Source organism: Rana temporaria, chromosome 13 (assembly GCF_905171775.1).
Source record: "Rana temporaria chromosome 13, aRanTem1.1, whole genome shotgun sequence".
Lineage (NCBI taxonomy): Eukaryota > Metazoa > Chordata > Amphibia > Anura > Ranidae > Rana > Rana temporaria.
In genome coordinates this window covers 51,577,308-51,721,486 of record NC_053501.1, presented here as the reverse complement: position 1 = coordinate 51,721,486, position 144,179 = coordinate 51,577,308, and the positions used below count along the sequence as shown (strand labels likewise).

The following is a 144,179-nucleotide window of genomic DNA, read 5'->3' as shown; positions in this document are numbered from 1 at the left end:
ATTCCCATTAGAAGACCCTTTGGGGACAGCCCCCCTCTGATTAGGTCTCTTATGAGGACCCTTGTTTTTCTTAGTGTTATTAGGAACATGAGATGGGGCCCCCTGACGAGGAGGATGTGAAGTTACAACACGTGGTAGTGAGGAAATGGGGTCGGTGGAGGGATCGCACCACTAGAAGGTTGTGGCGTGGTGTCCATCCCTAAATCGCCCTCGGTATTAGAAGAGAGTTTTTTCTGCCATAAGAACACGAGACCCGATTTGTAATCGTCACTATCTCTAATGAACTTCTTTTTCTTTTTGGCTTTCTGTTCCTTCTCCTCTTTATCCAGTGTTTTAAGCAAGTTAGTGGAGTGATTGTTATACTCGTCACCATTTTTAAACGGGGTGAGTAGATCTTTAACTAACTTAATTTCATCATCCAATCTAGCCAGTTTGCCTGCCCTCCTTTCTAGGAGGAATCGCAAAAAGGCTACCCCTGATTCCTCCTAGAAAGGAGGGCAGGCAAACTGGCTAGATTGTCACTATCAGGGGCCCATTCCAACCCCCCTCAGGGGCCCATTCCAACCCCCCTCCCCCGTGGGGCCCATTCCAACCCCTCTCAGGGGCCCATTCCAACCCCCCTCCCCCCGGGGGCCCATTCCAACCCCCCTCCTCCCGGGGGCCCATTCCAACCCCCCACCCGGGGGCCCATTCCAACCCCCCTCCCCCGGGGGGGCCTGACCTTCTCTGGAGATCATCATGTCCTCCCCTCTTATTCTTCACCCACAATGTCTATGGGAGAGTCTCCTATAATATACAAGTCATACTAACCATGGATGAGATCAGTAGGTGTGACTTCTCTCTTCTTCCCCCAATCACAATCCCAAAGTGTGCGCCAAAACGTGCTCTATAAACTATTTCCTTCTATAGTGGGATTTATTTCTATCTCTCTTTGTTTTATCCCTCAGGAAACACCAATCCTGTAACTCAGCGTTGATCCCAAGGTGACCGTCCGTAAGCCTAATGAAGAAGGAGTATGACTTTTCAGAGGGACGCCGTGGGACAAGGGCCAAGGGACTCCATGGGATGAGGGAAGAGGGACACCGTGGGCCAAGGGACTCCATGGGACGCCGTGGGATGAGGGAAGAGGGACATCGTGGGATGAGGGCTTTGGGGATTAGAGAAAGGGGATTGAGGATTAGAGAGGGGGGATTGGGGATGAGAAAGAGGGGATTGGGGGATGAGAGAGGGGATTGGGGGATGAGAGAGGGGGGATTGGGGGATGAGAGAGGGGGGATTGGGGGATGAGAGAGGGGGGATAGAGAATGAGGGGGGTCCTTAGCCCTGGCTGCAGTCCCTTCTGTGGAGAAATGTTTTATTGTTGCTGTGTGTTATTGTTACCCATTGTTGTTTGCTTTGTGGGAACGCCAATCAGCTGCAGCACTGATCTGTGTATTCTGACAGCAGCAGGGTGCTGCTCTCACAATACATACGTCAGTGCCTGCAGCGCTGCAGGGGGAGATTTCTCCATCTACAGTTAAAAAAAAAAAAAGCAAGTGTATGGCGAAGCATTAGGAGCGTGGGGTGGTCAGCGGGCAGATCGCTCCTATGCTTCGCCATATACTTTATTCACTTTTTTCAGACAGATAATATTACATTTCTCACACACACCGATTATAAGACGTTCAGATGTACATAAACTGACCGCGCCATACTTTAGAGAGATGTACACACACACACACACACAAGCCAATTAGGAGAGAGTAGATGGCACACACAGATTATAAAACGTCCAGATGTACATAAACTGACCGCTCCATACTTTAGAGAGATGTACACACACACACAAGCCAATTAGGAGAGAGTAGACGGCACACACAGATTATAGGATGAGGCCGTACTACAAACATACACCCAACATTAGAGAAAGGATGAGTAGCGTCCAGTAGGGTAGCTTAGTGTAGTCAGTGTAGGTCCTGCTCTAGAAGAGTCGACCTTGTCGTGGTGGGCAGGCTTGGAATCTCTTGGTCAGAAGAGTATCAGCGAATGGGCGAGAGGATCCCTCGATCGTCACTTCTGGCCAATTGATTTCACTAAAGGACTCTTGGGGTTAATCCGAGTATATAGAGATAGAAAAGGAAACATGTGTCTGGATCCAGAATTATACTTTCATAAACACAATAAAAAATGTTGTAGATTTATATTTGAATTGCTTCTTCTTTTATGTAACCCTTTCATGATCGGGGGGTCATTACCCCTTGGATGCCCAGGCCACATTTACAAGGCTGGAAGGGGCTCTATGGCGACTTCTTCCACTTGTGGTGTGTGGGGGAGGGGAGGTGTAATAGATGTTTATGTAGTAAAGTGATTGAGAAAAAAACTGCAAGATAAAGACATATTAATGAAGAGCATCTCATTATCAATGACTTACCGGAGATCGAAGCCCCCGCAGCCGTTCCTTGTACATCGCTCCAGGGGGCCCAACTTCGCTCCCGGAGTTACTTCCGGGTATTGCGGGCTCCGGAGCCGAGATGACGTCACTCCCGTGCATGCACGCCAGAGCCGCCGGTAACGGCGCACTCACTGAAGCAATGGGCGGCACTTGGCATGGGGAGTGGCCATTGGGTATTGGTAATGGTAATGGTGCCCCATGTGTACGGAGTGACCCTGTCCCGGGGTATTGGTAATGGTGCCCCATGTGTACGGAGTGACCCTGTCCCGGGGCATTGGTAATGGTGCCCCATGTGTACGGAGTGACCCTGTCCCGGGACATTGGTAATGGTGCCCCATGTGTACGGAGTGACCCTGTCCCGGGACATTGGTAATGGTGCCCCATGTGTACGGAGTGACCCTGTCCCGGGGTATTGTTAATGGTGCCCCATGTGTACGGAGTGACCCTGTCCCGGGGTATTGGTAATGGTGCCCCATGTGTACGGAGTGACCCTGTCCCGGGATATTGGTAATGGTGCCCCATGTGTACAGAGTGACCCTGTCCCGGGGTATTGGTAATGGTGCCCCATGTGTACGGAGTGACCCTGTCCCGGGACATTGGTAATGGTGCCCCATGTGTACGGAGTGACCCTGTCCCGGGGGATTGTTAATGGTGCCCCATGTGTACGGAGTGACCCTGTCCCGGGGTATTGTTAATGGTGCCCCATGTGTACAGAGTGACCATGTCCCAGGGTATTGGTAATGGTGCCCCATGTGTACGGAGTGACCATGTCCCGGGGTATTGGTAATGGTGCCCCATGTGTACGGAGTGACCCTGTCCTGGGATATTGGTAAGGGTGCCCCATGTGTACAGAGTGACCCTGTCCCGGGACATTGGTAATGGTGCCCCATGTGTACAGAGTGACCCTGTCCCAGGGTATTGGTAATGGTCCCCCATGTGTACTGAGTCACCCTGTCCCGGGACATTGGTAAAGGTGCCCCATGTGTACGGAGTCACCCTGTCTCGGGGTATTGGTAATGGTGCCCCCATGTGTACGGAGTGACCCTGTCCCGGGGTATTGGTAATGGTGCCCCATGTGTACGGAGTGACCCTGTCCCGGGACATTGGTAATGGTGCCCCATGTGTACGGAGTGACCCTGTCCCGGGGTATTGATAATGGTGCCCCATGTGTACTGAGTCACCCTGTCCCGGGATATTGGTAATGGTGCCCCATGTGTACTGAGTCACCCTGTCCCGGGACATTGGTAATGGTGCCCCATGTGTACGGAGTGACCCTGTCCAGGGGTATTGGTAATGGTGCCCCATGTGTATGGAATGACTCTGTCCCGGGACATTGGCAATGGTGCCCTATGTGTACGGAGTGACCCTGTGACGGGACATTGGTAATGGTGCCCCATGTGTACGGAGTGACCCTGTCCCGGGACATTGGTAATGGTGCCCCATGTGTACGGAGTGACCCTGTCCCGGGACATTGGTAATGGTGCCCCATGTGTACAGAGTGACCATGTCCCAGGGTATTGGTAATGGTGCCCCATGTGTACGGAGTGACCCTGTCCCGGGGTATTGTTAATGGTGCCCCATGTGTACGGAGTGACCCTGTCCCGGGGTATTGGTAATGGTGCCCCATGTGTATGGAGTGACTCTGTCCCGGGGTAATGGTGCCCCATGTGTACGGAGTGACCCTGTCCCGGGACATTGGTAATGGTGCCCCATGTGTACGGAGTGACCCTGTCCCGGGGGATTGGTAATGGTGCCCCATGTGTACTGAGTCACCCTGTCCTGGGACACTGGTAATGGTGCCCCATGTGTACGGAGTGACCCTGTCCCGGGGTATTGGTAATGGTGCCCCCATGTGTACAGAGTGACCCTGTCCCGGGGTATTGGTAATGGTGCCCCCATGTGTACGGAGTGACCCTGTCCCGGGGTATTGGTAATGGTGCCCCATGTGTACTGAGTCACCCTGTCCCGGGACATTGGTAATGGTGCCCACTGCCCCATGTGTACGGAGTGACCCTGTCCAGGGGTATTGGTAATGGTGCCCCATGTGTATGGAATGACTCTGTCCCGGGACATTGGTAATGGTGCCCCATGTGTACGGAGTGACCCTGTGCCGAGACATTGGTAATGGTGCCCCATGTGTACGGAGTGACCCTGTCCCGGGGTATTGGTAATAGTGCCCCATGTGTACGGAGTGACCCTGTCCCGGGACATTGGTAATGGTGCCCCATGTGTACGGAGTGACCCTGTCCCGGGACATTGGTAATGGTGCCCCATGTGTACAGAGTGACCCTGTCCCGGGGTATTGGTAATGGTGCCCCATGTGTACGGAGTGACCCTGTCCCGGGTTATTGGTAATGGTGCCCCATGTGTACAGAGTGACCCTGTCCCGGGGTATTGGTAATGGTGCCCCATGTGTATGGAGTGACCCTGTCCCGGGGTATTGGTAATGGTGCCCCATGTGTACGGAGTGACCCTGTCCCAGGGTATTGGTAATGGTGCCCCATGTGTACGGAGTGACCCTGTCCCGGGGTATTGGTAATGGTGCCCCATGTGTACGGAGTGACTTTGTCCCGGGGTATTGGTAATGGTGCCCCATGTGTACAGAGTGACTCTGTCCCGGGACATTGGTAATGGTGCCCCATGTGTACGGAGTGACCCTGTCCCGGGACATTGGTAATGGTGCCCCCTTGTGTACGGAGTGACCCTGTCCCGGGACATTGGTAATGGTGCCCCATGTGTACGGAGTGACTCTGTCCCAGGACATTGGTAATGGTGCCCCATGTGTACGGAGTTACCCTGTCCCGGGACATTGGTAATGGTGCCCCATGTGTACGGAGTGACTCTGTCCCGGGGTATTGGTAATGGTGCCCCATGTGTACGGAGTGACTCTGTCCCGGGGTATTGGTAATGGTGCCCCATGTGTATGTAGTGACCCTGTCCCAGGACATTGGTAATGGTGCCCTATGTGTACAGAGTGACCCTGTCCCGGGACATTGGTAATGGTGCCCCATGTGTACGGAGTGACCCTGTCCCGGGGTATTGGTAATGGTGCCCCATGTGTACGGAGTGACCCTGTCCCGGGACATTGGTAATGGTGCCCCATGTGTACGGAGTGACTCTGTCCCGGGGTATTGGTAATGGTGCCCCATGTGTATGTAGTGACCCTGTCCCAGGACATTGGTAATGGTGCCCTATGTGTACAGAGTGACCCTGTCCCGGGACATTGGTAATGGTGCCCCATGTGTACGGAGTGACCCTGTCCCGGGGTATTGGTAATGGTGCCCCATGTGTACGGAGTGACCCTGTCCCGGGACATTGGTAATGGTGCCCCATGTGTACGGAGTGACTCTGTCCCGGGGTATTGGTAATGGTGCCCCATGTGTACGGAGTGACTCTGTCCCGGGACATTGGTAATGGTGCCCCATGTGTATGGAGTGACCCTGTCCCGGGACATTGGTAATGGTGCCCCATGTGTATGGAGTGACTCTGTCCCGGGGTATTGGTAATGGTACCCCAAGTGTATGTAGTGACCCTGTCCCAGGACATTGGTAATGGTGCCCCATGTGTACGGAGTGACCCTGTCCCGGGACATTGGTAATGGTGCCCCATGTGTACAAAGTGACCATGTCTCGGGGTATTGGTAATAGGGTTGCTATGGTTGGGTTGTTATGTTGGGGTTGCTATAGAGGGATTGCTATAGGCTTGGTCTTACGGACGGGTTGGTATGGAGGAATTGCTATGGACGGGTTGGTATGCAGGGGCTGCTATGGAGGGATTGTTATGGACGGGTGGTTATGTTGAGGTTGGTATGGACGGGTTGCTATGGAAGGGTTGCTATGGATGGGTTGCTATAGATGGGTTGCTATGGAACGGTTGCTATGGAAGGGTTGCTATAGGTGGGTTGCTATAGGTGGGTTGCTATGGACCAGTCTGTATTGACTGGTTACTATGGAGGGATCGCTATGGAGAAGAAGTAAACTTCCTCCAAGTACTTGTATAAGGGGGAGGGGTCCTGTAAATGATGGGCGGGGAATGCTGGGACTTGCGGGTCTGCTCTTCGAGAACTGATACCGGGGTAGGAGGAGTCAGGAGGCCGGGTGGGAGGGAGGAGTGAGGAGGGCGGGGTTTTGTTCTACGAGAAGATGACATGGTGGGAGGAGACAGGGTGTGGAACATTACGGAGGTGGGAGGAGTCATGATAGGGTGTGCTCACCGAGAAGTTGAAGGGGAGGGAGAAGTTTAGGGGCGGAGTGTGGGAGAAGAAAAGAGGACCTGGGCGGGGTCTGGTCCCTAGGAAGACACAGGGGTAGGAGGAGTCAGGGCGGGGTCCGGAGATGTGGGAGGGGCGTGGTGTGGGTGTGGCAGTAAGAGGAGGTATATAAGGAAGGGGAGGAGATTACAGTCACACATCTGTCTGAGGAGATGACAGGTGAGGCGAAATATAAGACTGTCTGATCTGTATGGAGGGGCAGGGGAGTGTATGACCTGGGTGAGAAGCTGCTGATGGAAGCTGAGAACATTTCTCATCCTCCAATCACAGGAGTGAATCACCAGAGATGTCCTCTCCCCTCCCCCTTCTATATAAGTCCCCGTGATATGTAAATTTAGAGGGGGATGGGAGTGATCCAATCAATCAGGGTCTCTGTCTCGGCTGTACTTTGGGCTCATTCTGTGGTCCCGCCCCCAGGACAGGTGGCAGCAGTGGGGTTGAGGTTTGGTTGCTCATCCCCAGCAGCCAATCAGGAGGGAGTGTGCTCGCTGGGCATGCTGGGAGAGGGGACTTATGGGACAGACGCCATTGGTTCTGGGTCTTCTTCGTCTGGTGTGGCACCCACCTTTAGGGGACTCTCTGATGCAGGGGGGCGGACTCTTTGATGCAAGGGGGGGACACTCTGATGCAAGGGGGGGAGACTCTCTGATGCAAGGGGGGGAGACTCTCTGATGCAAGTGGGGGAGACTCTCTGATGCAAGTGGGGGAGACTCTCTGATGCAAGGGGGGGACACTCTGATGCAAGGGGGGGACACTCTGATGCAAGGGGGGGGACACTCTGATGCAAGGGGGGGGACACTCTGATGCAAGGGGGGACACTCTGATGCAAGGGGGGGACACTCTCTGATGCAAGGGGGGGACACTCTGATGCAAGGGGGGGACACTCTGATGCAAGGGGGGGACACTCTGATGCAAGGGGGGGACACTCTGATGCAAGGGGGGACACTCTGATGCAAGGAGGGGAACTCTCTGATGCAAGGGGGGGGCTCTCTGATGCAAGGGGGAGACTCTCTGATGCAAGGGGGGGGACTCTCTGATGCAAGGGGGGGAACACTCTGAAGCAAGGGGGGGAACACTCTGAAGCAAGGGGGGGACACTCTGATGCAAGGGGGATCTCCGATGCAAGGGGGACTCTGATACAAAGGGGCTCTGATTGTGGACACTCTGATGCAAGGGGGGGACACTCTGATGCAAGGGGGGACACTCTGATGCAAGGGGGAGACACTCTGATGCAAGGGGGACACTCTGATGCAAGGGGGACACTCTGATGCAAGGGGGAGACACTCTGATGCAAGGGGGAGACACTCTGATGCAAGGGGGAGACACTCTGATGCAAGGGGGAGACACTCTGATGCAAGGGGGGGACTCCCTGATGCAAGGGGGAGAGGCTCAGGGCAGGAGATGGTCAGAGGCTCAGGGCAGGAGATGAGATGGTCAGAGGCTCATGGCAGGAGATGAGATGGTCAGAGGCTCAGGGCAGGAGATGAGATGGTCAGAGGCTCAGGGCAGGAGATGAGATGGTCAGAGGCTCATGGCAGGAGATGAGATGGTCAGAGGCTCATGGCAGGAGATGATCAGAGGCTCAGGGCAGGAGATGAGATGGTCAGAGGCTCAGGGCAGGAGATGAGATGGTCAGAGGCTCAGGGCAGGAGATGAGATGGTCAGAGGCTCAGGGCAGGAGATGAGATGGTCAGAGGCTCATGGCAGATGAGATGGTCAGAGGCTCAGGGCAGGAGATGGTCAGAGGCTCAGGGCAGGAGATGGTCAGAGGCTCAGGGCAGGAGATGAGATGGTCAGAGGCTCAGGGCAGGAGATGAGATGGTCAGAGGCTCAGGGCAGGAGATGATCAGAGTCTCAGGGCAGGAGATGAGATGGTCAGAGGCTCAGGGCAGGAGATGAGATGGTCAGAGGCACAGGGCAGGAGATGGGATGGTCAGAGGCTCAGGGCAGGAGATGGGATGGTCAGAGGCTCAGGGCAGGAGATGGTCAGAGGCTCAGGAGATGAGATAGTCAGAGGCTCAGGGCAGGAGGCCTGCGCTATCCCCGTGGAACCGCCGCGCCGAGAACTTAGAAGTGGCCGCTTCTGTTTAAAAATGGCGCCGGGCGGCGACATTGCGTTACTGCGCATGCGCCGCCCAGCCGAGCTTGCTACGGTGTTCCCAGAGTCCTGCAGGCTTCGGAACGGCACATGCGCAGTTGCATGGCCGGCCCGCAGCCATCTTTTTTACTGGCACCGGCTGTCCGTAACGGACATTCACGGACACCCTGAAAATGGGGTAAAAATACCGGACTGTATGTAAATTAACGTACGGTTGGCAACACAGGCCCAGTCGTCTTCTACGCCGGCAAATACGGTAATTGTTTTCTTGGTGATTATGGTCCCGACTGCCTTTAAAATCATTGACAAGATTCTCCCGTGTTGTTCTAGACTGATTCCTCATTGTTCTCATGATCATTGAAACTCCAGGACGTGAGATCTTGCATGGAGCTCCTGAGTGAGGGAGATTGACAGTTATTTTGTGTTTCTTCCATTTGCAAATAATCGCACCAGCTGTTGTCACCCTCTCACCAAGCTGCTTGGCAATGGTCTTGTAGCTCATTCCAGTCTTGTGTAGGTCTACAATTTTGTCCCCGGCATCCTTGGATAGTTCTTTGGCCATGGCCATGGTGGAGAGATTGAAATCTGATTGATTGCTTCTGTGGACAGGTGTGTGTCTTCTATACAAGTAACAAGCTGAGATCTCAGCTTGTTACCTGTATAGAAGATACATGGGAGCCAGAAATCTTGCTAATTGATAGGCGATCAAATACTTATTTCACTCATTAAAATGCAAATCAATTTATAACTTTTTTTTAATTCGTTTTTCTAGATATTTTTGTTGTTATTCTGTCTCTCACTGTTAAAATAAACCTACCATTAAAATTATAGACTGATCATTTCTTTGTCAGTTGGCAAAGGTACAAAATCAGCAGGGGATCAAATACATTTTTCCCTCATTGTAAATGAACAGAGTCAGTGATCGGTTCCGAATACTCCCTGTATCTATTAAGAAAGGAAGGGGCGGGTATATTACAAATTTACTGGCCTCTTTCCCTGCTCTCCACCCAGACACATACCCGGCAGCACCTGGTGGCGGGGCCGAGGGGGAGCCAGGAGAACACACAGCGGGCAGCAGAACCTGGATTGGAGGGGCAGTGGGGGCAGGATATAGAGGAACCAATCCCCTCAATTTTTCTCCTTCCTCCTGAATGCCTGCAAGAACGAGAGGAGGAGAAGTGGGCTTTCAGCAGATGCAGGTGGAAAAAAGAGGGAATTGGTTCCTCTATATGCTGCCACCACTCTTGTCCAGATGTACAGGGCTATTGCACAGGCTCCCTGGAGCAGAGGTACGGTTCACAATTGTGACACCTGTGACCCCTGTAGGTACGCCCCTGACTATGCTAATATTTGACTGTATACATACATTTTCTTGTTTTTTGTTATTTTTTTTCATGACCAGAGTAGATCAGATGTCATCTTTTTTATCACTGTTCGGACCACTTGCCAACCCCACATCACCCGATAAAAAGACAATCTAGAGTTAAGTTAAAATTGCCATAACAGCCTTTTATTATACATAACATAAAATTTAAATAGCAAAACATAACATGACAAATCAAATAAGGTTGCAGGTCATTGAAGGCGCCAAATAACTGTACCAAATCCATGTGTGTCATGAACAGGTGTCACCAGACTGTGTGGACTGCAAAGAGGGAACCAACCGCATGTAAAGTGAATAGTAATTTATTAAGGAAAGTGAATATAAATAAGCACCACCAATAACAAAACTGTATACAATAAACCCACAACAAGACAGTGACCAAAAAACAGGAACAGACAAACAAGCGAGAACAATAGAAGGGGTAAACCAGAATCATAAACGAAGCCAGGCCGGGTCATACACAGGAGATCAGCAGATGGGAGCAAGGAGCAGGACAGGACAGAGGGAAGGTGGATGGGATCAGGATACAGAGCAGGAACACTGAAGGGACAGGATCAGGATAGGCTCAGGATCGGGATCATGTACAGGTCTGTGTAACAGGCTCGCAGGTCAGGGCACAAAGACAATACCAAGGCAACTTGTGTGTGTGTGTGTGTGTGTTGCCTGGTATTTATACACATCTCCTGCAATCAGGCTCAGGTGACGCCTGATCGCAGGAGATAATGTCGGCTCCACACTGCCAGAAAACACCCGCTGGTGGATACCGGGGGCTACATCCCACGTATCTAACAGTGCCACCAGCAGGTGAAACCCTTTACTACAGATCCTGCCTGTTAGAAGACACCTGCTGGTGGACACCGGTACTGCGATCCACAGGACCGACAGCGCCACCAACGGCTGAACCCTTTCCTGACATTGTGTCTGTGGCACCAGTTAACTATGTAATGCCTCCAGCCGCAAAACACTGCCTTGGGGACTATTTGGATGACCTCAGACACAGACTAACTAGAGGACACCACACTTTAGATTGGTTCCCAACTTTTTCCCCAAAACACCAGACTTACATTGCCTTCAATTTCACAAGAAGCCAACATCTGCTTTGACCTAAATCCAGAAGGACCAGAGTAAAAAAATTGGGTGTGAGAGAGGGAGGGACGCTCACTTAAAGCGGAGGTTCACCTTAAAATTCAACTTTATCTAAATCAAACCGCTACCCATCGTTTTTTTTTTAAAATCAGATTCTTTACCTTTGTAATCCTGCCTTCAGTGCCGTGTCAGTCATCTTTTCCCCGCGGGAGTGGGCGTGTATTATCTTTTCCCCCCGACAAGCACGATGTCTCCTTGGAGTGAGTGATGAGAATCCCAGGAGATGCGCTGTACTGTAATCCCGCGATATCTCGCGGGTCACGTGACTCGGCAAGGTGGATGTCGTCACAACGGGGCGTGACCTCAGTACGCCGGCCGTTGTGATGGCAACTGTGCAGTGTTGACGGCGACGCTCGCTGTGAACACTGCACATGTGCGGGATAGAGCGGTAAATGCTGGGACGTCAGCATTCACCGTATCCCGGAAAGAACTCCTAGTGGGCTTCAGAGTGCCCTCAATCAAGATGGAAACGTCCATCTATGAATTATATAAAATATCTTTTGCGGGACACACATAATCGTGGCGGCTAGGAGATTCGGACATATGAGGAGCAGATTACTACAGGTAAGAGCGGCATAACGATATAAAAAAAGAAAAGAAAAATACCCGCGGAAGCCCCGCTTTAACTAATATAGATCTTCAAACGGAGCTTTCTTACTCCTCCTACATTGTCTGGTTCCCCTTTCACCTAGTCATGTAGTCCCTGCCCTTATTTCACTTGCTTCCTAGTTTTGGGCCTGTTTTTCACGTCATTAAATATGACTCACAAAAGCAATTCCTTTTAAAAGTGGATTACAGGCATAGTAAGCTAACCAGTTTGTCAGTAATATTATTAAAATAGGGAGTGTCCAGAAAAAATAACAAAGTATTATGCCTTTGAAGAGTTGTACCAAAAATAGTAGTGCCAATCATTTGTCCTGAAGTCCAAGGTTGTTTCAACAAGCGAAGCTGCGTGATTTTTGATGTTTGATTGCAAAAACCTGTTCAAATCAAGGAATCTCTGAATATACAGTAAACTGTAGGCCTCTATAGTATGTAATTAATCAAATAAGCAATAAGAGGGTGTGACAATAGAAAAACGCCTGAGACCACTTCCAATGGTCATCCGCATACGGAGGAAATGGACTATCTCCATACCCGTGAACTTCATACAGAGTAGATTAAAACATAAAATTTTATTAACACAAATGCTGAAAACTAATATACCCAGATATATTGATTAAGCCCTGGTTCACACTGGGTACGATTTGGAACGATTTGAGATGCGATTTGACATGTCAAATCGCATCTCAAATCGGCGGCAATTGTCGGCAATGGCACTGTCCTAATCAGTGCGACGCCGCATCTGCGATTTCAAAAAGTAGTTCCTGTACTACTTTTTGCGATTTCGGGCCGCGATTTACATTAAATTGCGGCCGAAATCGCGGCAAAATCGCAGCCGCGAAATCGCAGTAAAATCGCGCATTTTACCGCGATTTTGAATTCGCAGCAGTGTGAACCTAGGCTCTGAAACATACATCACAAATTGACAAAAAATTATTAATACATAAAACCACACATAGCACCAATAATATGACAGCAAAAAATCCCTTCCCATTCTATCTAACACAGAAAATAATGTTTCCTACAAAGCGGAACTTTACTAAGTAAAGCAACAGTTTTTGTTTCCCTCCCTCTTACAACAGAGGTCCCCAACCCCCAGGCCACGGACTGGTGCCAGTTTGTGGCCTACTGGGGGCTGGGTCGCGTAGTAGGGGGTGGGCGGCAGGCGTGTGAGCAAGCACAACCTACACTGCCACCTTCCAACCATCGGTGGGTGCCCCTTCTTCCTACACCACTTTTGATCACAGTGATGGCAGTCGCCGCCACAATACCGGGCACAGTGCCTGACTGCTCCGCCTACTGCACCTGACAGCGCTCAGTCCTCGCTAGTCCACTGCAGCTTAATAGATGCACCCGCTCACACTGCGGGACTTCCAGTGAGTTCACATCACGTGGAATTGTTCTCTACACCAGGGATATTGGGTACCGCTGTCTTACACGAATGTAAAAAAACATATATAATATTTTTTGCTTTTTCTTGATTTTTAGTGCTGCAAAGCAGCACTCTGCTTTTCAGCCTAGGTCAAAATTCAGCTGTATGCCCTTTTTGACTTAAGTTAAGCTGCAGTCACATGATGCCCAAGCCCCAAGTATCTCCACTTCTTTTTACTCCTAGCTTGGGTCTTTCTTGATCAGGGCCTGTGTGGACACTTCCTCTTTAATGTCCACTGCCAGGGTCCTCTCAGGATCCAGAAGAGGGTGAGGTTTCATGAAAAGTATGTGAAGTATTTAACTGCTGGGAGTGAAGCAAAGTCGTATGTAAACTACAATCTACTGGAGTTGTTGATTATATACGACTATGGACTCTCAATGTGACAAGTACTGATCACATGATGAAATATTGGCGGTTCTTGGAGACTTTTATTAGCAACTAATGGTTAGCTCTTGAGTTGAATTTGTTGGGACAGCCAAATCGGCAGTGGCTTGAAATCTACTAAACTTTAAGATTATTTTCATTATAGTGGAATGTTTGATTTCAAACTGTTCGGCTATCTTTAAATCTCTTTCCAGACTCATAGGCATCCACAGGCTTCTTTCTGAGGGCCTTAGAGTGCTATTTTTATCTTGGCATGATGACACCACACACACATCAATAGCAAGGAGAACACCAGACCCTAGATATCGAAGCTTTAAATAAGGCAGGTTTTACATGCAATCTCCCCAAGGCTAATTTTACACTTGCGGTAGACCTTGCTGCCTATCTGAAAAGCAATCCGCAGTGGATTGCTTTTTAGAGGTGGTTTGACAGCTGGTGAGGAGGCGATATATTGCAATATAATACAACTATATAATACAACTGCATTGCATGTGGTTGAATTTATTGCGTTTGGTTGGCAATATCTATAAGGGTATCATTTTTGGTGTGGCTGCGCATGAGTACAACCCTGTCCAGCTGTCTTTTCAGCTTAAGGGGAGCAGTAAAAACGCAGCTCAACTGCCTATTTTTGCTGAACCTCCCCAACCACAAGTGTATACAAGCCCTTAGGCAGCGCTAATGGTAAAAAAATACTGCGCTTATCCAACAAAGTAAAAAACAGCAAGCAACTATAGGTGTTATATTAGACTAAAAACAGAAATGGATACAAAAAAGCTGCGCTATAACAAGTGACTAAATAAAGATCCCTCTCAATAGGGAAATTAAAGCAATGAATTAATGCAATAACACAAATGGTAAGTGTAAATGGTGATAGACACCGATGGCAACAGTCCAAGGGCCAGATTCACAGAAAAAGTACGCCGGAGTATCTGCTGATACTCCGGCGTACTTTCAAATTTGCCGCGTAGTATCTTTATTTGTAATTCACAAACAAAGATACGACGGCTTTTGACTAAGATCCGACAGGCGTACGGCTTCAGATCTTAGGTGTAATTCTCCGGCGGCCGCTGGGTGGAGTTCGCGTTGTTTTCCAGCGTCGGGTATGCAAATTAGCTGATTGCGGCGATCCACGAAGATACGCGCGTTCGTCGCAATCTCTTACGTCGTCGCTAGTCGGTTTTTCCCGTCGCAAAACTAAGGCTGCTTTTTCATGGCTTACATTTAGAACAGCCATGTTAAAGTATGGCCGTCGTTCCCGCGTCAAATTTCAATTTTTTTTTTTTTTTTTTGCGCAAGACGTCCGGGAATGCGAAAGTACGTTACGCACGTCGCCGTTCAAAAAACACGTCGGGGCGCCGTAATTTTGCGCAAAGCACGGCGGGAAATTTCCGAACGGAGCATGCGCAGAACGTTCGGCGCGGGAGCGTGCCTAATTTAAATGGTGCCTGCCCCATTTGAATTAGGCGGGCTTGCGCCGGACGGCTTTACGCTACGCCGCCGCAAGTTTACAGGTAAGTGCTTTGTGAATCAAGCACTTACGCTGAAAACTTGCGGCGGTGTAACGTAAAGGGGATACGTTACGCCGCCGCGTGGCTACGTGAATCTGGCCCCAAATCGGTGAAAATTATAACTTAATAGTTTAAGCAAACATATTGAAACATAAATATGTATAAACATATCAACCCAGTGACGTGTGTAAATAAAGTCCAAAAAAAAAAAAAACAACAAGATCCGCAAATTGACAGCGGCGTCTAAAACAAAGTCAATTCAATGTAAAGGAAATTCTCCCAAATTCCAGAAAGCCATGTAGATAGAAAAGCCACCACCTTAGATAATACTGCCTCTTACCAGCTGGATTGATCTCTGATTAGGAGATCAAAAGCGCATGAGACAGATGACTCTTAGCAGCTCTCCACCAAGGGGGTCCTCATAGTAACTTTCACAAGTATAGATGTGCCATGAAAGGACTCACATAGTGTAAAATCCAAGGTGATTTATTATAAGGTATAAAAAATGCACACTTGCACTTAGCCAATTGTTATGGAGCATATAAATGAAATCGAGCCGGCCGGCTCCTCGATGTGCCTGCCCGTGTCTTCCGGGTTCAGCTGGTTTCGCGGTGACGTCAGAACACATTTTTTATACCTTATAATAAATCACCTTGGATTTTACACTATGTGAGACTTTAGCTCCTCCCTTTTAGTTTTTTTTTTTTTCCCGTCTGACTTTAGGCAAAAAAGGGATTTTTAATACAGCTTACCTATAAAATCCTTTTCTTGGAGTACATCACGGGACACAGAGCGGCATATTCATTACTATGTGGGTTATATGGAGTACCTTCAGGTGATGGACACTGGCAATCTCAAACAGGAAGTGCCCCTCCCTATATAACCCCCTCCCATAGGAGGAGTACCTCAGTTTTGTAGCAAGCAGTATGCCTCCCAAAATGGTCCCCATAAGAGGGGTGGGAGCTCTGTGTCCCGTGATGTACTCCAAGAAAAGGATTTTACAGGTAAGCTGTATTAAAAATCCCTTTTTCTTTCTCGTACATCATGGGACACAGAGCGGCATATTCATTACTATGTGGGATGTCCCAAAGCAATGCTTACAATGAGGGGAGGGAGAACATCTTCCCAAGACAAAAGGATTTAATTTAGAGATATACTTAAATCATAATAAATCCAACTTAGTTGAGAAAAAATAATTTTAAATTTTAAATTTAACTCAAAAGGGAGCCCCCGGAATCCGAGGGTCTCAAACTGCAGCCTGCAGCACTGCCTGCCCAAAGGCTGTATCAGTATTCCTTCTTACGTCCAACTGGTAGAATTTTGTAAACGTGTGGACAGAAGACCAGGTTGCCGCCTTGCAAACTTGAGCCATAGAGATCTGGTGGTGTGCTGCCCAGGAGGCGCCCATGGCCCTAGTAGAATGAGCCTTTAATGATAACGGAGGAGGCAACCCTTTCAAGCCGTAGGCCTGAGAGATTAACTGTTTAATCCATCTCGAGATGGTGGATTTTGCAGCTGCCTGCCCCTTCTTGGGCCCATCCGGTAAAATGAACAACACATCTGTTTTCCGGATCTTCTCTGTAGCTTTAAGATAGGCCTTCATGGCCCTGACAATATCCAAGGTATGCAGCAACCCTTCCTTTCTGGAAGTAGGTTTAGGGAAGAAGGATGGTAATACCAAATCCTGGTTTAGATGAAAACTGGATATAACCTTCGGTAGGAAGGAAGGATGAGGGCGGAGAACGACCTTGTCCTTATGTAAAATAAGATATGGTTCCTTACAGGATAAGGCTGCCAGTTCCGATACTCTTCTGGCGGAAACTATGGCTACCAAAAATACTAACTTCCTTGTTAGTAAAACCAACGGAATTTCAGCCAACGGCTCAAAAGGTTGTTTCTGTAAACTTGACAGAACAAGATTTAAATCCCACGGACAAAGCAGGGATTTAACTGGAGGATTAATACGTAAGACCCCTTGAAGGAAGGTCTTAACTAGCGAGTGGGTGGCCAGCGGCCGCTGAAACCACACTGACAAAGCTGAAATCTGTCCTTTGATTGTGCTTAATGCCAGTCCTTTATCCACTCCTAGCTGGAGAAAACGTAATACTCTATCGATGGTAAACTTGCGAGAAAGCCATCGCTTGGACTCACACCAGCCTACATAGGCCTTCCAGACCCTGTAATAAATCACCCTAGAGACCGGTTTCCTGGCTCTGATTAGGGTAGAGATTACTTTCTGAGACAGACCTCTACCCCTGAGAATCAGGGATTCAGCTTCCAGGCCGTCAAATTTAGATGCCGTAAGGCAGGGTGGAGGATCGGACCTTGCGATAGCAGGTCTGGCCGTAGAGGAAGAGTCCAAGGGTCTCCCACTACCATCTTCAGGATTAGTGAATACCATGCCCTTCTGGGCCATGCTGGAGCTACCAGGATGACTGGTATGTGCTCCACCCTGATCCTGCGCAGCAGGCGGGGTAGTAACTGGAGCGGGGGAAATGCATAAAGAAGTTTGAACTGATGCCAAGGGCAAACTAACGCATCGGTTCCGCAGGCTCTGGGATCCCTTGTGCGGGACATGAACCTGTCTAGCTTCTTGTTTAGTCTCGATGCCATGATATCCACGTCCGGCACTCCCCACTTCTGGCAGAGTGTCTGAAAGACCTGTGGATGCAGAGACCACTCCCCCGGCAATAGAGTCTGGCGACTTAAGAAGTCCGCCTGTAGGTTGTCCACTCCGGGAATGAATATAGCCGATATGCAGGGCACATGGGCTTCTGCCCACAAGAAAATCAAGCTCACTTCTTTCTGAGCGGCTTGACTCTTGGTTCCCCCTTGGTGATTTATGTATGCCACCGCCGTGGCATTGTCCGATTGTATTCTCACCGGGAACCCCTGCAGTTTGGACGTCCAAGCCCTGAGGGCTAGTCGGGCAGCTCTGAGCTCCAAGATATTGATGGGCAACTGCTTTTCTGCCGCTGCCCAAGTGCCCTGGCGAGTGCAACCATCCAAAATTGCTCCCCAGCCGATCAGGCTGGCGTCTGTGGTTACTATCTTCCAGGTCACAGGACTGAACGTCTTTCCCTTCAGGAGATTCTGAGGGTTTAACCACCAAGATAGACTTTGCCGGACTCTTGGTGAGAGTGGCAAAGGAATCTCCAAGGCCTGAGGCCTCTTGCTCCATGCTGACAGGATGGCTGCCTGCAGGATGCGAGTGTGGCTCTGAGCATACGGTACCGCTCGAAGGTGGCCACCATCTTGCCTAGTAGCCGCATACATAGGCGAACAGTTGGCTTTCTCTTGCTCAGAACTATTTGTATTAGCTCTTTGATGGCCTTGACCTTTAATAGAGGTAGGAACACCCTCTGTTGTTCTGTATCCAATCTCATGCCGAGATATTCCAGCTGCCTTGTGGGCCGAAATGCTGATTTGTCTCGATTTAGGACCCAGCCGAACCTCTCGAGGTACTGAACCGTTAGGGCGACTGCTCGTTCCAGGCCAGGAAATGAGTGGTCTACGACCAAGAGGTCGTCCAGGTAAGCTAGGACCGTGACCCCTTGGGTCCTTAGATTGGCTAGGATTGGGGCTTGGCTAGGATTGGGGCTAGGACCTTCGTGAATACCCGGGGGGCCGTAGCCAACCCGAAGGGGAGCGCCACAAATTGGAAATGACGCTGAGCCACCGAGAAGCGTAGAAATACCTGATGTGGCTGAAAAATTGGCACATGAAGGTAAGCATCCTTTATGTCTATGGACGCCATGAAGTCGTCCTTCTGGAGCACGGCGACAGCTGACCGAATAGTTTCCATCCGGAATGAGCGGACCTTTAGGTACGCATTTACTCCCTTTAAGTCCAAAATTGGCCTGACATCGCCGTTGGGCTTTGGGATGATAAACAGGTTGGAGTAGAACCCCAAGCCCTGTTCCTGGACTGGTACTTCTACTATCACCTTCTGGCACAGCAGATGATTCAATGCCGCCATAAACACGGCTCCCTTCACCGGGTCGCCTGGTACTCTTGACTCCTGGTAATGAGGAGGAGGGAATTCTGAAAATTCTAGTTTGTAGCCCGTGGCCACGGAAGACCGTACCCAGCAGTCGGGAATGCTGGCCTCCCAAACTTCTGCAAAGAGACGTAGCCTTCCCCCCACCATCGTGGGTGGGGGCGCCCCTTCATAAGGCCGACTTGGGGGCTGGCTTCGCAGGCTTGCGGTACCACTGCTTCTTGCCCCAGTGGCTTGGCCTTGTGGCTTATTGTTAAAGCCTGATCTTGCAGGAGGCCGTCGATACTGTCTGGTATTAGAGGGCCCCTGTCCCGGGGAGGGCTGGCGCTTAAACGCGGGCCCTCGGGCTTTCTTCTTGACTGGCAAGAGAGTGCTTTTGCCGCTTGATATAGTCTGAATATATCTATCCAGATCTTCTCCGAAGAGTCGTCCTCCATGGAAGGGAAACCCTACCAGGAGCTTTTTGCATGGGGGCTCAGCCTCCCAACTCTTCAACCATAAGAGCCTTCTCATATGGATTAGAAATAAGGATAAACGTGATGCCTGCTGGATGGAGTCCTTGATAGCATCCACCGTAAAGCGTATAGCCCTCGGTATATCCGAAAATTCCTCTGCCTGCTGGGCAGGGATAAGTTTAAGCATTTGCTTAGTCTTATCTGATAATGCTTGGGTAATTCCAATAGCAGCCACAGCGGGCTGAACTATCGCCCCTGCTGAAGTAAAGGAGGCTTTCAGTAATGTTTCCAAGCGTTTATCTACCGGATCCTTAAACACCTGTACGTTTTCCACCGGACAAGTTAAGGATTTGTTCACATAGGAGATGGCTGCGTCCACCGCCGGGGGCGCCCATCTTTTGGAGAATTTCTCCTCCATAGGATATAAAACAGAGAATTTTTTAGGTGGTAAAAAGACTCTATCTGGCTTAATCCAATCCTGAAACATGACCTCCTCGAGTAGAGGATGGATCGGGAAAACTGCGTTGCTTTGAGGCGTTCTTAAAGAGCCTAAAGCTGAAACCGCCGATACTTGAGGTTTTGGTATGGGTAACTTAAATGCCTCATGGACCATGTCCGTTAAGGCCTGAACCCACAAACTTTCCCCTTGGGAGGCTGAACCAGACCCCTCAGTATCCAGATCCTCGATCTCTGAACCACCCTGGTCCAAAGCGTCAAGTCTATCCAATTCCCCTAGGGAAAGGATTTCTGTGTCTGAGGGTTCTTGCTCGGGTGACGGAGACCTAGTCCGCTTTCTACCCGATATAGCTTTAGCTATCCTTTTTGCCATTCTTTTCTCTAGTTCACCTAAAGAAACAGCAAGAACTCTCTCAGTGACAAAGCCGGGGTTGGACTGACCTGGATCAGCCCCAGCACCAGATCCCCCAGGTCCCATCAAGGCGTGCCCTGATATGTCCTGTGGGGAGAGCAGCGGCATAGCCGTGTCTGAGCCCTCGGATTTTGCGGGGGAATCCCCACCCCTTGTACCCTCTGACCCAGAAGGCATGGTACAATACCGAGGTACACCTGCTATCACCCAGCCACAGACGTAGCTAAGGGGATCTGTCGGTTTGGGAGCGATAGAGACTAACGCCCAAACTGAGAAGGGAGATCAGCAGTTCTTTCCCTTCTTCTTTTTCTTTTTTTTTTTTTTGAAGAGGAAAAGAAACCACTCTGTCTCCCACTAAGTATTGCCAATAGCCATCTGCTGAAAAAAGGAAAAGAAAACCTATCTGTAGGTTTGACAGTCCTTAGAAAAAACTGCAATTCTTCCTTTCGCCACCGGGTGTCCTCGGCGTGCTCCGCTCTGTGTCCTCCTCTCCTCTAGCTCAGGATGACACTGAGCTCTTGGCAGCTAATGGAAGGACCTCCCCTTCCTTTATTTGTGATTCGCCGCCCACCGGGACTCGCCCCCACCACGAAAACGGCGCGAAAATCGTTTATATCTCGGGCACGCGCGCGCCCGTCGGCGGGGGCCGTCACACAAGGAGGAGGACGGAGCAGCGCAGGCACCCAGGCAGGTAAGCCCTTTAGGTAGGTCACAGACCTCCTTTTAGCATGGGAAAAGACTCCCCTCTTACAGAGATCCCACGCCTAGCGCCAGCAGCCCAGCTAAACAACACTTACCAGGGAGGTCACATATTACTGGGGAAAAAAGATTGAATCATCCTGTCTCTGTCATAGACATAGTGATTCCTTGCCAATGCAGAGCATACCCAGGCCTGTCCCCCTGTGCACCCCCTGTAGGGAACCTGCTAAGAACCAAGTTCCGCAAGCTCCCCCAATACTTACCTGCTCCATGCCGCAGGACTTTTGCACAGCAAGAGGTCCAATCTTCCCCCATCTCCGTGGGTGGCGTCTAGACCTTCAGGCCCTGGGTTCCTATGAAGGAGCCACTGTCCTGGGCCCATATAGCACCCTGGCAACAGAAACATTAGGCCCCCAAAGGTTTCTAAGTTCTGGGCCCAGGGTCCAGCTCTCTGAACAGAAAGCATTATGGGCTACACCCCAATGGTTTGGGGTCCGGTTGCTGACCACTTTAGCACTGAGGCCTTTGGACAGAACCGGTTAGCCCACCTTAATCCCAAGGATGTGGAGGTAAGCTAAACCATGACCAACACCTAAGACACTGGCGAAAAAACTGAGGTACTCCTCCTATGGGAGGGGGTTATATAGGGAGGGGCACTTCCTGTTTGAGATTGCCAGTGTCCATCACCTGAAGGTACTCCATATAACCCACATAGTAATGAATATGCCGCTCTGTGTCCCATGATGTACGAGAAAGAAATACCTTTTACAACCCCTTTTAACCAATAAAAAAAATTGTCATTTAAAATAAAATAAAAATTATACATGTAAATAAATGCTCAAAAAAAGATCGGATTCTGTGTGCTTTAGAAGGACATCATAACGGAGAGAGGGCACAGTGTGTAGTTTCACTCCCCCCTTACTTACTTGTATTTGCATAATAGTCTGGGGAAGTGATAAGGGAGGATTCAAGAATTTCAGGCTTAATCCCACTATGACAATATCTAGACATGACTATTGTGCAAGAGGTGAATAAGCATCATTTTAATTGTGCCTGTGGCTGTCTACACCCTACCAAGATGTTGAGATTTGCTGCACCTGAAATGATAGAAATATGAAACAAGTCTGACTTCAAAGAGAGCCCATCACCATTGTTCTTTAACCACATAAGCCCTGGACCATTTGGCTGGTTAAAGACTAGGCCACTTTTTGCGATTTGGCACTACATCGCTTTAACTGACAATTGCGCGGTCGTGCGACGTGGCTCCCAAACAAAATAGACGTCCTTTTTTTCCCCACAAATAGAGCTTTCTTTTGGTGGTATTTGATCACCCCTGAGGTTTTTATTTTTTGCGATATAAACAAAAAAAGAGCGTCAATTTTGAAAAAAATCCAATATTTTTTACTTTTTGCTGTAATAAATACCCCCAAAAATATATAAAAAAAATACGTTTTTTTTCCTCAGTTTAGGCCGATATGTATTCTTCTACATATTTTTGGTAAAAAAAATCACAATAAGCGTTTATTGATTGGTTTGCGCAGAAGTTATAGCGTCTACAAAATAGGGGGTAGTTTTATGGAATTTTTATTAATATTTTTTTTTACTAGTAATTGCGACGATCAGTGATTTTTATCATGACTGCGACATTATGGCGGACACATTGGACACTTTTGACACCATTTTGGGACCATTGTCATTTTTACAGCGATCAATGCTATAAAAATGCACTGATTACTATAAAAATGATACTGCCAGTGAATGGGAATTACCTGTAGGGGGCGCTGAAGGGGTTAAGTGTGTCCTAGAGAGTGCTTGTAACTCTTAGGGGGCGTGGTTTGCTGTGACACGTCACTGATTGTTTTCCCAATGACGGGGAACAGGGCTGGTGCAAGGATTTTTGACACCCTAGGCGAAACCTAATTTTGCCCCCCTGGCTCCACCCCTGACTCCAACCCCTTTGCCCTGTCAATGTATATCCCACCTTTTTAATGAAGCGCCCATCAATGCAGCCTCACCAGCCCCCATCAATGCAGCCACGCCAGCCCCCATCAAATGCAGCCACGCCAGCGCCCATCAAATGCCGCCTTACCAGCACCCATTGCAAAATTGAAGAGAAGAAGCTGGGACAGCCGCACTCCAAAAAACGTTCCTTTTTATTAAAACTGCTCACAGAACATCACACGACACAACAAACAATCAGGAAAAGGCTAACGCGTTTCGCACTGTGCTTCAGTGCTTATTCATAGCTAATTACCAGCACCCATTAATGTAGCCTAACAGCGCCCATCAATACAGCCTCACCAGCGCCCATAAATGTAGCCTACCAGTGCCCATCAATGCAGCCACACAGCGCCCATCAAATGCAGCCTCACCAGCTCCCATCAAATGCAGCCACACCCGCGCCCATCAAATGCAGCCACACCAGCGCCCATCAAATGCAGCCACACCAGCGCCCATCAAATGCAGCCACACCAGCGCCCATCAAATGCAGCCACACCAGCGCCCATCAAATGCAGCCACACCAGCGCCTATCAAATGCAGCCTACCAGTGCCCATCAATGAATGTTTGCTTGCTTCCATTCATTCGGGAGTCGGGACACAGACACAGCTGCCTGCTGATGCTGAAATATAGTTTCTTGCTGTAGAGAGAAGAGAGTAGAAACACCAGTGGCCTGGCGCCCCTAGGCAGCAGTGCGCCCTAGGCGGCTGCCTAGTTTGCCTAGTGGTAGCACTGGCCCTGACAGAGAACATGATCAGTGACAGTGTCACCTAGGAAGAATAGGGAGATGTGTTTACACTGACATCTCCCCGTTCTTCAGCTCTGTGACCCAATCGCGGGACACCGGCAGCGATCGGTTACGCGGGCACGGTCAGGGAGCTCACGGCAGGGTCGCGAGCGCGCCGCCGATGGCGCGAGTGCAACCACACGGCTCGCAAATTAAAGGGGACGTACCTGTACCATTTTGTTAATAAGTCCTCACACAGCTGCTGAGTACTGCTTCCACATTGCAATACATCAAAGAGCAAATAGGTCCCTACAAATGGAAACTGGAGAGAAATGTCCAAGTTGTGGATAGCAATCACCCTGTAGCTTTTGAAGCTGTGACCACACAAGCATTGTATGACTCGGATTTATTGCCAGAATAAAACAAAGACCTCATAAATGTTACTTAGTATGGGGAAAGGTAGGAGAAGCTTTTTGTATAACCTGAATCAGGATGTTTTACAATTCAGAAAAATCAGCTCTAATATTATGACCACCCACCACAATCTGTCGAGTCATGGGTTCCACTAGACCTCTGAAGGTATACTGTGGTTATCTGGCACCAAGCCATCAGTTGAAGATCCTTTAAGTTCTGGAAGTTGTGAGGTGGGGCCTCCATGGATTGGACTTGTTTTACCAACACATCCCACAAATACCCAGTTCAATTGAGATCCTGAGAATTTGGAGGCCAAGTCAACACCGCTGTGTTCCTCAAACCATTCTTGAATTTATCACACCAGGCTACCTTCTTCTATTGCTCAAATTCTCACTGTAGGAGCTTTTGGCTGTGGATACGGGTCAGAATGGACACAATAACAGGTATGTGGCGACAAACTGCACTGCACTGTGTGTTCTGACACCTTTCTATCAGAACCAGAATTACATTTTTCAGCAATTTGCTACAGTAGCCCCCTTTATTGGATCAGGCACATGGGCCAGCCCATGTGCATCAATGAGCCTTGGCTGTCCATGACCCTCTCCCTGATTCCCTTTTCCTTCCTTGGCCCACTTTTGGTAGGTTCTGACCACTACAGACTGGGAACATCCCGCAGAAGCTGCAGTTTTGGAGATGCTCTAATATAGTCACCCAGCCATTCAGTTTTGGCCCTTGTCAAAGTCACTCAAATCCTTATGCCTCATAGACACGACCGGTGCCATTTTTTAGATGGGTCGGGAAAACCGGTCATGTGTATGGTCCACAGCAGTTTTCCCGACGAGAAAACTACCCACAAAAAAATTCGAACCTGCTCTATTTTTTCCCGTCGTGTTTTTCTCGTCGCGAAAACCGCTCGTGTGTATGCTTTTCCGAGGGGGGAAAAAAACGCACTTGCTCAAAATCAAGTACGAGACGGGAGCGCTTGTTCTGGTAAAACTAGCATTCGTAATGGAGATAGCACATTCGTCACGCTGTAACAGACTGAAAAGCACAAGGCTGAAAAGCGTGAATCGTCTCTCACCAAACTTAAAGTAAAGTAAAAAGGGGGGAGATTGTTATTGGGTTTATCTTGTGCAGGAAAAGCAGATCAGTGTGAAAGGGCTCCTAATGATAGACCCACTTTACATAACCATAAAAATAAAGCCATACCACAAAAAAAAAAAAGACACATGGATGACAGCTTGTTGTTACAATCAGTTAGTTATTTTAGTTAGTATTCATACATTTGTTAAACATGATCAAATATGTAAACACTTGATATGACACCATGTTCTTACAACATTCTGAAAATAAATTATTTAAAGAGATTCAGTTTCCCATGATAGGCTATTTATAAATTCCCCGACCAATATTTTCCCCCATTAATTGTACATTTGACATAAAGAAAACAAACACATATCTTGCTAACATACATTATAATACTGACACAAGTGAGTACTGCATGAAGTTTCACAGATATATATAAAGGTTCATGCTCTGTGTAATAGTCCAGAACAGCCTTTCTCAACCTTATTAACAAGTTGGAACCCCTGAAATAATTAATTACTGCATCTACAGCCCACAGTGCATTAGTGTAAACACAAAGGGTGTGTTTAAAAAAAAAAAAAAAAATTGCATAGCAGTTTGCCCAGTGAAAGTGCGTTCACTCTGTGAAAATGAAGCAAAAAAAAAAAAATAGTGTTATTAGGCTATTTTACACGCTGTGTGAATGTTTTTCCTGGATTTACAGAAAATACAGCATTTGGCCACTAGAAGGCATCAAGTATTATAGGAATTGTTCATGATACTTGGCCCCATCTAGTGGTCCAATACGGTATTGTTTATTTTAAAATCAATGAAAAACATTTAACCAGCACAGGAGATAGCCTAGTAACACTAGTTCATTTTTTGCCCCATTTGCACAGAGTGAATAAACATGCACTTTTTTTATTTTGTGCCCAAGTCACAAAATTAATGTACATGCACATTTATTGGGCGAATCGCTATGTGCATTGTTTGTCTTATATAAAAACATCCCGAAGCCGAGGCATAAGAATAAATAAAAGAATAAGGAATGTGGCATACTTAGCGTATTTGACACCCAGAACTGCTTTATACAACATTATTTTTTGCCGATAGTGGTCAGTGAAAAGCTACTTTAAATTGGTGATGAATAGGAAGAATATTCCTTCTATTAAAGGGGTTGTAAAGGTTCATTTTTTATTTTCTAAATGGGTTCCTTTAAGCTAGTGCATTGTTGGTTCACTTACCTTTTCCTTCCATTTCCCATCTAAAAAAAATGTTTTCTTTGTCTGAATTTCTCACTTCCTGTTCCTCCTCAGTAAGCTTGCCACACAGCGTGTCCCCGCAGGGATGTAGTCCCAAGCGAGGGGGCGAGCACGCTGACTAACCCCTAGGTAGAACATCTCGGATAATGGGGGCAAGCTTACCGAGGAGAAACAGGAAGTGAGCAAATCAAAGATTTTTTTTAGAAGGGCAATCGGAGGAAAAAGGTAAGTAACCCAACAATGCACTAGCTTAACCACTTAAGCCCCGGACCTTTAGGCAGCTAAATGCCCAGGCCAGGTTTTGCGATTCGGCACTGCGTCGCTTTAACAGACAATTGCGCGGTCGTGCGACATGGCTCCCAAACAAAATTGGCGTCCTTTTTTCCCCACAAATAGAGCTTTCTTTTGGTGGTATTTGATCACCTCTGCGGTTTTTATTTTTTGCGCTATAAACAAAAATAGAGCGACAATTTTGAAAATAATTCAATATTTTTTACTTTTTGCTATAATAAATATCCCCCAAAAACATATATAACATTTTTTTCCCCTCAGTTTAGGGAGATACGTATTCTTCTACCTATTTTTGGCAAAAAAAAAAAAAAAAAAAAAAAATCGCAATAAGCGTTTATCGATTGGTTTGCGCAAAATTTATAGCGACATTATGGCGGAAACTTCGGACAATTTTGACACATTTTTGGGACCATTGTCATTTTCACAGCAAAAAATGCATTTAAATTGCATTGTTTATTGTGAAAATGACAGTTGCAGTTTGGGAGTTAACCACAGGTGGCGCTGTAGGAGTTAGTGTTCACCTAGTGTGTGTTTACAACTGTAGGGGGGTGTGGCTGTAGGACTGACGTCATCAATCGAGTCTCCCTATAAAAGGGATCACTCGATCGATGCAGCCGTCACAGTGAAGCACGGGGAAGCCGTGTTTACATACAGCTCTCCCCGTTCTTCAGCTCCGGGGAGCGATCGCGATGGAGCGGCTATAAACGAATAGCCGTGCCGTCATCCCGGATCGCTCCCTGTGGGTATCCGACCGCCGCATGTAGCGGGGGGGTCCCGATCGGACGCCCGACCCGCGGAAAGGCGGGGACGTACCGGTACGCCTATCTGCCTGTACGTGCCATTCTGTGTACATATACATGCAGCGGTCGGGAAGTGGTTAAAGGAACCTATTTAGAAAATTAAAAAACGAACCTTTACAACCCCTTTAATTGTCAGTGGGAAGAATACTTCTTACAGTGGGCATCAATGAGGAGATTGGCCCTCTTACAGAAAATATAAAAAGGCATAAAAAGAAAGGCAAGTGCTCATTGCTCAAGGTACCCCTAGCAAGCTCTGCAGGAACCCTAGACTTCCATGGAACCCTTGTTGAGAAAGGCTGGTCTAGAATATATCTAAATAAAAAAAATACTTTAATAAAAACGTTCTTAATGTTATATGTAAAGTTTCTAATGGACAGAACTTAGACAGGTACAAGGCCAGTGTTGAATTTGTTCGCTTCAAGCGAGTTTCACTTTCCCATACAAATCTAAAGGAAATAAAAACCCCATTGAAGCAAAACAGAAGGAGGTCAACTGCAATGTCAGATAGTTTTAGATGCTCTCAGAAGCGTCTAAAACCGATACCAAACTGATGCCATTGACACAAGCCAAAAGCCCTTAAACAATCAAGGAAACATACATTCTGATTTGTTGGTAAGGATTAATGTACTTTGAACATTGCTATCTAGCTTGCTATCTAGCTTGCTTAACAAGGCCAAAGATGTTATACTTTTTATTTGAAAGTAGAGAATATCTCAAATATTTTACTGAAAAGCGCACAATGCCGAATTTATCATATACTGCTGACTTTTTCTACGCTACGCTGCCCGGAGCGCACTTTTTTGGTTATTCTATGTAGCAGAGCTCCCATAGTAGCAAGGATAAAAAAAATAATAATAATAATAAATCATATAAACAGCATAATTCTTATCTTTACACCTTGATTTCTTATAAATTTCAACGCAAAAATAATTTCAGGATATAAAAAACACCTTTATAGAAATTCTAACATGCATTGTAAAGCTAATTATTTATATCTATATAAATGTATTATAACTGGTTAACACACCAAACGTAAAACATATGCTTAGCTACTATTATGTACTGACACATAAAAACATCGGGTTGTAAAGTATTTTGTTCTCTGGCAGAAAGGTACAATAAAAATGAAACATTGCTATATACAGTGTACACACACAGCGGTTAGGCCGGTCACACGCAGTTCAAATCTTGACAGGTTGAGCAGTAACTGGCAAAGATTCGTACCGTTAATGGGCAGGTTGAATGTAGCAAGTTGATCGATCGACTTGGGGACAACCAGCCTGCTGGATTTGCTTGCGATTGTTGCAAACGGACGCTATAGCCGCTAGTGGTAATCATGGTCTTCTCGCCCGGTGGGGATGGCTTCCCCAGCCAGGAGAAGACAATTGCTGATTCCCCTGATAACACTGTGTTGATGGGAGAATTGTGCAAATTTCTTTCCTGCAACCAGAAATTTGCACCATGTATGGCCTGCCTTAGTGCATTAGCCTGTGCAAGAGAGCTCACTGATGTGCTGTTGGCAGTTGTTTGGTATAACTTATTCAGGCACATATAACAATGGTTGTCTATGCTAGATCTCACCTATGGGTATCAAAGAAAATCTGACGTGAAATATAGCTATGGGCAAATCTTAGTCTCAATGAGCTAGTCTTGAAACCAGCAAAGGTGCCAGAATCTGTAGATAACTACCTCCCCTAGTTATGGTAGATGGCTCTGGAAAATTACAGTAGAACACTGTGGGAGATGTTGTCAGTAAGGCCTCGTACACACGACCGAGTTTCTTTTTTGCCGAGGAAACCGGTCGTGTGTACATTTTCGTTGAGGAAACTGTCGAGAAACTCGACGAACCAAAAAGAGAGCAAGTTCTCCATTTCCTTGACGGGAATGGAGAACATTGGCTTGTTGAGTTCCTCGAAAGCCTAACAAGGAACTCGACGAGGAAAACGATGTGTTTCGCCCGCTGAGTTCCTCGGTCAAGTGTACGGGGCCTAAGAGGTGCATACCCACTCAAAGAGTGGTTGACTTTTTAACGGAATCTTGGACAACCCCTTTAAAAACCCTATTAAATTCCACTAAGTATGCCATTGTGTAGCCAAACCCCAGCTCCTCCAGGTATGCCCAGGCCCCAGTGGTCAACGGTGCCTTCTCCTTGTAGTCCTGGATCATATGGGAGCTTTGACAACCAAGGCTGGTTGAGCTGCAGGTTGTTGGGACCCCAAGGTCCATAAAACTAGTGAACTAGTAGGAAAAAAAAGGGGGCATAGGGGCCTGCGAGTACACCTTGCCTTGCTCTTAGGTGAGCGAGTGGAGTTACCCCTTAATTATAGGACATAGCTATGACAGATAACTTACCCGGACAAATGAAAGGGAGTGATGTATATACAATAATATGCATAATTATTGTAGGTATAATGTTAGCCTAAACACAGCGTTTTTTAACCTACTGCCTTTCAATACGATTACTAAGCCAGATGTTGAAGCCGATCGTAGATACAGCACCAATAGTAAATTTGCTTCAAACAAACCAATAATTTTAATGACAGAAACAGTCGATTGCCTTAAAATTATCCCTTTGTGCTTCCAAAAATTGGTTAGATCAGACAAAATTTTTACAAAAAAATCTTTTAAATGATTGCTCACCTAAACAATCACAATTTTCTAAGTTATCGTATCATTTTAGTATTATAAAAGAGGATGAAAGGGATTTAATTGGTGGAGAAAACTGGTTATATTCTAGGTACAATTAAATGTGTAAACAAACGTTTTACGAAAGAACTGGATCACTGGGTGTATGGCCAGCAGAAGAGATGTGGAACTTCATCAAAATGCCTGTACATGATAAAATCCTAGTTGTAATTATTTTTAAGGTCACGGGTTAACCGAGCATATGAAGTGTTATCCAGACCTGCTCAGTGGTCTTTCCTGTGCTTCAGAGATTTAAAGCGGAGTTCCACCTAAAAATGGAACTTCCGCTTAACCCACTCCTCGCCCTCTTACATGCCACATTTGGCATGTAATTTTTTTTGGGGGGGGGGGGAGTGGGGGCTTCAGGAGAAGGGGACTTCCTGTCCCACTTCCTCCCTCCCCCGAGGGGCTGGAAAGGCGATTAGCTTAATCGCCTTTTCACAGCCCCTCCCTGTAGGCGAGCGCCTGTCCAATCGGACGGCGCCCCCCGCGCATGCGCAGTGCCGCTCGCGCATGCGCAGTGCCGCTCGCGCATGCGCAGTGGGTGCCCGGCCGTGAAGCCGAAAGCTGTCACTGCCGGGTGCCCACACTAAGAATGAAGACGCCGTGGAGCAGGCAAGTGTCTGTTTATTAAAAGCCAGCAGCTACACTTTTTGTAGCTGCCGACTTTTAATAAACTTAAAAAAAGGCTGGAACACCCCTTTAAGAGGCCCTGTCATCTGCCAAAGAAATTTTAACAGTCCCCTGAATAATAAGTCTGTGCTGCTGATCATTGCTCTGTTGCAGCACTAGTCTCTGCTGGAATCTTCTGGCAGTCACGGTTATGTCCTGTAGTACCATAGGGGCGCTGATAAAAGTGTGTATAAGGGCGCTCTGAGAACAGACCAAGCCGATATCAGTCTATGTAGAAATAGAAGAGGGTCTTCATGCACTTCCGGCAGAACTTGAAGAGAGAACCAAACTCTGGAAGTGACGCGATGGATGTCTGTCACTGCTTCTTGCATCGCCGATGCTGCAATGAACATCCGAGAGGAGGAAGACAGAGCCGAAGGAGGTGTCTAGGAAAAAGGTGTCGGGGAAGGAGGATTCGCAGAGGGAGGAGGAACCAGAGCGCTGGTACAAGAACAGACAAGGATGTACGCCTCATTGAGGACAACTGAAGATCTAGGACAACAGACCCGCAGACGAACCTATGGACTGCAGTCCTCCATTCCACCCAAGGACAACCAGCATCCCACAATTAACCAACTAAAGAAAACAAAAAGGTTCCTTTAACCACTTAAGGACCGGACCAATATGCTGCTACATGACCCAAGGGGTTTTTACAATTCGGCACTGCGTTTTTACAATTCGGCACTGCGAGATCAAGAAAATTCAAACCAGAATATGTGCAGAACTCACCTCCTTTAGTGCCGGATATCTATCTTATTAAATAATAAAATAGTGTTAAAAAAAAATAAAAAAGGCGCCTCTAAGTGCAGAAGTAAAACTTTATATTCCCAAAAGGGTTAAAAACACTTAGAAAAGGGTGAATGGCTAAGAGCAAATCATATTAGCAATATGGCAGGTGGTCCAGCGTTCTGATGGTCCCAAGGAGTCTCAGGGATATCCGGAGATGTAATTCTACAGTAGTATATTCTGAAGTGGCCCACAGATGGAAGCTACAACTCTACTGGATACATTGCTTGAAGAAGGAACCAATTAGCTGTTCCGGAACGCGTTGCATGTTGATCACATTACTTTTGGTTTGCTGTCCACGCTGGTTGTTGGTCCCTTTACGTTGACATCACTTCCTGCATTCGGCTTCCATGCCGTCTCAGACAGCCTAGCTATCTTCCTAGTGACCAGGAGAGTTGTGGCTTCCACCTATCGGCAACTTCAGAACATGCTACCATAGAATTACACCTCCGGATATCACCGAGACTCCTTGGGACTACCAGAACAACTGCCATATTACTAATATGATGTGCTCCTACCCATCCACCTTTTTGCAAGTGTTTTTAACCCTTTTGGGAAAAAAAGTTTTACTTGTGCACTTAGGCCTCGTACACACGATGGGTTAACCAGAGGACAACGTTCTGAAGGACCGTTGTCATAGGTTAACCTATGAAGCTGACTGATGCTTCGTCGTGCCTACACACCATCAGTTAAAAAAATGATCGTGTCAGAACGCGGTGACGTAAAACACAATGACGTGCTGAAAAAAAACGAAGTTCAATGCTTCGACTTGATTCTGAGCATGCGTGGATTTTTAACAGATGGACCTGCCCACTAACGATCGTTTTTTTCCCCCATCGGTTAGGAATCCATCAGTTTAAATTTAAAGCAAGTTGGCTTTTTTTTTTAACCTAAGGTTAAATAACCTATGGGGCCCACACACGATCGGTTTGGACTGATGAAAACGGTTCATCAGACTGTTGTCCTCTGGTTAACCTATCGTGTGTACGAGGCCATAGAGGTGCTTTTTTTTCTTTTCGCATAGGGGCACAGCATGCAGAGGGCAACACAGGCATCCAACACTCTCCCAATTGTCAAACACTGAAAATTAGAAGACTGTATCAGTTCAAAAGAGTGAAGGTCACAGCATAGACCACTCTGAAGAGGTGAGGATAATACCCATTTCTTGCAGACTGTTTTTAGCATTTATTTTTTTCTCAGCAGTGTTGCTTTAAAGGGAAGGGAAATAAAAAATAAAAATAAAAACTATTACTATATTAACTATTTGGACTCGTTAACACTGCCTGCTCTAAACTCTCCGTTTTATTGTCACTTTTGCCTGCACTGAGAAGGTGGTGCGCATGGCTTATTTATTTAATTAATTTTATTTTAAAGGAGTTGTAAAGGAAAAAAAATGTTTTGCCTAAAATTAATGTCTGCAAGGTAGACAGACAGAATAGTGTAATGATTCTGTTAAAAAACGAGTAAATACCGATTAAATTCCTTCATCTATATCACCTCCGGCGTTCTAGTTTCTGTTCTCTCATTCACTTTCTGATTTGCATCGCTCGTTCATGTAAGAACTACATTTCCCAGTATGAACTGCGGCACGCCCAGTAATTCACACCTCCTTAAAGTCTCTAACATGTAGAGAGCGTCCTGCCGCACATATGTAGTTCCCAGGAGGGGGCGAGCACGTTACTGACCACCGCAGTAAAGCCTCCCATCACGGTGGTGAGTAACAATCAGACAAGCAGGAAGTGAACATAACAGAGAAGAAATGGAGCAACTTCTGAGCAAAAACAAACAATGAGAAAGTGAAAAGAGGAATGTCTGCAGATAAAGGATGCTTATTATGAAAAAAAAAAAATTCCTTTACAACCCCTTTAAGTGCTCAAAGCGACAGTTCATTAGTGTCTCCATGCCGCAGCGCGTCGCATTGCAGTATGGTGATGCGGTGTCATCCAGTGCGTTGCAGAAAAATGCAGCATTTCTACATTTTTTCCCACACACACCACACCAGCAATATTTTCTATGTGTCCTTGAGGTGACTGCCTTTAATCCAATGCAGAAAGAAAAAAAAAAAAAAAAAAAAACGTGCAAAATAATTGTAATGGGACCAATTAGCAGCGCTCACTGAACCCAACAGAGGATTTTTGCAGGCACAAGGAAAGTGTCTGCAGCAGTATGTACAGAACAACTTTTTTAATTCACTAGCATCTATCATCCTCATGCAAAAAGTATCCGAAAGATTAATATTTTTTGCTTCAAAAGCAACCATTCAGATTCTCTATTTCCCCATTCTGTGCTGCAAACAAAATGTGGGAGAATGGTTGCTTTTTTTTGTGTGTGTTAGCAAACACTTAGTGTTAGATCTTTTGTATCTACAATGATTACATTGCAGAAGTTAATGAAAAATAGCACCACTCACATGCTCCTGTCAGATATATGGGCCCTCTCAAACACTACTGCTGGGTCACTAGTAAGAGTACGTCAAGCCTTACTATATACCCACAAATGTTTTCCAGGATAGCACACCCAATATAGTGAATCACAAAACAAATGATCATAAAATGGCTTAAGCCAACTCTCTACCCATCAGGAAAGCACCTCTAACATGTTTCACTCATTAAGGGCTTAATCATGTGCGGTCCTGGGACACATTTGTGGCTGCATTGCAGAAGTGTTTAAATACCATGTAGCTAAAGATTATTTAAGGGTCTTATGACGTGAACATTTGTGGGGTTAAGCTGTGTTGATCATAAGCCACTGAGGGTATGTATAACACTTGGATTAACCAGTGACTTTAATATCCATTTAATGGAGTTAACAATTTAACATGATTTTCCTACTTCATTATTATAAGGGTGTATAATATTTGGCTTATTTTGTAAACAAAACAAATAAAATACAGGCAAAATTGTATAAAATGTTGGTCAAAATACGTCAGGTTTTTTTGGCGGACCCCATCAGACCATCCATTGCCCTTTATGAAACGATCGGGCCACCCGTGTGAAAGGGGCCCAAGAGTACACAAATGTATGGTGTACATCAATCTATATATATATATAAAAAAAAAAAAAAAAAGAAGAATTGAATCTTACATGGGGTAGCCTAAAAAGTAATTCCACATTTATCTTCTTAAAAAAGGTCTAAAAGGGCAACCCACCCTCTTCTCCTATTTTTTATCAGGAGCTGGACCTCTTCCAGGTTGAATGGCAGTCAGTAATCCTGGACTAAACATCACGCATGCGTCATTACATGGACACTGCTTAGTCCAGGAGGGAGAACTGTCACTGCTGGAGGAGATTTTATATACACAAGGCTATTTTAAAAAAAAGTGGAAGGCATGGGGGGATAAAATTAACTTGTGTTCCACTTTACTGGAAGATCTTTTTCCAATTGGTTGGAATGGGTTACTGCACCTTTTTAAAAGGATCACTAAATTTGAGAGCATGCTTAAACGAATACATATATTTGTTTGATAAAATGTAATAAAATCCAGACATAAAATAAATATACCCATCACCAGGTGGCAAGACTTGATGATTCCAATTTGTGGTCCACATTGAGGTTCCATGAAGTGGAGTCTCCTTATTTTTTAAAGCTCCATTCACTTGTGCCGACATTGTAGTGTACATTTTCATAAAACAACTACGATCCTTATAATATCCAATGACACACAAGAAGGATCTAAGGCTTTCACATGCAGCAGGACAAGCCATGTAGCGTCAGAAGACACAAGCTCAGGAGGGGAAGTAGAAGGTCACGGAGTCTGTTAACCAAAGTTTAAGTTCCTTGATGGTTAATATTCTGTTTACAGTCATTTTCATGAATGACATTCATCTTTGTGCTACAATTTCTGAATCATCACCTGGAATTTACCTATAAAAGAAAGAAAACCCAGCCTCAGACAATATAATTAGTAACATAGTCCTGCCTTTCCGATACATATTTACAGTAAACTCAACAACAGCCTAAGATTGTTCTAGAGCCGGCATGTGAGATGAACGCTTGTATAACCCTAATGAGGTGATGCAGAGACGTGGTGTCCAACCAGTTCTCAGCTTTACGTTATATAGAATGCAACTAAATCATTATCATTATTATCCAGTTCAGCCATTACACTGCTAATGATTTATTTAGGATGTTGAATAATATCACACGTGTGACTCAATCACCTGCTGGCAATTTTGGCTGCCGCTGCCAACCTTTGTGCGTTTCCCGTTTTTCCACCATCTGCACTATTTTTAAAGTGGATCTAATTTCGCAATAGTTTTTTTATCTTAATGCATTCTATGCCAGGGTTTGACAAATTTTCTTGGAATCTAGGAGCCAGCTAAAAAAGTTAGGAGCCAGAAAACGGACCCCGTCCCGACGAGCTTGCGCGCAGAAGCAAACACATACGTGAGCAGCGCCCGCATATGTAAACTGTGTTCAAACCACACATGTGAGGTATCGCCGCGATTGGTAGAGCGAGAGCAATAATTCTAGCCCTAGACCTCCTCTAACTCAAAACATGCAACCTGTAGATTTTTTTTAAACGTCACCTATGAAGATTTTAAAGGGTAAAAGTTTGTCGGCATTCCACGAGCGGACGCAATTTTGAAGCGTGACATGTTGGGTATGAATTTACTCGGCGTAACATTATCTTTCATAATATAAAAAAAAAAATGGGGATAACTTTACTGTCGTCTTATTTTTTAATTAAAAAAAGTGTAATTTTTTCCCAAAAAAATGCGCTTGTAAGACCGCTGTGCAAATACGGCGTGACAGAAAGTATTGCAACAATCGCCATTTTATTCTCTAGGGTGTTAGGATAAAAAATATATATAATGTTTGGGGGTTCTAATTAGAGGGAAGAAGATGGCAGTGAAAAATAGTGAAAAATGACATTAGAATTGCTGTTTAACTTGTAATGCTTAACTTGTAATACCAGCGGCCACCACCACATGGCGCCAGCTCACACATCTGGTGGTAATAACTTGTAATACTAACGGCTCACCACCAGATGGCGCCAGCCCACCTTCCAAGCCAAGTCGCCAGGACACTATTTCTAGTCGCCATGGCGACCGGGATTTGTCGAGCCCTGTTCTATGCATTAGGGTAAAAAACATCCAGTTGCTATTCCTCCTTACCCCCAATTACTTACCCGAGTCCTACATCCATCCAATGCTGTGCCGGTCTACAGTTCCTCTCTCCCCTCTCACAATCTTGGCTGAGAGCAACAGGGGCCATTGGCTCTTGCTGCTGTCAGTCAAACCCTGTGGGAAAGAGATGGGCTGCAGGGCTGAGCTGTACTGTGTGTGTCTATGAACGCACATGACCTGGCCTCAGGAGTGCTCCTGCATGTGTGCCCCATTACTTTACACCTACTTTAATATAAAATAAAATAATCCAACAGGGAGAGAGGTTTAATCCATATAATAATCACAGCAGTGGTTTAGACCCAATAAATCTCACCAACAGGGTCACTGAAAGATGTAAGAAAAAAAAAAATCAGTTGGTTTATCTATTGAGCAATATTTAAACACTGAAATGTCAGTTTCAGATGGACTGGCCCTGTACACTTTTTATTGCCACCAATGTACAGTATATCAGGAAGAGGGTTTGGTTTTACACAGCGGGAAGCGCATCTAAATCCGACACGCCAACTGTTAGCTTTCAGGTGGAAGATATTGGGCTGCAAAACATAAGAGGTTTGTGCTGTCAACTGACACCTTAGGAGTTGAGCGCACTTCTGGTAGACCAACAGGTATTTTCTTGTACTTGCAGGGCCTTTAAAGGGATGAAACTTGGGGAAATATACTTGGGGCTCATTCACACCATATGTGCAAGAAAGCCGATTGGAACTGATGGGAAAACTGCGCAGATTTCACTTGCAGAGACATCAGTTTCACAGCAGAATACATGTTGCAGATCCCTGCACAGAAAAAAACATCTGCACATTACACCAGTGTTGTGGTATAAACAGGGCACATAGAGAACAACTGTCCATGATGTGAACAAGGCCTTATACTGCAATCATTTTTTTTTGTCCTAACATATACCTTAAAGTATAACTCCAGAAGAGAGGGGAGCTGGCCACATCTTGACGTCGTAGACTAAAGTTGAGATTTGCTTAAAGCCTACCTCCAGGTATCTTGTGACGTTTGGACCAAGTTGGCCCAAGCGAACCATTTCCTTCACTAAGAGCCCTTTCACACTGGGACGGGAGGTGCGGTGGCGGTAAAGCGCCACTATTTTTAGCGGCACTTTAACGTCGGAATTGTGTCGCTAGCGGGGGGTTAAACCGCTCCGCTAGCGGCCAAAAAGGATTTTGCTCCTGGAGCAGACAAGAATGTCTCATCCCGCTGCCAGAACAAAGTTCTTCTATAAAGAAGGTAGCTGATGCTACATACAGTTTATACAGAACTCCCAGCAGCTGCATTTGATAGTAAAGTAAATAGTTCCCTTGGACCAACTTGGGCTTAGGCTTTAAGCAAATTTCCACCTTTTGCCTACAAAGTCCAGATGTGGCCAGTTGCCCTCCAATCCTCTCTTCTGGGTCTGATTGACACTAGGACACAATCTGGAATCATTTAGTATGTTCCCATGTCTGCATGGGGTTTCCACATACAATTTAATTCTCTACTCTACTTAAAGAGGTTGTATACCCAGCTTTCAGTTTCACCTACAGATAATCCTATAATAAGGCTTACCTGTAGGTAAAATGATATTCACCTTGCATTTAGTGGCGCATGCACTCTGAAGGTCTGGCGGAGGCCGCAGGAAAATCGGAGCCCCTTGCCGCTGTCCTGACAGAATAGGCAACTCGGCAGAAAATCAAACCACGTCACTTCCGCTTTCTTTAAAAGCGTCAGTAATAGCTTATTTGGACAAATCGATGTTTGGACACAACACCGGCTACCAAATACAGTCCGGTACAGGAAGATATTGCTGTTTTCACAGCACTGCGGCTAACGAAGACAAAGATGTCACTGAGGCGGCAATTTTCTTGCTTAGTTTCGGAGCGGAGTAACAATCTCCGCTCATAATATCGTGCACCGGATTCTATTCGGTTCCCGGTGTTGTGTCCAAACAGCAATTTGTGAAAGTAAACAGAAATTCATGATGGTTTAACCACTTAAGACCCAGACCAAAATGCAGCTAAAAGGATCTGGCCCCTTTTTGCGATTCGGCACTGCGTTGCTTTAACTGACAATTGCGCGGTCGTGCGATGTGGCTCCCAAACAAATTTGGTGTCCTTTTTTTCCCCACAAATAGAGCTTTCTTTTGGTGGTATTTGATCACCTCTGCGTTTTTTTTTTTTTGCGCTATAAACAACAATAGAGAAAAAAATGCAATATTTTTTACTTGTTGCTATAATAAATATCCCCCAAAAATTATATAAAAAAACTATTTTTTTCCTCAGTTTAGGCCGATACGTATTCTTCTACCTATTTTTGGTTAAAAAAAAAAAAAAAAAAAAAAAAAAAAAAAAAAATCGCAATAAGCGTTTATTGATTGGTTTGCGCAAAATTTATAGCGTTTACAATATAGGGGATAGTTTTATTGCATTTTTTTTACTACTAATGGCGGAGATCAGCGATTTTTTTTCGTGACTGCGACATTATGGTGGACACTTCGGACAATTTTGACACATTTTTGGGACCATTGTCATTTTCACAGCAAAAAATGCATTTAAAATGCATTGTTTATTGTGAAAATGACAATTGCAGTTTGGGAGTTAACCACAGGGGGCGCTGATGGGGTTATGTGTGACCTCAAGTGTGTTTACAACTGTACGGGGGGGTGTGGCTGTAGGAGTGACATCATCGATTGTGTCCCCCTATAAAAGGGATGACACGATCGATGACGCCGCCACAGTGAAGAACATGGAAGCTGTGTTTACACACAGCTGTCCCCGTTCTTCAGCTCCGGGGACCGATCGCGGGACTCCAGCGGCGATCGGGTGGACTTTAGACTTATGCTTTGAATTGTTCTTGATGTCAGGAAGACTGATCACTTAAATGTGAACTGCCTTCCGGCTTCATAACATTAACATTGCTAATATGTGACCTTTAGACACCTTTCAGCTAGACCCATTTTGCTCAGACAATACTTTAAAAATACATGGCTTTCGAGTAAGCGTACTTACATGCTGGCATTACTGAGACTTCGGCCGTTACAATACTTCTTATTCCTAAATTTGATAATCCTCCTCGGATTAATCCACAAGTAAATGCCAAATACTGCAAGAGATATGACAGTTACATAAGTCACTGCACAGATCTTACTTAAAGGAAAAACATTTTTTTGCTGAAATGACTGTTTACAGGGTATAAAGACATAATAGTTAACCGATTCCTTTTAAAAAATTATTAAAAATAGATAAAAATCAATCATATAATGTACCTGTAGTTTCAGTTTAGTTTTTGCATGCAGTTTCCTGCTTCTGTGATGTACAGAGACACAGAGCCAATACAGGGCAGTGATGGTTTGTAAAACGAAACTGGTGTTGAGGGGTTTTAGACACACAGGGCTAGATTCAAGTAGCCTGCCGTAAGTGTGTGCGGGCATAGCGTATGTAACTTACACGGGCAAGTGCAGTATTCACAAAGCAATTGCTCCGTAAGTTGCGGCGGCGTAGCGCAAATCAGCCGGCGTAAGCGCGACAAATTCAAATGTGCAAGAGGTGGGCGTGTTTTATGTAAATAAAACATGACCCCACGTAAATCCCAGTGCACATGCTCGAAATTCCACCGCAAATCGTCAATGCTTTCGACGTGGACGTAATTTACGCAAAGCCCTATTCGCAAACGACTTACGCAAACGACGTAAAAAATTCAAAATTTGACGCGGGAACGACGTCCATACTTAACATTGCATACGCCTCATAGAAGCAGGAGCAACGTTACGCCTGAAAAAGCCTTACGCAAATGACGTTAAAAATTCCGCCGGGCGCACGTACGTTTCTGAATCGGCGTATCCAGCGCATTTGCATATTCTACGCTGATACGACGGTGTAAGAGACTTACGCCAGTCGGATCTTAGGCAAATTTCGGCGTATCTTGCTTTCTGAATACAGAAAGAAGATACGCCGGCGCAGATTTGAATTTACGCGCCGTATCAATAGATATGCCAGCGTAAATCAATGCTGAATCTAGCCCACAGTAATCACACCTCCTTGATTAGTGACCACAGAGAGAAAGCTCCCATGACTTTTTTCATCAGGAAACAGACAACCAGGAAGTGTTCAGAACAGAGAAGGATTAGAGCAAAAACGAACAATGAGGACATGAAACCAGCACTGCAGTAAGGTAAAGGGAGCCATTTAGCTAAAAAAAAAAAAAAAAAAAAAAAAAAAATCCTTTAATGACCCTAAATGGCCTCCTTTACCTTAGTGCAGTCCTCCTTCTCTTACCTCATCATTCGATTTTGCTTTTAAATGTCCTTATTTCTTCTGAGAAATCCTCACTTCCTGTTCTTCTGTCTGTAACTCCACACAGTAATGCAAGGCTTTCTTCCTGGTGTGGAGAAAGCCTCTTGAGGGGGCGAGCAGGAGTGTCAGGACGCCCACTAACACACAGCTCCTTTCTCTATCTGCAAAGTAGGGAGCGTCCTAACCCTCCTGCTCGCCCCCTCAAGAAGCTTTCTTCACACCAGGAAGAAAGCCTTGCATTACTGTGTGGAGTTACAGACAGAAGAACAGGAAGTGAGGATTTCTCAGAAGAAATAAGGACATTTAGACTGCATTCACACCTAAGCGACAAAACGCCCGACGCGGGATGCTTCTGCCGCTAGAGGGGAGAATTCCCATTGCTGTCTATGGAGATGGTTCACATCTCATAGACGCGCAACGCCTGTCGCCTGAAAAAAAGTCCCGGACCCTTTTTTTCACGCGACAGGCGCGTTTTCCCATAGACAGCAATGGTAATACTTTTAGAAAAAATAAATAAAAAATTGAAACATTTGTACTCGCGGCAAATATGCCGCTACACGCGAACGCGGCTGTCGCTTAGGTGTGAATGCAGCCTTAAAAGCAAAATGGAAGGATGAGGTAAGTGAAGGAGGACTGCACTAAGGTAAAGAAAGCTATTTAGGGAAAACATTTTTTTTTTACCTTTACAACCCCTTTAAGTTGGCAACAGGGTTTCATTTAAATAGACCAGGCCATTTTTTGAAATATGGCACAGTCTTATTTTAACTGAATTGTGCAGTCGTGCGACGCTGCACCCAAAAAAAAAAAAAAAAAGTATGTCCTCCCCCCCCCCCCCCCCCACAAATTGAGCTTTCTTTTTGTGGTATTTGATCACCTCTGCAGTTTTTATTTCTTGTGCTATAAACAAGAAAAGGCCGACAATTTTGAAATTCAATATTTTTCACTTTCTGCTATAAAACATATCCAATAAAAAAAAAAAAAAAGGAAACCAAATCCAGAGACGCAGGGGGGGGTGTTTGGGGACGAGTCCAATGGTATGTGTCAATGGACGCACCAGCAGGACTCAAATGGGTGTCCCCATGGAAAGCGGCTTTCTGTGGGGGCACCTGATGAAGGGGAGGAGCCAGGAGAAATTCCCCTCGTTTTTCACAATAACCTGCAATGTTGGTGTACAACTCAAATTGTACTAAAAGTGAACCTGACCCAGCATAAAATGTTTCTAACTTTATAATAGCGCTGCCACCTTGTGGTGTTTGCAAGTATCAACGTCAGCCCTTGGATTAAACCCTTTGTAAATCATAAATACAGAATTAAAGAGGAAGTAAACCCTCTGAAACATTTCCTAAAAAAACTAACATAAAAAAAAAAAAAAAGTGGCTTGCGCATGGAGGAGTGAGGGAGTAAGATGGTGAGCTCCCGTCCTCCGCAGCTCCAGGACTAAAATTGCCGGCGCTAAGGGGATCGCATACCAGCTACCGGATCGGGTGGATGATTGCTTAGCATAGCGTGAGCACGGCGTGAGGGATGTGAATCACCGATCGTGTAAACTGGGCAGCACACTGTCAGCAGCGGCCGCTGAAGCAGAGCAATCCCCCCGCTCACGTTACACACGTGGATTGCCGGGAGAGAGAGCGGAGTGTGACCGCAGCAACTGCAGTGAAACAGCTGACAGGTCAGTGGAGCGGGACGGAGTTGGGGTATAGCAGCGAGGTGAAGAGGTCTGAAGTATAGTGTGTTTATTTGCTGCTGCCTACCCGCTGACACCCGCTTGTCCTGGGTCCCCGCCTGCCTGGAAATTTAGACTGTCAGGCACAAATAGTGCTGACAGCTCCTGAAGCTCTCGGCGTTTATGTGGAGAGTTGGGGAGAGAGGAGAGCAGGTGTGGGGACTGAGTATATACCTGTCAGCTGGAACATTTAATACACTCAGTACTATCGGTACTAGATTTTTATGACTCTCTTGGCCAGCCTTTGACAATAACTGCTGTGGTTCTGAGAAGGGGGGGTACTTGGATTTTGGGAATCCCTGCTACGGGATTGGACAGTAGCGGCGGAGAATACAAGGGATGCGCCCGGGCAGGCCACGCGAGAGTCGGACATCACGCAACGCGGCTTTGGCAGCACATCCACAGATAACAGCTCATACATCCAGACCCGCAGAGCAGCAAGAGATCCAACGGTACTTCCCGGCGATTCAGGGGGGGGGTCGCCTCCCCGAAGGTAAGAGCGGGGTACTGGACGGTAAGGGGCTGATAACTGGTGCCCTCAACAGGACTGTACCTCAGTATCAAATGTCCATTAGATCAGATATGGAGGTTCTACAGGTTCCGCCACTGAGTCCTCGTTCTTCGGCGGTCTCACCGGGGGCCTCGGCACCCCTCCCCCCCCGGGAGGGTGGGGGGCTGAAGAGTGAGATTGATGTTTTGAAGACCTTGATTCAAGCACTCCCTACCAGGGCCGATATTACTGACTTGATTATTAAAGTGGAAGAGGCACATACTAGGGACTTTGAACAAGTCCGGGGTGAAATAAAAGAGCTAGAGGCCCGTACATCGGTGGGAGAGACCGGGCTGAAGGCCCTGGAGACACGGGTGGGGCTGCTAGAGAGTGAGAGAGATATGCACAGGGATGTGTCGATCTCTCTCCAACTGCAATTGGAAGAGCTCCAGGATAGGAATCGACGCAACAACATACGGGTTCGGGGTGTTCCAGAACCGGCAGACCAGGAGGACCTACAAGAAATTATTAAGGGGATTTTGCAGAACTTGATGAACGATTCTACCTTAGTAAATTATGAGATGGACAGAGTGCATAGGGCCCTCGGCCCTAAATCAAAGGACAGTAGACGCCCGCGGGATGTAATTTGTAGACTACATTATTTTCCACATAGGGAGGCAATCCTTCGGAGGGCATGGGAGGCCGGTCCAATTGACTTCCAGGGAACTACTGTGAAGATTTTACCTGACTTATCCAATGCCACCCTTCATAGACGAGCGCTGCTCCGTCCCGTCTTAGACAGGGTGAAGGCCTGGGGAGGGTCGTATAGATGGAGGTTCCCGATGTCAGTGCTTATTAAAAAAGGACAGGTATCTTTTTGGCTTCGCTCAAGGGTAGACCTCCCAGGTCTTTACACATTCCTGGAGATGGAACCATTTGCGGTCCCCGACTGGCTACAACTGAACCCCAGAACAGTAGATGTTAAGTGACTTTGAATCTTGAGAGGAGGAGGGAGGGGGAAATTGGGGTAGAACTGGACCAACTTTTTGTTTTTTCCTTTTTTTCTTTTTTTTTGGGTGTCCTCCCCTCCCCCCGCTCTCCTGGGCCTTTTTTTTCCTTGATTTTTTTTTTTTTTTTTGAGCGAGAGAGCGGGGGAGGGAGGGTATGAAAATGAAATGCCAGGTTTATTATTGATTTAAGATAGAGGAAAGTATATAGATGAGATAATTTGAGGAAAGTATATACTTGCCCTGTTTGGATAGTCATTTAGACAATTGATATATAGTCATGTCAAATGTGTTTTTTTTTTTTTTTTTTTTGGTGGTTATGCTCAAGTCCTGAACTAGGGTTTTTGGGAAGGTAAGGGTAACACATTGGTAATCTTTGGGGTTTGGGATAAGTGGGGTAAGGTGGGAGGGGGGTATAAGGTATAGTAGTGGGTTTGTTCTGTTTGGGGGTTTTTCTCTTTTTTTCCCCTTTTTTTTTTTTTTGGGGGTCACAGGGAGGGAGGGTCTCAAGGAGGGAGGGTGGGTTGGGGAGACGGGGGGAGGGTGTACTACCGGGTGCACGGGGATGTATCATGATAAAAATGATATATAATAAGGCCTAAACATATGATGTGAAGTCAGGAAAGCAGAAGTGAACTGTTCTCCTTTTATATGCATAATTCTCCTTTTTTTATTTTTATTTTTTTTGTCAATCCTGGTAGAGTGGCAGACCCCCCTTTTTTTTCCTCTCGATCTTGTTTTCCTGGCATCCTGGGGATCCCCGACCTATACTAAGAAATTAGTAACCTAAATAGTGATATAGGCTCGGAGTAAGTAGTAGGGGTGGGGTGGGGGGGTGGGTGGTCTATTTGCTTGTTTTATTCATTTACTTTTTCTTTTCGTTGTTTGCTATATCTATTATTTTTTTATTTATTTTTTTAGACACTGAGGTAGTAAGTTGGCAGAGAGGAGTGCATGCTGTCCATGTTTCTCATTATGGGGGGGGGGGGGGAATCACTTATTACAACACATAGGATGGGGGAGGGGGGGGTCTGAGCTTGTATGCTCTCCTCTGCCCTCACTTCCACTTTGGGGTAATACAAATAATATTCCTGTTTCTGTTTGGACACTGTTTAATTCAGTTTATCTGGGACCTAGGTTGTAAAGGAAAGCACATGAAGAGCACAGGGACACTAGGGGGGGGGGGGGGGGAGGGGGCTTTTTAAGGGGTTAGGGATGGTAGTCTATTAGAGAAAGATGGGGAGGGAGGTGGGGGGTAAGATTGGAACTGTAGACTTAGTATGAACCCATCCTGAACTCTTCCTGAACCTATCCTGATGGATTGGTAAATGTAAATGATTCGGATCTATTAGGGGGGGATCTCACGGATGCCAGGATTAAACTATTGGGGGGTTATTAAGGGGTTGGATATTGCGTAATTACAATCAGTATCAACTATTAATACTCCCATTCTAATGTAGGGAGAATAAAGGTTATGTAAGGCCTAAGTATGGGCCAAGGTTAAAGGTTGAATATAAGTTGTGAAGCAGTAATTTGGAGAAACCTAGGGGAAGGGAGTACCCGGGGAGGGAGGGCACTGGGAGGCACAGTATGTGTATTTTTTTTTTTTCTTGACAGGACATTACAGGGCAAAGTTAGTGACTGTTATTAGTACTAGATGTGGTAGTTCTACCTGGAGTTTCTATGGGTTTGGGGAGGCTTCCCCCCTTCACCCCCCTCCCTCCCTTTTTTGGGGGGGATTGAGGGAGAGGGGGAGGGGAGGTGATAGGGGGGAAGGGGAAAAATTCTCTTTTTTCCCCTCTTTTTATCTATTTTTTTTTTTTCTCTTTTTCTGTTGTTTTCTCTCAGATTGGAAGGGGTGGATATATGGAGTGGGGTGGATATATGGAGCGGGGTGGGGACGGGGAGCTCCCTCACTGAGGCGTGCGCAAACAATCTTCCCCTGTTAGGCCAACACTCACAGGGTTTAGGGGGTTAAGAGTGTCCAAAGCTTTGGCTTGGTGGTATCCCTGGGGGGGGGTGGGTATAAGATCTCCTGCCCACGGCTAGGGGATACCAGCTTAGATTAGGGAGGTGGGCCGGGGTTTTTTTTTTTTTTTTTTTTTTTTTTACTTTTGTATACTCTTTTTTTTATTTTATTTTTTTTGTTTGTTTGGGGGTTTCTTTTGGGGTTTTTTTTTTTTTTTTTTTCCTCTGCCTGTGTGTCTCCCCCGTGACCCTCACGGCGTGACTCATCCTGGTGTCCTGGTTGCTGGAATACACAGAATCTTGAGGTACCCCTGGTGGGCACTGATCTGGCTTTAGACATGGATCCATTGGTAGTGATATCAATCAACGCCAAGGGTCTAAACATACCTGAAAAGAGGAGGATCTTAATACAGGATTTGAAGAAAAGGGGATGCAATATTGCTCTGGTACAAGAGACCCACTTTAGGACGGGCGGGCCCACCTTTCTTTCAGGTAGACCCTTCCCGTTGGTATACCATGCGACAAATCCAGAGGCTAGAAGAGGAGGAGTGTCTATTTTAATATCCAACAATACTCCATGGTCATTGACAGAATCCTTGGTAGACCCGGGGGGCCAATACTTGGCCCTGAAAGGGAATGTAGGTGGCAAGGTAATAACTCTGGCCACCTTTTATTCCCCTAATACATACCAAGACCGTTTCCTGAGGAAGTTTCTAGATAAACTGGCAGACTTCCAGGAAGGACAGTTGATAATGGGTGGAGATCTGAATATGCCACTCGATCCAAAGCTGGATACATCTTCGGGTGGATCTTCCGTTATGGGGGGGACCCGGAGGAGAGTCCAGCAGATGCTGCAACAGACTCTGTTGACAGATGTATGGAGACTGACGCACCCAGGGGAACGAGACTATTCTTTTTATTCTATTCCGCACAAGAGTTATTCGCGCATAGATTATTATTTTATCCCACATAATCAGTTACACTCTGTAAAAGAGGTTGTAATCGGCGAGATCACGTGGACAGATCATGCACCAATTGTCCTAAAATATACATTGGGAGACTCGTGGTCAGGAGGGACGGGGTCTTGGAGATTGAACGAAAGTCTATTGCAGGAGGAGGTTGTACTAGAGGACGTGCGGAAGGAATTGAGGTGGTATTTTGAGGCTAATATGACCCCAAATTGTAATATGGGGGTAGTGTGGGAGGCCCACAAGGCGGTAATAAGGGGGGTTCTAATGAAACACGGGGCAAGGATAAAAAGAGAGAGGGAGCTGAGGGTAACAACTCTTATGACAGAAATTGCAAATCTGGAGATAAAACATAAGCATAATCCTAACCCTGTGCTGGAACGCGAACTAAGGGCGGCACGTAGACAAATTACAGAATTACTTTTACAGAAGGCCAAATGGGCAATTCAAAACGGCAAAAGGCAGAACTACGAATTTGGTAACAAAAGTGGGAAACAATTGGCCAGTGCATTAAAAGAACAACAGACCAAAACCTACATCCCGATGATTCAGGGTATAGAGGGGGAGAAAATTGTGCTGCCCAGAGAGATAGCAGGGAGGTTTGGGGATTTCTACAGCTCCCTATATAACTTGCAAACAAACCCTCAGGACCAGGCGGAGATGGGTAACTACATAGCAACCTCAGGTATCCCAAGCTTAACACCAGAAACGAGCCAGGAAATGGAAAAACCAATTACAATAGAGGAATTGCAGCAGGTAGTGAAGAAGGGGAAGGGAGGGAAGGCTCCGGGACCGGACGGATATACCACTCAATATTATAGAACTTTTATGCCTGAATTGGGTTTATTTATGGTAGATTTGTTTAATGGCCTAGGGGATATAGGCGCCCTCCATAACGAGTCATTAAAGGCGGTGATAGCGGTGATTCCTAAAGAAGGAAAGGACCCCTCCCAATGTGGAAGTTATAGACCTATTTCGTTGTTGAACGAAGACCTGAAGCTCTTTGCCAAGATCTTGGCTGGGCGGATACAGCAGAACATACCAGGGCTTGTCCACAAAGACCAGGTGGGATTCGTGCAGTTGCGGGAAGCCCGAGACAATACAGTCAAGACTATGAACTTGATCCATCTGGTAGGCACCACCCGAACCCCATGTGTCTTTTTAGGTACGGATGCAGAGAAAGCATTTGACCGGATCAACTGGCAATTTATGTTTGCAGTATTAAGGCACATGGGGTTCGGGAGAAAGATGCTGCAGTGGATCATAAGCAACTACACGCAACCAACGGCACAGGTTAGAGTGAATGGTATACTGTCACCACCTTTTAAACTATCAAATGGGACAAGGCAGGGTTGCCCCCTGTCACCACTCTTATTTGCCCTGACGGTTGAACCACTACTGAGCAGGATCCGCCTGAACCCAGGTATCAAGGGGGTGTCTCTGAGAGGTACAGAATATAAAATTTCAGCCTATGCTGATGACATGATGTTTAGTTTGACCAGCCCGAGTGAATCCCTCCCCAATTTGGAACAAGAATTAGGTCTGTACGGCGAATGGTCAAATTTCAAGATTAATTATGATAAATCGGAAGCGATGGGAGTGGCAATCCCGGGGAGAGAATTAAGGATATTGAAATCAAAATTTAAATTTAAATGGTCTGACACTGCCCTTACATACTTGGGAACCTCCATACCGGCGGACCTAACACAAGTTTTTAAGCTTAATTTTCTGCCCTTGTTGTCCAAAACACGGGCCCTCCTGGATGGATGGCATAGGGGGTTTCACTCGTGGCTGGGGAGATCTAGCATCATTAAAATGAGCATATTACCCAAATTTCTGTACCTCTTTCAGACCCTCCCGATAGCAATACCCAGATCTTTCTTCAGGCAGGTACAGGCTCTTATTAATAAGTTTATTTGGGCAAATAAACGCCCAAGAATTAAGGCTCATACTATATCACTGGCCAAACGGGACGGAGGAATTGCTGCCCCGGATATTTTTAGATATTACCAAGCAACATTACTGTGTCGACTTATTGATTGGAGCCGACACACTGGAGAAAAGTTATGGCCGGGGCTAGAGCAGGACCAATGCGGTAGTATCCTACAGCGGGCAGCATGGTGTTACCGGGCTCTCCCAACAGAAATGAAAAGACATCCGCTGATAGGACCTACCTTGCGGGTGGCACACAAGCTATTTGTACGGGGGATACTATCGACGGAGGATTCACCCCTTTTCCCAATTTTGGGAAATCCGCAGTTTGTACCAGGGTCATTGAACGGCCCCTTTAGTAAGCTAATGGAACAGGGGTGGTTCCAAGCATCGCATTTCCTGAGGGAGGGCGCTTGGATTCCCAGGCAGGAAATGGAGAGGATAGACTCCCCTTACCAACTAGACTTTTGGAGATCCTTACAACTGTACCACTTTTTAGACACCTTAAAACCACCAGTTAGGTACTGCCGAACCCTGACAATGTTCGAGAGGTACTGTAGCGGGCAGGGGACTCTACGGCACTCCCTCTCAAGAATTAGTGCGTTACTTAATACTCCATCAGCGGATTCTCAGTTACCCTTCTTTAATAAGTGGGAACGGGAATTAGGAAGACCTTTTACAGAAGATCAAAAAACTAAGATAATAGGGAATATTTTCGAAACATCCATGTGTATAAAGACACAAGAGATGAATTATAAAATCTTGTCTCAGTGGTATCGGACCCCTGAGATTTTGAGTAAATGTTTTCCAGACATGACAGACAGATGTTGGAGGTGTGGGCGGGAAGGAGGAACCCTCATGCATATTTTTTGGGCTTGTCCTAAGATTCTAGGATACTGGAGTAGGGTCCGGGAAATTACACAAAGATTTTGTAAGGAACAACTACCAACTGAATGGTCTTTTTTCATACTTCAGGATGTGGAAATATCAGTGAGGCGCTACAGGAAAACAGTGGTGTGCCATCTCCTGAACGCAGCCCGGGCTTGCATTCCAGGGCTGTGGAAACAGACAAGGGCCCCATCTATTAAGATGTGGCTTAATAGAGTGGAAAACTTGAACAGAATGGAGGACCTAGTATGGACCTCAAGGCAGAAGCGGAGGGTCTACTTGGAAACGTGGGCGGAATGGAACATATTCAGATATTCGGAGGAGGGGAAAGCCTTGATGTAGACTGAAGGTGGGATGACTGCTGCGGGGTCCGGGGGGAGAGGCAGGCAGGGGCGTTGCTTTTTTTTTTTTTTTTTTTTTTTTTTTTTTTTTGGGGGTTTAATGGGTATTGGGGAGGGGTTAGGGACGGGGGGGGTTAAGTAAAGTAAACAAGGAGATACAGGGGAAATGTCCCAATCATGGCGGGATTTTGGCTTCCCGCATGAAGGGGACAGAACCGAAACGGGATATTAAAGGTACTGTCAGGGTGAGAGCCCTGACTTTTGAGGAGTGAGGGAGGGGAAAGAAACAGGGATCAGAAAATTTAAAATGTAATTTGTTTTTCCTCCCCCTGGTTATAAATGAAGATTAATTAGATGGGGAAATGTTTTTTTTTTTTGAAATGTTTGTTTTCTTTGTATGGGTAATTAAATTGATATTACTGTTATATATGATCAAAGGGGGTTAAACTGGAAGAATACCCCTCGGGTTTGGTTTCTTTTTCCTTTTTCTTTTCTTTGGATTGTACTCGTGAATCTCTGTTTTCCTTGTTGTTTAAAATCAAATAAAAGATGTTTAAAAGAAATCATGCTGAAGTAGCACAATTTTAAAGCCACAGTGGTTGTGAACCAAAGCTTAGTGCTTGCTAAGAATATATAAATATTAATTGTAAGTACCATCCTAGTGCTGATGTAAAAGAAAAAATCACTAAAAATAGTAAAATCATGTACAATCTGGTAAAATGTAATATAAATTTCATTATGCATTTTCTTTTGCTTCTTTGATGTATGTAGGGTTGCTTCCACTTCCTTATTCCCTGATGAAGACTTTATATAAGTTGAAACGCGTTGGATTAACTTGGTGGATAGGCAATTTATTTAAAAAAAAATCACGTATCCCTGCAGTATATGTATATTGTAGGAATGGTATATGATTTTAAATCAATTTTAAATCTGTTGTTCAATAAAAGTTTTTTTTCACTTTTTATACAAAAAAAAAAAAAAAACCTGCAAGAGAAAGGCATAATGAAAGGCATACTAGCTCATTATGAATTACTTACCTGAGATTGAAGCCCCGCAGCGACCCTCGTTCCTCTCCTCCGCTGCCGCTATGATACCCGAGTGACTTCCAGGTATCGCTGCTCCGGCCCTGTGACTGGCCGGAGCAGCGAGGACATCACTCCCGCGTATGCGCGCGGGAGCCGTCAGGGACGGCACGATCCCATTCATTAATGGCACGCTCATTGCGCCTGCGCAATCTTTTCTGCAAATATCTCCTTAACCGTGTAGCTTAAAAAGTTGTAAAGGAAAAAAAAATGTCACCTTAATGCAATCTATGCATCAAGGTGAAAAACATCTGATAATGCAAGTAGTTGGTTGTTTGTCTGGAAATCAGCTTTAAAAAGGTTGTAAACCCAAATAAAAAAAAAATAAAAAAAGACAAAAAGGCATAATGAGCCTAGTGTGCATCGCATACTAGCTCATTATGAAATACCTATCTTTGATCAAAGCTGTTGCAGCGGTCCTAGCACACCGCTATGACCGGCGACATGTCTCCCGGAGTTATTTCCAGGTTCGTAGGCTCCAGGATTGTGATTGGCTGGAGCCGCGATGATGTCACTCACGCGCATTCGTGGGGGAGCTGCCGGTCACAGCACAGGCCCTTTAGTAACGGCACAATCGAGCCATTTCTTCAGTGCGTGTGCACCGACGACGTCGGCACGTGATAAATATCTCCTAAACCATGGAAGTTTAGTCGATATTTATAGTAACTACAGTTAAGCCTCATTATAGGCTTACCTGTAGGTATAAGTGGTATAGCAGGGTTTACAACCACTTTAAATCCTGCAATAAACTATTGGATTCCAAAGATACAGTAAATTGGAAGCCATTTTAACCACTTGGTATCCCTGCTATAAGTAAAAGACGGTCACAAGGTGGCTCTCAATTGCCAGGAGGACGTCTATAGACATCTTCGGCTCCTCCGGCCACTGGGGGGGCACGCGCCTGCCGCATCACTGCAGTGCCGATGCGCTGCCTGGTGGCCGCGATGCCCGCCGGGTACCCGCGATCGGCGGTTACACAGACAAGGACGTGGATCTGTGTGTGTAAACACAGAGATTCACGTCCTGTCAGGGAGAGACCGATGCCGTGTTCCTTGTACATAGGGACACAGATCGGTCACCTCCCCCAGTCAGTCCCCTTCCCCCCATAGTTAGAAACACTATGCAGGGCACACATTTAACCCCTTTCTCGCCCCCTAGTGTTAACCCCTTCCCTGCCAGTCACATTTATACAGTAATTAGTGCATTTTTATAGCACTGATAGCTGTATAAATGTGAATGGTCCCAAAAATGTGTCAAAAGTGTCCGATGTGTCTGCCATAATGTTGCAGTCCCAATATAAATCGCAAATCGCCACCATTACTAGTAAAAAAAAAAAAAATAATAATAATTCTGTCCCCTATTTTGTAGGCGCTATAACTTTTGCGCTTATTACGATATTTTTTTTTTACCAAAAATATGTAGAAGAATACGTATCGGCCTAAATTGTAAAAATTGGGATATTTATTATAGCAAAAAGTTAAAAAATATTGGCCCAGATTCACATACAAACGCCTATCTTTAGGCGGGCGTAGCGTATCTCAGATACACTACGCCGCCGTAACTTAGAGCGCTATGTCCTGTATTCAGAAACAACTTGCGCTCTAAGTTACGGCGGCGTAGTGTATCTGACACGGTGTAAGCCCGCCTAATTTAAACTAATCTGTTAGGGGGCGTGTTGTATGTAAATGTATTGTGACCCAACGTAAATGACGCTTTTTACGAACGAGACATGCGCGCGCATGCTCAGTATCACGTTGAATTTTCAAAGTAAATTACGCCCGCTCAATGCTTAGTCGACGTGAACGTAACCTATGCACAACCCCATTCACGGACGACTTACGAAAACGACGTAAAATACGATGCTGTTCGTACGTTTCCGACGTCCATACCTAACATGACTTACCCCTGCTTTATTAGTGGTAACTTTACGCCGGCGTATGTCTTACGTAAACAACGTATCTTGATACACCGGGCGCACGTACGTTCGGAAATCGGCGTATCTAGCTAATTAGCATATTCAACGTGGAAATATACGGAAGCGCCACCTAGCGGCCAGCGTAAATATGCACCCTAAGATACGACAGCGTAGGAGACTTACGCCGCTCGTATCTAGGCAACTGTGAGGCGTATCTGATTCTATGAATCAGGCGCCGAGTTGCGACGGGCCGCACTCAAGAGTTACGACGGCGTATCTGGAGATACGCCGTCGTAACTCCTTTGTGAATCCGGACCATTGTGTTTTTTCAAAATTGTCGCTCTTTTTTTGTTTATAGCGCAAAAAATAAAAACCGCAGAGGTGATCAAATACCACCAAAAGAAAGCTCTATTTGTGGGGAAAAAAGGCCGTAAATTTTGTTTGGGAGCCACGTCGCACGACTGCGCAATTGTCAGTTAATGCGACGCAGTGCCGGAAGCTGAAATTTCGCCTAGGCAGGAAGGGGGTATATGTGCCCAGTAAGCAAGTGGTTAAGAATCATAATGTTTGACAGAAGCCATTCATCAGTAGTAATTAGGGGAGACACAAAGGTTGCTCGGTAGAAAGATTACAAATAAGAAGTGCAGCATTTACTATGTACAGAGTAATCAGGCCTGGAATGACCTTTACCTTAGGTGCATGTTCCAAATACTGTTTTCCTGCAGACATTTGAGTTATAAGGCGGAATTTGTTGTCCTGAAGAACATAGATTCCCTATGACAAAAAAAGTGTAAAGATAAGCAGATATAACAAATTTATTTACTATATATATATATGTATATATTTTTTTCCACTATGATATGGATGTGTGTGTGTGTGTGTGTGTGTGTGTGTGTGTGTGTGTGTGTGTGTATATATGTGATATATATCACATATACACACACACACACCATAGTGAATATGAAAATTTATATATATATATATATATATATATATATATATATATATATATATATATATATATATATATATATATATATATATATATATATATATATATATATATATGTATACATATACAGTGAGGAAAATAAGTATTTGAACACCCTGCTATTTTGCAAGTTCTCCCACTTGGAAATCATGGAGGGGTCTGAAATTGTTATCGTAGGTGCATGTCCACTGTGAGAGACATAATCAAAAAAAAAAAAAATCCAGAAATCACAATGTATGATTTTTTTAACTATTTATTTGTATGATACAGCTGCAAATAAGTATTTGAACACCTGAGAAAATCAATGTTAATATTTGGTACAGTAGCCTTTGTTTGCAATTACAGAGGTCAAACGTTTCTTGTAGTTTTTCACCAGGTTTGCACACACTGGAGGAGGGATTTTGGCCCACTCCTCCACACAGATCTTCTCTACATCAGTCAGGTTTCTGGGCTGTCGCTGAGAAACACGGAGTTTGAGCTCCCTCCAAAGATTCTCTATTGGGTTTAGGTCTGGAGACTGGCTAGGCCACACCAGAACCTTGATATGCTTCTTACAGAGCCACTCCTTGGTTATCCTGGCTGTGTGCTTCGGGTCATTGTCATGTTGGAAGACCCAGCCTCGACCCATCTTCAAAGCTCTAACTGAGGGAAGGAGGTTGTTGCCCAAAATCTTGCAATACATGGCCCCGGTCATCCTCTCCTTAATACATTGCATTCGCCCTGTCCCATGTGCAGAAAAAACAGGGTTACTTACCGGTAACATCCCTTTTCCAGGAGTCTTTCAGGACAGGTACTGTAGAGAGACACAGGCTCCTCCCCTCACAGGAAACACCGCCTTCCAATTAGGAATTTAAGCCTCATCCTCCCTCAGTTCCTCAGTTTTTTCCAGAGTACCTCCGGCCAGTTGGGGAGACACAAGAACACGTCATAAAAGTATAAAATTACATCTTACCTGACGGCCTCGTCTGATGAGTTTTCATAATATCCCCTACAACAAAGAGGGTGGGTACCAGTGCTGTCCTGAAAGACTCCTGGAAAAGGGATGTTACCGGTAAGTAACCCCGTTTTTCCCTGTTCATCTTTCAGGACAGGTACTGTAGAGAGGATAAGCGAGCACCTTACCCTAGGGTGGGACAACTGCTTGCAGTACTTTGCGTCCAAAAGCCTGGTCTTTGGTTGAAAGTAGGTCCAGTCTGTAATGTTTTACAAACGTTGAAAAACTAGACCATGTTGCAGCCTTGCAGATCTGCTCCGGGGAAGCACCAGCACACTCTGCTTGGGAAGTTGCTACTGCCCTGGTGGAATGAGCCCTGATACCCTGTGGAGGCTCTACTCCCCTAGAAGAATAAGCTAGAACAATGGCTGCCCTTAACCACCTGGCTATCGTGCGTCTAGAAGCCCTGGACCCCTTCCTGGACCCAGAAAATAAAACAAATAGTGAATCAGCTTTCCTGAACTGACTCGTGTAATCCAAGTATTGTAGGACACACCTCCTAACGTCTAGGTTGTGAAACTTGTGTTCCTGTTCCCTCACAGGATTTGAACAAAAAGAAGGCAATGTTATTTCTTGACTCCTGTGAAAATTAGAAGCTACCTTTGGTAGAAAAGCCGGATCTGTCTTAAAAATGATGCGATCCGGAAAAACTTGAAAAAAGGGGGCCCTAATAGATAGGGCCTCGAGTTCGCTCACTCTCCTAGCAGTAGTGATCGCTACTAAAAATACTGTTTTGAGAGTGATCACTTTTAAAGTACAATTGTCTAAAGGTTCAAATGGTTCTACTGTAAAGGCCTGAAGAACCAATAAGAGATCCCAAACTGGGAAGTTGGAGATTTTTACAGGTCTCCGTCTACTCAAAGCCTTGAAAAATCTAGAGACCCAAGGGTCAAACGCTAGTTGTTTTTCAAAAAATACACTTAACGCTGACACTTGACCCTTCAGCGTGCTAATTGCCAGCCCTTTATCAGCCCCAGCTTGTAGAAATTCTAAAACAGCCACAGAGCTGTTGACACTGAAGGAGCTTTCTGCGCACCAGATGTTAAACCGTTTCCACACTTTTTGGTAAATGGCTTGTGTCTCCTTCTTTCTACAGCTTAAGAGTGTTTCAACCAAGCGTTCTGAAAACCCTTTGCCCCTCAGCAGCTCTTCCTCAGAAGCCAAGCTGCCCTCTTTTGCCCAGCGACCCTGTGTCAGAAGGGAGTCCAGGTGTGCTCCCCAACCCGAGCCACTGGCATCTGTTGTCACTGTTCTGGAGATCGGGGAGATCCAATCCAGGCCCTGTAAAAGGTTCGCCCCCTTCCTCCACCACCAAAGGGACCTCTTGATGTGAACTGGTATGGATATCAGGGAATCCAAGGAGTCCGGTTTGTGATCCCAAATGTTCAGTATGAACAGTTGCAGGGGTCGGTAATGCAGACCTGCCCACTGCACTGCAGGAAGAGAAGATGTTAATAACCCCAGAGCTGACATGACCTTCCTTATCGGAAGCTGGCCGCTGCTCTGAAGAAGTGATATTACATTGTCCACCTTCTGAACTTTTTCTGTTGGGAGAAAAGTCATCTGTCTGGTTGAGTCCAGTACATATCCCAGAAAAGTGACTCTTTGGGAGGGCGTCAGGCTGGATTTTTCCAGATTGAGTAGCCAACCTAAGTTTTCCAGAATCTCCTTTGCTACCTGGAGGTCCTGGGACAACTGTGTCGGGGAGTCTGCAAAAAATAACAGATCGTCCAGGTATGCCACCACCAGGATGCCCGAGACGTAGAAAGGCTAGTACCTCCACCATCACCTTGGTGAATATGCGGGGGGAAGAGGAGAGCCCGAAGGGGAGTGCTTTGAACTGTAGGTGAAACGTCCCTTCTCTGGACCTCACGGCCAGTCTGAGAAATCTCTGATGGCATTCTGCTATTGGGATGTGTAGGTAGGCATCCTTTAGATCTATGGATGCCATGAAGCAGTTCGGAAGGAGGAGCGTCTTCACGGAATAGATAGAATCCATCCGAAACCTTTTGTATGTGACCGAGGTGTTTAGAGGTTTCAAATTCAGTATAAGCCTGAATTTCCCGGAAGGCTTGCGGACCACGAAGATGTGGGAGTAGAAGCCCTTGCCCGTTTCCTCCGATGGAACCCGAACCACCACATCCTGATCCTCCAACTCCTGAAGAGAGGAGAGCAGGGCCACAGATTTTTCTTTGCACTGTGGTAAATTGGTGACTAAAAGTCTGGATGGGGGGGGGACTTGAGAACTCTAGTCTGTACCCTCTCCTTATGATCCCCAGCACAAATTGGTTGCTGGTGATCAGCTCCCATTGTGGGAGAAAGGCCCCCAACCTTCCTCCCACCTTGACTCCGTCATTGAGGTTTTTGGGGCTGTTCAGGAGCACGAAAAAGCGCCCCGGCACGGCCCTTACCCTTTTGTCCCCAAAACTTTTTCTTTCCCTCAGGTTTTGAGACTTCCACCTTCTTTTGGGTCCAGAATTTTTTCTTTGCTTGTCCCCCAAATTTTTTCTTTAAGGGGAAAGCCTTTTTCTTGTCGGCTGTACGATCTAAGACAGCCTCCAAGCCTGGCCCAAATAATAAATCTCCTGTAAGGGGGATCCCGCACAACTTCACCTTTGAGGCGCTATCCCCCTGCCATGTCTTGAGCCAGAGAGCTCTTCTTGCAGAATTAGATAGACATGCAGACCTGGCAGACATGCGGATTGACTCTGCCGAGGCGTCCGCTACATACCGCACGCCATTCAGTAAAGTTGGAAAAGAGGATAGTATAGTCTCTTTAGGCGTTCCGGCTTCAATATGTGCCCTGATCTGTGAGAGCCAATGCTCTAGATTACGGGCCACCACCGTTGCTGCCATAGCTGGCTTAAGGTTCCCTTGGGAAGCATCCTAGGACTTCTTTAACAGTGAGTCCATCCGCCTGTCCATGGGGTCTGAAAGGACCCCCATGTCCTCAAACGCCAAGTCCGAATGTCGGGATACCTGCGAGAAGGCAGCATCCAGTTTAGGGGATTTGTTCCATACTAAAGCCTCCTCTTCAGAAAAAGGAAATCTTCTCTTCAAAGAGTTTGAGAAAAAAGGTTTCCTTTCTGGATCCTGCCACTCTTTTTTGATGGCATTGACCAGGACTTCATGGACTGGGAAAACCTTTCTCTTTTGTTCTCCCAAGCCACTGTACATCTGGTCATGGAGTGACAGTGTCTTTTTCTCCTCAACTATCCCTAAAGTAGTGTGGATAGTTTCCAATAATTCTTCCACCTCTTCATTGGGAAAGCTTGTAGCGAGAGACCTTTGAGGGCCCTGCCTCTGTCCCCTCACCATCTGACTCCTCTTGGGAGCTAGAAGCGGCACTGTCTTGCTCCTCCTCAGCATCCTCTCTGATGTCCGCAGGTTTCTCTCTACTCAGAGGGAAGAACCTCCGGATTGGGTGGAATTAACTGTTGCGCTACAGAAGGGCTGCTTTGGGGCAACTGAAAATTAGCAAAGATATCTTTAAAGGATTGAAAGGTGCCAGAAAGCTCTTTCATAGAAGCTGCTAATTCAGATGCCTGCTCTGCCTCCCTTTCCTTAACCAGCCCCTCAATACACCTCCTGCAAAGTGCTTTGTTCCAACTCTCACTAAGGGAAGATCTGCAGGAAGGGCATTTCTTCTTGTAGCTGTGGGCTGATTTTTCTGTGGATTTCTGAAAAACACAGAAGAAAAGTGGAGGCTAAATGAGAGAGAGCCCAGCGCTTAACACAGGTAACCACCAGGAGTGTTCCAGGACCAACCACCACCAGGGTTCTAGACACACTACAAAAAACTCCCCGACCACCAGGAGAAGAAAAAACAACAAAATCACCAGTGAAGCTGTGCAACATGATAAGGGAACACCACCCCAGGGTTCTCCTTACCTTAGAGTGGCTGGTGCTGTCGTCGTCCGGAGGTGCACGAGAAGCCTCTGCTTCTGACATCTCGCTGAGGAATGTGGTCGCGACTGCCTCCAAAAACGCCGACCCTACGGCTGAGAAGAGAGAGGCCGCACCAGCCCAGCGTCAGGCCTTTTCACACTGCAGCGTCTGGGACCAGTGACGCGTATCCGGCGGAAGTGCCCGCCCCCCCCGGAACTGACGTCACTCGTCATCCGGTCCGGCCCAGCTTCCTGGCCGACTGTGATTTCTCACAGGGAGTGTGCACACCACCTGCAGCGCCACCCCTGTGCGATTAGTAAAACAGACCTCCGCGGTTGAAACCACCCCAGGAATGTCCGCGGGACGCTACACGGCGATGTCCTGGGTAAGTAGCTTCCCCAGCCAGCCAGGACGCCATGTTTCAAAAAATAGCCCTGAGCCCAGGGAGAACAGGTCCCCCCTCTCAGGAATATTGGCCTCAGCTTCCCCAGCTGTCTGGCCCTTGGCCCCAAGCGGTGTCTCCCCTCCGGAGGAAACACCATAAACTGAGGAGCTGAGGGAGGATGAGGCTTAAATTCCTAATTGGAAGGCGGTGTTTCCTGTGAGGGGAGGAGCCTGTGTCTCTCTACAGTACCTGTCCTGAAAGACGAACAGGGAAAACACCCCCAAAGCATGATGCTACCACCCCCATGCTTCACAGTAGGGATGGTGTTCTTGGGATGGTACTCATCATTCTTCTTCCTCCAAACACGGTTAGTGGAATTATGACCAAAAAGTTCTATTTTGGTCTCATCTGACCACATGACTTTCTCCCATGACTCCTCTGGATCATCCAAATGGTCATTGGCAAACTTAAGACGGGCCTTGACATGTGCTGGTTTAAGCAGGGGAACCTTCCGTGCCATGCATGATTTCAAACCATGACGTCTTAGTGTATTACCAACAGTAACCTTGGAAACGGTGGTCCCAGCTCTTTTCAGGTCATTGACCAGCTCCTCCCGTGTAGTCCTGGGCTGATTTCTCACCTTTCTTAGGATCATTGAGACACCACGAGGTGAGATTTTGCATGGAGCCCCAGTCCGAGGGAGATTGACAGTCATGTTTAGCTTCTTCCATTTTCTAATGATTGCTCCAACAGTGGACCTTTTTTCACCAAGCTGCTTGGCAATTTCCCCGTAGCCCTTTCCAGCCTTGTGGAGGTGTACAATTTTGTGTCTAGTGTCTTTGGACAGCTCTTTGGTCTTGGCCATGTTAGTAGTTGGATTCTTACTGATTGTATGGGGTGGACAGGTGTCTTTATGCAGCTAATGACCTCAAACAGGTGCATCTAATTTAGGATAATAAATGGAGTGGAGGTGGACATTTTAAAGGCAGACTAACAGGTCTTTGAGGGTCAGAATTCTAGCTGATAGACAGGTGTTCAAATACTTATTTGCAGCTGTATCATACAAATAGTTAAAAAATCATAAATTGTGATTTCTGGAATTTTTTTTTTTGATTATGTCTCTCACAGTGGACATGCACCTACGATGACAATTTCAGACCCCTCCATGATTTCCAAGTGGGAGAACTTGCAAAATAGCAGGGTGTTCAAATACTTATTTTCCTCACTGTACATTTATTTATTTATATATTATACACACACACACACACACACACACTTTTCTAAGAAAAGAAAAATAGGTGAAGGAACACCCCCCTTCTTAAACACCCCTCATCTCTGCCCCCTACCCACCTCTGATCACTTACCTTGGTTCCACCCACTACCCATCTCTCAGTAGCACCCCTTTTAGAGAATTCAGAACCAAGTATAATTTTGTGGTGCTTAATAATTTGTATGGAATTTGTTAATGATAGACTATAAAAGCAGTAAAATAAATCCCCTGCAGCCAGCAACAATAGATACACCAAACAATAGACTCCCTGTGCAACAATGGACTCCCCCCCAGCAACAATAGACCCCTCCATACAACAATAGACCTCCCACCACAAAATACCACACCCAGTAACAAAAGATCCACACCAGCAACAATAGACACCTCCAAGCAGCAACAACAGATCTCCCAGCAGTCAGCATCAATAGACCCACCAGCAGCCTATAACAATACATCCCCCACCAGCAACAGTAGACCCTTACACAAAAACAGATCCTCACCAGCAATAATAAATCCCCAGCAGCCAGCACCAATAGGTCCAGAGAAGTTATGTGTAATATTTGCCAACAATGTCCAAGTGGCGGCTGGAGATGCTAAAAATTTCTGTTTTATTCTAGCCTTTCACAAAAGTCCTTGTATTCCTTTACTGAATACAAAGCGTTCTGTGAATGGATGAAATGTTAAACCACTCCTCCTCTCCGCTCATCCAATCACTCTACTGTAAAGCAGAGCTCATAGAGGTGGAGGGAAATGCAGCAGAAGGAGCCATTCGGGTGTGCTGCAACGCAAGAAGGATGCCAGTATGAAGTACACAGAGAGATGAGCTCATTACTCTGCTGCTTCTCCTTTCCCTGTCCAGTCATATTGGGGTTTAAAAATCAGGCTCATTTCTGTATAGAAACCAATCCTCTTCTAACCTCATAATTAAGCTTTGGCAATAAAACCTGGAAGCGGATTGATTTCTATGCAGAAGTGAGCCTGATTTTGCGCTCTCCAGCTTTAGTAAATAATCCCCATAGTGAGGGTGCAAAGAAGACCTGTAGGTGGCTGTGCTGTGGGGAAAAACTGTGTAAATGTCAGAACTGGGTGGGCAGAAATTGAAATCAATAGGCAGGCCAAATTACTCTTGTATATGTATTTCATCTACAGCAGGGGTAGGCAACCTGGGGCCCTCCAGCTGTTGCAGAACTACAAGTCCCATCATGCCTCTGGGGGTAATTGTAACTGCCAGCCTCGCAACGCCTCATAGGAAATGTAGTTCCACAACAGCTGGAGGGCTACTGGTTGCCTACCCCTGATCTACAGTATGTATTTAGCAGATTGCCTGGAGTTCAGGTTTAAATTGCTACAGGGATCCCTGGATCATTGGCTGCTACAACACAGCATCTGAGCAGTATAGAAATAGGAGGACTGGATATTTGTGCAAACCTCGGCTCTTGGGTTTTCCACTTGTGTGTGACGTAGCTACCCAGCTGGAGCATGCAATGTGTACTTTCCATTGTCAGCTTACTCTGTTTGCTTAGACTGCAAAGATCCCCAACAAGGATGAGGGCGGGGCCTCTTAGGTCTCACCTGGTGATTGGTCCGCAGATTATCAATTTGCTTTTTGAATACTGTAGTCCAGAAGTCTTTGCAGACAAACTTCATGATGTCCAATTCATCTTTGAACCTTGCGGTGTCTTTGGTAAACCTGATAGGAACATAAATCCATTTGAACAATAAAACATTTCTAGCCAGAAGCAAGGAGTGGTAGATGTGACCGTGCGATTTTACAGTGAAATCTGAATAATATACATTTCTATCTCTTAGCTGTAAGGCCTCATGTACACTGAATAAAATGCTGATGCGCTCGTATTAACTCATGTGCAATATGAATCGTTCATATATAAAAAACAAAAAAACTAGGTGAAAAAACCCCATAATAATATATATGTGAATAGATCATGAAAAAGTCCTGATGATTGAATCAGTCAGTCTGCAGTGCTCCTTCCCTAATTGCCAAGCTCTCACTTCAATGTGATCAGGTTACAACAACCTCCAGCAGCGATCAGATGTTTCCAGTTTCATTCAGTCACATGCAAAAGAGGAGAAAAGGAAACATAGCGCAATATTGTACCATATAGATGTGGATAAAAGCTGCACTTTGTGCACTCACGTATCCTCGCTTATATTATAGACAGGGTATGTTGCCGCTCAGTTTAAATGGACTCCTCACTCGGGATAGACATCTGATGGTTCGTCACTGTAGGCTCCTCCCCCACACGTATCGTCACTCGTCACGTGACTTAATCATGGATATTCTACGTGACAGACGGCAACTCAGCCTGTTAAATAGCCATCTACAAGCCCATAATTGCGGACAGAGATATGCAACAATGCAGCGTCGGTTTCGTAATAGGCAGCAATGTCTGAACTTAATGGTTGGTATTAATTCACTTCGACCTTCTGTTTTTGCTTCATTAACATCGGTTTGATTCTGTTCATACAAAGTATCTGCGTGACTCCGTCTTCTGTGCTTCCTAGTGTGGCTGTCACTGATCGTCTGTTCCCTGTGTTAAGGAACGATCCAGCATTTTATTCATTCACTATTTGGTTTAGTTCACCGTTTTTGATTGCAGCTGTATTATTTCGTTATTTTTTGTGTGATTTCTTTGAGATTATTTGTTAGTAGCGCTGTAGTCCTTTTTCACCTCATGTACACTGCTGCTGGTAAACGGACATTTAGGAGCAGTTGGGTGTTTTTTTCAGCTGCCCCTAAACTCCCCTCCGGTTATCTTATCAGTACATGTACACAGGGTCGTTTATAGTCGTTTTTAGGCAGTTGAGTTTAGAAGCATTTTTTGGAAAGCGAAAAAAAAAAAAAAAAAAAAAAAATAATGCGTTTAGGACAGATGTTCAGAGGCATTTGAAACGCCAAATTCTTGTAAACGCAGTAACTCACGTTTCGTCTACAGGCGCTTTAATTTTTAAAATAAAAAAAATAAAAACGCTTCTAAAACGCAAAACGCGGCATGGAAACTCGACAAAACAGACGTTTTTAAATGTCGGTTACTATCTGTCAAATTAAACCGTTCAGGAGAGGTTGTAAACCGTTACGTGTGCATGAAGCATTAGACATTTCCTCTGAAGTATATTACACAATGTAAGAATTCTTAGTAAAGTTGGGGAAGCAGAACTATTGTTTCTCTGGAATCAGTCACTGCTGACTCCGTACAAGCAGACTATTTAGTGCAGATATTTTATTACTTCAATATATACAATACTTGCTTTTATAGACAGCCTATCCCAGCCTTGTGAGATCTCATCAGAAACATATTAAACACTTTCAGTGCCTTAGGCATCATACACACTGGATGCTTCGGCTATCTCTCTAAGACCCTGTACACACGGCCGGGAATCCCGTCAGGAAAAAAACTCCGGTATGCCTGACAGGATTCCCGGTAAGCTTTTCTTGCAAAGCCGTGCATACAGACGGCCATTCAAAAGAATCGCCGTTCTTTTGCATGGCAAGAACACGCGACGACGTCGTTGACTACGACAAGCCGGCGCTCATCACATTCGATGCCGTCATCTTGCTACACCCCACACTAAACTTGTATGCTACCGTGCATGCGTCCAACTCTTATCGAGTATGCGCAGGTTTACCTGGGACAGGTAAGCATACAGACGAACGGTTTTCTCGGCAGAAAACACTCTGCCAGGAAACCCGACGAGAAAATAGAGAGCAGGTTTCTATTTTTGAATAGAAATGCGGTGCGATTCCTTTTTGAATCACATGCTGTGTCCGACACAGTGTGAACCCAGGCTTAGGTGTTCGGACCCCCAATGACTTCATCTGGTTCCAAAAGCAGTAAATTACCGAATTCCACTCTGGTCAAAAAAAGTGTCATCGGCGCTTACCTCTCTATCAATCCTTGCCCTACGCGGAAACCCATGCTCTCCAACTTGGTGATGCATTTTCCATTCTCCTGCAAGAAAAAGACAACGTAGCAAAAGCTCAAATCTAATCTTCTAATGTACAGTTTTAAATCCATTATACACTATATGGAAAAAAAAGTGTGTGGCCGCCCCTCCGAATGATGGTTCAGGTGCTTCTCATGAAGAGTACTGTTCATGCGACAACAAAGACATTTAGCCTGGGATAGAGCTGCACAATTCTGGCAAAAATAAGAATCACTATTTTTTTGCTTAGAATAAAGATCACAAATATCTCACAGTGTATCATCATCTTTCACATCATACAAAAAAAAAAAAAAAATGTGCTAACTTTACTGTTTCTTTTTTTTTATTCATTAACCACCTCAATACCAGGCACTTTTACCCCCTTCCTGCCCAAGCCATTTTTCAGCTTTCAGTACTGTCACACTTTGAATGACAATTGCGCTGTCATGCAACACTGTGCCCAAATAAAATATGTATATGTTTTTCCCCACAAACAGAGCTTTCTTTTAGTGGTATTTGATCACCTCTTCGTGTTTTTTTTTTTTTTTAAACAACATTTTCCTCAGTTTAGGCCGATATGTATTCTTCTACATATTTTTGTTTAAAAAAAAAAAAATTGCAATAAGCATATATTGATTGGTTTGCACAAAAGTTATAGCGTCTACAAAATAGGGGATAGATTTATAGCATTTTTTTTTTTTTTTCTACTAATGGCAGCAATCTGCGATTTTTATCATGACTGCGATATTGCGGCAGACACATCGGACACTTTTGACACTTTTTTGGGACCATTCACATTTATACAGCGATCCATGCTATAAAAATGCATTGATTACTGTATAAATGTGACTGGCAGGGAAGGGGTTAACACTAGGGGCGATCAAGGGGTTAAATGTGTATCCTAGGGAATGATTCTGTGGGGGGAGGGGACTTGAACAATGTCCCGTTAACATGAAGCCTTGAAGAAGAGGTAAACCCTCTAAAACATTTCCTAAAAAAAAATAAAAAAAACCTGCAAGAGAAAGGCACAATGAGCTAGTATGCATAGCATACTAGCTCATTATGAATTACTTACCTGAGTTCGAAGCCCCGGCAGCGGTCCTGGGTGACCTCCTCCGTCGTCACCATGATACCCGGAGTGACTTCTGGGTATTGCTGCTCTGGCGCTGTGACTGGCCAGAATAGCGATGACGTCACTCCCGTGCATGCTACCACCAACAGCATGATCGTTGTTTGAAGCGGCACGCTCAGTGCGCCTGATGGCTATGGTGCATGCGCCGTAGACATCGGTGCCGCTATTTTCTGCAAATATCTCCTAAACCTTTTAGGTTTGGAAGACATTTGTTGCACCTACAGGTAAGCCTTAACCACGTGCCGCCCGCCTTATGCAAAATAACGGGGCCAAAGTGGTTTCAATATCCTGACCGGACGTCATATGACGCATAGCGGCGATCGACGCCGGTCTAGGTAAAGAGTCTGATGGAGACTCTTTACCACGTGATCTGCCGTGTTCAATCACGGCTGATCACGATGTAAACAGGAAGAGCCGGTGATCGGCTTTTCCTCACTTGCGTCTGTCAGATGCGAGTAGAGGAGAGCCGATCGGCTGCTCCTCTGACAGGGGGGGTTGTGCTGATCCATTATCAGCGCAGCCCCCCCCCCCCCCCCCCCGAGGATGCCCACACTGGACCACCAGACCACCAGGTATGCCACCCTAGACCACCAGGGATGCCAATCAGTGCCCCTAATGGATGCCAATCAGTGCCCACAATGGGCATCACTGATTGGCAGGCATTATTGTTTGGTACAGTACATCAGTGCCCATCCGTGCCACCTATGCCGCATATCCGCACCCATCCGTGCCGCCTATCTGCGCCACCTATCAGTGCTGCCTTATCAGTGTCCGTCAGTGCAGCCCCATCAGTGAAGGAGAAAACTTACTTATTTACAAAGTTTTGTAACTGAAACCAAAAAAAAACATTTTTTTCAAAATTGTCGGTCTTTTTTTATTTATTTTTTATCAGAAAAATAAAAATCCCAGAGGTGATCAAATACCACCAAAAGAAAACTCTATTTGTGGGAACAAAATTATAAAAATGTAGTTTGGGTACAGTGGTGTATGACCGCGCAATTGTCATTCAAAGTGCAACAGCGCTGAAAATTGGTCTGGGCAGTAAGGTGAATAAGTGCCCGGTATTGAAGTGGATAATCTAGGCTTACCTGTAGGTTAAAGTGGTTGCAATGGGTTTACAACCACTTTAACCTTCATGTCCAACAGCAGAAGAACAAGAGAGCACAGATCTACTGCAATAAAAGAGTTGTATTTATTTAGTGTAAAGAAAAAAAAAAAAAAAAAAAAAAAAACACACAGTAGTAACAACTCCTAAACTTCCCGATCATTCAGCACTGGGGGGTGGAGCCAAGTCTGGTGCAGCCCTGAGGGTGGGGCCAGAATGACGTTCTCGCAGCTGTCAAAAGTACTTCTCAGGTGGGGCCACTTGAGCGCTCTCGGGGCAAGCCCTGATCACTGTCTCTTGAGAGAACCTCCACAAGGAAGGGGACAGGCTGTCACAGGGATATTGAACCCAAAACCAACATTTTTATATACGGCAGCTTACCAATTATTAGACTATTAGATTATTTTTCCCTGGGGGTCCGGCCAGTAACACCCCTCTTGTATCAGAGTGCCCCCCCATTCTGGGTAGCACCATTGTTAGTCTGGGAGGAAGGGAATGTTGGATGTACTAGCAGATTTGGATACACTAACAAATTGAAGTCAAACTCACACAGCAGTTACCATGAATGTTTTTTTCTTTGGGGAAAAAGGTTTTACATGAATAAATAAAAGCGGTCAGTGGTAAATGTTTTTTACACTCTCATTTCTACATTTGCACAACAGCTTATTCCCTTGAAAAACAGACTTACTGGTTGGATTACCAGATAATAATAAAGGAAAGAAAAGAAAGCCGCCTAACAAAATAAAAAGGGGAAAACGAATGCAGCCACCAAATCTAAGAATTTGTTAAAGGATAAATTCACCTTTACAGAAAAATCTGTAAGGTGAACTTACACAGGACCCCCCTCCCCCCCAGTCCCGCTGACCTGGAGTGCGGTGATCACCCGTTCCTTCTGACACCTTGTATGGTGGCCTCACCGGTCCCGGGCTTAGAAATCCCCTTGGCTTAATTCCTCATCAGGAGGTTTAGGAGCATTCTAATTGGTTGGCGCCGTCACATGGGCGGCGCCGAACCAATCAGAATCCGCACAGCCTGTCCTGTCACAGACAGAAAGGGGGCAATGCCATCATTTTGGAATGGGATGTCCATAAAGGTTTGGCCACGTCTGTAAATTTTTACATTTCACACGTATCAGTTTATAATAGGAGTTGAAGTATGGCCCACCATGATTGTTGCCCATGTACACAGTAAATGTTTGACCTAATGATGTGTGCCCATCTCTGGCTGCTGCCCCATTTCATACATCTTACTTTTAGGCATTGTTCACACGTGCGGCATTACTGCATATACACACTGATCTTACTGTTGTGGGTTTAGTAACGCTTTAACCACTCAAGGACCGCCTCCTGCACATATACTTTGGCAGAATGGCATGGCTGGGCACAAGCACGTCCTCTTTAAGTGCCCGGCCGTGGGTCGCGGGCGCGCGCCCGCGACCCGGTCCGAAGCTCCGTGACCCGATCGCCGCTGGAGTCCCGCGATCGGTCCCCGGAGCTGAAGAACAGGGAGAGCTGTGTATAAACACAGCTTCCCCGTTCTTCACTGTGGCGCCGTCATCGATCGTGTGTTACCTTTTATAGGGAATCACAATCAATGACGTCACACCTACAGCCACACCCCCCTACAGTTAGAAACACAAATGAGGTCATACATAACCCCTTCAGCGCCCCTTGTGGTTAACTCCCAAACTGCAATTGTCATTTTCACAATAAACAATGCATTTTAAATGCATTTTTTGCTGTGAAAATGACAATGGTCCCAAAAATGTGTCAAAATTGTCCGAAGTGTCCGCCATAATGTCGCATTCACGAAAAAAAAAAAAAAAAAAAAAAAAAATGTATTGGCCTAAACCTAAACTGAGGAAAAAAATGTTTTTTTATATATTTTTGGGGGATATTTATTATAGCAAAAAAATATTGTTTTTTTTTCAAAATTGTCGCTCTATTTTTGTTTATTATAGCGCAAAAAATAAAAACCGCAGAGGTGATCAAATACCACCAAAAGAAAGCTCTATTTGTGGGGAAAAAAAAGGACGTCAATTTTGTTTGGGAGCCACATCGCACGACCGCGCAATTGTCAGTTAAAGCGACGCAGTGCCGAATCGCAAAAACTGGCCTGGTCCTTTAGCTGCCTAAAGGTCCGGGTCTTAAGTGGTTAAACAACATGTTGCATTTGGTGGGTGTTACTGCCGCTGAATGTGACCAATGCGAGTCTATGGGGGGCAGCACCGCACCCACATGCAATGCGCACAAGTAGAGCGGCATTTACAGGGTTAAATCGGGTGGTGACCAGGCACTCAGCACCTCCTCCATTCAGAAAAAGGCTTGTGTTCTTTTCAATTAATACAAGGCGTTCTGTGATTGGAGGAGATTGCGATGTTGATTAGCACCGCCTCCAATCGCAAGGTGTCTTGTATTCATTGATAGGAATGCACAACTTTTTCTGAATGCAAAGCGCCAGGATTCATGTCCAGCTTTGCACACATTTGGAAGACGCCGTAGGTTGTGCAGCAGAGTTCTTCCTCAAGGTGTCAGCACCCAATACCTGCAACATGTCATATTTGTAAATCTAAGCAGCCACAATAAAAGCTCAGTGACATCACACACACATAGGAGGCTCACCACTTCGCCCTGCTCGCCCGCCTTGTACACACAGGACACGATCTCATTGTGCAGCAATAGGAAGAGAGCCTCCTCCGCCATGTCCTGCTTGTTCATGTAGTCTGCCGGCTGACGAGCATGCGCACTGCGCTCCTGTCCGGTGATCGTTCTACAGAGCGGCAGATCACATCAGCCTGACATCCTCCGCTCTGTCCACACTGCGCGCGTCACTTCCGTTTCCGTTTGGGAAAAACAGCTGGAACAGCAGTATCCATGGAAACCAGTACACTGTAGCTGTCAGCACTAGTGCAGATAGAGAACACAGCAGAGAGATCAGGGGGGTGGGGACAGAGATTGGCCAACACAGGACAGCCTTTCCAATTGTTTTGTTCCTGGGAATCTTTGTTAACCACTTAAGCCCCGGACAATTTTGCCCAGGCCAGGTTTTGCGATTCGGCACTGCGTCGCTTTAACAGACAATTGGGCGGTCGTGCGACGTGGCTCCCAAACATAATTTTTCCGCACAAATAGAGCTTTCTTTTGGTGGTATTTGATCACCTCTGCGGTTTTTATTTTTTGCACTATAAACAAAAATAGAGCGACAATTTTGAAACAAATGCAATATTTTTTACTTTTTGCTATAATAAATATCCCCCAAAAACATATATAAACATTTTTTTTCCTCAGTTTAGGCCGATACGTATTCTTCTACCTATTTTTGGAAAAAAAAATCGCAATAATCGTTTATCGGAATGGTTTGCGCAAAATTTATAGCGTTTACAAAATAGGGGATAGTTTTATTGCATTTTTATAAATTTTTTTTTTTTTACTACTAATGGCAGCGATCAGCGATTTTTTTCGTGACTTCAGACAATTTTGACACATTTTTGGGACCATTGTCATTTTCACAGCAAAAAATGCATTTAAATTGCATTGTTTATTGTGAAAATGACAGTTGCAGTTTGGGAGTTAACCACAGGGGGCGCTGTAGGAGTTAGAGTTCATCTATGGTGTTTTCAACTGTAGGGGGGTGTGGCTGTAGGTCTGACGTCATCGATCGAGTAATGAACTTAACGTCGATCGAGTCTCCCTATAAAAAGGATCACTCGATCGATGCAGCCGCCACAGTGAAGCACGGGGAAGCCGTGTTTACATACGGCTCTCCCCGTTCTTCAGCTCCGGGGCGGCTAGAAACGAATAGCCGCGCCCTCGTCCCAGGTCGCTCCCCGCGGGTTACCGACGGCCGCCTGTACCGGAGGGGGGGTCCCGATCGGACCCCCGACCCGCGGAAAGGCGGGGACGTACATGTACGCCCATATGCCTGTGCGTGCCATTCTGTGGACGTATATGTACATGCGGCGGGCGTTAACCGGTTAAGGCTGGCCATACACTATACAATTTTCTTATTAAATCTCCTTTAGATTTACCTTCAACTATGTAGTGCAAGGGCCTACCTGACTACATTCAAATTAAAAGTGTTTAGGTTTGACCTAATATTATATGATTTTGGTAAATCTAAAGGAAAGTTGAACAAGAAAATTGTGTAATGTGTGTGGCCAGCCTTCGAGAAGGCCGCTGACCTATAGAAAACCTGATCGTATTATTGGCTGCTCAACACAACTCACAAAGCCTAATTTTGTGTTAACACTAGAATGTGCACACTTTTATGTGTTGCAGATTTCAATTGGCTATTCAATGCACAAAAAATATAGCGCAGGTGCTCTGTTTGCAAATTGTGTCGCAAACAAACCGCACGGTACTGTGCTGTTTGGTGGTCACCGATCTCATGCTGACAGCTGCAAATGCGGCTTTGTTTACTTCCGGTTACCTGAGCGTGATGTCACAACGTCGCGCCTGGGCCTCCGACGGTCATAGAGATATCGTCGTGAGCCGGCACGAGTCAATGTGTTCTCTGCCCCCCGATGGCACGGGAGAGCCCGGAGAAACACAGGAGGGTGGCGGGAGGGGGGGACGTCCCCTCCCACCGCCTATAAGAATGATCAAGTGGCGGAACTGATGCTATGATCGTTCTTATCGTGCACAGAGTCGCCGGCAGAAAACAGTGATATCTGAATGATGCCTGTAGCATCGGTACTGTAACTCTGTATATACCATATCTGGCTGATCCCACTGGAAGCTGAAAATTCCTGACACTGCTACTCCAGTGATCTTCATTGGCTTCTGGATCCTGTGCTGAGCGGCTGGCCTGCTACATTCTAAACACAGGAGGTTGGCCACTTGGGCATTCCGATAATGCTTTGCATTCTCTGAATAAATGCAAAGTGTTCTCTGATTGAACAAGGTGGAGAGGCGGAGTGGTGACCTTGTCCAATCAGAGAGCACTTTGCATTCATTTAGAAAATGCAAAGTGTAGCCGGGTGTCTTGCTGGCTGTGAGACCCCCCCCCCAAATGCTTAGTATCGATACCGATACCAACAGTATCATTACAGAGAACCTCTCATATCCAGCCACTCCTGCCGGGGCACTACAAAAACATTCTATAAATGGTGCCATGGTGATTGGCCAGCCTCCGGTGTTCAGAATGCAACATGGCAGCTGCTCTGCATGGGACCCCAAAGCAAATGGAGATCACTGGAGTAGCTGTGTCTACTTCATTGATTTCCAGCTTCCAAGAGCATCGGCCAGGTATGGTATTTGCATAGTTACATCAGTCCAGATTGGAAAAATGTTATTTATAAAATATCCATAAATGGAATTCTTCTTTAATGACAGCCTGAAAGAAGAATTGCTGTATGGATCTTCCTGCTTGTGCCAGTGTTTACATCTGTACAGGGAAAGACACATAGCTCTCTACACAGATATCTGCTTCCAGGGCTGTGTGTCCGTCCTGTACAGGTGTAAACACTGGCATGTGCAGGAAGATCCTAATGCTGCATCTCTCAGGCTGGCTGCACAGAACAGCAGTCAATTCCTGAACTTAGAAACACAACCTTCTGCCTGAAGATTCGGGACTATATGCCTGTGTGAATAAAGCCTAAAGTAACATAAATTAAACAATGATCCCTAAAGACCTGGAAGAAGTTTGTATACCAGTGGTCTCCGAACTGCAGCTCGGGGTGCCTTTGCTTGCCTTTATCTGGCCCTTGGGGGACTATTCCTTCCACTAACACCAATAATGGGGCACTATTCCAACCATTGACAATAATAATGGGGTATTATTCCTCCCACTGATGCTAATGATGGGTGTGATTTATCCTGGAGGATGGAACTCTTCTTCTATAATGGGGGGAAGTGATTCTGGGAATTATTGGACAACCAATAAGCCCTGTATTGCCACTGATCATCCGATCAGTGAGGGTCCCTAGTTTGTCTGGAGACTCCTTATCTATACCTAGTACCAGTGGTGGCCCGTCCATAGGGGGTGCCCGGGCGCCCCCCCTCCCTCCTGTAGTCATAAAAAAAACGGGCCCTTTAAGGCTTTTAAAAATTTGTTTTGCAGCGCCGCGCAAATAACATACACTCATGCATTGCATGAGTGTATGTTATTGTGGCCAGCCTATTCAGATAACTGGACATTGGGCGCCGATTATCTGAATAAGGACAGCTGGTTGGCTGTGCGGAAGTGCCTATCAGAGCCAGCGGCTCTGATAGGCTTTCCCAGTACAGCCCTTCAGCTCCCGGATGTCTTATCCTCGGAACGTAGCGGGCCATGTCCCTTGGATAAGACTGACGGCCGTCTCAGCCAATCAGGTTCACTGATTCTGGTTATCAGTAACCTGATTGGCTGAAGCATCATCGAGGGTGGCAGAAGACATCGAGGGACCGTAGAAGGAGGATGGAAAACCCCAGAAAGGTAAGTGGCGGGGAGGGGGGCAATCTGACTGGCAGCATTTTACAGGGCACAGTGGGGACAATTGATGTGGGTACAATTCATGTGGGGACAATTGATGTGGGCACAGTGGGGACAATTGATGTGGGCACAGTGGGGACAATTGATGTGGGCACAGTGGCGACAATTGATGTGGGCACAGTGGTAACAATTGATGGCATGGCACAGTGGCTGCGTTTGATGGCACAGTGGCTGCGTTTGGCATGGCACAGTGGTGACAATTGATGGGCACAGTGGTGACAATTGATGGCACAGTGGTGACAATTGATGGCACAGTGGCGACGATTGATGGCATGGCACAGTGGTTGCATTTGATGGGCACAGTGGCTGCCTTTGATGGGCAGAGTGGCTGCCTTTGATGGGCACAGTGAGGCTGCAATTGTCTTTTTTTTTTTCATTTGTTTGCACCCCCCTAAAAATGTTGAGCACCAGCCGCCACTTCCTAGTACACCCTTGATCTGCATCCACTCTATGCCTAGCTTATGCCCACTAGGCTTTTTGCACACTGCTGCCTAAATAGCAGCATTTTTAGTCATACAAAGGGGGAGATTTACTAAAACTGGAAAATGCAAAATCTGGTGAAGCTCTGCATAGAAACCAGTTTCCATTTTTTTTTTTTTTGTCAAAGCTTAATTGAATAAGCTGAAGTTAGAAGCTGATTGGCTACCACCCAGGGCGGCACCAGATTTTGCGCTCTCCAGTTTTAGTAAATCAACTCCATTGTTTTTTTTTTTACTGATGTAAATGCAGACCATTGTTTTTAATGAGCCTGAACAGTGTGTAAACATGCGCTGTGTATAGATCAGTAAAAAAATACAGAAATCTGTGTTGTTGGTCAGATTTTTACGCATATATTTGCACAAATACATGAATATACCACACTCCCTTATTTAAAAAAAGATAGGGAAATGTTTATTATGCTGGTGTATGCATACACACAAATACACACAAGAGCTATGTAGCCTATCTTCGTGTTTTTTTCTGCCAGGAATGTCTGATATTCATACATCAGTACAGTGTGAAAATACCTTAAAGCGGAACTTTACCCATAGCAACTTGATAAAAAATAATGTTCTTTAGCAAGGAACATACATTCCACATTAATAATTATGCTACCAAAATGTGTGTGTGCTGTAATTTGCCTTCAGCTTTGCTCCTGTTTCTTCTTGACGGATGCTGCCATTTTGCTGAAGCCCAGAACCCCTGAACAGCTGTAATTCACAAAGCAGAACTCAACCCATCAATTTAACGGTTTAAAAAAAACCCATTACATTCCTGGAATGCCGAGATTGCTAACTGTCACATTTAAAATGGATGTATGCAGCACTAGTAGCATAAAATTAAAGGTAAGTGTCCATAGTGTTTAAAGTAAAGTCCTTGTTCAGGAAAGGAAGCTGGAATCACCCACGTTGTAAACAAAGACACAATTAGGTGAGCATGAAATTATCTTCCACTGTTATATTTGCTTGTGTCCTCAACCAAACTATCAAACTATCAAATGGCTGGTGTCATAAGTGATCACATGTGCAGCACCATGGCAGTTACAGATCAAACAGAAGCAGCTTCCTTTGCTGTAAAGGATAGGAGGGTTTAAAGTGGTAGTAAACTCCTGAATGTGATTTTTACCTACAGGTAAGTAAGCTTATAATTAGAGATGTCCCGATACCGATACTAGTATCGGTATCTGTACCGATACCGAGCATTTCCCCGAGTACTTGTACTCGGGGGAAATGCTCCGATGCCTCACCCGATACTTGGGCAGGCAGGGGAATTGGTAGTCTTGTCCCCTCCATGCTGTCTTTTCCCCCGTCCGTGCAGCTCTAAACCCCCCCCCCCCCCCCTGTCCGTGCCGCTCTCCGCCCCTCCATTTGTGCAGCTCTCCCCCTCCTTGCCGTCTTCTCCGTCCATCCGTGTTACTCTCCCCCCGTCCATCCATGCCGCTCTCCCCCATCCATCCGTGCCGCTCTCCCCCCGATTATCCGTGCCGCTCTCCCCCTGTCCGTCCATGCAGCTCTCACCCCTCCGTGCCATGTTCTCCATCCATCGGTGCAGCTCTCCCCCCGTTTGTCCGTGCCGCTCTCCCCCCCCCGTCTGTCCGTGCCGCTCCCCCCCCGTCTGTCCGTGCCGCTCCCCCCCCCCACGTCTGTCCGTGCTGCTCCCCCCCCCGTCTGTCCGTGCCGCTGCCCCCCCTGTCTGTCCGTGCCGCTCCCCCCCCCCCCGTCTGTCCGTGCCGCTCCCCCCCCCCGTATGTCCGTGCCGCTCTCCCCCCCCGTCTGTCCGTGCAGCTCTCCGTCCTCCGTGCAGTCTTCTCCGTCTGTCCGTGCCGCTCTCTCCCCTCAATCTGTCAGGTGGAGAGCGGAGGTAGGAGCCGCTAAACCCGGCTCCTACCTTTTTCCGAATGGACAGAGTCAGTGATCACTGACTTCTGTCCATTCACATAACTGAGCATCGTAACCTGTGATTACGATGCTGCAGTTTATGAATGGAGGAGCTTCCCTCTATTCATTTCAGCTGAGGCTGCAGAGAAAGGGACTGGGGAATCTGTTTCCCTAGTCCCTTTCTCTGTCTTAAAGGGGAGATGTCAGAGGTCTGTTAAGACCCCTGATATCTCGCCAAAGACCCCCAACAGGGCTGATTAAACAAAAAAAAACAATTGCAATAAATTTTTTTTTTTTAAATAAATAAAAATAAAATGTAAATAAAAAAAACACACTGACAATCCACCTTCCCCCAAAAAAACTAAAAAAATCACTGTAAAAAAAAAAAAATCACTGTAAAAAAAAAAATTATAAAATACTGTCACATGACATTAAAAAAAGTATCGGTATTCGGTATCGGCGAGTACTTGAAAAAAAGTACTTGTACTCGGTCTCAAAAAAGTGGTATCGGGACAACCCTACTTATAATAAAGCTTAACTGCTTGCCGACCAGCCGCCGCTGTTCTACGGTGGCAGGTTGGCTCTGCTGGGCGAGAGCACGTACCTATACGTCACCTCGCCCAGCAGCCAATAGGGGCGTGCACCCCCGCTCGCCCCCGACTCCCGTGCCCGGCGGGCATGATCGCTCAGAGGTCCCCAGGGCCCCATGTGGCAAACCCCTTTTTTTTATATATAAATGTTTATTTTTTATTTTTGTTTATATATTTATTTATTTTTTATTAAAGGGCCCAGAGGTCCCAGGGCCCTGGATGGCAACCCCCCCCCCTTTTTTTTTATAAATGTTTATTTTTTTTATATATTTTTTTTATTAAAGGGCCCAGAGGTTTATTTTAATTTTTTTATTAAAGGGCCCAGATGTCAACCGCCCCCCCTTTTTTTGTAATTTCTTAAAAAAAAAAAAAAAATGTTTTATATATATATATATATATATATATATATATATATATATATATATATATATATATATATATATATATATATAAAACATTTTTTTATTATTATTAAAGGGCCCAGAGGTCCCCAGGGCCCCAGATGGCAACCCCCCTTTTAAAAATATATATATATACTTTTTATTCATTTTTTTCTTTTTATTAAAGGGCCCAGATATATTTTTTTCTTTATTTCTTCTTTTTCTTGTAAAGGGCCCCCCCCCCCCGCTTCTCAATTCATGGGGGAGCCCCCCCTGCTTCTAAATTTCAGGCGGCAGCACTTCCCCTCCCCGCCCCCCCCCCCCCCCGGTTCTTTGCTCCAGGGGGCCCATGCCTGAAGCTGTGTAAGGGGCCCCATAATTGGTGGTGGCCCTGGTCGCAGTACCGAAAAAAAATCGCTGATCGCCGCCATTACTAGTAAAAAAAAAAAAACTCTCCCCGTGCTTCCTAGTGAGCCTGTCACTGATCGTCTGTTTCCTGTCATAGGGAATGACGATCAGTGACGTCACATGCCCAGCCACGCCCCCCCCACAGTAAGAATCACTCCCTTAGGGCACACATAACCCCTACAGCGCCCCCTCCTGGTTAACCCCTTCACTGTCAGTGTAATTTTTACAGTAACCAGTGCATTTCCATAGCATTGTTCGCTTTAAAAATGACAATGGTCCCAAAATAGTGTCAAAAGTGTCCGATGTGTCCGCCATAATGTCGCAGTCACAATAAAAATCGCTGATCGCCGCCATTACTAGAAAAAAATATATTAATAAAAATGCAATAAAACATTCCCCTATTTGGTAAACGCTATAAATTTTGCGCAAACCAATCAATAAACGCTTATTGCGATTTTTGAATATGTATCGGCCTAAACTGAGGAAAAAATTTTATTTTTATATCTTTTTTGGGGATATTTATTATAGCAAAAAGTAAAAAATATAGATTTTTTTTTCAAAATTGTCGAAAATGGGTAGCTGAATGTGACGAATCACCGCCATCTTGCTACACTACGCACTTCTCCACCCTAAGGATACAGTGAGAAGGGGACAAGCAGACATCTTTGTACACCTCCCAGAGTTTTACATTTTACACTTATTTATTACAATAAACTGAGGTTCTATAGTGAATTACAGTACTTAGAATTCTGTCTGACTGTTTACATGTTGAATTTTAAAAGCAGCGGACTTCTGTCAGATTAACAAACCTGTGAGATCAGCAGGCTTGCCGCTGCTTTTAAAATTCAACATATAAACAGTCAGACGGGGTTCTAAGTACTGTATTTCACTATATAACCTCAGTTTACCATTATAAATAAGTGTAAAATGTACAACTCCGGGGGTGGGGGTGTACAAAGATGTCCGCTTGTCCCCTTGTCACTGTATCCTCAGTGTGGAGGAGTGCGGAGTGTAGCAAGATGGCGGTGTTTCATCACATTCGGCTACCCATCACGGTTTTAGTGTTCTGTTTTGTCGTCAAAGTGTTGGTATGCATATGGCGGCGTTGTGCATGCGCAGTGCAAATTTTTTTAGCGGAACGTCACTTGTGATGGGTAGCCATAGGTGACAAAACAGGGGCAAGCGGACATCTTGTTACACACACCGGAGTTTAGCATTTTACACTTTTTTTAACAGTAAACTGAGTTTAAATAGTGACATACAGTACTTACAACTCCGTATGAATGTTGACAAGTTGAATTTTAAAAGCAGCAAACTTCTGTCCGATTATCAAACCTGTGAGAGCAGCAGATTTGCTGTTACTTTTAAAATACAACATGTAAACAGTCAGACTGAGTTCTAAGTACTGTATTTCACTATATAAACTCAGTTTACTTGTAAAAGTAAGTGTAAAATGCAAAACTCCGGTGGGTGTAACAAGATCCTTACGATAGAGGAGTGCGGGTGTAGCAAGATGGCGGCGACCAAACGTCACTTCCGTTACACATTCCGACGCATCGTCTAATCTGACGAAACACCCGCCCTCCACATTATTTGCGCTTAGTCTACGTACATTTCGCGCCTTTAGCGTAAAGCACGCCCCCTTCCAGGATTGGTGGATAGTGTAGGCTTGTGTGACCTGCCTTCTCCCTCTCATCATTTCCGCTAACCCCGAGGAGAAGTGTGCGAGATCCCTTGCCAGTCCGTCGCCATAACCCGGAAGAGATTGAGAAGCGAGTTGGGCGGACAAGATGGCGGTAGCCGTGCGCACTCTGCAAGAACAACTAGAAAAGGCGAAGGAGAACCTGAAGAATGTGGATGAGAATATCCGCAAACTGACCGGCCGCGATCCGAACGATAGCAGGTAGGAGGCGGCCCTGCAGGGGGGGGGTGTGGGGGAGTCCTGAGGGGATCCGGAGAGGAGCCGCGTGGCCTGGAGTCCATCCTCCTCTATGGAGCCTGAGCAGAGGGAGGGCAGGCCGGGCTCCGCACAGCATGCTGGGACTTGTAGTCCTCTGGCTCCTGCATACCCTATCCTGGGGGAATGTGACTTCCATCAAACATTCACTGGTGGAGGAGCAATCGCATGAAGCTGGAAGATTCGCCCTCAGTGAATGTGATAAATGGTGGATTCTCAGCTTCATGTCACCCTGGGACTGCCATCTGTGGTACGCCTTTGTCTGATTGGCTGCTGTATGCGGCGACCGCCTGGCACGCCTCAGATGTGCGCAGTACATGCGGTTGCAGTGCGCTCCTATTTATTTGAATGACCCATTCAAGTGCATGGGGCGGTGCTGCAAATGCATGTGCTGCGTGTCTGGTGAGTGCCAGGCGTTCCCTGCATACAGCAGCCAATCAGGAGGAGACGTACTGCAGGTCGCGGTTTCAGAGGGGCAGTAATGCGAGCCCCTCAATACAGCTGTTTAGCCTCGTATTAGGATGGTTATACCGGCTACAACCTTAATCCCAGCATCGTTTTTTACAGGAGGCGATTCTGCACAATGTAAAAGTAATCGGAGCGGCTATACAGCTGCTGGATCACTTTTATGGCAGGTTTGCTGTTAGAAAATGATGGCGTTCGGGGCCCAGTACAGGAGGGCTGGCTGTACCACCTTATCAGGGGCCATGTTTACATGTAATGGAGGGGCGGGTCTCCCCTCCTGCCGCTGCCTTAGTTAAAGGTGCAACCTGGAGCATTGGCTTCCTCGGACACAGTGAGAGGAACTGATGTTGATCCTTTCACTGTGTGAAATGGTGAAAAATGACATTAGAATTGCTGTTTAACTTGTAATGCCAACGGCCACCACCAGATGGCGCCAGCTCACACGAGGAAGACCTGGCGACCGGGATTTGTCGAGCCCTGGTTTAATGTATGGTAATTTGCCCCATCCCACAGGCGCGCGCAGTTTTAAAGCGCGACATGTTTGGTATCTATTTACTTAGCGTAATATCTATCTATCTCTTTTAAAAATGTGGGTATTGTGTTAAAATTCATTAACCACTTCCCACCTGGCCTATAGCAGAATGATAGCTGGGAAGTGGTTCAGTTATCCTGGATAGGTGTCATGTGACGTCTAGCATGATAAATGCCGACACGCGCCTGTGGCGATCGTTGTTGCGGCGTGTCAGTCTGACACACCGCAACTTCTGATCTAGGTAAAGAGTCTCTGACAGAGACTCTTTACCACATGATCAGCCGTGTCCAATCAATAAATAGGAAAATAGTAAACGGGAAGAACAGTTTATCAGCTTTTCCTCACTCGTGCCTGACAGATGCGAGTAGAGGAGAGCCGATCGGCTGCTCTCCTAATGGGGGGTATGTGCTGATTGGCATCCCTGGTGGTCTGCGATGATAAACAATCAGTGCCCAGGCAGCTGCCAATCTGCGCCATTGAAAAATACCTGCCAGTGAAGGAGAAAACGTATTTACAAAATGTTATAATGAACAAAATATATATATATATATATAATTATTATTATTTTTTCGCTTAGCAAAAAAAAAAAAATCGCAGAGGTGATCAAAAATGCCACTAAGAGAGCTCTATTTGTGGGAACAAAATGATAATCTAGTTTGGGTACAGTTTAGACTGACCGCGCAATTGTTAAACAGCGACTGCTCTGGAAGGTGCGAAAGTGCCCGGTATTAAAGTGTCTTTTGTGAATTTGCTCTTTGTAAAACCACTGCGCAAATACAGTGTGACACACCTACCATTTAATTCTCTAGGGCTTAAAAAAATATAGGGGTTCGTAGTAATTTTCTAGCAAAAATATGCAGATTTTAACATGTAGGAGAGAACTTTTGTGCATTAGTCTGGTGTATGCAAGTGATTAAAAATCTATGAATCGCATGACCTGACCTATGAAAAACACACCATAAGCACAGTAAAATCACAGGAAACGGTGTGCGTTTTTAGTGCCATTATTGGCACATTTTTTCTTTATTGGCCAAAAACACAATTTTCGGCTGCCGAATTTACGGTTCATCTGTAGTAAAAAGAAAAAAAATGAAAACAAGTAAATCTGACGAACTTTCTTATCTCTTTACTAATGCTAGCATAAGGATTAGAAATGGTCAATGTTGGAGAGCAAGAAATTCCACTTTGAAGCTTTGTGAATTAGGCCTATCGGATGAATTGCATTGCAGATCACATTGGGTGCTGTACAGTCATACACCGAGATGGAAATTCTGGATCATTCAGTTCTATATTTTTATGGGCCGATTGCCCATCCTACTTGATTGTAGGAGCATGTTGTTGTGTAAGGGCTACAGTGATATGGAAACATTTTTTACGCCCAGGGGTTTCTAATGTATTGGATAGACTTGGATGTCTTAGTTCTTTTATTCAGCCATTTTTAATGAGCTGCCAATGCCCTAAAACAGACAAGTCACGTGACCCCCCTGATGTCGGACGCCACTAACGAAGTGGGTTGGGTAATACGTGCCACGTTGCTTCCGCCTTTTCCTTGGAACGCAATCGGTGCCCCTGCGTTTTATTTTTATTTATTTTTTAGTTTATTTATTTTTCGAGTGTATCTTGATTTACTTTGTCGGAAATGCAAGCTTAGCTGTTTATGGAAAATGTTATAAACTTACTACACTACAAGGAGTTCCTGTTTTGTTTTGTGTCTGTGGTTTACCATACTACTACCTGTCGGGTGTTCTACTTCGTGAACCGGTACCCTGGAGATTTTCTGCCTGACACTTCCTGTCATGTGTCACCTTTGGTGGTGGAAGAAAGCACTCGTGATTACACACTTGTTGGATTCATTTTTAAGAAGATATCACTATCACCTGGACCTTTTTTTTGGTGGTGTGTGGACATTGCACAATTTTTTTATTTTTTTTTATTTATTTTTTTATCGGTTTTTAAATATATACATTTTTTTTCATTATTCTTATTGCTTATTTATATGGTTTGTATTTGATGTGTTTGTTTTGAGCTCAGTATGAAACCACAGTTGTGTTTTTTATTTTTATCACTTATGCCATTGAGCTTGAGTTGTTTGAGGTGATTCAGGGTGCACAGTTTGAAAGGCTGTCTCTATCCCCCCCCCCTTTCATTAACCACTTCAATACAGGGCTTACCCACCTCCATACCACAATTTTTTTTGTAAAATATGAAAGATGATGTTACGCCGAGTAAATTGATACCTAACAACATGTCATGCTTTAAAATTGCGCACCCTCATGGAATGGCGCCAAACTTTGTTACTTAAAAATCTCCATAGGCGACGCTTTAAAATTTTTACAGGTTAACAGTTTAGAGTTAGAGGAGGTCTAGTGCTAGAATTGTTGCAAACGCTCTAATGCACGCTGCGACGCCTCACGTGTGGTTTAAATGACGTTTACATATGTGGGCGGGACTTACGTGTGCGTTCGCTTCTGAGCGCGATCTACCAGTGACATGGGGCGTTTTAACTTTTTTTTTTTTGTTTTTTATTTTATTTTTTACATATTTATTTTTGACACTTTTTTTTTTTTTGATCGCTTTTTTTTTTTTTTGATCGCTTTTATTCCTATTACAAGGGATGTTTACATTCCTTGTAATAATCGGAATAGTGTGTGACAGGTCCTCTTTAAGGAGAGATGCGGGGTCAATAAGACCCCACATCTCTCCAGGCTGGAAAGAATGAGATTGTGGAAAAAAATAAATCACAGATCTCATTCTAACTAGCCGCAATTGTGGTACTTACGGGTACCCGGGCGTGATGTCATCACATCGCGCCCGGGCCTCCAACGTCATAGAGATGACTGGTGACCATCTGGTCACCAGTCATCTCTATGCCTCCCATCCGGCGCACGGTGATCATCTCTCCGGGCCCCCGATGGCACGGGAGAGCCTGGAGAAGCACCGGATGGTGGTGGGAGGGGCGGCATGTCCCGTCCTGCTGCCTATAAGAACGATCAAGCGGCGGAACAACCGCTATGATCATTCTTATGATGCGCAGGATCGCCGCCGGAACAACATGATATCTGAATGATGCCTCTAGGTACAGGCATCATTCAGATATCCCCGCACAAAGTACAGGATGTCATATGAAGTCCTCCCGGAATAAGAGATCCCCTTTTTGGACGTCATATGACGGCGTGCGGTATTGAAGTAGTTAAAAGTACAAAGCAGCATTTTATTCCAGCATGCATGTTGTGTTATTGTGCACAAAAACAGAACTGCGCTGTATATTAAACCTAAATATGGCTGCAGCTCAATTGAGAGACACAACAGATATAACAAACAGGAGCTGCGCACTAATTACAACAATATTACCTAGCATATAACTTATAATACATAATGACAAATATCACAATGATCGTGAAAAACAAATGAGTCCTCCAAAATCAAAGACTGGAACCACTGAGTCCTCCAAAGGATAAACAATTTGTGAATCTAAACACGCAGTGATGAGATCCTACTACTGTGACTGTGGTAAGCGTGCTCTTTATATGGTGGTGGATTCACAATTATTAGTCAAAAAAACAATTGTCACAGAATCTTATCCACTGCGTGTTTTGGTTTCACAAATTGTTTATCCTTTTGGGGGGCTCGCTTGTTTTTCTTTCATATATACTCGCCACACATGGTGTTACTGTGGGGGTGCCCTGTCCAACGTAGCTAGGTCTGCATTGTGTGTGTGGGGGGGGGGGGGGTTTACCATTGTTGCAATTTGGCACTTCTCTTCTGACTCTGTAGTCCCATTCCTGTCTATTTCACAACAATTTTATTGAGTTTTTCAGTTTGTAATATAGTAGGTTAAAGCTTAAATCGCAAACATTTACAGTCAAGTAGCAAAGGGCAAAAAAGTATGAAAGGTCGTGGCAGTTCTCTAGGTGGCTTTGATTTAAATCAAGTCTATTTAAATGGATAGTAAAAAATGCTTAATTTAAATATTTTTAAGAGCAACTGTCCTCTGACCTGCTGTTGACTCGATGGTCCCATTCACTTTAATGGGACAGCTGGTGATGTGACAGTAAAACAACGCGGTGAGGGACGTGGCAGCAGCAGGTGAGTGAATGCCGCTAACAGGCGCTGTTATGGTGGATCTGAAATGACAGGAGCTCTTTGAATGTCAGCATTTAGAATCTTTAATATTTGCAAACAAAAGCAAGGTTTCCTATTTAGAATAATAAGCTGTCAGGTTAGTAAAACAGCGATTATCAGAACCAATTCAATCAGTTTGTAGTGCACATAGATTTACAAGACAATGGGATAGATAAATATTCCTGAACTTTATCTCATGGCTACTGTGAAACTGAATGCATCAATGCAGTGCATGTTATCTCAGCTTGCAGAACTTGTATTCATCGAGTTTTACCAAATATGTAAATGTTGCAGAATATACAACCTCATGCTACATAACTAAGCTCCATTTCATGCTGAATAAACAAAATTATAAATGTATTAATTTATCTTAAATAGAAAACCTAGATTTAGGTTTTTTACTCCAAAAGCATTTAACCACTTAAGCCCCGGACCAAAATGCAGCTAAAAGGCCAGGTTTTGCGATTCGGCACTGTGTCGCTTTAACAGACAATTGCGCGGTCGTGCGATATGGCTCCCAAACAAAATTGATGTCCTTTTTTCCCCCACAAATAGAGCTTTCTTTTGGTGGTATTTGATCACCTCTGCGGTTATATGTTTTGCGCTATAAACAAAAATAGAGCGACAGTTTTGAAAAAATGCAATATTTTTAACTTTTTTTTTTTTTTTTTTTTATAATATTCCCCAAAAATATATAAAACATTTTTTTTCCTCAGTTTAGGCCGATACGTATTCTTCTACATATTTTTGGTATAAAAAAAAATCGCAATAAGCGTTTATCCGTTGGTTTGCGCAAAATGTATAGTGTTTACAAAATAGGGGATAGTTTTATTGCGATCAGCGTTTTTTTTTTTTTTTTTTTTTTTTTTTTTTTTTTCTTTCCGTGGCTGCGACATTATGGCGGACAATTTTGGGACCATTGTCATTTTCACGGCAAAAAAATTAAATTGCATTGTTTATTGTGAAAATGACAGTTGCAGTTTGGGAGTTAACCACAGGGGGTGCTGAAGGAGTTATGTTTCACCTAGTGTGTGTTTACAACTGTAGGGGGGTGTGGCTGTAGGTCTGACATCATCGATTGTGTCTCCCTTTAAAAGGGATGACACGATCGATGCAGCCGCCACAGTGAAGCACGGGGAAGCCGTGTTTACATACGGCTCTCCCTGTTCTTCAGCTCCGGGGAGCGATCGCGAGGGGGTGGCTAGAAACGAATAGCCGCCCCCTCATCTCGGATCGCTCCCAGACGATTTCCTACTGCCGCATATACCGTCTAGGCAGGGACGTACGGGTACGCCCATCTGCCTGTACGTGCCATTCTGTGGATGTATATGTACATGCGGCGGTCGTTAAGTGGTTATTGAAAAAAGAAATTGATCATTCATTTGATTTTTATCCGCCCCGGCAGTTCCAGATGACTCCATTTCATTTTAGGGTACTTTAAAGTAAGAAATGCGTGCCCATGCAGGAAATCCTCATGAGCAAATCAAAACTTTTGAGGGAGGAATGGTGGGATGGGACAAGACTGAAGATCCTCTTTAAACATGCTGTTTGTCTATCGTTGTGACTCTGAGGATCAGATCACATTTTATGGCAAATTATTGCAGAACACAAGTTAACTCCAAGAGGTTCATATACTTTTTCCTGTCATTGTATTCAGAAAAAAAGCCAATACACAAATTTATTTCCTCTAGCAACACTAATTCATTTAAATTTTCATACACAATTTAACCCCTAGGTGCCAACAGTATGCAAATATGCAGCCTATCAGTGAGTGGGCCTTGGCGCCAAGAGGCTGTGTATTTTGCCTACCAATTTGCAGTCACAGCTGTGCCGAGAGTGCGCTCCCGAAACGGTTACCTTGGCTAACTGAAAGCTTCTGATCATGTGATAGCTGGTAATGGTGGTCACATGATCATAAACCCGCCCCCCCCCAAATCCCATAATCTGAAACCCCATAAAGGGACTGGGAGGTGCTGGTGGAAAGGGTTGAACAATATTGCAGCTGTTTCAAAGCCACAATGAGCTACCATATTATAACTTTATATATGATTTTTTTTTATTTTTTTTATTACAAATTGTTAGTCTGAATATGTTGGAGAGTAGTCCACATTTGCTAGGTTATATTTAGTGAGATATAGATATTTTATACAGTTATTGAATTTTGTACTTCCTAGACAAGCTATTTTCACACGAGTGTCTTCTATGGAGTTGGTAGAATAAAGCCGTCATAGAAAAGCTAGTTGGTCTGTGAAGCGTTCAGAATAAAATGATTGCAGAACAGAAACGCGGCTTGCCAGAATAAATAAGAAAACTAGTTTATACTTTGATAAAGTTGTTGTACCTAATTGCTTATGTTGTATTTTAGGCCTGCACCTGCAAGAAGACTGACTGTCACAGGCCCAAATGCGATTGGAGGTAGAGGTCGTGGTGGCATTGTGCTACGGTAAGTGATTATCCATTTTATCTTTAAATTCTGTACCTGTGTTTAGGGCTTAATGGGCACACCATTTGAGAATCCCAGCTTCATTGTACAGAGCTGGCATGAATGATTTGGGCAACTTATGGATACTGTCTAAGAGTAAGAATCGGCATAAAAATCAGTTTAGCAGCATTCAGTTTGAAGGAGTTTTTGGCCTTCGTGTTATTAAATCCATAAAAGCACAGCTCAGTTTACATTCTGGCTCGGTGCTTGTGTGCCAGATGACTGACTGACCACTCCTGTGCAGATGTGAGGTCATCCCATGCTGGCCAATAAAGAGCGCTGCAGCCCGACACTGAAGAAGTTGGGTAGAAGATGTCAGCAAGGGACTTAAGACTGTTGAAAAATAGGCACCAATATACAGTCGGTGTCATCCCAATTTCCCTTTAATTTCTTCTGAAAACTCTTCAGTTAATGGTCAGGAAAAGGGACATCTTCAGAGGCATGTAAAGCTGGTTCCCACTCGCACCACAAATATCAGACTACAAAGGCTTAAAGTGAAGATTCTGTGCTTATTCTTCTAGGATTTAAAAATAACCAGTTCTTCTTTTTCCTCTGCTAGGCGTGGACTCTCTGAAGGTGGAGGAGGACCCCCAGCCAAACAGCGGGACTTTGAAGGTGCACTGAGCAGGTAAGTCTATTTTTTTTTTTCACATGTACTGGTACCAGTTAGGCCTTGTTCACATGTGCAGAAACATGAGTTTTTCTGTATGTGTTCTGCAAGAACAATTGTTTTCTATGTGCCCTGTTCACACCACAGCACTAGTATCCTGTGCAGATTTATGTGCAGGAATCTGCAACATGTATACAATTTGCTAAAACGTGCGTTAAAACTGATGTAAATTTTGTCTCTGCAAGTAAAATCTAAGGGTTTTTCTGCATGTATAGTGTGAACGAGGCTTTAAAGTTTACGTTTTTTAGGTGGCTGACGGAATAAAAAAAAAAATTGAACATCTAGCCAGATTAAAAAGCTACAGTGGGTTGAAAGTTCAAGGTTACTGCCTTTATTGAGAGCATTACTACAATTTGACTTGTGTAGAAAAATAGTCAAACTCCTTTCCCTTTGAATGCTCTTTTTGAAAGAAGGTGATGATCTTAATTCTTCTCCTTTCTCCTTTTAAGGCTCAGTTCACAATTCTGTGGCTCTGAGTACTGCGTGGGCATGGCAGCGTGGGATTGCCATTAAGTTAAATGCACCCATGTGCATTTTCTTTAAAGCATCACGTTTTGTGTGGCTGCATGCAGGTGTGGGAATGCTGCAACTTATACACACCCGGCACAGATATGGCCCAAGCCAGGAAAGTTGGTGTGGATGCTCAGAACTAGAAATGCTGATGGATAAACTGCACTGATGATTTTCCTGGTCAGCAATATGACCACTTGCTGGTAATTGCCTAATTTTACAAAGAATTGAAATCAATTTGTTGAAAATTGGGTCACTGCAAATTGCTTTTAAAGACCAAATTAAAATGATCTGTGTACACATTTAAACAAGGAATGAAACCGTGTAGAAAATCTGTATGTTTGCTTCAAATGTCCTGGAGACTTTTGGATGAATCCCAGGCTTTTGGATGAATGGCTCATGTCTTAACTTTACATTGCCAAGTACAGGAATTGAACCAGTGTCGGCACTCCACGAGAAACGGCAACAGTAGGAGAAAGTTAAAATGTAATCCCAACACTGCTGATTTAGGCTTGGACTGGCTGTACTGACCAGTCACTATATTACTAGTGTAGATTAGACCTACTTCATTCAAATTTTATTATATGTAACCATGAATTTGGCAAATGATTGCAGGCTGGGCGGGGATCGTCGGCAAAGGAGAGAGTCACGCCAGGAAAGCGACGCTGAGGATGAGGACGATAAAAAAGTATGTAATACCATTGTGAACTGAGAATTTCCAACCTTCTGTTGTATGTGACTGTAGGTAGTAACCATTATTTTATGTTTCAGCCGGCGTTGCAATCCTCCGTTGTTGCTACCTCCAAAGAACGTACACGTCGAGATCTTATCCAGGACCAAACTATTGATGAAAAGGGAAAGCAGAGGTTAGCAGAAAGTATTTTTAAAGTGTAAAGTCTTACCTTCCTGGCTCCAGACCTCTTTTTTCGGGTCCCTCGCCGGTGCTTCTGGCTCCACCTCTTCTGGTTGTGCCCCCCATAGCCACTGTCTACTGAAGTTTCTTCTCCCAGGTCCACGTATACGATGAAAGGTCTGGATTAGCAGCGGACAAGATAAGAGTATATCTGGCCGCGAGGGAATCGATAGAAGTAAAGGCCTGTAGCCGCTATGTAGGCTTATGTAGGGGAACAGTGAGACAAGGTAGCCATAGTCAATGATGGATCTGACTGTAGAACATGAAGAAGCCATATGTGGCCCTGCTTACACCAGAGTCCAAACCTGTAGATCAAAGGGCTGGGTACAAAAAGTCATGGGGCCATAATACGTCGATAAATTAAGAGAAGGTAGGGGGTGATTCCATATGTGGAGAGTCTGTCGGGTTAAACCAGGGGGAGCATGGAGCCTGTTTGGCGTACAGTTGGTTCCAGGGAAAGGTGCAGAGGTCGGCAGGGTTCATATGGCTTTCCAATTGAACCCACAATTCGGGTGAATAATGGTGGAGCCAATTGAGCAATTTTAAGCAGTATTTTTTATTTTTTTCCAAGCTTGGTTCAGGAAGATCCTTTTCTATCCTACATAATAATAAAACAAAAATGAAGGGATTGAAACCTTGCATCTTCATAAGGGATTCTACCATGTTGCCTGCGAGTGCTTGGTAGACATCAGAACCCACGTCTAGGCAGTGGTCAGCTGCTCACGGTAAAGGTGATTCTCATAAATATTGCACTGCTGGAGCACTTCAACATCGGGTATGAATATAGTTAGAAAGCAAAAGAAAAACCTTTAGTTGAAGGGCTGGGCTTGCCACTAGGGAATAGCCACCAGACGAAGAAGCATGCAGTGTTCATAAATAGGAAGACAGCTGAAATTTGTTGACAATTTAAAGATGTTCTCATTGATGGCTTTCTTTTAATAAAACCTTAAATGACTGCTGTAATACTTTTTTTTTTTTTTTTTTTTTTTTCTTTTTTTCTTTTTTTCCTCCTTTTGTAGAAATCGGCGAATATTTGGCCTGTTGATGGGTACCCTTCAAAAGTTTAAGCAAGAATCAAATGTTGCTACAGAAAGAGTAGGTGTTTAAAACTAAACTATTATTTGTTATTAAATATTATCTATTTCAGGGGACAAATCACAAGTGCCTGGGAAAACAAGAAAATTCTATAATGGTGTTCCCTGCCTACTAGATCCTAGACCCAGCCTGGAAGTGTTAGCTTGTGGTGTTGTGAATGATTGTGCCTGGAGAGGAGAGCTTTCATTCACAAATGGGGAAAAAAAGTCAACAGCAGCACACTTGAGCTACTGCACAAGTCTCTCTGGCAAGTGATTAGTACCTGACTTGTGCTGTTGTGGGCTTATTTTTTTGTGAATGGAAGTGCTCCTCTTCACCTTCAAACATTTCACAGCAATGCATGCTAACAGTTTCTACTTTCTCTCTCCTGTATAGAAGGTGGTGGGGTATTGGTGGCGTCTACACTAAAGCATTTCCAAGAAAGAGAACTGGAGGAGTCCATTCACACTTGTGCAACTTCAAAATTGTGCGATTTCCATTGCAACTTTACAGTATGACTTTAGCTTTCACCAATGTGAGTGTACTCTACCAAGTCGCAAGTATATCATGCAGGTGCAACTCTTGAGGGTTTACATGTAAGTCTACGGCCCTCAAGTCGTACCAAAGAAGTGCATGACCTACTTTAACCACTTAAGGCCCGGAAGGATTTTCCCCTTAATGACCAGGCCATTTCTTGCAAATACGGCACTGCATCGCTTTAACCGACAATTGCGTGAGCGACGCTGTACCCAAACTTATGTCCCCCCCCCCCCCCCTTACAAATGGAGCTTTCTTTTGGTGGTATTTGATCACCGCTGTGGTTATTTTTTGTGCTATAAACAAAAAGCGACCGTTTTGAAAGCCAATATTTTTTACTATAATATCCCCAAAGAACAAATTTCTTCAGTTTAGGCCAATATGTATTCTACATGTTGTTTTTTTGGGGGGGTGGGGGGGAATCACAAGCATATATTGGTTTGCGCAAAAGTTATAGCGCCTACAAAATAGGAGATAGATTTACGACTTTTTTTTTTTTTTCCTGTAATGGTGAATATCCGTTTTATTTTTTCTTCCCAGCGATCGTCTCTAAAAAAAAAAATAGCCACTGATTACTGTATAAATGTTACTGACAGGGAAGGGGTTAACACTAGGGGGCAATTAAAGGGTTATATGTGTTCCCTAGGGAGGTGTTCCTAACTGTGGGGGCAGTGTACTAAGAGGGAGTAGAGGGAGATCGCTTTTCCTCAATACTAGGAATAGCAGATCTCTACTTCCCTGACAGAATGCGAATCTGTCCATTTACATTAACGGATCCCGTTCCGTCTCTCTGGAGCGATCGCTGGTCGCCGGCAGACATCATGGCCACGCGTGTCTGCTCCGGCGTTGCACCATGTGGACGCCCCATAGAGCTCTTAAAGCGACCGACTCCCCCCCCCCCCCCCCCACGCAGATTCGCACAGCCGTGCCAACCTGCTGCAGTATGATGGCGGCAGTCGGTTAGTAGCTGTGACCTTAAGTTGTGCAGATTTGAGCAATACTCATTGGGAAATATGGGGTGTGACCGGTCGTGTTACTTTGGGGTCCAAAATCACATGACAAGTTGCACAAGTGTGAATGGGGGCTTGGATATATAAGGACAATGCTGCATGCAGGAAATTTTCAGAAGCTACCAAAGCACAGTGCCCTAATTCACAGCAGAGCCGCATGTTCTCTCTGGCAAATTGGGAGGAGAAATGTGTGTAATTTTGTGTAACACACACACTCTGTTCAGTATTGTCAGGCCAGCTATCCCACAATGCTGCTCCCGTTAGCTTACCTTTTTTTTTTTTTTTTTTTTTTTGTATTTATTTTTTTGGCGATGCTTCTTTAACAGAGGAAGTGTGCATAAGTGGATACAACTGGGTCAGTTGGATCCAGAGGCTAAAGGCACAGTGTGGACCTGACTACACAGATGAGCATTTTGAATAATGGGGTGTCTACGGCCACCTTATGCAGGGCTTTCAATAATTTGCTCAATGCATTAACCTCACAATAGTTTCTGTGTCCGTATCCTTTTTGCTTTAAAAAAAATGGCCATGTCCTATTCTCCCATATGGCCATTGTTGTGTGCATTTTAAAGTACACAACACCATGCAAACTGGTTTATTGAGGTTAAGGGCTAGTGTGCACAGACTTCAGACAAATGGCAGAATGTGCAATCCAGCTGTAGTGCTGCATTCTTCCACATCGGTCAAAACGCTTGTAGAGATATTCCCAACGAACAGTCTGCGCCATTGGGTACTGGCCAATAATACTGCTATAATACTTGTTTTTAACTTTATGTATTGTGTTTATCTTGATGCACAGATGGAGAGTCAACATATCTGTCAGCTAGGTAGAGATCAATCTGTGACTGGTTGTTGTGGATTGTTCTTTCCATTTTATAATCCTATTGTGGCTACTTGTTTGTGTATGCCATATCATATACACCATTACAAAAACTAGCTTCTGACTCCAAGTCTTTTTTTTGTTTATCTTACCATAGCAAAAGCGACGTCAAGAAATTGAACAAAAGCTCGAAGTGCAGGCAGAAGCGGAAAAGAAAAAGGTGGAAAATGAACGTCGAGGGCTTTTTGAGGAAAGACGGGCCAAGCAAACTGAGCTGCGACTATTGGAGCAGAAAGTTGAGTTGGCACACTTGGTAAGTAAATGCAGCTAAAGGTTTTTCTTTGACAAATATTTTCCTGGTTTTTCATAATGCTGTGCACTGAAAAGGCCATCGGTGCATACAAATTATGCAATGGACAAATTTTCAAATACGAGTAAGAAACAGAACAGAGTGTGCGTGTAATATAAAATATATAATAAACTTGAAATGCAAAAAGGTGCCAGCAGTAAATGCACACAAATGTGAGTAGTGCATGGGGATTTGCAGTAGCATTGGTTGCTAAATGTCTTTCTCGTTCTAACTTTTGAACTTTTTTATTTTTTTATTTTTTTTTAGCAAGAAGAGTGGAATGAACACAATGTCAAAATTATCAAATATATAAGAACGAAAACAAAACCCCACCTATTTTACATACCTAGCAGGATGTGCCCACCAACACAAAAATTGCATGAGGAGTCGCAGAAAAAGATGAATGGTAAGTTACCTGATTCTTGTTGCCTACGTCCATGTTGTCACTATCGATTCACATTTTGTAAAGAGTGGAAAATTAAGTCTTGTCATATATATAATTTTTTTTAATAATCTAGGAACCAGTTACTTTTTTTTTTATTATTATTTATTTCCCAACAAAGCTTTATTTTCCATGACAAATCACCTTCTTTTATTTAGCCCTGATGTGTATCTCTACAGATACACAACACATGTTTACACATGGAGTATACACAGAGGTGCAAGTATGTAAGGGGGGAATTTTTTTTTTGTATATAGCTTTAAACACGACATTTTGGGGAAAACTGTTTTGTAAAAAAAAAAAAAAGTAAATTTTCTTCACTGATGTGCACTGATTGTCAGTATAAATATTCATGTGATTTGGACACAGCTGATCACATGATAAAGGGTTGCACAGTGATTATAGCACACCCAATGCATGCTCTGGGGTGGTGGGGTTCTGGGAGGATGTCAATAGGCTCTCTGTCCCAGAACTAGTTATCTTCCATAATGCTAGTCATCTCTCCCGCTGCTTGTAAAAGAAGTCCAGCAGATAGTTGGCTGCTGGGATTGCTTTAACATTACAGGGCATCGCTGGTTACTCAAGATACTCAAAGGCTATAACATACTATGGGTGGAAAGTGGCTAATCCTATAAATGTTCACAAAGGATGGTAAGCTTATTTGCCATGATTTTTGTTTTTCTTTCTCTCAGGTATATTTGAAAAAAGACGAGCTGAATTTGCTGAACATTTAAACAAAATGGAAGCTAGGCCTAGGCGCCATTCCATGAAAGAAAAAGATGAAGAAAAGAAGCAAGCCGATGAAAATGAAGAACAGAAGGAGGATCGAGAAGATGGTAAGGTGGCTCGGCATGAGAGAGTTGAGGAGCCAGGTAATCTGTCTAATGACATAGAGATGGAGGACACCTTTGAGGAAGAGAAGGATGTTGTTAGGGATGTAGAGATGGTGCAAGAGACTAGCCTTATGGAAGATGGTGAAGATTCTAAAGTTGAGGAGAAGATTGAGGAAGAAGGTAGAGTTGTAGTAGAGGAGCCCCAGATCAGTAAATGGGAGGAGCAGGAAGCCGAGGTTGAGGAGGAAGTAAAGGAAGAGGAGGGACAGAAAGACAGTATGGATGAGGATCATCAGGAGGCAGCAGATGTCAGTCAGTCAACAGGCTTGGAGTTAGCAGATGAGACTAACCAAAGTAAAGAAGTAGAAATTGAGGAGAAAGCAGATGAAGGTTCAGATACTAAACTTGATGAAGCTGAAACAGATAAAACAAATGAGCCAGAACCAGACACAGAAACTGATTCCACAGAAAAGCAAGAGCAGGAACGTGAGCCAGATCGAGAGCAGGAACGTGAGCCAGATCGAGAGCAGGAACGTGAGCCAGATCGAGAGCAGGAACGTGAGCCAGATCGAGAGCAGGAACGTGAGCCAGAACGAGGGCGGAAACGAGAGCCAGATCGAGAGCGGGAACGAGGGCCAGATCTAATGTTCCAGCCACCATTAGATTATGCACCTCAAACAAGGCTGGAATCAAATTATCATGTGGAAGAGGAACGGGTGGTGGAAAAAGAGGAAGGTGTAGCAATAGTTGAGAACACACCTGAGATTCAAGTAGAGCAACCTCAAATTGCCTCATCAGAACACAAAGAGAAGAAGAGCAAGAGCAGGGGGAGGACGAAGAACAAAGCGGAGAAAAGTAGGAGTCGTAGTAGCAGCAGCAGTAGTTCCAGCAGCAGTTCCAGCTCAAGCAGCAGTGGAAGCAGCTCTAGCAACAGCAGTAGTCACAGCAGTTCAAGCAGTAGTAGCAGCAGCAGTGGGAGCAGTAGCAGAGACAGTAGTAGCAGCAGCAGTAGTAGCAGTGAAAGTAGAAGCCGGAGCAGAGGGAGAGGAGGGCATGTTAGAGACGAGAAACGCAGGAGGAGCACGGAGCGAAAGCGGCGAGATACATCAGGAGTAGAAAGGAGTCACAAGTCGTCTTCGAAAGTCAATAGCAGAGACTCCAAAGGATCCAAGGACAAAGGCTCATCAAGGTCTGACCGCAAGAGGACAAATTCGGAAGGTAGCCGGTCAGGCAAGAGACCCTCAAGGAGTGAGAGAGACCGTAAATCAGACAGGAAAGACAAAAGGCGTTGACAGATTCCTTGTTTCTGGACTGTAGTTGCTCCATGGTGCTCCCTTAACAATAGCATGGTACTAATTGTTTTGGAAAGCACAATTTATTTTTATTTTATTTTTGCATAATTTTGTAATCTTGGTGGTTTAACATAGATGTAAGCTCAGATCTTCAAATAAAACCATAAAAGATTTCTCTCCCACATCTTTGCCTCGTTATTTGCTCCCCTTCCATTTTAATAAATATCCATTTGGTTTTGCAAAGTTGCTTTTTATGTCAATTTTGTGTAATATATAGGTTTTAAATGTCTCCCATTGCAACATTTTGCATATATATATATATATATATATATATATATATATATATATATATATATATATATAGCTAGCTGGATACAGCTGGGTTTTTGTTTTTTTTTATTCCATTTCAACCCTTTCAAATATCCTGGCCAGAGTTAAATTCAAATGCACCCAAATCCCTTTTTTGTTTTGGCTAGAGTAGGGAACAACTGGGAATACTTGTGTGGTGTTGGCTCCCCATCTCCTCTGTGTCCCAACAGTGTCGCCAAAAACTGAAAGGGGAAAATCCCAACTTTTAGGTTGCCAGTAGAACAAGAATAGAGGATACTTGTTCTGGGGGCAACTGTCTAGTAGTGGATTTCCCCTTGCTTGGAGAGATTTCCTGTTTCTTCCTGTTGTCTCTAAAACAGGAAGTGAAAGGAAATCCCTCTATTGGGACACAGATGGCAAAAAATAAACTGGGGTTTTAACTGTTTCTTGATCCAAAACTAAAGGGAAACTGTTCTGGCTTTAGTTTATGGCCCTTGAGGCCCCAGTATTCATGTTCAATGACTACTGTAACTGGATTTCAACTGGGCAGCATCTCGGGGTGATATTGTACTTATAAACAAATGGAATTGAAAGGTGTATGTAAAGTTCATTTTGTTAATGAAACCTGTTTGGAATATAGTAAACTCAGTCTGCACTCTGGTATAGCCAGAATATTTTGTCAGCAATGTATGTGTTTTAAGATTTTGTACAAAATTTAAATTGTTGATCTGTTCTGTGCAAATAAAGAACTTTTTTTTTCTGGACTAGCAACTGGCTATTTGCATTTGTAAGGTTTAAAAATATTGCTGTCTTCCCACGTTGTCAGGTGTGTTTGTTCCCCCCCTCTGCCATGCTGATTCCTGGCCTCCACCCTGCTGACCCGTCTTCTGCCCTGATGACCCCTGCTCTCCTCCCAACTGACCCCTGCCTGGGTTTTGTTTAACTACACTTAAGCCCCTCCCACTGTTTAGAGTTTTTGCCCACACCCACATTTTGCCTATGCGCAAAACTTCTAAAGTTCAAAAGCTGGAAGGTGTGGGGGGGTCAAATACTGTAGTATCTTGGTTTTTGCACATTCTTGCCTGCTTTTCCCTTGAAAATTACAAGATTAAGAGAAGATTTTACATTTTAATCCAAAGATTCGGCACTCCCAGCACAGAGACAGCATTGGTATTGTAAGACTATGGTCCCCCTGGTGCAGTCCATGTGATCCTTGTAATGCACAGTGTCTCGTCCTACCCCCCCCTAACTCTGAAGAGCATTTGACAACGCTGGATTGGTGAGAGGTGCCAGGTAATTGTTTAGGGGCGGGGGCCTGGACAAGTAGGGGGGTGTTTGCCACCCTAATGCAGAGATTGCATTTGGGTTTAGAACTAATTTTAAAGTACTATAGGTGTAGCTTGAAGCTTGTAGGCCCTGATGCAAAAGATGACCTGGGGCCCCCCCACTACTACCATCTGCTTTCACTGTGCCAAGTGGCCAAAGAGTTATTTCAGGTCTATATTTACACTAAAAGCAATATTGCCAGACACAAATACAAAAATCCTGCTAAATCTAAAATATAAACCTGTATTAAGTTAAAAAAAGTTCTGTGTGTAAATGTGATATTTGTGCTGTATCCTGTACAGTGATGGATATATATCCCTATTAAAAAATTTTTTTTAATAGGGCTATGGGGCCACAGCAGCCGTACCAACAAAGCTACAGGCCCTAATTTGAGCAGTGCGTATGGCCTCCAAATGCAGTTTGCATTTAGGGCCTCTCACCCACACCTTTCAAATTGGGACACGTGGCTGTGCTTGTACAGCTGCTGCATCCCCATAGATAGATGGGTGGCTCCAATCGCATGACCAAACTGCTCATTCACACAGACTACCTGTGTTAATGAGGGTGTGTGTGGTTTAATTTTTTTTTTTTTCTAAGCACATACCAGTTCCTTTCTGCAGCCTGAGCTGCACGGAATTAACTGGAAGAGCTCTGCACAGCCTTCATGTTACTAAACGGATGCATGTTTACTATGCTTCTGGTATGAATGGACACAAATGATCAGTACTGAGGACTTGGTTTGGTTCCACTAATTTGGGGGGGTCAGGTCAAAATTGCGACCCCCTGTGACACTTGATGCTACACCAATCGGATCTCTCTCTCAGGCCCAGGCTGCAGTGATGTGGATGTGCAGCATATTGGGGAGAGGTGGCACCTCCACTCCCTGGTTAATGACACATGCCCTCCTGGTAGTGATGCACCCTCCTCCCCCAGAAGCCCCTTCAGGTAATCAGATGACTCCCCCCCCCCCCCCCCCTCCTTGTAATGACACGTGTCCCTCCAGTAACTTATTACAACATCAGGGAAGACAGTACAGGAGGAATCGGAGGACCCTGCTCGTTGGAGCTTGCAAATCAATTGTGCTCCCCTCCTGTAAAGACTGATGCTCCTCCATCCTAGTAATGACACATTCTTAGCCCCCCCCCCCCCCCCACACTGGTCCTGCTCAAATATAGTAAAATTTGGGGGCCCCTCAGGAAGTGTTAAAGTGGTTAACCCGCTTCTATCAAATGGCCTTATCCCCTCTACCTTTTAACATGTGTTCTGTAAAACAATCTGCCGATTATAAGCTCCGGGCGCACAGCTGATTCCTCTCCTCGCAATGGCTTACAGCTGCAGTGGACAAGGCCGAGCCCTCCCTCTGACGTAAGTGGTTGAGGAGGGGGATAGAGGAGCGAGAGCAGACAATCGGCTGAGTGCCTGGAGCAGCGCTCGTACAAGGTACAGATCGTGGATTTTTTTTTTTTTTTTACATTACACAGGCACGGGGAAACATGTTAAGGTGGTATAGAGGGAATAAGACCATTTCCTAGCAGATATGAGAGGAGTGGGGACTGGTACAAGCGGTGAGTAGACACAAGGAGACCTGCAGAGAGCAGGCTGCGAAAACAGAATCACGCAAATGGACCACAATGTCAGGGCTCAGCAGCCATGATTATCGTGGTCTGTTTGCAGAGGAGAGGGTATAGCCAGGCAGGATCAGACAGGTTCTTTGGGTATACAGACAGCCAAATAACACAAGCACTGTTCTTACCATGCTTTAAAGGAACAGGATCCTCTTATTCGTTAAACGCTTTATGCCATTTTAAGCTTTTCCTGTTTATGAAAACAGGTGTTGTGTGGGGGAGGTGTGTCTTCTTCCGGCTGTTGGTGGAGAGGGGGACATCCCCGGTAAGTGGTTGGTAAAGAAGGTTCCCAATAGGTGACAGGAACCCAAGTGTCTTACCTCACTATTAATATTTTCCCGTCTCCTTCCTTGCTCGGCCCTTAGCTCGGTTTCTGTTCTTGGCCGGTTGTCAGTATTGACTATCCTCCCTCCATTAGCTTTTCGCAAACTCATTCTTTTAACCCAATGAGAGCAAAGGGGGGTGGATGGAAAGGCAAGATGGAAACCCAGTACCAGAACCATCCCACCACCACTTGGCTGCGAGACGCAAGCAGGATCCGAGCCAGACTCTGGAAATTTGTGGCGTCGTTGAGGTATACTAAAATGACAGGGAGGCTGCACGGCCCCCTGGAGCATGGGTGGGGTCGCAACTGTCCTCCTTGCGACCCCCTGTTGCTACAGAAATCAATGGAGAAAATTCATGGACTGCCGCACACCGAAATCAACCTTGAAAGGTAGCCTTTATTAGTGCAAAAGGATAAAAGCACTACAAATCACAGCAAGCAATGGGATAATAAGCTGATGCGTTTCGCACAGAGGTTCAGTGCTTAGCTATGACTAAGCACTGAACCTCTGTGCGAAACACGTCGGCTTATTATCCCATTGCTTGCTGTGATTTGTAGTGCTTTTATCCTTTTGCACTAATAAAGGCTACCTTTCAAGGTTGATTTCGGTGTGCGGCTGTCCATGAATTTTCTCCATTGATTTGTGCATTGTCAGCACCCACGGTCCTTGAGGAGGACATTGCTTATTGCACTCATCTGGAGCGGCGGCTTCTCTTTCCCCTGTTGCTACACCTGTGGTCATAACTAGGGATGAGCCGAACACCTCCCGGTTCAAAGCAGAACATGCGAACAGCAGTGGCGGCTGGTGCTCCAAATTTTTGGGGGGGCGCAAACGAAAAGAAAAAAATTGCAGCCTCACTGTGCCATCAATTGTCACCACTGTGCCATGCCATCAAACGCAGTCACTGTGCCCTTTAATTGTCGCCACTGTGCCCATTAATGCCATTGTGACCACTGTGCCCTTTAATTGTCACCACTTTACCCATTGTCGCCACTATGCCCATTGATGTCACTGTGCCCTGATTTTTACATGTAGGAGAGAAATCCCCCCCTGACTTGGCATGCATTCTTCGAGTGGAACAGCATCTGGTGTTTTGGTTCCAGAGAGATAGGGACAGTGCAGGGACTCTGCTACTCTTCGCTTAGCAAGTCTCCCAGTTTGGTTGGAGTGGCCAGGCTACATTTCCTGATCCTCTTTGCAGAAGCTGTCGCATCAAGTCAAACTAAAGTGAGTGGCTTAGGACGGTTTGTGCTCATGCACCTGGCCTAGTTGTGCCTTTTTTTTTCTACAATACATAGTTGTATTGTATTCACCTGTGTGACTTCTGCGCTGCCCCAGCCCGCTGCACCTTGTTCACAAGCTTACTAGATTCTCAATGGAATATTTAACAGACCAAATTGAGCAAATAAGAGAAACTGATAGGGTTGACATATACTTGGGGCAAAATACTTGCCATGCATTTTACCAGATATCCAGGTTTAAAAAAAGTTTAATAAGCTAAATGGATTGGTACACACTTAGTGATGCCATTGTCGCCGCTGTGCCCGGTAAAATGCCCACCCAGCACTTACCTTTCTCGGCGGGTCAGCCATCCTCCTTCCACGTCCCTTGATGTCTTCTCCCGCCCTCGATGACGCTTCAGCCAATCAGGTTACCAGAACCGGTGAACCTGATTGGCTGAGACGCCTGTCAGTCTTATACAAGGAGCGCATCCCTAGTGTGTTCCTTGTATAAGCTTCCGGGAACCGAGGGCTGTACTCGGAAAAGCCGTTGGCTCTGATAGGCACTTCCGTACAGCCAACCAGCTGCCGTTATTCAGATGGCCGGACATGAGCGCCGACCATCTGAATAGAGCAGCGGCGATAATAACATAGATTCGTGCAATGTATGAATCTATGTTATTAGACTCAGTGGCGGTGAGAGCCAGAGGGGGCGGCGCTCCAGCACCCTCTATGGATGAACAGCCACTGTCCTAAACACTTGCACTTATATCATGAGACATAAAAAATTAGAACTACCACTATTTCATTTTCTAGGGAGCTTTCAGAAATATACATTGTTTTCACGTTTTGTTTAACCTTTGGGCCCAAAATAATTTTTAAAATAAATTAAAGTACAACGAAAGGCAAACTTTTTTTTTTGGATAGTGTCCTGAGGGATTAGAACACCTTAATTAAACTTAACCAGTCACATCCACATCCTGTATTATATACAAATAGAGGAAGATGGAAACAAATGGGAAATGGCACTCCCTCCCACAAAGCAAAAAAATATCCTATTTGCTCTGTAGGAGGGAGTGCTATATACCATTTGTTCCCATCTTCCTCTATTTGGATTAGAATACCTGTCAGGTTTTTATTGTTGTCCGTGCCCCATCAGGATCGTTCACTCTCCTTATTTACCCTGGTTACCTTATTTTCAAAAGTGAAAGTAAAAGAACATGTTGCGTTGTCCCCAAAATAGGAATATTGGGGTATTATTTCAGTTCTTCTGGTGACAATAAGTGATTCCCTTACTTTAGAGGGATTTCCTCTCACTTCCTGTTTTGACCATGGGATGGGAAATGAAGCGAAATCTCCCCAATGGGACACAGATGGCAAAAATAGGCTTTATAGGAGTTATAACGAGAGGCGTAGCTTAAAGCTTGTGGGCCCCAATGCAAAAGCTGACCTGACCCCCCCCCCCCTTGGTAACCACCCATCGCTTCCCCTGTGTGCCAAGATACGCCAAGTGGCTAAAGAGTTATTGCAGATCTTTATTTACATACAGAGAGGGTAATTCAAAATATTTTGGAGAAACTGTCCACATTTTGACATACCTCTCCAATTCATTTGAATACTCTGGAACAGGGGTAGGCAACATTTTTAACTACTTCAGTTCCAGGCACTTACACCCCCTTCCTGCCCAAGCCAATTTTCAGCTTTTAGCGCTGTCACTTTTTAAATGACAATTGTGCGGTCATGCTACACTGTCCCCAAACTACATTTTTATAATTTTGTTCCCACAAATAGAGCTTTCTTTTGGTGGTTTTTGATCACCTCTGCGGTTTTTATTTTTTGATAAACAAATGTTTCAGTTATATAATTTTGTAAATAAGTATGTTTCCTCCTTCACTGATAAGGTGGCACCAATGAGATGGCACTGACGATGGGCACTGATAGGTGGCACTGGTGGGTGACACTGATATGCAGCAGTGATGGGCATTGATAGGTGGCACTGATGGGCACAAATAGGAGACACTGATGGTCACTGAAAGGATGCACTGATGGGTACTTATGGGTGGCACTGATAGGCATCACTGGTGGCACTGGCAGGCATTTTTATTTGTCACTAATTGGTAGCTGCCTGGGCACTGATTGGCAGCTGGCATATCCCTGGTGGTCTAGGGTGGCATACCTGGTGGTCCAGTGTGGTGGCCTTCCCTGGTGGTCCATTGCGACATCCTAGTGGTCCTGGGCGGCCTACTTGTGTCTGTCAGACGCAACCGAGGAAAAGCCAATCAACGGCTCTTCCTGTTTACATTGTGATCAGCCGTGATTGGACAGGGCTGATCGCGTGGTAAAGAGCCTCCGTCAATAGCTCTTTACCAAGATCGGTGTAGCAGTGTGTCAGACTGACACATTGCACCACTGATTGCCGCGATGTGCGCCCCCACGGGCGCACGGCAGCTGTTGTCCTAACTAAACCACTGCTCGGCCGTCATTCTGCTATAGTAATGAAAACATAAAAAATATAATAAAACAAATGTCACTGTAAAATTATAAACCTAGCCTACCTGAGTAGAGGACAATGACGGTCAGTAGGGCAGAGGACAATGATGGTCAGTAGGGTAGAGGACGGTGTATGGTGACGCGCTGTATGCGACCGTCGGAAGGCTGTCAATCAAATAGGAACGCCCAGTCCCGCAGCCCATACCCGGAAGCGGCGGAGAACATCTATCTCTACAACGGTAAGTACTGCTTTCATTTTAAAAAAAAACACCCGATTCTGCTTCCCACAATTAGCCTCAATCTAATGTTAAATTTTTTTTTTCAGGTGAACCCCCACTTTAATAAATTCCAATGCCAAAGATACAAATACAAGTCCAACTTATGTAAATATATAAAAATACAACAAAGCAATCTGAGTGTGCATTCTTGTAAATTATCCTTCTGTCTCCATTTGCTTTCCAATTGCGTCAACGTGCGATCCCACACCTTGTGCATACAGAGACCTCACCAAAACCATCTCACCTTTTTATTAAAGGTTCAAAGCAGCTCAAAAAAAGTTAAAATGGTTGTAAACCACCTATCAGTAAAAAAAACAAACAAATAACAAACATGTTAACTGGTAACTGCTCTGTGCAATGGTTTCCAGAACTGCTCATCTTCCGGAGTGCCCAGCTGGTGCTCCCTGCCCCTCTTCTTCATCGGGTGCCTCCACCCTTTGATCTCACCTTTCTGATGTGTCAGTACCTAGCAATACACATAGATCTGATGTACACAGGGGGTGTGAGGATCGGGACCACCACAAGAGGGCGCACTGATCCGTGTGACCGCGGAAGAGATGGAAGATTCCAACATAGCAATTTGGGGGGGCGGAATTTTTAGCCGTCACCTGCCCATCTTCTCCTGTTCTCCCCAGGTTTAAAAAACGAAGGCATTGAGTAATGTGATTGCCGCACTGTGTTTACCGCATACAAAACATACAGCAGATTATGAGGTGACAGAAACAGAAAGGAATCGGGAAGCTGGATACCGGGACTCTACTGCGCATGCGTGACCCGCGAATCCGACGCATGCGTACTAGGAGGCGGGATTTTCGAGACTCTACTGCGCATGCGTGACCCGCGTATCCGACGCATGCGTACTAAGAGGCTGGATTTTCGGGACTCTACTGCGCATGCGTGACCCGCGTATCCGACGCATGCGTACTAAGAGGCTGGATTTTCGGGACTCTACTGCGCATGCGTACTAGGAGGCTGGATTTTCTGGACTCTACTGCGCATGCGTGACCCGCGAATCCGACGCATGCGTACTAGGAGGCGGGATTTTCGAGACTCTACTGCGCATGCGTGACCCGCGTATCCGACGCATGCGTACTAAGAGGCTGGATTTTCGGGACTCTACTGCGCATGCGTGACCCGCGTATCCGACGCATGCGTACTAAGAGGCTGGATTTTCGGGACTCTACTGCGCATGCGTGACCCGCGAATCCGACGCATGCGTACTAGGAGGCTGGATTTTCGGGACTCTACTGCGCATGCGTGACCCGCGAATCCGACGCATGCGTACTAGGTGGCGGGATTTTCGGGACTCTACTGCGCATGCGTGACCCGCGAATCCGACGCATGCGTACTAGGTGACCCGCAAATCCGACGTGGTTTTTCGGGACTCTGCTGGTTTCGACACATGCGTAATTGGGGAGACATTTATGGACGTTTCAGGGAAAGTGACAGGACATCCTCTTCATAATGACAAATACACATTCAGCAGGCCTTTCCTAGTGCCTTTGGAGTTCCCAGCACTATAGGGGGCAGTGTGGGGGATAGCTGCCATAGAACATCAGTGACTATCAGAGTGTCCTCTATACCCCAATCCTACAATGGGGGGCAGCAAAAGAAGGCCGCTGATTTGCTGGTTTATGGATTTCTGTATTTATAATAATAATTAGCAAAACAATCCTATCGCCTAAGGAGCTCTTCTCTGCCACCAAAATAGAACTGGAATCTCAAACACAATCCACAACAGTCTGCGTGCACCTCCCGGCTACAAACAGCAGAGGGCAAAGCTTTGGTTTACAGCTTCCGGTCTGTAGCCGTGCGCTCTCTATGATAGCTTCCGTTTAGAGGCAGAAGAGCGGCGCTTGCGCAGTGAGCGTGGCCGTCTCCTAGCAACCAGAAGAGCGACTGTAGCAACTCAAAGATGGTGAGTGGTGTTGTCGTCTCCGTTGTGTCGGTGGGACGGCGCTGTGATTGGAGAGGAGCCCGAGGCTTTTACCGGGCCTTACCGGGAGTGGGGTGGGGGAGGGAGCTGCTCCCATTTTCTCTTGTTATTATCATTATACATGGTGTGAGATGAGGAGAGACCTTCATGTCATTGTTGACCAGTAAAAAGACAAATGGGGAGCAATGAAAGCTGAGCTCCCAGGAAAGGGAAGATCCTCCCTCTGTACTGGGGCTGGCCCTGCACTCCAAGGGTTAAATGTGTGTTTATGTATATGGAACCAGGAGAAGCGATCGATTACCCGATCATCCACCATTCACAGGCTCCTCTGCGGTCCCCCTCAGCCTTTTCTGGTGGTCTAACGTCCTCTGATGTCTTCGGGACCAATGCAGGGCCCATAGCTCTGCACTGGATGTGAGGACACAGAGGGACAGACCACTGGTTGAGGGGCAGGTAAGTAAGGGCTCATTCACACTATGCTCGGGCACATAGGATACAATGCATTGATGGGTCTGCTTGTCCCTGCAATGCATTGGATGGTTCTGCCTGTCCCTGCAATGCACTGGATGGGTGTGCCTGTCCCTGCCATGCACTGGATGGGTGTGCCTGTCCCAGCAACGCACTGGGTGGGTGTGCCTGTCCCAGCAACGCACTGGGTGGGTGTGCCTGTCCCTGCAACGCACTGGGTGGGTGTGCCTGTCCCTGCAACGCACTGGGTGGGTGTGCCTGTCCCTGCAACGCACTGGATGGGTGTGCCTGTCCCAGCAACGCACTGGGTGGGTGTGCCTGTCCCAGCAACGCACTGGGTGGGTGTGCCTGTCCCTGCAACGCACTGGGTGGGTGTGCCTGTCCCTGCAACGCACTGGGTGGGTGTGCCTGTCCCTGCAATGCACTGGATGGGTGTGCCTGTCCCAGCAATGCACTGGGTGGGTGTGCCTGTCCCAGCAACGCACTGGGTGGGTGTGCCTGTCCCTGCAACGCACTGGGTGGGTGTGCCTGTCCCTGCAATGCACTGGATGGGTGTGCCTGTCCCTGCAATGCACTGGATGGGTGTGCCTGTCCCAGCAACGCACTGGGTGGGTGTGCCTGTCCCTGCAACGCACTGGGTGGGTGTGCCTGTCCCTGCAACGCACTGGATGGGTGTGCCTGTCCCTGCAATGCACTGGATGGGTGTGCCTGTCCCAGCAACGCACTGGGTGGGTGTGCCTGTCCCAGCAACGCACTGGGTGGGTGTGCCTGTCCCTGCAACGCACTGGGTGGGTGTGCCTGTCCCAGCAACGCACTGGGTGGGTGTGCCTGTCCCTGCAACGCACTGGGTGGGTGTGCCTGTCCCAGCAACGCACTGGGTGGGTGTGCTTGTCCCTGCAATGCACTGCCTGTCCCTGCAATGCACTGGGTGGGTGTGCCTGTCCCTGCAATGCACTGGATGTGTGTGCCTGTCCCAGCAATGCACTGGGTGGGTGAGCCTGTCCCAGCAACGCACTGGGTGGGTGCTCCTGTCCCTGCAACGCACTGGGTGGGTGCTCCTGTCCCTGCAACGCACTGGGTGGGTGCTCCTGTCCCAGCAACGCACTGGGTGGGTGCTCCTGTCCCAGCAACGCACTGGGTGGGTGCTCCTGTCCCAGCAACGCACTGGGTGGGTGCGCCTGTCCCAGCAGCGCACTGGGTGGGTGCGCCTGTCCCAGCTGAGCACTGGGTGGGTGCGCCTGTCCCAGCAGCGCACTGGGTGGGTGCGCCTGTCCCAGCAGCGCACTGGGTGGGTGCGCCTGTCCCAGCAGCGCACTGGGTGGGTGCGCCTGTCCCTGCATCGCATCCGCCGATAATGGGGGTTAAATGCCCCCTGCTAGTGGCCAAACAGCGCCGCTAAAACTAGCAGTATTTTACCACTAATGCGGTCAGCGGCTCAGTGTGAGAGGGCTCTTAAAGCAGAAGTAAACTCAGCGATTTAATAGTTTCAGAAAACAGTTCCATTCCTGGAATGCCGGGATTGGTAACTGTCACGTTTGCTTGTGTTCCCAACCAAACTGTCAAACAATCCAATGGCTGGTGTCATAACGGGTCACATGTGCAGCATCATGGCAGTTGAAGATTTAAACCGAAGTCAAGACTGAAAACGATAGGAGGCTTTCCTTCTCCAAGGGGGTTATCTAATGTGGGGAGGAGCCGCGAGAGCCGCCGAGGGACCTCAGAAAAGGACGGTCGGGGCCACTCTGTGCAAAATGAGCAGCACAGTGGAGGTAAGTGTGATATGTTTGTTATTTAAAAAAAAAAAAAACACTATCCTTTGCAACCACTAATGCTTTTTTTTTTTTCCCCTGCATCACAAACTCATGGAAAGTGGGTTATATGGTTTCCAATGGCATAGTTCACACCAGTGTGGTCAGTTCCAGAAAAAAATGCACCAGAATGCACTAGAACGCATCAGAAACGCATCAAAAAATGAACTGGCCCAAAGTACCCGGAATGCATCCGGAAATGCATCAACATTTTTTTTAAAACACGCATGCAGAAACCTATCCAGAACGGATTTGGAGTGCGTTTTTGTTGTGTAAACCACCCCTAAGGCCCAGTTCACACCACAAAAATGCAGTCCGAATGCTTTTTTTTTTTAATGCGTGTTATTGATACTTCAGTGCATTTTCGTTCCTCTCCTCCTTCTTTTTTTTTTTCTTCATCTTAAATAAGGACATGTGCGTTTTTATGTGTTTTACTGCGTTCCAGTACAGTCCAGCGCAGGAAAAATGGAGCATGTTATGCATTTTTTTTTCTGGAACTGGATCACACTAGAACTGACTGCACTGGCCGTTGGGAACCATATAACCTACTTTCAATGCATTTTTGATGCAGAAAAAACTGCACTGGACTGCATGTGGTGTGAACTGCATAGTTCACCATTGCCAAAACACTGTGCTGATAAGGGGAGTCTGTAAATAAGAAAAAAACAAACTGTGTAGCTTTGACCAAAGTTGAATAATGCCTCTGCTCCCTTTTTTTTTTTTTTTTTTTTTTTTTATTAATTTTTTTTACCATCTATGTCCTATTCAGGAGATTTCTCTTTACTTTCTGTCCTGTGAACTCAACAGGAAGTGGGAGGATATGATCCCTACACGTGTCACCATTCGAAGATTTCTCCTTTTATTCTTGTCGTGATGGCAACTCTTAAATTTTAGATGTAACCTTACTTTCATTCTGGGTGACGTTGGTGATGAGGACAATATGAAAGGGTGAATTTCGCTTGACAGTGGTTGTAATCCCTTTACCACCCTATTTTCATCTGCATTGGCCTTTAGTTACACTATAAGGCACCAGTGACACAAACTCTGAGATTGCTCTGAGCCCCATTGTTCTGTATTGTTCAGAGCCCCATTGTTCTGTATTGTTCACAACTATCAGCTACATCCAGGTGACTCCAGCAGCCATATGTGTATGTGGTGTCATATAGAGTCATTATGGTACCAATATCTGTTTTCCTGTTCATATAGGGTCACCATGGTACCAGTATCAGTTTTCATGTTCATATAGGTTATCTATTAGAGGTGCTCATCTTCACTGGTCATTCGATTCGATTACGTTTATCTGGTCTTCGAGTCGATTCTGCAATGCATCACGATAACTGACATGCTCCCACTTCCGCTTGGGCCACCTAGGCGGCCCTTCCTTCCTGCAATCTTCTGTGACACATCGCAGGTCCCAGAAGATTGCACGGCTATTCAGGACAGCGCAGTGAGACATGCGTACCTGGCTGTGAAGCTGCAAGCTGTCACAGCCAGATGCCCACAGTAGTATTGCCAGCGCCGTGGACAGGTGGGGGAGAGAATGGAGGGTTCGGGTGGCCTCATCGCTGGATTGTGGGACATGTAAATGTCGTCATGGAATGGTGACAAACTACGGTACCTAAAAATCTCCATAGGCGACGCTTTAAAAAAAAAAATAACGTTTACCAGGTTAGAGTTACAGAAGAGGTCTAGTGCTAGTATTATTTGTCTCGCTTTGACGATCGAGACGATACCTCACATGTGTGATTTAAACGCGGTTTACATATGCGGGTGCGATTTGCGTATGTGTTTTCTTTGCTGCGTGGGGACAGGGGCGCTTGAGAGATATATTACACACACACACACTTTATTTTTTTTATTTTTTTACATGTTTGATCGCTTTTATTGCTGTGACAAGGAATGTAAACCTCTCTTGTGACAGGTACTCTTTATGGATGGATCGGAGGTCTAAAAGACCCCAAATCCCTCCTTTTGTACTTCAAACTATTCAGATCGCCAAAAACTGTGATTCTGAATACTGTATTTTTTATTTAATTTTTTCAAAAAACTAGCGCCATTGGCAGCCGAGTAAACCGAAAGTGTCTGTCTCTAGCCACCGGAAGTGGCAGATCAGGTCTCCTGGTGAAACGGGAGGCCCGGTGGCGGAAGGCGGTGGGAGGGGGGGATTTCCCCTCCCGCTCCTCTGGGATAACAACAGAGTGGCTTTTGGCTGCATCGGTTGTTATTCCTGGAAAGCCGACCGCCCGCTCTAAAAATGGTACCGGGATGATGTCCGTAGCTGCAAGTATCACCCCCCCCCCCTTCCGCCGCTCTTACCGGGCCTCCTGTCCCACCGGGAGACCCGATCTGCCACTTCCGGTGGCAAGATACAGGCTGGCACAAAGCATCGGCTTCGTGCCACTCTGTATGTAAACACTGAATCAACGCCACTTTCGGTTTATTCTACTTCTAGCGGTGCCAGTTAAAAAAAAAATTAAAAATACAGTATTCAGAATCGCAGTTTTTGTCGCTCTGAATACTTTGAAGTGCAAAGGAGAGATTTGGGGTCTTTAAGCCAATGCTGCATCGGGGGTTAATGGCTCGGAGCGCTCTCCCGGGAGGGGCGGCGCAAGTCAGGATAACGTCACCCGACATTGATTTTCCCGGTCGCATGCATCAATGCCGCATCGGGGACACCCGAATTGCAATGCATAGATGCAACAATTAATTTTGACACCCCCTAGTATCTATGGTACCAGTATCGGTTTTCCTGTTCATATAGGGCATCTATGATGCCAGTATCAGTTTTAATGTTCATATAGTGTCACTATGGCCCCAGTATCAGTACTTCTGTTCATATAGGGCAGGGGTGTCCAAACTTTTTTCAAAGAGGGCCAGAATTGATGAAGTGAAAATGTGCCAGGGCCGACTATTTTGCTTGACATTCTTTGAACCATTAAAATTCGGTCTAAGTGTGTTCGTCTGAGCACTAATACACTGCCCAACAAAAATTCTCTTGCCTTTGTGGCTGTGTGTGGTGAAGAGATGAGCTCAGGCGTGTTATTTGGATATACTGCATATATTTCTTTTGTGGCCCCAACGAATCCCAGAGAGCTGCTCAGGACTAAGGATGAGCTTGGTCATGTTATTTGTATATACCGTATTTATCGGCGTATAACACGCATGGGCTTACTATTGCAACCAACGCAGCCTCACCATTGCAACCAACGCAGCCTCACCATTGCAACCAACGCAGCCTCACATGTGCCATCAGTGCAGTCTGATCGATGCCCATCTGCAGCCTCGGCGGGCAGAGGCAAGGGGGGCAGGACAAGTGCCGGTAGATTACAAACAGGAGGATATCTTGTTTACTATATGGCCTTTTTAGTACAAAGTCCCGCCTCCTACGATAGACAGAACAGTCATCCAATGGCATCCCAGGAGACAGGACTTCCAATTCAGACACTGCTGAGTAAACAGGAGATTCTATTCATGTAATCCAACAGCGCTTGTCCTGCCCCTCCCTGTGCCCTCCAAGGCAGCGCGGATAAATACGGTATATATCTTTTGTGGCCCTGGGGGCTACAAACAATGTATATATCCAAATCCCCAGGGGGGCCACATTAAATCAACAGAAGGGCCACATTTGGCCCGCGGGCCGGACTTTGGACATGCCTGATATAGGGCATCTATGATGCCAGTATCCGTTTTATTGTTCATATAGGGTCACTATGGCCCCATTATCAGTTCTGTTCATATAGGGTATCTATGGAATCCGTAGGCTTTCCCCAGCAGCAATAGAATTTTGTTATACATTAACATTCCATGTCACCAGAAGCTGTAATGTCTGTGCACATAGATTTGTCATGGGAGAAGCTTTGTCTGTGTATATAGGGCCTCTGTGTCACCAGTAGCAGTTTTGTCTGGTCCCTATGGCATCAGTAATGTGTTGTCTGTGCCTATAGGGCTCCATGACTACCAGCAAATTGTGAAAAGAGCGCCGTTTTCATTTTTAAAGAAAACGACTAACAATTAAATTTCTGTGCCCATAAAACTGATGTAAAAATTGACAAACCTAATTTTTTTTTTCTTTCAGGCCAAAGCAACAACCATTAAAGATGCCTTAGCCAAATGGGTAAGAATTTCTTCCTTTATTACCGTATTCGTTTTTTTTTTTTTTTTTTTAGAGCATTGATTACTGATCACAGTGTGGGCTATTTAGTGTTCCCTGCTGTGCAGATGTCTGTATGATGATGGTGTACGATTTGGAAGCGGATGTTTATAGGAGAATCTGAAGTGGATCTTTCAGTTACAAGTCTGCATGAATAAATTGCGGACATGTCACAGTAACCGTGTAACTTTTACAAATTATCAATAAAGTATATTTGAACCGATTTTCTAAAATCTCAGATAATCTTTTACATGGTCATGTAATTCTGAAAATCAGTTTCAATGTTGTTAAAGCTTTCATTCAAATAATGATGGCGATTCCCCATGAAGATCTTTGTTCAGATCCTTCCTGTTATAGGGCGTCTATATGTTTGTATAGTTTTCCATGCTGAGTGATTCAGTTTCGTTACAGAAGTAGTTTACATGCTGAGGTTGTAGGGGTTGACCCCTACACCTGTGGGAACTTTTCTCGTAATTTTCTCTATTTTTTGGGCAGTCCTAGAAGTTTGATACAATATATTTTTTTTGGAATAATTGTATATAAATTAAAATTTTTGATTTCCTTTTGGGGGGGGGGGGGGGTGATCTGTCCTAAATGTTTTAAAAATAAAATGCCTTCTAGAATGTTCTAATGCTGTCTCCAAGTTGTGGACCTTTTTATCATTGGAAAAGCAGTCCTTGTGCTCCAGGAAAATGACTGCTTGTGCCCTGTACATGCGATCCGAAAATCGGTTGAAAAAATACCGCTTTTGATGCGATCGTGTGATAATCGGATCATTAGTACAGAGCTTTCGAGAACCCATCACGACAATTCATCCAATATAATAATAATAATAATAATAATAATAATTTTTTTTTTTTTTTAGTTTTTATTCAGAATTTGTATGATTCATACATTATAAGGCATGATGACCTATGTACAATTTTTGTATTGAAAAAAATAGAAAATGTATTGGTATGAAATATCATAAAATCAGTTATAAACATAAAATCAAAATTAGAAATCAAGTCAATAGCTGGTACTACAAGGGTTATAACAACAGTTATATAGTCTCAGTATACACAAGCTCCGTTTAGAAAGCAAAGTTAAAGATACGATCTTGAATTGTGTAACCCAAGTAGTAATCCGGAGGTTAATGGAGGGCTTGCTCTACATGTTACGCGCTTGAACTAGCGCTTCCTCAGGAGCATAGATATTTGAATAGATAAGCCGCGTTGGGGGTAAACAAACGACGGTCATGTATTATCCCTACAATGGCTGGGTATACAGACTAGTACTGATCCAGCCTATTGTAGGGGTAGTATCATAAACACGAAACTATAAAAGTAAAGGTGTTGGGGCAGTCAATTGCTGGTAAGCAATAAAAATCAAATCCAGGGGTGTAAATGTGCGGTGGTTCAGTGCTAGGTAGAATGGGCTAGGCACAGATAGGCAGATAGGTAAATCTACCAAAGCAGCCTGTAGATCCTCAAACAGTAGGCGTCATTCTCTTCCATCGGGGACACGTGCAGACTCCTGTGCTACTTGGGCTTCTAGGACCTTGCTTTGCCAGTCCTGCTTATAATTTCCTCTGTTCTACTGTTTGAGGATCTACAGGCTGCTTTGGTAGATTTACCTATCTGCCTATCTGTGCCTAGCCCATTCTACCTAGCACTGAACCACCACACATGTACACCCCTGGATTCGATTTTTATTGCTTACCAGCAATTGACTGCCCCAACACCTTTACTTTTATAGTTTCGTGTTTATGATACTACCCCTACAATAGGCTGGATCAGTACTAGTCTGTATACCCAGCCATTGTGGGGATAATACACAGCCGTCGTTTGTTTACCCCCAACGCGGCTTATCTATTCAAATATCTATGCTCCTGAGGAAGCGCTAGTTCAAGCGCGTAACATGTAGAGCAAGCCCTCCATTAACCTCCGGATTACTACTTGGGTTACACAATTCAAGATCGTATCTTTAACTTTGCTTTCTAAACGGAGCTTGTGTATACTGAGACTATATAACTGTTGTTATAACCCTTGTAGTACCTGCTATTGACTTGATTTCTAATTTTGATTTTATGTTTATAACTGATTTTATGATATTTCATACCAATACATTTTCTATTTTTTTCTATACAAATTGTACTGTGTGCCCTTAAAGCCCAATTTAATAGCTTTCATTCAAATTCCTGTAATATCGGGGCGTTGGCACATCTCTAATAGGTGCATTCGCAGTATCACCCTGCGACTTATGCACGTTAAAATAGGCCCTCTTTTTTCCATGATGACCTATGTATTGAGTATGCTGTCCAATTCTGGTCACCAGTCCTCAGGAAGGATGTGCTGGAACTGGAGAGAATCTACAAAAGGGCAACAAAGCTAAAAAGAGGACTTCAGTTACAAGGAATGACTACAAACAGTAAACTTATTCTCCCTGGAGAAGAGGCACTTAAGAGGGGATAAGGTGGTGATTATACAAATATCTTGATGGAGATTCTAGCATAGGGAGGAAGATATTAAGTCTCCGGTCACTTAACAGGACATGTGGCCACTCAATGAAGTTGGAGGAGAAGCGGTTTAACCTTAAACTTTGTAAGGGGTTCTTTACTGTCAGAGCGGTAAGGATGTGGAACTCCCTTTTTACAGTAGGTGGTGTCTGTGGGTAGTATAGAAAGTTTAAAAAAAACAAAAACTTTTAGATGGGCATCCTAACGATCACAAAACACAGGTTCAACTGGATGGACTGATGTCTTTATTTGACCTTACCAACTATACATTCCCAATCACATAAAATGTTTTTTTTTTCCTGTCCAGGAAGAAAAGACCGGACTGAAGGCATCTGAAGCAAAGGAGGTTAAGCTGTATGCACAGGTCCCACCCATTGAAAAGATGGATGCATCTTTGTCAACATTGGTCAATTGCGAGTAAGAATATCAGTTGTTTTCCAATAGTAGCTCATTGCATCAAGCTTGGGGAAATTCACCCACCGTTCTTACCAGCTAGTCATCACATTTATTTACCTTTTTAAAATACAATTATTTTATACCATGCCATATTAAAGCGGAGGTCCACACAAAATTAAACCTCCGCTTTTCGGAACCCTCCTCCCTTCTGGTGTCACATTTGGCACCTTTCAGGGGGGAGGGGGTGCAGATGGGGTGTAGATACCTGTATAATACAGGTATTTGCACCCACTTCCGGACATAGATAGCCGCAGAATCTACTGATATATACGCCACTTCAACGCCCCCCCGCTGTGTTTTGGGAAACGCACAGTTCCCAGAACACAGCGGGGACCAGTGAACATGCGCAGTAGGGACCTGGGAAGTGAAGTCGCAAGGCTTCACTTCCTGCTTCCCTCGCCGAGAGACTAGCGATTGCTCGTCTTCGGCTGCCAACATTGCGGGCACCCTGGACCGGTGTGTCCATTTTTTTACTGTTATACCGTGTTTCCCCCGAAAATAAGACCGGTCTTATATTAGTTTTGTCTACAAAAAAACACACTAGGGCTTATTTTCGGGGTAGGGCTTAATTTATATATGGTATGTACAATGACAATCTTAAAGTAGAAGTAACCATAAAAAAAATCCTGTTCCTTTAAAGCACTGTGCTTGTGCTGTGTGATTTACCCCTCTCTACAGTATGTTCTAAAAATCCTGGAATAAAACTTTAAAAAAAAAAGTTCCTGTGTTCTCTCTCTCCCCACCTCCCCCTGTCGGGTCAGGAGTAAATTTTCAACATTGTTTTAAAACCATCTTGGTTAAAGTCCTTTTAAAATGTATGTAATCCGTTTTATAAAAAGATCACACTGGTATAAGGTGCAGTGTGTCTCCCATTGCAAATGTCTCATGGAGAATACCTTTTTACAGCTCCCTTGATCTGCTCTTCTCCGTGCTGAGATCCCTGCTGATGTCAGCCCGCTCTGTGCACTGAAGAGGGAGGGGCTGCAGATGTCAGCGAGGAGGAGAGAGGAAAACCTCTGGCGGGACAGCGGCGTCTGATATAAAAGTATTTTATTATACAGTCTCAAGGGGAGACACACTGCACTCCATTCCAGTATGATCATCCTACAAAACAGACCACAGTTTTTTTCATGTACTTTACTAGGGCTTATTTTCAGGCTAGGGCTTATATTGCAGCCTTCCCCAATAATCACTATAGGTCTTATATTTGGGGTAGGGCTTATTTTCGGGGAAACACGGTATATGAAATTTGTATTTATATATTTGTGCACTCTACAAAGGTTTATGAAAACAGGCACAGTGACACATTGGAGATCTTTTTTAGCACTTTGTTGATAAGGGCATAGCTTTAGAGTACACAGGTACAGATGGGATAGGAGATGGGAGCGCTGCCTTCTATCCCTCCTATGTTTTTTTCCCCCCTATTGTGGTATTGACAAGTAGCTGCTGGTTATAGCAAATTAATTATTTTTTTTTTTGGGGGGGGGGGGGGGGGATTGGTACAGGTGTTTTATTGGAGTACCTATTTAAAAAAATAACATTTGTCTTTTTTAAGGCTTGCACTTGTGCGACTTGTCACGCAACTTTGGACATCAAAGTTGCATGACAAGTCGTTCCCCGTGTTTTCCAATGATAACCCATCATATACAGTATGTGCGACTTAAAAATGCAGAAACTTCATGCACTACTTTGGTCCAACTTTCATGCAACTTGAGGGCCATAGACTTCAATGTTGTCTCTCAGAAGTTGCACAAAAATCTTACCCAAGTGTTATACAATGCAAGTTTTGTGCAACAGTGTCCATTATTACTGGTCAAAGCCAAAGTTGCATCAAGGTGACTTGGAAGGGAATGAAAGAAAGTTCAAGAATTGAAGAGTGCCAGCTATCCATTGAACCTGTTACTTTTCTCTAAATAAATAAACAGATTATCTTTTTAGCACTTTTTGTTAAATTTATAGAATTTTTTGGTCTCAATATGAATATTAAAATTCCAAGAAATTAGTCATACACAGAGTCCTGCTTTAGCACTGAATCCCTCTCATTAGTTTATATTCTGTATATTATTTGTTTGCCAGGTCATGCAAGGTAACATTCTTCTGCTTTCATTCCAAAAGTTTGGCAGCAGAAATGTCTCACTAGTCGTAGCAAGAATGACCTGTGTATGTGTGACACTTGGGCCCCATACACACGACCGGTTTTCTCGGCAGAATCCAGCAAGAAACTCGATGGGAGACGTATTCTGCCGAGAAAACCGGTCGTGTGAAACCCGTCGGGAAGCTCGTCGAGCCAAATAGAGAGCATGTTCTCTATTTCCTCGTTGGGAAATGGGAAAATTTGGCTCGACAAGCGATGTGTTTTGCCCGTCGAGTTTCTCGGTCGTGTGTACGGGGCCTCAGAGGAGCTAAGGCTGCTGCAACCTATATAAATGGTTCATCTAATTACAGTAAATCCTTTCTTTCTTTAACAAGGTTCACAATAAAACTAGTATGATATTCCTTTTTAATTGTTAGCAGAACTCATAGTTTATACCTGGTAACTCTCCATAGGATTGAATTTGGGTGTATAGTGTGTCCAGCAACATTCTGACATAATGACCGTGTCATCTAGTTGGCAATAACATAATTCTTTGAATGGTGCCATTAAATACGCCCATATTTTGTGCACAACTGACTTGGTATCAGGAGTTAAATAGATGCCTTCACCTCTTGGAACATGTTTCAGCATCTGCAGCCTCTCCCCTCTGCTTTTCCCCCAGTGACAGCAGCTGGGGGATTCTCTCCCTGCACCCGCTGTCACAATTTGAGAACATTCATTCACAGTTTCCTGTGAATAAATTCCTAAAAGTACCTTCAGCCACTGCGGCTGATGGCTTGCAGTTCTCAATAAGCTGACGGGCATCTTCCTGCTCTCAGGTAACTGCCTGCCTGTACAAGGTACGAGCAGACGGCTCTGCCGAGAGTCTGCAGGAGCCTGAAATTGCAGATCGTGAGTTCAATGCTCTGCAGGTCCCTTAGAAAATAAATAATGCATTTATATTTTTCCCCTTTTTGTGACCAAACCTATAGGGCCAAAGGGGTGCAGGGGATATTGAGAAGAGGCAGAAGACTCTTTATAGTCCAATACATTTTTAACCAAGGGTCTTCAAACTACGGCCCTCCAGTTGTTCAGGAACTGCAATTCCCATCATGCCTAGTCATGTCGGTGAATGTTAGAGTTTTATAATGGCTCATGAGATGTGTTGTTTCGCACCAGCTGGAGGGCTGTAGTTTGAAGATCTGTTTTTAAACCATCTCTCCTTTCTGTTTGGTGGTCTGAACATATAAAGGGTTAATTGGCATGTAAAGTAATCTCCATGCTGTCTTCAATAGCTCATTCTAACAGTGTTTTTGCCGCAATCATCACATGACACAAAGAGCTGGCTCATACAAAAGGGTTGTCATCATTCAAGTGTGCCTAGGGGAATATAATATCCAAACAGAGCTTGCAAGTGTCTTTAAATATGTTTTTTTTTTTTTTTTTTTTTTCTCTCTTTAGGAAATTATCTCTTTCAACCAACTGCATTGAAAAGATAGCTAACCTAAATGGTCTGAGTAAGTGAAACATTTCCGCTTGTTACACCAGTTCAATAATGTCAAATTCCTGTTTTGAAACACTGTAGTTGTATGCATCAGCTGATCTGTTTAATTTATTGTGGCAATCTTTTGGAATTTGAATTGCAATATATATATATATATATATATATATATATATATATATATATATATATATATATATATATATATATATATATATATATAAAATCTGCAATTGGATACACTGTAGGGATCCTGTGATACATTTGCCTATATGTCTCAGTTTACTGCTCCCTGCTAGCCATATGGGTAGAGGTAGAAAGGAATTTCATGTGTGATTCATTCCTCTGACAGGTTATTGACGTGCTAATGTCCCCTCACTATTCTAAATGTTAATTGATCTATTGTGTTGTGTGAAGAAGATCTGTGTTTACCCTTAAAAGATGTGTATTGTATCATCAGGCTAAATGATTAGAGAAGTAGTATGTTAATTATTCTGATTGCTTCAGTGTATTAATTAACTCCACTGATGTCTTTATCTAAAGAAACGTGTCTGCATGGTCGGCTCCGACTTGTCTCCTATAATCTGTATGGGAAACCCCACTGTGTGAGGGGGGGCGTTCCTAACAGGCTGTAACCACATATAAGCTGAGTTTTTGTGTCATTAAAGTGTCTTGTTCTAGCAGTAAGCTTGGCATGTGTGGCTTTCTGGGCGATTCCAGGGATATCCCTCCTCGTGGAATATTGGGGTGATTTTCGTTATGGGAAGAAGGGAACGTTGACGGGGATATCATACCAATACCGTCACATATCCCTAATTACAACATGTACCCATTAAGCTCTGGGTAATGAATCATTTTATATAGTGGTAATGTAAGCAAAAGACCATCAGCACACAAAACAGATCACAATAGTCCAAGTATAAAGCCGGGTACACACAGGCCGAATGTTGGGAGACTTCAGCCGGTTTAAAATTAAATGTCCGACATTCAGCCTGTGTGTATGTCGGTCTGTCGAATGTGCATGCTGGAAAACCAGCAGCCGACAAACTACTGATCAGCGATCTCAGCCAATGACAGAGAGCGCTGATTGAAGTGTTCTGGCAGGGGGGTTGTAGGGAAAAAATAAACTTGCAGGCTATTTTCACACTGTGCGGGGCACATTTAAACCCCACTACCAGGCAAATAAATAGACAAACGTGCTTGCGGCTGCTTTGCAGGTGTTTTAGCAGCGGTGTCCATTGGAAAGATGCTGCTTGCAGTACTTTTTCTAACGTCCTGCAAGCGCATCGCGCCCGTGTGAAAGCACTCGGGCTCTCACACTGGGGCTGCAGGGAAGGCGTTTTTCAGGCGCTTTTTTTAACCCAAAAGTAGTGTGTGCCCGGCTTAAAGATAGTATCTTCACCTGGATAATCAATTATTAGGTGTAAGCAGGAATGGACACTTTATAAGATCAGCAGCCAAGTTGCAGATCCCTGAATAAGATAAGGGATGTCTCCAAACATGAAGAAAGAAGAGAAAACATAAAAAAAGGTGCAGCTAAGTGCAGTATTTGGAGATGCCAAACCGCTTCTCATGCAACATGAAGTTCAGTTCAGCAAGTCCGCAGGAGGATACCACTGTCATAGGGGTCCTTCCCATTGATGGAAACCTGACGTGACTGTCTCAGGAAAGCCCCATTACGTCGTCCAATCAAAGGGACACGCCCACTTGTGTTTCCTTTGATTGGATAATGTCACGGCTTCCCTGAGTCTGAATTTTAGGCTGCTTGAGGAGCAGTGTGGCATCTCCACATGTGAGTCCTTTATGTGCTCTGTCCCTCCATATGTATGTGAGTGGCCATTTGTTAAGCTTTATTACGGATTACATTTTGAGAATACTGCACTTAGCTGCGCCTTTCTTTGTTTAGTGGGATTGTTGTAAAAGTTCTACATTTTCCACTGTTGTGTATATGTATCTACATTTCATATCTCGTTGCTTATAAAAGCCTTCTCTTTCAGAAAATCTCAGAATATTGTCTTTGGGGAGGAATAACATAAAGAATCTGAATGGACTGGTAAGACTTTCCTGGCTTACACCTTCTTTCATTTACAGAGATCCATTGGCTAAAGATTTAATGTACAGCCTTTTATGTTGATCACACTGCAGCAATTCTCATTGCTGCACACCACACTAGAAGCTCACAGTGTGCAATATAAGCAGCCTGTTTCCCCAATAGCAGCTGTATTACTTCCTGGGCAGATGACAACCAGCATCAGCTAGCCCCTTCCTCCCCAGCCTGTCAATGGCCTGTCCTTTTAAGGTATATGGATAGCTGCGCTTTCGTTTACAGCGGCCCTGTGTCCCACATATAGGACTTCCCTCAACCCTTCTGTTCCTGTAACAACTCAAAAATGTTGGCTTTCCCAAAGACAAGTCTTTCCTGGACCAAAAGTGAGGGCCAATCTCACCAGTGGAGAAACAGACTGTCCGCATTCTATCCAAAACTAAAAGAAAATGACTTGGCCTCATATACACTTTAAGCTATGCTATTTATACTTCACATATACTTTAAAGTGATACTGTTAGCTAGATTCAGAGATGTTTACGCCGGCGTATCAGTAGATACGCCATCGTAACTCTGAATCTACACCATTGTAAATTTAAGCGTATTCTGGAAACCAGATACGCTTAAATTAGGCTAAGATACGAGCGGCGTAAGTCTCCTACGCTCCATATTTACGCTGGCCGCTAGGTGGCGCTTCCGTTGATTTTGGCGTAGAATATGCAAATGAGCTAGATACGTGGATTCAGAAACCTACATGCGCCCGGCGCATTTTTTTTACGTCGTTTAGGTAAGGCTTTTTCCGGCGTAAAGTTAGTCGAACAAAAAGCTGGCATAGCCAATGGACGTCGTTCCTGCATTGAATTTTGAAATTTTTACGTCGTTTGCGTAAGTCGTCCATGAATGGGGCTGGACGTAATTTACGTTCACGTCGAAACCAATACATCCTTGCAGCGTACTTTGGAGCAATGCATACTGGGATGTGTCCACGAACGGCGCATGCGCCGTTCGTTAAAAACGTCAATCACGTCGGGTCACTAGTCATTAACATAAAACATGCCCCCCTGTTCATCATTTGAATTAGGCGCGCTTACGCCGGCCCATTTACGCTAGGCCGCTGTAAAACTTAGGAGGCAAGTGCTTTGTGAATACAGCACTTGCCTCTCTGACTTACTGCGGCGTAGCGTATATGCGATACGCTACGCCGCCTCAAAGTTAAGCCAGTCTATCTGAATCTGGCTATAAACATACAATGCTTTATTGCCTTTATCCCTTCTATGTATCTATAAAGATCATGCCACTGCATTTAATGTACCGTATATACTCGAGTATAAGCTGAGTTTTTCAGCACAAATTTTTTTTTGTGTGCTGAAAATGCAGGTGGGTACAGAGTTCAGGTGGGTGGTGGGTTCAGGGTGCAGGTGGGTGCAGGGTGAATCTGCACCCCCTCTGCTGCATCTGACAGTAGCTATTCTTGCTGAGCCACCTGAGATGCCAGGCAGCATCCTGTCTGATTCTTTAGATATTCTTTCCTCGTTTCTGGTGAACTTTGAACTCCTTGCTCAGCTCACAAGCTTCCTATTTAAGCCACACCTTTGCACTTCCCGTTTGTCAGATTATTGTGCTCTTATCAGCCAATATCTTGCTCACTTTGCTTACCTGCAGCTGTCCTTACCTCCACTACCACTCATTACTGACCTTTTTGGCTTCTTTCTTGGCTACATTTCCTCTTGATACCAACCTGCAACCACTTGTTGCTGACCTTTGCCTGTTTACTGACTACGCTTCAGCTATATCTGCTACTGGACCCCTGCACCTTAGATGAGCCTGTGTCATCTGCCAGGGTAACCTGTTCTTATTTTTATCCAGCTTGTTGGTGGGAGACTCTCTACTGCTAGAGCTACTGGTCTCTGAGCCTGACTGTGACAATGCCTCCCTATCCTAGAGAGTTTCATGCCTCCTTTACATCTTCTTATATAAATATGGCTTTAACTACTTTAGGACCAAGCCTGTTTTTCAGACTTTGTGTTTACATGTTAAAAACAATTTATTTTTTTATTAGAAAATTACTTGGAACCCCCAAACATTTATATATTTTTTTCTAACACCATAGAGAATAAAATGGTGGTCATTGCAATACTTTTTGTCACACCGTATTTGCGCAGTGGTCTTACAAGCGCACTTTTTTTAGGTAAAAATTCACTTTTTTGAAAAAAATAATAATAAGACAACAGTAAAGTTGGCCTAATTATTTTTTTTTTATATATATTTTGAAAGAAAATGTTACGCCGAATGAATTGATACCCAACATGTCACGCTCGTGGAATGGCGTCAAACTTTTACCCTTAAAAATCTCCATAGGAGACGTTTAAAAAATTCTACAGGTTGCGGTACCTCACATGTGTGGTTTGAACACAGTTTTCATATGCGGGCGATACTCACGTATGCGTTCGCTTCTGCGCGTGATCTCTTCGGTAAGGGGCGCTTTAAAAAAAATATTTAATTTTTCTTATTTATTTTACTTGGTTTTATTGATTTGGAAAATGTTTAAAAAAAAAAAAAGTAGGTCACTTTTATCCCTATTACAAGGAATGTAAACATCCCTTGTAATAGGAAAAAAAGCATGACAGGTCCTCTTAAATATGAGATCTGGGGTCAAAAAGAACTCGGATCCCATATTTGGACTGGAGTGTAATACATTTTTTTTGTCATTTAAAAAAAATTGCAACAAACAAAATGTCTTTTTTTTTAAGACGTATGGGCGGAAGTGACGTTTTGACGTCGCTTCCGCCTGCAGTGATATGGAGACGTGTGGAGACGGGGGCCATCTTCCCCTCACTCATCTCCACACACAGCAAGGGATAGGACCAGATCGCCTCAGCCGCTACCGACGGCCACGGTAAGCGGCGGGGGGGCCCGCGAATCCGCCGCAGAGACCACTTTTATCTTGTAGAGGACCGCTCGCTGAAGAAGAGGATACAGGGGTTATGGTAGCTAGCTGCTACCATAACAACTGTATTCCTCTTCAAAGTCATTACGTAAAACTGCGGCGGGCGGTCCTTAAGTGGTTAATCCACATTGCACAGGGCCATTTTCCTAATTGTACCTGAGACTGTCTCTCTGTTATTGCATCTTCCTGATCTCATCTATTCATACACCTAAACATTATTTACCTACAGGAAGCAGTTGGAGAAGCCCTCGAAGAGCTATGGATTTCATACAATTTAATTGAAAAATTAAAAGGAATTCATGTAATGAAAAAGCTGAAGGTACTCTACATGTCCAACAATACAGTGAAAGACTGGGGTAAGTGAATTCAGAACATGGGAAGGTGAACATACTGGATAGATTTCAGTTATTTGATCTCCAATGTTCAAGATATATTTTTTCATTTAATCATGTCTTTTGTTGGGGTTCTGTATTTTACTGATGAGAAGTCAGAAGAATAGCCAAGTATCTGCAGCAGTCTTTTATGATAATGGGTGATGCCTGAACAGGCATAGAGAAAAAATCTAATCTATATGTATGTATGTATGCTGATGTTATAAAGAATGAAAATCCATTATTTTACTATATAATTTTTTTTTTTTTTTTTATATAAATATATATAATGGATTAAACCAGGCTCCTCCATTATCCATGCTTCTAATTAGCTAGTAGTAATTACTTACATTTAACTGCACTTTATTATAGAGCAAGTCCAGGTGAATCTGACTAGCTACTACTAGCTGTACTATGGCCTGGATGAATGAGAACCTTCACAGACATACTATATGCTTCTCATTTCTTTTAGTACAGTTGTAGGTGACTCCAGACTACATCTTAATAGAGGATAACCAAGTAAATATGTAGAGGCCCCAGACTTTAAGGCCCCTTTCACATGTGCGGACCGTATGTCTGCATTTTCATTCATCCGTTTGTGGATGAAAACGGGACATACATTGGTCCCTAAGTGCGGGGATGAACATCCGCTGACACCCGTAATCACCCGCCTCCGCAAAGCTCCGATTTTGCGGACGGAAGAAAATCCTATTTTTTTCTTCCGTTATCGGATCGGATGAACACGGACACATGGTCCGTGTTCATCCGATCCCCCCCATAGGGGAGAGCGGAGAAAAGACAGGGAAGTCCCTGCACAGTGTGCGGGGACCGCCCTGTCAGCCGACGGCTCAGCGGGGATTTTACGGAGGATCCCTGCTGAGCTGACGGACACACGGAGGCGGGTCATTACTGATCCGCCCCATGTGAAAGGGCCCTTACAGTTTTGGGGAACAAATTACTATGGTTGATCAGAAAGTTTTTGTTTTCTAAAAAGCTTCATTCAAATGTCAACCTATTAGTTACATAGTTAGTCAGGTTGAAAAAAGAAAAAGTCCATCCAGTTCAACCATAAAAAATATCGTACAATCCAATATACCCAATTCTATTGTACGACACATAGTATAAGCACTATAAGGTGCTTGACTATTATTTTTTTTTTTCAGGTTAGGTCCGGGTTCACATGTGTTTGGCCACGGTTCCCAGCATGGGGTCTGGTGCGTTCCTGTTTACCGCCCTGGACCTGTGTGAACCGGCTCCATTGAGAGTCGGTCACACTCGTATGTCATGCGAATTGGATGTGGGAAAAATGCACATATGTAAACCCGGCCTAAAACCATTTATTGATTGCACTGCAATGCACACGTGTGTTTAAAGCATACTAATTAAACCCTCACTGCATTACTTTTGTGGTGTGCTGGGGAAAAAATGTGAAGTGTGTTTTTGATGGACGCACGATTTAGAGCCCAGTACATATGACCTGATTCAATAGAAATCTGCCGATATTCAGCCAGTGTGTACTGGAGTCAGGCTGGCTTCTGTCGCAGGGGCATTACAAATGGCTGAGAGCGCTAAGCGTAGTTTTCTGGCGGGGGAGGTGTGCAGGGGAGATCGCGGTACTAGCATTGAATAGTTAGTACAGTGGCTCCTCCTGAGCTGTCAGTTTTTTCCCTTCAGCCCTGCTGGGTTGAACAAAAAAAAAAACACTAGTTGTACAAAGCTTCAAGGGTTTGTAAAGGTTTATTTTAAATAACAAACATATCATATTTACCTCCACTGTGCAGTTCGTTTTGCACAGAGTGGCCCTGATCCTTATCTTCTGGGATCCCTCGGCGGCTGTCTCGGCGCCTCCCCGCAAGAGCAAACCCCCTTCTGGGAAGTGCTCTCCCAAAGGGGTTAACTTGCGGGCTCGCTCATGTTCGATACACTTGGTGGCAATGGCTGCCACTGTATCACTCGGCCTGGCCCCTGGCGCGCCACATCATTGATTTGATTGACAGGAGCGGTAGCCAATGGCTGCGCTGCTATCAATCATCCAAAGAAGAGCTGCTTTAAGCTGGGGGAAACCATAGCGGGATTGCGCCCACCGGGATTCAGGTAAGTAAAACGGGGGAGCCGGAGAGTGCAAGATGTTTTTTCACCTTAATGCATAGGATGCATTAAGGTGAAAAAAACATAAAGCTTTACAACCCCTTTAACTGTGAATGGGCCAAAAAAAAAAAAAAAGTTGTAGCTAATTGATTTAATGTGTTCATTCAATTCCCTAGCTGGCAAATTTCCTTTTTTGTTCCTTTCAGGGGAATTTTCCAAACTGGCTGATCTGCCATGTTTGGAGGACCTGGTGTTTGTGGGGAATCCCCTAGAGGAAAAACACACCCTGGAGGGAAATTGGGTGGAGGAGGCAACAAAACGTCTTCCTAAGCTGAAGAAACTGGATGGTGAGTAATAATTTTTTTTATTTTTTTTCATTTTGGATCAAGTAAAGGAGGGTTATAACCCCTGTCAAATTTATTTTTGCCATCGGTGTTCCATTGTGGAGATTTATCTTCACTTCCTGTCTCATAGCCAAACAGGAAATCTCTGCAAATTAAGGGAATTCTTTGGGGAATCCAAAGTCACCAGAACTGGTTTGCCCATTGGAAATTTTCTCCTCTATTACTTTTCTGGGAACAACCCAATTTGTGTGTGGTGTGTGTGTTTTTTTTTTTTGTAAAGGGAGCACAGACGGCAATACAAACTGTGATGATTGGGGTATCAAAAAACTGCGCCCGACTGATAACCCACTACTGCGCCAGATGGAAAGAAGTTAAAGCGCCTAGCTGCTGTTTAAATAAATAGTATGTGAAATAAAGGAATATATTTTGTACATAAAGTGTCAATATAAAACCACAGCGCTATGAGAATAAATTAATATTCAAATCTAAATATACAAACACAAGTGTACAATGTGATATCACAATGTTAAGTAAATAACTTATAAACTTGTAAACATGCAAAATAAGTGAAAAAAAGTGAGAAAAAGTTCGTGACGCTACAGAATACGTAACGTATTCAAAAGAGAAAATTCATGTGACTTCAAAAGTAGTTGATCCACTTTCCAGGACTTCCACCACACCTCAGTGTTCAGTGCTCCAATCCCCCTCACAGTGGACACTCACCACAATCATATGCCTCCCACTCTCGTGTTTGGCTAACGAGCTTGTAATAAGAGTATCTCCAGGGTATCACCAATATAAATCCAAGTGTTAGTTCCGAGAAGTATCCAAAATGATAATGCAAAACAAGAGAAGAAATGCACAATAGTGTAAAAACGTAAGACCAGTTTATTAAAACACTCAAATGAACCTTCAAAAGTTGCACTCACAAATCAGAATCACAAAAACAGCTTTGTGTGATAGCAGATCACTGCACACTTCAAACTCCTTAACTGTAGATAATAGTGGTCACGGCGGACCCTCGATTAACCGAATGATCTCACCGCAATCCTTGGCACAGAACACCACCTCAAATGATAACTCCTTCACTCGATAACACAAAACAGCTGAAAGATGGCTGCAAACACTCCTAGATGTAACTTGGAACTTCTTTTCTCTCTTTCCTTTTCAAACATGGATTAGGCCACGCCCCGACATGTTTCGACTTCCTGTCTTATTCATGGGTATGGCCAAATCCCCACTTCCCTCTTTTATATATATCCAGGGTTATATAGCAGCGAATCAGAGCAGAGAGTGACGAGACGCCATCCTTTGCTTGTGTGTATCGCTCTGTCTGGCAGCGAATACGTCACCGGGTCACGTGCAATGGCGCGTCCAATAGGGTGAAAGCATCGCCGTATCTATGGGCGGGAGCTGTGTATGACGTCTCACTCGTCAGTCCAGCAGCACTGAGCGCAGCCAATCATGCTGCGTATCTCTTGTGTCACGTTGCCTTGCCGGAAATGACGAGTGAGTGTTGTCTATCGTCAAGGTGCCATGTTGTCCTAGCAACGAGGGACGCGACCAGCTGGTCACATGCACATCGCGGCCAATGAACAATCGCAGCAATAGCCCAGACGGAAGTGCAATGTACATATGGCACATTGACATATCACACAGCGGTTTACTAATTGTTAAAGAAGGACCAAACTAGCAGATCAGTATAAAATTATTATTATTATTAAGTTGTATGAGTGTAACAGTATTTACTCAAAAAACTAGGGGAATTTAAATCTTAAATCAAGGGACGGTCTCTCGAGAGTCCCCATGACCACCAATCCCCAGTTATTACACACTAAATAAAAAATATAAAATACAATCAATATCTAAAATCAATTATAAAATTAGCACTATAACTTCGATCTGATATACAAATACCACTACTAGCATTATCCTTAATAAATTAATCTAGACTACATCAATTCATCAAACATAATGTATACATATACTCACTACTATAAGAATATTGAGCATCATGCATATGAGTAAGTACACAAACTAGCTGCATTTAAATTAAAAATACTACTTAATTTGATCAAGGAATGAATGGTTAATGGTAACTATTGATCACAAATGATCCAATAATTCATGGGTGGAACATTTCTGACATCACAGTAGTAAGACCAATTAAATTAACATTTAAATAAACTTACAAAATGTATGAAGATATAAACTAGGTGTCTGACCACATACTGACAATTGCAGAAACAACCGATCGTAACAGCTACTTGTCGATCCGGAGTGGACATCATCCGGCGTGGATAAGCAATATCCCGAAAGGACAGTTCCTAAGAGTAAGGAGAAATTGTACTGAGGAATCAGACTATTTAGAACAAGCAACTATGTTGAAACAGAGATTTGTACAGAAGGGATACACTCATACAACTTAATAATAATAATTTTATACTGATCTGCTAGTTTGGTCCTTCTTTAACAATTAGTAAACCGCTGTGTGATATGTCAATGTGCCATATGTACATTGCACTTCCGTCTGGGCTATTGCTGCGATTGTTCATTGGCCGCGATGTGCATGTGACCAGCTGGTCGCGTCCCTCGTTGCTAGGACAACATGGCACCTTGACGATAGACAACACTCACTCGTCATTTCCGGCAAGGCAACGTGACACAAGAGATACGCAGCATGATTGGCTGCGCTCAGTGCTGCTGGACTGACGAGTGAGACGTCATACACAGCTCCCGCCCATAGATACGGCGATGCTTTCACCCTATTGGACGCGCCATTGCACGTGACCCGGTGACGTATTCGCTGCCAGACAGAGCGATACACACAAGCAAAGGATGGCGTCTCGTCACTCTCTGCTCTGATTCGCTGCTATATAACCCTGGATATATATAAAAGAGGGAAGTGGGGATTTGGCAATACAAACTGACAGACGTTCTAAACCCTCTGTACGCTATCCAAAACTTAAAAAAAAAATGCTTTGGTTATATTTTAACACTGTTACAACAAATCATTACAAATGAAAACCAAAAATTCTGCACCTAATCCTCTAGTTTCATAGTGATGTGCACCACAATAATGCTAAAATGGCCTCTTTTAACTTGGGTGTAATGGCAGTGTACTGGAGCAAGCTCATCAGGTGAACACTGGAGCATCACAGAATCACGGTCTCAGTAACCGAGGGCTTAGTAGCTAAGGCTGTGGGTAGAGCAGATGCAGAAACTGTGGTAGAAGGTGCAGGAGCATGCTGTTATGACCACTGTGGTCAGAGTCGGCAAATAACTTGGTGATTTGGGTCATAAAGTCTTCCATGACATCACCTGAAAGGGCAGAGGAACTAGCTACACCCCCTGGAGTCAGAGGACTGTGAATAGACTCTAGAATTCCAGGCTGCAGATGGTGGCACCATCAGGAGGCACACTGCAAATCACGGAGACATTTTTAGAGTGCGGGCCAGGGGTGTCTATTACAGCGGGAATTCTAAAAACAGACATCTTGCAATTGCATAACAGTTAGCCAAATTAAGACTTAAGCCTCATACACACGATCTGACTTCCATCGGACAAATCCGTGGATTTTTGTCCGAAGGGTGTTGGCCGTGAACTTGTTCTGCATACAGAGGACAGAACATTTTCAGCCAACGTTCAGGAAACTATGTTTTTTTTCAGCTCTTTAGCACCATCCTTTGGGCAACTTCTGCTAATGGTGTCTGATGGTTTAGCATTGGTTCTGAGCATGCGTGTTTGTACTTTGGCTTTTAGTCTGAAGGACTTGTATACACACGATCGGATAATTAGACGGAACACATTTGTTGTCGGACGATTTGAGAGCATGGCTAACCAACATTTGTTGTCGGAAATTCCGACAGCAAATGTCCGATGGAGCATACAGACGGTCGGATTATCCAACAAAACACGTCCATCACACAATTGTTGACGGAAGATCCGATCGTGTGTACGGGCCTTTAGAGTATGAGGCAAGGCCAAAAGTACTAACCAACCCGAACAGCAGGTAGCAGGTGAGAATCAGATGGCGGGAGATGACCAAACCCACTGAAGATGGGAAACTGGAATAGATGGAAGTCCCACATGGCTCTTTACAAGCAAGAGCAGCAGCAGGAAGATGCTTCCTTGACGCTCTATAGTGGAAAGAGTGCGAATCTCCACCCAGCAGATGTCAGTGCTCACACTGTTAACGTTTTCTGCAATGCAAACCAACGGCAAAGGAAGATTTTTTTTTTTTTTTTTCTTAAAGCACCCACTGAACAACTGTATGTACTTGAGGTAGCTGCTGGTGCGACAAAGCAAGTGCTGAGGCAATGCCAGGGGCTGTAGACCTGAAAAACACACTGCAGCTGACTTGATGCTGGAATGCACCCTATGCAAAACACGGCTCCGAAGTTCACTTCTAGGCTATCCACGCAAGACAGCTTGAACGGAATTCCGACGAATTCGGTGTTAAAAAAAAAAAAAAAAAACTGCATCGCCTCGGCAGTTTTTTTATTTTAGGCTTCCCAGCCTAGAGGTGAGATGTGGGGTCTTATTGACCCCATATCTCACTGTAAAGAGGAATGAAAGTGATCAAAATTTATATATAATATATATATTAAAAAATATATATATATATAGTGTCAAACTAAAAAACTTGTCCCCGTGTGCTCGCACGCAGAAGTGAACGCATATGAAAACTACATATGTGAGGTATCGCCGCAAATGTTAGAGTGAGAGCAATTATTCTAGCCCTAGACCAGTGTTTCTCAATTCCAGTCCTCAGGCCCCCCCAACAGGTCAGGTTTTCAGGATTTCCCTCAGATGAAAAGGCTGTGGTGATTACTAAGGCAGTGAAACTGATCAAATCACCTGTGCAAAATAATGGAAATCCTGACCTGTTGGGGGGGGCCTGAGGACTGGAATTGAGAAACCCTGCCCTAGACCTTCTCTGTAATTCAAAACATGTAACCCAGGGGTCTTCAAACTACGGCCCTTTAGTTGTTCAGGAACTACAATTCCCATCATGCCCAGTCATGTCTCTGAATGTCAGAGTTTTACAATGCCTCATGGGATGTGTAGTCAGTCCTACAACAGCTGGAGGGCCGTAGTTTGAGGATGCCTGATTTTATCCAGTTAAAAAATAAATTACCGTATTTTTCGCTCCATAAGACGCACCTGACTTAAGACGCACCCATTTTTAGAGGAGGAAAACTAGAAAAAAAAATTCTGAACCAAATGGTCTCAATGTAGATATGGGAAAAAAATGACAGTCTTGTAATGGTTAACAGCCTCTAAAAGTAATTAATGTGGTGAACTTACATAGGATCTGCAACCCAGTGAAAAAAACAACACAAGGAGCGCTGATCCAATGTTGACAATAAACCAGAACATTCCTAGTAAAAAGTAACAAGCTTTAATGACAAATGTATCCTTTCCTAAACATTATGCAGATGATCAAATGGAGAGAAGCCTAGAAATCCCAGTAACTCACAACTAGCATATCAGCCTCTGCCGTCCTGGGGGGATGGATGGCTGGATGGCTGTCACCGACCCTGATCCTGTGTAGAGACAGTGAGGTATTCACAGAGGGTGTGGAGGAGGTTCCCACTCTCAAACTGTCAGATGTTAAATAAGGGGGGGGGGGGGGGGGTTTGGAGGATCGAGATACTCCAGGGTCAGCCTAGAAAAGCCACATTATTTTCCCGATGGTCAGGGAGGAGAGGGGGGAAGAGGGACAGTGCTGTGCAGTCCGGAGTGGAGGAACAGAGCCAGACAGGTGGCTCATGTCCGTGTCTATACAAGTAGCTGTGCAGCAGCAATCACAGGCAGGCTTGACACACTCTGTTACCGGTGGTCAGAGAGGACAGGAAATACAGAGCCGTGCAGTCAGACAGAGGCACAGAGCCAGGAAGATAGCTTGCATCTGGGTCGGGTCTGGTCAATATTTGCTCCATAAGACGCACAGACATTTCCCCCCATTTTTGGGGGGGAGGGGAAGTGCGTCTTATGGAGCAAAAAATACGGTAAGTGTCGCCTATGAGGATTTTTAAGTACCAAATTTTGGCCCCATTCCATGAGCATGTGCAATTTTGAAGCGTGACATGTTGGGTATCTATTTGCTCAGCGTAATATATATTGTATATATATAAAATATTTTTATTTATTTTTTAATCGCAAGACTGTTTTTCCCCCCAAAAAAACATGTTCGAAAAATCGCTGCACAAATACCGTGCAAGATAAAATGTTGCAACAACCGCCATTGTATTCTCTAGGGTCTTTGCTAAAAAAAAAAAAAAAAAACCTACATAATGTTTGGGGGTTTTATGTAATTTTCTAGCAAAAAAAAGTGAAGTGCCAGAATTGGCCCAGATGGGAAGTGGTTAATACAGTCACATTTTCTGTAGTGCAGCAGGCAGAGGATGCACACAGTTCAGTGACCCATATTAAACTTGCTACCCATCCTTGTATAGCCCTATACCCAAGCCCCACTATTTTATCTACATATTTATTCTTGCCTGCATATGACATGACCACATAAATACAGCCTTCTAACCCTTTCTTCTATCTTGCCGTTTTCAGGAAATCCGGTCATTAAACAAGATGATGAGGAGGGAGATGATTAGTAATCCTATTATTTTATTTTTTTCCTTTTTTTTAAATTATTTAAACTGTTCCAACACAGAAATGCTTTTATAAACATTTTTGTATATTTAAAACTTTTTTTGAATAGTTTTACTTTTTTATGTTTTAAATTATCAATGGCATTATTTTAAGTGTGATCTCTTTATCAGTATAAGATAAGAAACGGTTCTATTATCTTTATCAAAAGCAACTACAGAGAGGTTTGAATAAGCACAAGGGGACATGATCATTCCAAAGGGTATTAAAATGTATATGATGTATCCATTCCTAATATTGTAGCTTAAAGGGGTTGTAAAGGTAAAAAAAAAAATTCCCTACATAGCTTCCTTTAGCTTAGTGCAGTCCTCCTTCACTTACCTCATCCTTCCATGTTGCTTTTAAATGTCCTTATTTCTTCTGAGAAATCCTCACTCCCTGTTCTTCTGCGTAATGCAAGGCTTTCTCCCTGGTGTGGAGAAAGCCTCTTGAGGGGGTGAGCAGGAGGGTAAGGACCCTCTCTACTTTGGAGATAGAGAAAGGAGCTGTGTGTTAGTGGGTGTCCTGACACTCCTGCTCGCCCCCTCAAGAGGCTTTCTCCACACCAGGGAGAAAGCCTCGCATTACGGTGTTGAGTTACAGACAGAAGAACAGGAAGTGAGGATTTCTCAGAAGAAATAAGGACATTTAAAAGCAAAATGGAAGGATGAGGTAAGTGAAGGAGGACTGCACTAAGGTAAAGGAAGCTATTTAGGATTTTTTTTTTTTTTTGCCTTTACAACCCCTTTAAGCTAACCATGGGGAGGCAGGACCTCTTTACTTGTACTTTACCAATCACCAGCCTATTACTTCAATGTAGACTTCTCCTATGTTAATCCTTGTTAACTGATAATCTGGAAATTGGTTCAGTACTAAAATAGATGCCATCCTCGTAGATGCCGAGTGAAGCACATTACAGGGTAAGTCCACCTAGTACAGACATTTCACCATTGCATGGAGGCACTGCATTGGCTAACTTACTATCTTTTGGGGAATATCAACAGTGAGCTGTATTACCACTTGCATTCCCAATTCTACGCCTCCTGCTGTCATTGATATCCGGAGTAATTTTAGTTACCCCCCCAACATTCCTTATTATTTGAAACAAATCGAGCCACCAGCTCCTGACACTGAGACCTGATTATAACTGTAGTTGGTAAGCAAAGCCCTTGGCTGCAGGTCTGCAGAGCTTCCACTGAAGACCATGAGTGAGATATAAGATGCTATTGATGGAATAATTCCTCTGTCATCTCTACCTTGGCATGAAAAATCTGGCTTAGGTGGACTTACACTTTAAATATATCCTTAAAATGCACACACATTTTCTATTCCTTGTAGAAGTATATAGAGACATATGTTAGAGTTTTCAATACTAGAGTTTAAGATTATTTTTTTTGGAGACAGAAATGTGATAAAAGGTATTCCCAATCATGGGAGCAGTAGCTTTGAATATCAGGTATGTTATTTTTGTATTTATAGCTAGTACTGTTATCATTTCTACAAAAGAGGTTTGGGTAGAGGACACATTGGAAGATGTGTGGGATAAAGACTCATTTACATGGCTGATTGTATTCATATCAGTCACTCACAGCTGGGCACAGATCTTGAGTGACAAGTTGTCAGTGTTATCCCATTAATTTACATTGCACTCACTGAAGATCGGAAATTGTCACTTATTGCACAGTCGCTTCTAACTGCGAGATTAAAAAAATAACCTGCTTAGCTTTTAAAATTTTAAAAGGGAAGTACAATGTATTTTAGGGAAGCCCCTATTTTGCATTGTATTTTATAGTGTACACTATTTGATCTGGTTGGTACTTTTTTTTTTTTTTTTTTAACATGGCTTGCATGTCCATTTTTACAGTTGATTGTATTAAATGTGAAAATTTGCAGTTCAGCCACTAGATGGAGCACTGCATTCCTCTAGTGCAGTGGTCCTCAACCCTGTCCTCAGGGCCCACTAACAGGCCAGGTTTGCAAGATAACTGAAATACATGACAGGTGATCTCATTTGCTGCTCAGTGATTGCAGTATTCTAGTTTGCATCTCCCCAAGGTAATACTTAAAACCTGGCCTGTTAGTGGGCCCTGAGGACAGGGTTGGTGACCACTGCTAGTGTCAATCAAACCTCCCCATGCAGCAAATGTTGAGATTTCAGCCACATAGGGAGGGAGTGCATTTTTATCGGTGAGTTGCCCTACTCATCTTTGCATTAAGAGATGAAACGGTAAAGCTGGCTAAGACCCCTTTCACACTGGAGCGTATTGCAGGCGCTAAAGCGTTAAAAATAGTGCCTGCAATCCGCCCTTAAAGTGCTCTATTGTCTCCAGTGTGAAAGCCCCTCGGAGCGTTGCGCTAGCAGGACGGTAAAAAAAAAGTTCTGCTAGTCACATCTTTGGAGTGGTGAAGGAGCGGTGTGTATACCGCGCCTCCACCGCTGCTGCCCATTGAAATCAAGATTTCAGAAGGATCGGTTATAGCCGTCAACACTGAGCATTGTATTCTGCCGGCGGGGGAAACGATTTTCCCCATCGAATGTGTGGATGGGAGAATTGTTTCATTTTTTTTTTTTTTTTTTTAATCATGATTTAAAAAGGAATCCTGTATGGCTTGCTTAAGGCACAAGCATTGTATAAGTACTAAATAGAGGGGCCAATTTGTATAATGAGAAAATGTGGCGGCCCCAACGTTTATTACAATCTATACAGGGAAACAAAGTTTAAAAAAAAAGATGCATTTACAGCAAACTAGTTTTTTTTCCCCTTAAAAATACTACATAATGCTTTAGAGCCGGTTCACACAGGTGTGACTCGTCAGGCGACTTAGCCGCCCGACTAGTCACGCTCCGCTCTGTACTATGGAACCGGAGGTTCCTGTACTACTTCAGAGACGACTTGAAGCTGTGGGCAGATGGCCTTGCTGAGTCGCTCGGCAAGTCGTGCTGCCCCAGTATGAAGGCCTTCACCAAGCTCCTAGCCTGCATGCCTCCACATGGACGTGAATGGGGAAATATTCTGACCCACCATCTATACAATCAGATCTGCCTGGTGTTAGAACACAGCATTGTAAATACTGTATGCAGCACTTTCCCACTGGCCTCCCCCCCCGAGCCCTTGGATAGAGTACTTGTTCAATCTGTAGGACGGAATGTGTGATGTGTTTGTGAATGGTTGTATTTTTCAAATGGCACGTTTGTGTCGGTGGAACAGAACAGATTGTCTGTCGGTCTCATGTAGTATTTCTTCCTGCATTGTAATAATGTCCTGTTCTTCTTCACTGTTTCAATTTTGAAGTCTGGTCAGCACAATGAAGTGTGAGTACACCTGTGTGTCAATAAAGTTTTTTTTTTGTTCTCTTTCATCTTCTGAGTGTTATTTTAAGTGACGCTTATAAAAAAAAAAAAGCATAACTTAAAGGGTTTGTAAAGGTATAATATTTTCTTCCTAAATAGCTTCCTTTACCTTAGTGCAGTCCTCTTTAACTTACCTAATCATTCCATTTTCAAGTAGTTCCGATGATATGTACAGTTTTACTGATACATGTCAAAGTTGCAAAACTGTGTTCAGGTGTTTGTTAGTCATGAAGGGGGTAAAGGAGTTGTAAAGGTAAAAAAAAAAAAACGTAAAACCTTCCTTTACCTTAGTGCAGTCCTCCTTCACTTACCTCATCCTTCCATTTTGCTTTTAAATGTCCTTATTTCTTCTGAGAAATCCTCACTTCCTGTCCCTCTGTCTGTAACTACACACAGTAATGCAAGGCTTTCTCCCTGGTGTGGAGTGTCGTGCTTGCCCCATTCCTTGGACTTCAGGAGAGTCAGGACACCCACTAACACACAGCTCCTTTCTCTATCTGCAACGTAGAGAGCGTCCCACTTATTTTTGTTTTACATATGTGTTTTTTTTTTTTTCTTTTCTTTTCTTTTAATAGACATGAATCTTTCTAGCACACCAAAAAAAAAAAAAAAAAGATGCAATGTATCTTTCTCTCCATTCAAGGAGAAAACCAAACACAGGCGGGTTGCACCAGAGGCTTTTGCAGGCACTGGGCTTCCTGATCGTTCGTACAGGACCCGGGGTGCTCAGTGAGAGCCCGCTACCTGTGCTGGGCACTCCCAGCACAAACTTATTTTCATATATAAACTGTTGGCACTATATAAATCCTGAATAATATTTTATAAAAAAAATATATAAGACCACCTATATGTGTGTACATACCACAAACTGAAAACACCATTTAATACATTTTTAAATATTCAAAGCAATGTCATCTACCCATCCATGTCTCCATGCTTTTGTTGAGAAATCACTTTGAAAAACACCCCCTCAGCATTTCTAGTCATGGCCATCTTTGTGGGGGCAGGTGATCCAGGAAGTAACTGCTACATGGAATCTATCTGCCGTTGGCTCAGGCATGGAAGCAGGTGGGTGTGCTTAGCTGAGAAATCCCTTCCAGGCGAAAAAAAAAAAGCCATGAAGACTGCTGGGATGTATGACATCACTTTGTCTTGGGTCAGACACCAGGAAGCAACTGATGTAAAAAAAAAGTTTAAAACAAGTGCTGGAAACATCCTATTTTATATATTCTAGCAGCATAATAATAATAAAATAAAAAAATACTTAGGCTCCATGCACACAGAAGCTGATAAACTCCAGTTTATTGGCGTGTTTTTTTTTAAATAAAAAAGCCCATAAACTGAACTCTGTTAGCCTATGTGCCCATGCACACATGGGTGTTTTTTTGTGTTAATGAGCTTTGAAGTCTATTGGCTTTTTTCTGATCGCCCGAAATTTGTGTTCAAAGTGCTGTTTTTCGGCGGGGAAAAAGCGCAAAACGCTCAAACGCTGAAGCCAGCATTTTTCTCTTTCGTTCATAGACGGACACAGCCTTCATTGACCTTAGGGTTATGCTTCTTCCTACCAGGAGATTTAGGCAGAATTCTACAGCACTTAAGGTGTTAAAAACTTTCCTTCATGCTGCTCCTCCCAGGGGGCGTGGCTCCCCCAGGCATAACCCACACCCTGCTTTAGCAGCCTCAGTTTGTTTTCTGCCTAACGACAGGAGGTCAAGGCTATCTCTGGAGTTCCTGGACTCTGGAGTTTTTTTCTGGCGATTTTTCTCGCTTTTTTATTATTTTGTTCCTGCATTTTTGAATCCTGCGATTCTTCTATCAACAGCCGACTGGGTGACAGGCTGGGTCCTCGACTCTTGTAGTCCCCCCATGTTCGGCCTTCGAGCGTGTGCCGGCCCTCAGCTCAGCTTTGGGACGTCCACGACAGGCCCCATTGCTCCAGGGGCGGCCGGGGAACTTTGGTTCTAGGGCACACATATGACCGGTCTCTATGGCTTTGTCACAGTGTGTCTGGCCGACAGCCATGCCGTTTACGGACGTTGGTTCTGTCTGGGATACCTCCAGCCGGGTAGTCGCAGGACAGGTAAGTAGTGGCCCCTTACTCAGGTAAGTGGTCTGGCTGGTGGTTTCCCTGGGGAGGTCGACTGAGGGTCCGCCCTGCTTTCCTCTCTCCCCTTCCTCTCCCTCCTTCCCCTGACTGGGTAGTGGCTGTGAAGGGGGGCCTCCTGGGTTTTCTTTGTTACCACCGGGGCCCGTGTGTTGTTAGGGGGACTGTGTTGTTACTCTGGGGGGTGCTGCTGTGTGCTGCTGTGTTCTATGAGGTAATTTTTACCTCAGACAGCGGCCGTCTTGGAAATCTCCTTGGTAACGCTGTGATTCTTTTCTGAGGTAACAGACAAAGCAGTCAGTGCTGCTGTGTTCTATGAGGTAATTTTTACCTCAGACAGCGGCCGTCTTGGAAATCTCCTTGGTAACGCTGTGATTCTTTTCTGAGGTAACAAAGCAGTCAGTGCTGCTGTGTTCTATGAGGTAATTTTTACCTCAGATGGTGGCCGTCTTGGAAATCTCCTTGGTAACGATGTGATTCTTCCCTGAGATGACTCGGCACAGCCTCTGGTCAGTTTTAGTGCTGTTACAGTTTTAGTGCTGTGAATCTTCCATGAGGTGAATACACATCACAGTCAGCACATCAGAGCACACCTGAGGTTTTTTTCAGCTCCCTCTGCAGCTGGGTGGGGTGGTGAATACCGGGGGCCCCCATGCTCTGCAATAGCAGCAAGGAGGTGACCAGTGGGTTTTTTTTTGTCCTGCCTTGCAGGGTGGGTGACTCAGCGCTGACACTATGGAACTCAAGCTATGCCTGAGTTAACCCTTAACGCCCCTCCCCCTGCCACATCTGTTATGTTGGCTGTCCTGGGTTTCTTGCCAGGTTTGAAGCAGCTAGTGCCCGGATGGGGGGTAAAAAAGCGCCCCCTCCCTGAAGCCTGCTTCTGGGGATGACACAGAATCGCTGTTTTTTTCTGGTTCTGTTATGTCAGAGGCTGCGGGTTTAACCCTTATGGATAGTGAGGATGACTCTGCTGCAGTCAGTTGCTGGCAAGAATTTGTTGGAGCTCTTGTTTCTGCGGTGCGTGAGGCTCTAAAAATTGAGGATGTGGCGGAGACACCTCCGTGTCAGTACCAGCAGACTACCACGCATCGCTGAAGTGTTTCCTTATGTTCCTTATTTGGACTATATGTTATACAAGGAATGGGATGCACCGCAAAAAGTTTGTCAAAAAACTTTGCAACCCGTTACCCCCTTGAGGGGGGGCTTTAAAAAAAAAAAAAAAAAAAAAAGTAGGTCTCTCCTCCGCCAGTGGACCCCCCTGTGTCCAGACTGCGCAAGGCCACCACATTGCCTGTGGAAGGGGCTCCTGCATTTCAGGATCCCGCTGATAGGAGAGTGGAGGCCGTGGCCCGCTCCCTATTCACGGTGGTGGGTTCGGCGGTGAGGCCGGCTCTGGCCGGGGCCCTGGCAGGCCCCGACTAAAAGGGCGAAGCTCCTGCTGCAGGAGCTGGAAGAAGGACCTCTAAGGTGGCCTTGGTGATCACCGTTAAGGGTGAACGGTCCTTTTGGGTCTTCCCTGACTGGCATCATTGAGGATGCCACAGGTGGTAAGCGCATGCTGTTCCCACGGTTTGGGAAGGGCTAGGGACCTCGCCCTGTGCAAGGACCCTCCTTGCCTACCTCCGAGCGTTTTTTCGCTCGCCCTGTGCGGTGGGGGTAGGTCTACATGGTGCTTGAATCCCCGCTGCAGGGTAGCAGCGCACCGGATACCGCATGCCTAACAAGTCTGCGGACATACCTGCTTCCGCCTGAAGGTCTGCTCCCGCCCGTGTCTCGGGTGGGAGACTGGCTTCGCATTGCGAAGTGTTTTCCTTGGGGTACAAGATTGAGTTTCTCTCTTGTCTGCCAAACAGGTTTTTTCCCTCCGGCTTCTGGCCTCCTCCGGTTCGCCGGTTGACTCCGTCAGGGGCTGTCCAGGATCTTCTGGTCAGGGGAGTGATTGTGCCAGTTCCCTCGTTGGAACGGTCTCGGGGTTTTACTCCATTCTGTTTGTGTCCCCATGGAGGATGGGGCCCGGTCGATCCTGGGCCTCAAGTCCCTCGTTTTGTTTTGTCAGGTTTTTCTGGCATCCTTGGATGTCATGAACGTGTACCTGCATATCCTCAAACCACCAGAGATTCTGTGCTTTGCGGTCGGGGGGGACCATTTTCAATGGTGTCCTTCCCATTCGGCGGGTTTTCGCCAAGGTGCTCGTACCGATACTGGCCCGGCTGTGACAGCGGGGGTTTGTTATCATGGGATGTCTGGACGACATTCTCCTACGAGCTTCTTCGAGCTCTGCATTGGTGGAGCCGTGTCTATCACGTGTCAGGCTCTCCGAGTGTTCGGCTGGTTTCTGGATTGTCCTGAAATCAGGGTTGATTCCGTCTCAGGGATACCTGAGACTGGTCCTGGATTCCTCCGGGGCGGGAGTGTTTTTCTCCTAGCGGAAAAACTTCAGACTCTGCTATCTGCTGTGCAGCAGTTGCCGACCCAGAAGCGGTCATCTCTGCGATTCTGCAGGAAGGTTCTGGGTCAGTTGGTAGCCTCTTTCGAGGCGGTTCCGTATGCCCAATTCCACGCCAGGGTACTACAGAGGGAACTGCTGTCACGATGGGACTAGCTTCCGTCATCTCTGGATTACCAGATTCAGTTGAGTCATCTGATCATGTCTCCCCTGGTATGGTGGCTGGCGTTTCCGGTGCTTCGGGCCGGAAAGTCATTTTTCTGCAGGCCACTGGACAGTGGTCACGACGGATGCCAGCCTCTCCGGTTGGGGAGGGGCGCTTGGGGCACCCAGTCAGCCCAGGGGCACTGGACTCAGGTGGAGTTCTGCCTACTGATCAACGTTCTGGAGCTCCGAGCAATCAAGCTTTGCCTTACCAGGTGGTCCCTGGATCTACAGGGCCGACCGGTCAGGATCCTGTCCGATAACACCACGTCCGTGACGTAGGTTGATCATCAGGGAGGCACACGGAGTTCTGTTGCAGCGACGGGGGTCGCGCGCATCCTTTCGGTGGGCCGAAGGGTCCGTTCCGGCTCTATCGGCCGGGTACATTCCGGGAATACGGAATTGGCTAGCCGACTACCTAAGTCGCACTGCACTGGGCCAAGGAGAGTGGTCTCTCCACCCGCAGGTGTTTCGGGGTCTGTGCCGAAAGTGGGGCACTCCGGACGTGCACCTTCTAGCGTCCCGTCTCTATATCGGTAGGTGCCACGGTTCGTGGCCAGGTTTAAGGACCCGTGGGCGGACGCGTCAGGCGCGTTGGTGGCTCCTTGGGGTCGCCTACTTTACACCTTCCCTCCTCGGAAGCTTCTTCCTCGCCTGCTGCGCAGAGTAGAAGCTGTAGGGATTCTATCGGTCCTGATTGCCCCAGATTGGCCGCGTCGCTTCTGGTACGTGGACCAGGTGCGTCTGCTGGCAGACGCCCCCTAGCGTCTTCCCCTGGGAATTGATTTTCTGTTACAGGGTCCAATCTTCCACCCTGTTTCACAGCCACCGGCCTTAGCGGCGTGGCTGTTGAGAGCCAGGGGCTTAAGGACCGAGGCCTATTGGGCTCGGTGGTCTCTACCGTGCTGCCTGCACGGAGGTCTACCTCACGTAGGTTTTTTCCTCATACATGGAAGGCCTACTTCTCTGTGTGTGGGGAGATGAACTGGCACTCTCGTACATGCGTTGTGTACAGGATTCTGCTGTCTTTGCAGCAGGGAGTGGTTCAGGCTCTCGCCTTACGTACGGTTAGGAGCCAGATTTCTGCTCTGGCTGTTTTTTACTTGCAGCGACCCTTGGCATAGCACTCCTGGGTGCGTGCGTTGGGTCAGGGGGTCTGGCAGGTGGCACCTCCGGTGCGCCCTCCATTACCCCCATGGGACTTGAATCTAGTCCTTTCAGTGCTTCGGGATGCTCCCTTTGAGGACATTCGGGAGGTTTTTTGTTTTATTGTCACAAAAGGTGATTTTATTTCTGGTAGCAATTACCTCGATCAGACGGGTGTCTGTCTGTTCTGGTGTCCTTGTCTTGCAAGGCTCCCTGCTTGGTCATCCGTAAGGATGAGGTGGTGCTGCGGCCGCAGCCGTTTTTCTCCCTAAGGTCGTTTCGGCTTTTCACTTGGATGTGGACATTGTTCTTCCATCCTTGTGTCCTCAGCCGAAGAACCCGAAGGAGGCCACTTTACATTCTTTGGATGTGGTTCGGGCCCTTCGAGTTTACTTGTCGGCGACAGCTCCGTTCCGGATGTCGGACTCGCTGTTCGTGTCTGTGTCCGGTCCCAGTAAGGGCCTGGCAGTTTCGTCGGCCACCATTTCCAGGTGGATCCGACGGATTGTGCTTCAGGCCTATGCCCTGAAGGGCGGGCGCCCCCCTTTCGGGTCATGGCGCATTCGACCAGGGCGATCGGGGCCTCTTGGGCTTTCCGACACCAAGCCTCTGTGTTACTGGTGTGTAAGGCTGCGACCTGGTCGTCGGTCCACGCTTTTTCAAAGTTTTATATGGTGGATGTGAGTGCATCTTCGGATGCCTCCATTGGCCGCAGGGTGTTACAGGCGGCAGTTTAAGGTTGGAGTTCCTCCGTTGAGTAACTCCGGTTTTTGTTTGGGGTGTAACCTGTTTTTGCTGTGTTATTTTTCCCACCCCTCGAATTTTTTTGACACTGCTTGGGGACGTCCCTAAGGTCAATGAAGGCTGTGTCCGTCTATGAACGAAAGAGAAAAAAGGATTTTTGTACTCACCGTAAAATCCATTTCTCTGAGTTCATAGACGGACACAGCACCCACCCCTCCTTTGTTTGTACTGCTTGTTACGAACTGAGGCTGCTAAAGCAGGGTGTGGGTTATGCCTGGGGGAGCCACGCCCCCTGGGAGGAGCAGCATGAAGGAAAGTTTTTAACACCTTAAGTGCTGTAGAATTCTGCCTAAATCTCCTGGTAGGAAGAAGCATAACCCTAAGGTCAATGAAGGCTGTGTCCGTCTATGAACTCAGAGAAATGGATTTTACGGTGAGTACAAAAATCCTTTTTTTTGCGTTTTTTTTTATCCATTGAAAAAAAAAAAAAAGCTAAAAACGCTACACTGAAAAATGCTAAAACCGTTGAAAGGCTCCCTGCAAAGCTACTAGCGTTTTCTATAGCTTTTTTTTTTTAGCTTCTGTGTGCATGGAGCCTAAATATTGATTAAGTTTAGTTCTGCTTTAGAGAAAAGTGAATTTTGAAGCATAGCAATGAAAGCTCCCCCTTTTTTTTCCTTGCCATCCATATAATAAAAAAAAAAAATGGAGTTACAGACTCTAAAGATTGCAATACCACAGCACATGGATAGGCATGGTTTACCACCTGCTGCCATTATTCTTACAAACTATGCATGCACCAGGCATAGAGCACATGGCTCTCCTCCAAACTCCAGGTGCACATTCTTCTTTAGGCTGGGTATCATCACACTGATGCAAACTGAATGCGGATTCCCAATTCGCATGGCAGGAGACTGTGACTGTCTCTCAATAGAACCGGTTCACACTTCTCCAGGACGGCCACGGAGCGTACAGCAGAAGGTTTTTTTTGCGTCTTTGGCTCCATTTCATGTCCGAATTTTTGCCTAAATTCAGATCTGACCCCCTGCTGTGCCCCACACCACACAGTGTGAACCCAGCCTTATGGACTAGCAGACTTTATAAGGTATTCCAAGCAAATACATTTTACTTGCCGGTCTTAACGCCACTAAATGTGAGTCTGAGGGGGTGAATACTTACACAGTAAATTCCAATTCTCCTACATGCTGATGAATATAAAGACAGGACAGCCAACTGCTGAACAATCCATGAACAGCAATGCAATGTTGGCTGAAACAAAATTTTTAGTGACGGGCAAGTTGTACTGCACAGATTATGTTGTCATAGTTAATACACAATCAGATACTCCGGCAACAAATGTGTGCTGGCAGAGTTTTGTCAGATAATCCGCTTTGTCTGTATGCTCCATCGGACAATTGTTGGAATTTTGTCAACAAATGTTGGTTAGCCATGCTCTCAAATTGTCCGACAACAAATGTGTTCCGTTTGGATTATATGATTGTTTGTACACAAATCTGTTGGACTAAAATCCAAAGTACAAACACACATGCTCTGAACCAATGCTAACCATCAGACAACATAGCAGAAGTTGCCTAAAGGGTGGCGCTAAAGAGCAGAAAAAACACATAGTTTCATGTATGTTGGCTGAAAAAGT

At 45.1% G+C, this 144,179-nt stretch overlaps 3 protein-coding genes across 4 annotated transcripts; 2 read left to right on the top strand and 1 right to left on the bottom strand.

The window, feature by feature from the left end:
• Positions 1–34,035: 34,035 nt before the first annotated feature.
• Positions 34,036–70,247, bottom strand: TRAPPC6B (trafficking protein particle complex subunit 6B). The gene is made up of 6 exons (XM_040333900.1): positions 70,028–70,247; positions 65,128–65,195; positions 62,800–62,917; positions 54,390–54,473; positions 40,099–40,192; positions 34,036–35,843 (listed from the first exon to the last, which is right to left on the bottom strand). Exons 1-6 carry the CDS (start codon positions 70,121–70,123, stop codon positions 35,812–35,814), a joined length of 492 nt encoding a protein of 163 aa, XP_040189834.1. The 5' UTR covers positions 70,124–70,247; the 3' UTR covers positions 34,036–35,811.
• Positions 70,248–79,315: 9,068 nt separating this feature from the next.
• Positions 79,316–95,802, top strand: PNN (pinin, desmosome associated protein). The gene is made up of 9 exons (XM_040333562.1): positions 79,316–79,515; positions 87,054–87,131; positions 87,730–87,798; positions 88,966–89,038; positions 89,122–89,216; positions 90,283–90,358; positions 92,862–93,017; positions 93,321–93,459; positions 94,188–95,802. The coding sequence occupies exons 1-9, from the start codon at positions 79,403–79,405 to the stop codon at positions 95,618–95,620; spliced, it is 2,232 nt and encodes a 743-aa protein (XP_040189496.1). The 5' UTR covers positions 79,316–79,402; the 3' UTR covers positions 95,621–95,802.
• An 8,762-nt stretch (positions 95,803–104,564) lies between these two features.
• DNAL1 (dynein axonemal light chain 1) lies at positions 104,565–132,588 on the top strand. Of its 2 annotated transcripts, none has more exons than XM_040333208.1 (8): positions 104,565–105,112; positions 111,482–111,520; positions 114,361–114,470; positions 118,045–118,100; positions 120,082–120,137; positions 123,305–123,431; positions 125,741–125,881; positions 132,449–132,588. In XM_040333208.1, the coding sequence occupies exons 1-8, from the start codon at positions 105,110–105,112 to the stop codon at positions 132,490–132,492; spliced, it is 576 nt and encodes a 191-aa protein (XP_040189142.1). In that variant the 5' UTR covers positions 104,565–105,109; the 3' UTR covers positions 132,493–132,588. The 2 variants fall into 2 exon arrangements, with proteins under 2 accessions (XP_040189142.1, XP_040189143.1); XM_040333209.1 differs by lacking the exon at positions 104,565–105,112 and adding an exon at positions 105,144–105,204.
• The last annotated feature ends 11,591 nt before the right edge of the window (positions 132,589–144,179 follow it).

Excerpts from the sequence above, each read along its gene's own strand:
- TRAPPC6B (XM_040333900.1), bottom strand. The coding sequence starts at position 70,123 with ATGAACAAGCAGGACATGGCGGAGGAGGCTCTCTTCCTATTGCTGCAC. Across the intron at positions 65,196-70,027 it reads CGGGCGAGCAGGGCGAAGTG|GAGAATGGAAAATGCATCAC; the intron begins GTGAGCCTCCTA and ends TTTTTCTTGCAG. Across the intron at positions 35,844-40,098 it reads AGTCTCAGTAATGCCAGCAT|GTAAATTCCAGGTGATGATT; the intron begins GTAAGTACGCTT and ends TTTCTTTTATAG.
- PNN (XM_040333562.1), top strand. The coding sequence starts at position 79,403 with ATGGCGGTAGCCGTGCGCACTCTGCAAGAACAACTAGAAAAGGCGAAG. Across the intron at positions 87,132-87,729 it reads CGTGGTGGCATTGTGCTACG|GCGTGGACTCTCTGAAGGTG; the intron begins GTAAGTGATTAT and ends TTCCTCTGCTAG. Across the intron at positions 93,460-94,187 it reads GTCGCAGAAAAAGATGAATG|GTATATTTGAAAAAAGACGA; the intron begins GTAAGTTACCTG and ends TCTTTCTCTCAG.
- DNAL1 (XM_040333208.1), top strand. Across the intron at positions 120,138-123,304 it reads TAAAGAATCTGAATGGACTG|GAAGCAGTTGGAGAAGCCCT; the intron begins GTAAGACTTTCC and ends ATTTACCTACAG. Across the intron at positions 125,882-132,448 it reads TAAGCTGAAGAAACTGGATG|GAAATCCGGTCATTAAACAA; the intron begins GTGAGTAATAAT and ends TGCCGTTTTCAG.